The following is a 125,234-nucleotide window of genomic DNA, read 5'->3' as shown; positions in this document are numbered from 1 at the left end:
GCGGACGTTCCACTGTCTTCAAGGAATGATGAAGTTGGTATCGTCTTCCCAGTAAACCAAAACACGTTCCAATATTTTGTTTACTTCTTGTGACTCGCCGGGTTAGAGTTCAAAATCTAGAGGTCGATCGAATACAAAATTTACCCGCGCGCTTTTCATTGGCCAATTTGATAAGGCTATTTATAGTCACACGAGATTACTTTTTCGCATAGGGCTTCGCTTTAATAACGATAAAGTCCTACCTCATATTAATCATAACTATTTATTGTTAAATACAAATAGTATGGACACAACAATAACAATTGAAAACAAAAAATATTCCCTTTTTAACAATAATCAAGCAGCCGTCGTAAGTTGTTTACGACAATAACGTAAAACTTTGGAACGATTTCCGGCACCATGCTGTCGAATGTATGTCCCGAATTTGACACTTTTTCAACGAAAACACGGGAAATCAACTTCTTATGCAATTAAGAAACTATTGCTTAAATGATTAAATGCACAGGTCTTCCTTCTGATGTAATATTTTCATTGAAATCGGCATGATTTTCAGACATGACTGGTCAAGGTAACCGTGAATATTTGTGAAAGGCATGCTCGTTGTCTTATCGGAATTTCTGTTCGGTAGGCCTAATTATTTTAATTTGATATACAGTCCTACAGCAATTAACTGCATCACATGTTTTGTTAAGACTAACAGGTATGACCAGCAAGCGATGGTCTATCTATTGTTTTCCGCTGACTGGGGTGAAGCGAGGTGTGAAAAATTTACCTTGAGTGGACCGATGATTACCTCGGGCGATGTACAATTAGCCGGACCTATTACGTAATTGTCCAGGTGTTTCACACGGACAACTTACTTATAAAATCCATTCACAGCAGAAAAAAAATCATAGTAAGCGGGGTCCTACCTTTGACCATATAATAATAAACGATATTTTTTTGCCTAGATAAAGAAGGAAAAAAATCGGTACATGGGGGGAAAATATCATAATAACCGATATATATACATAATAAATGGGTTCCACTGTACCAAAAATGTTCTAACTTTATAAAGTTATACCAAAGTTTTTCACAAGTATTGGCATTTTTTTCTAAGTCCAGAAAAGGTACAAAAAGTTATACCAAAAATATGCAAAGTTTTTCACCTGCATTGAAATTATTTTTTAAGTCCAGAAAAGGTACAAAAAGTTATACCAAAAATATGCAAAGTTTTTCACCTGCATTGAAATTATTTTTTAAGTCCAGAAAAGGTACAAAAAGTTATACCAAAAATATGCAAAGTTTTTCACCTGCATTGAAATTATTTTTTGAGTCCAGAAAAGGTACTAAAAGTTATACCAGATTTTTTTAAAGTCCAGAGAAGTTACAAAAAGGTACACTATTAAGTTTAAGTTTAAATTAAGGTATCGAAAAGTTATAACTTTTTTGTACCTTTTATCAGGAGTACAAAAAAGTTACTGAAAAGGTACGAAAAAGTTATAACCTATTTGTAACTTATTTCGGTATGTGTGTGTGTGTATAGAAAGCCAATGAAATACACTTTTTTCTCAAAAAAATTGCAGAAATAGAAAAGACGATGATCCCAAGCATTCTTTAATGTCCCCAAGCAGAGGACATTGAAAAAATAAAGAATTTATTTCAACTCACGGTTCCATAGAAAGTGTTCATATCTTTGAGACCGAATCTATACGAAATGTATCTATACTTTTAACTAAAATATATACTTAATGACAAAATATATCTAACAAATATATCGTAATGATAATAACTCTTTAAGCAATCAAAGTAATACAATTTAGTAATATTTCCTACCTGTACCACAAGTTCAGTGTGTCCATCGTTCACATGTACTACAACATATCGCTTCCTGGCGAGGCCGGACAATCTTAGTACACGTACGACAGTCGTCAGACATGATGAACGCAATGAAGTTACCATCGAAATATTGCTCCATATATGACAAAATTATTCTATTCAAGTTGCCGACTGTCTGTTTAGTTGAAATCATACACATTTGCATCTTCACACTTGGAAGATCGACAAAGATCGAATTCAACAAGATGTGATGACAAAAAAATTCAACGGCTGTCATCAAATAAAAGTAAAAACTACGTCGGGGGACTATACAGCCATGGTGTTTAGTTACACGGCGTTTTCTAGAAGCCATACAGTTTCCAACGCACGAGGTAATAAGATAAACAAAAGACGGTGATTGTTATGTGTCTTAAATAGCAATCTTACTCCGTATGTTTTCACAGGTGTATTTTGTTTTAGACAACATGTAAAATGAAAAGACAACAAATGTGAAAAAATAGTTTTATTTATTTAAAAAAAACTAACATGAATTATTCATTATATAAATAAATTTAACCTAAAATTGAATTCCAAATAAACATAATAATATACAATATATGAGGCCGGAACGACTAAGTATACGGGGCCGGACCGGGAAGGGGCCGGAACTACTAAGGTCAGAACGACTAGGGACGGAACAACTCGGGGGCCGGAACGACTTGTATTCTTAAGGGACACACTTCCGTTGTAAACAAGCATGGCGACCGTTCAAGTTTTGTGTCCAAACGGACGACGTCAAAATGTGAAAACTACGCCGAATACGAAGCTTTTACAGGTATACAGTGGAAAGACATTGTAAAACACTCTTTTTTAGTCGTCGGAGAATATTAATCTTGATTTGTTTTATCCTTTCATCGCCATTATCGATTTCCTGAAAGTGAAACTAGAAAGAGCAAGTCATGCTAAATGTTCTTATGACATTCGAGTCACTGTGAATTTTATATCCCTGTATTTATCTACTTTGTTTGTGTAAAGTGTTTCTCATTTAATATGTATGTAATAATGGGCTTTTGAAGTACCTAATTACTTAATAATTAATTTTGTATTTTTGAACACTGGTCGGCTGCTTGTGTATCTCGGTCATCTCGGCACTTGGAGAGTTCGGCACTTACGTTTCGAGTCACGTCGGCATTTTCAATGGGACACCTCGGCACTTGTTTATTTTTATTTTGGTACTTTATAAAACAACAAATATTTTGGTACTTTATAAAACAACAATTGATTTTTTTTCCTGTACATGGTCTTCTATTTTAATTACACAATTAATGTGTTATTGTTTTCATTATGTTGTGTTTACATGTTCAAAACATGTACGTGTAAAGAATGGACTTCTATTGTCATTCTTGTTTATTTTAATGCACGGTTTAGTTGTTGTTAAAAAAATAAAACACGCAAGTTTAGTTGCAACAAAGTGTATGTAGAGCGTTAATGACTGTAAGTGTTTGTTTTCACATTCATGTATCTTGTCATCATGCACAGGTGGTTGTGATCATTAAGAAAACAACGAAGCCATGATCATACAAGTTGTAGCTAAAGCGTAAATTTCAGAAACGTATTTTCTTTGAAGTTCGAAATCATTTTGACGCAATGTATTAACTTCAAAAACACACGCCGCAAATCAATGTTTCTATTACATCAGTAGGTGTTGATTCAAAAAGAATCAATTTAACCAATCAATGATGAAATTGAAAAATGAAAGAATATCGCAGGATATAAATTAGGTGCCTGTAAACTGAAGTATTACACTTAATCGAGTCATGTCTGATCCACCGGCAACTTGTGTTTCGTGCACTCGTGTTGAAAGACCGCGTCAGGAGGCATTGCAGTGCGACAGTTGCTCGCGTTGGCAGCACCGAATAGGCAAGTCTGGTAAGTACCTGAATTAATTAAGTCGAATTATATGGAACGTGTACTGGAAAGATATATTGCAGTAGTGTTATCTGTATTCGTCTTATCGTATTCTTTGTAAATGGTTATGTATACCAATTTAAAACTTTCGTTATTCTAAAAATTGTAAAATTGTGATTGGGTTAAAAAGTATAACTGCAATTATCTTTCAGTACATGCTCCATTATCAAACTATTCAATATGATGTCATTTAAAGAAAGTTTACATACATGTATTTGTTTTTAATATTTTTGCCAGCTTTTTGAAAAGTTGAAAATCAGTATATTATTAGCACTAGCTGTAGAAATACTGTCAGATGATTAAGGAGGATAACTAAATAGTTAATATAGGTAATATAATGACCACGTGTCTGTGATAGATAGTTGAAGGGCAATTGGTAATGACCACGTGTCTGTGATAGATTGTTGAAGGGCAATTGGTAATGACCACGTGTCTGTGATAGACAGTTGTAGGGGGAATTGGTAATGACCATGTGCCTGTGATAGATAGTTGTAGGGGGAATTGGTAATGAGCACGTGTCTGTGATAGATAGATGTAGGGGGAATTGGTAATGACCACGTGTCTGTGGTAGATAGATGTAGGGGGAATTGGTAATGACCCCGTGTCTGTGATTGATAGTTGTAGGGGGAATTGGTAATGACCACGTGTCGGTGAGAGATAGTTGTAGGGGGAATTGGTAATGATCACGTGTCTGTGATAGATAGTTGTAGGGGGAATTGGGAATGACCACGTGTCTGTGATAGCTAGTTGTAGGGGGAATTGGTAATGACCACGGGTCTGTGATAGATAGTTGTAGGGGGAATTGGTAATGACCACGTGCCTGTGATAGATAGTTGTAGGGGGAATTGGGAATGACCACGTGTCTGTGATAGATAGTTATAGGGGGAATTGGTAATGACCACGTGTCTGTGTTAGATAGTTGTAGGGGGAATTGGTAATGACCCCGTGTCTGTGATTGATAGTTGTAGGGGGAATTGGTAATGAGCACGTGTCTGTGATAGATAGATGTAGGGGGAATTGGAAATGACCACGTGTCTGTGATAGATAGTTATAGGGGGAATTGGTAATGACCACGTGTCTGTGACAGATAGTTGTAGGGGGAATTGGGAATGACCACGTGCCTGTGATAGATAGTTGTAGGGGGAATTGGGAATGACCACGTGTCTGTGATAGCTAGTTGTAGGGGGAATTGGTAATGACCACGGGTCTGTGATAGATAGTTGTAGGGGGAATTGGGAATGACCACGTGCCTGTGATAGATAGTTGTAGGGGGAATTGGTAATGAGCACGTGTCTGTGATAGATAGATGTAGGGGGAATTGGTAATGACCACGTGCCTGTGACAGATAGTTGTAGGGGGAATTGGTAATGATCACGTGTCTGTGATAGATAGTTGTAGGGGGAATTGGTAATGACCACGTGTCTGTGATAGATAGATGTAGGGGGAATTGGTAATGACCACGTGCTGTTAATAGTTAGTTGTATGAAATGCCCACGTGCCGGGTTGATATACTTAGAAAACTGTATTTAATGTTCATATTATATACGTCACGATATACTTAGTAACCTATTTAATGTTCATATGTATTCGTCCCGATATACTTAGATAACTGTATTTAATGTTCATTTTATATATACGTCCCGATATACTTAGATAACTGTCAGGCCATCAGAGAGCGATTTGGCGAAGATTCTAAAATACAGGGATGTGCATTCCACTGGCCCAGGCCCTCTGCAGGAAGGTGCAGGAACTAGGGATGCAGGTAATAATTATAACTGAATAATATTACAAGTTAACCAAAAGTAATATCAATATTTTAAAGTGGCTTTCATAGGCTCTGTTTGTTTTTCAATTCAAATTGCATAGATAATAGTGATGTCATGAAAGTTCATTCAGCTCAACTACCAAAATTGAATTAGAATTATAAAGATAACATTTCTTTGCAATTTTAGAAAGCCTACAACGAGAAGAACGATGTTTATACATTCTTGAGACAGGTGATGGCGCTCAACTTTCTGCCCCTTCAACACATCAGATCAGCGTTTGATAAGTTGGACAACCAGGCCAATTCCCCTCAGACCCGTGACTTTATGGACTATGTGTACAGAAGCAGGTAAATATAATATTACGATGACGTAGGCGATTTATAGACCCATCAATAAACTATTGTACGGAAAACAAAATAAGAAAATACAGATACAACTCATAAACGACAATAAATAAACGAGTAAAACATAATATGATTTGATGAGATAAATAACATATTCCATAATGTCTAGGTTATTGTTACAAGCTTAGAAGTTATATGCTTCCATGTCTCCAAGAAGAAGAATAAATAACCCGCAGTATACATTTGATATATAACAATTATTGTTTCTATTTAGAGTCTTCAAAATCCATGAATGGAGCGTGTACGGCGAGTCCATCCGGACCAACAACGATGTAGAGGGATGGCACAACCGTCTCAACTCCCGGTGCAGCACCCGTGGTCCAGTGCCTTTCTACCTTCTGATACAGGAACTGTTCAAGGAGGCCACCGCGATCCCCCTGCAGATCAGAATGATATCAGAGGGAAAGCTGCGACGCTTGCAACGGAAACGCACAACAGAGGTTCAGGGGAAGTTGTTCCGACTTTGAAGAGCGTACAGGAGGCAGGAGATGTCAACCAGCAGGCTTCTGCGAGAGTGCTTTTTCCTCCTATAGTGTTCCGTTACCTAATACATGTGTTCATTTACAAAACACATCTATATAGAACATTTCATTGACTTAAATTAGATAATTTAATATTCATTATATTTGATCATAATAAATTGTCCAACAAAGTAAATTTTCTCATTATTTCTCAGTATTATTGTTTTCGATTTATGACTAATAAATTAAAATGTAGTGTTTTAATCGAGTTCTTAGTGTGGCGTTATTATTGCTGTGAACAAACGTCAACTAATGACTTTTCATGCATCATAACGTGATGCCACCCAAAATTGAACATTTCAAAAAACCGTTTCAGTTGGGGTATCACGTTATATATTTTTTAAGAATTTGCATAAATTACAACAAATTAGAATAATTACAGAATTAAATTAATTAAATTAAAGATAAAATGATATAGACTCTTAAACTATTCGACAGTTGATTGTCTGGACAATTAGAATTAACTCATTAAAAACATTTTTCCACTTGAGAAATATGATGGTGGATGGATTCCATAGAAGACATACCACTTTCAACGAGTTATTCCCCTTTATACTTATTTTGAATACATATCACCACAAGTTGTGGATACGACGACACAAAATACCAACAAAAGATTAACGGATTTCAGATTAAATTGCAACTTAAACATCAAACTAGAAAAAATAAGTACCGACTTGTCTTCACAAAGTGCCGAGGTAACCAAGTGCCGAAAATATAAGTGCCGAGGAAACCAAATGCCGAGGCGTCTAGCATTCATTTGACTACATGTAGTTATATTCTTTTATTTCTACATGGACATGTCTTATATCAGTACTGAAGGTGTAGATTTGTTAATGGTGGTGTGTAACATGTCAACATCTTTCCTTTCACACAGGTTTTGGAAGATGTCTGCCAAAAGCAAGGATTCATGCCCCCAGATGATTATGGATTTATGTAAGAGAATGAAGGCTGTTTTTCCGAACCTAACATATGAATATATTTTCTGTTTCATTGCCTCCACAAGATGGTTGAAAATCTTTCATACTTCTTAAATTTTTGCTTTTGTTTTTAGTTGAAGTGCAATTTTCAAAGTTTGGATAGAAATTAAATATGAAGATAAATATGTTACAGATGTAAAAAAAACAACAAAAAAACTGGTGTGTTAAATTGTTAATTTCACAACTTTTTGCAGTCTAATGTACACAAAAATGACAGCTACACTTGGAAAAATTAAGATGTTTCAAATATAAAAAAAAGAAAATGAGAAATACATGTCAGGATTACTTCTGCTATTTTGAGTATATGAAGCAGCTTTAGAATTTGTATTGTTCTTCTTCTTCTTTTTTGTACAAAGTACCTATGAAAGAATGTTTTATTCAGGATATTGTATGTTGCAATTCATTTGATTTGATCTGAAAATTTACAGAAATTCTGAAGGGATTTTGGGGGAAAAAATTGCACCACTTCCATTGGAACTGAGGTCAAATTTCAGTCCAAAAATTGGTCCTTGAAAATCCCTGCAAGTACATGTACAAGTATAATTATTGTTTCATTTGATTTATATCCAGACATGGTAACAGTAAGAAGGAGCTTGACTTAAGTCTGTCAATGCGCTACGCCAACTTGGCCAATAATGCCAAACTGGAACTGGTCAAGTCGCAGACTAGTCGCGCTGTTCAGGACGTCACCATCGCCTTACAGCTGGAGAATGGGACACGGCTGCAGGAAAAGTTCCCCCCTCAGACCTCACTCTGGGACATACTTATACACTGGGAGGAAAAGCCAGACAGGTAGGTTTGGTCATTTAATATCCACCTGCAAACTTTAAACAGAGTGTTCAATTCAAAATTAAACTGTTTTTAAAGTGGGAAATAAATTATTTTGAAAATCTGTAATATATATAGCATCTTACATGAGTTTCCATTTCATATATATGAGATTCATGAAACGAGTCTAAGAAATTTTCAATTTAGCAAGCCACTGGGGAACTAATATGAAAAATTTGTGACGAGTTTTATAAATTTCATATGAAATGGAAATGAGTGTAAGATCCTTTTTATCACATAATCAAGATTTGTAGCATTTATTCGTGTAAAACAACAATTTTCATGCAACCTTGAAATGTAAAAAGCCACCATTTTGACTCCTGTGCATAAGTCTGTGACGTCATGTACTTTTCCTAGGCGTGACATCACAATTGAAACAATTAAAACTTACAACCAATCACAGGGCTGATAGGTCATATCACATGGGTTAATACCCAAAAAAATATGACATAGGTATATTTACTAGATAACACAGAATATTATGTGATAAAATGTGTTATGTAACTTAACTTTGCAAAATATACAGTGTTAACAGAAGACAGTTTCGAAATTGATTGCATCAAATTTTCATATAAGATAAGATTGGAGCGATAGGCCTGTTACATACAGGCAGTTTGATGATTGGAGCGATAGGCCTGTTACATACAGGCAGTTTGATTTTATAAAGAATACTGGATAAGAAAAAGATTTTAAGATGACAGCATGGTAAGAAAATAAGGACTTGGTCCGTGATGTCTCTATAGATAATGGTTGATGATGCTATGTTTCCATGCTGTTAAAACAGTCTGGTGAGGCCACAGATACATGTGCATTATTTTATGCAGTGAAGTATCTTAGTGTGTGAACTTTCATTAAATTACTGATTGGGTAATTGTTTTATTTTATCCATATCATTTCGTTTTGACATCATTTTTTCACAGTACCTGTAAAGGTGAGCTGACCAAGGTTGATGCCACACATAACCCGCCTCTCCAGCCTGTCTGTATTTACATGAGGGAGGAGGTAAGCACTAACTCTATGCAAATTGACTTTACAAAACAACTCAGCTGAACATTTTTTTATTAACGTAAATTTTCTCAAATTGAAAAAATTGCATGTTTAAAATTCAGAAGGAAGTCATTATGAAAAGTTTCTTGTTACACGACCAATAAGTGCTTCTATGTGACGTTTCAATGACTAGTAGGGTATGTACTCTGTCACCATCATCAGACAAAGGATCAGTTAAGCGTATGCACACAAAGGTGTACAATGTGTACGAGTTATCCCCAGATCAATGTTGATTCAGCTACGCTGTGGAAGGTAGTCACTGGTTTCAATTTGTTCTCTACAGGTGATTGGAGAAATGGCTTTGAATGCAACCTCTTTACGGAAGCTTGGTTTAACGAGTGGGAACGCTGTGATAAGGTAATTAGAAATACTAAACAGTGATATATCATATAGCAGGATATTTCCACGAGGATGATATTTTCAGGAGTTTGCGGGTCAATTATGTGATCACGAAAATGTCATCCGCAGAATGATATGACATGCGTAAAAATAAGTCGGCGATAATAAACCTCATAACTGTAATGTCATCATGGAAAAGTGTGCATGTTTTTGTGACAATTAATATATATAAAGAGTAATGATATTTGGACATAGGTTATATCACACATCTAATAGTTTTATTGATGAACTCATCTAATAGTTTTATTGATGAACTCATCTAACAGTTTTATTGATGAACTCATCTAACAGTTTTATTGATGAACTCATCTAACAGTTTTATTGATGAACTCATCTAACAGTTTTATTGATGAACTCATCTAACAGTTTTATTGATGAACTCATCTAACAGTTTTATTGATGAACTCATCTAACAGTTTTATTGATGAACTCATCTAACAGTTTTATTGATGAACTCATCTAACAGTTTTATTGATGAACTCATCTAACAGTTTTATTGATGAACTCATCTAACAGTTTTATTGATGAACTCATCTAACAGTTTTATTGATGAACTCATCTAACAGTTTTATTGATGAACTCATCTAACAGTTTTATTGATGAACTCATCTAACAGTTTTATTGATGAACTCATCTAACAGTTTTATTGATGAACTCACAAAATACACTTACTTGTTATTGCTCAATGTTCTGTAATATCATTTGACTATTTGACATCTTATATACCCAGTGTCTCGTCTCTGTGCTAAGACACTGCAGAACTTTCTTTCCTTTCACAAGTCTAGATCACAAAATTATGATTTTAAGCCTGCATAAATAACCAATTATATTGTAGTTTCTTTGAAAAATGCAACATTTTAGCATTATTTTTCTTCAAATGGTAATACAATGTATACTATTAAAAATCAGAGCATGTAAGGTTCTAAATTGAAGAAAGATGTTTTCTTAAGTGATTTTGTGTTTGACTAATCAACTTATTACTGTCATAATGTTTTGAAGGTTCATACACAGAGCTGTTGATGACAGCACACTGACAGAAATTGCTGATCATTTAGAGAAGGAAAAATCAAAGAAAGCCAAACTTGACCAGTCGACCAGCAGACAAACATCTGTACCAGACAAACAGCCAGCCAAGATGTCCGAACAAAGCGAACGTGCACCACAGCCTGCTGTACAAAACATAAATAAAGACAATATCAACACCACGACAAATAAACGTGATCCGGAGTTAAACAAGCCCAAAACAGACTCTAGTTTTGGTGTGACAAAGGAATCACCGGAACCCATGGAGATAGACCAGAAATCTTCCAAGTCGTCTGTTTCCATGGAAACATCAGCAATGGAGGTAGAGTTGGGGGCCACAGGAGGGGTACCGGATACACTCTCTGGGGCAAGAAATAAAACAGAAAACAATAGGCAGCAGGAAGCAAGGACAGGTCAAAGTTCATCAGGTGGGGTTCATAAGGTAATGAGTGGAGTTCAGAGTTCATCTGGGTCATCCAGGGGTCAAGGTGCATCAGGATCACAGAGTGCTGTTGACTCACTTCGAGGGATGAATATCCCTGGGGTGGAGGTATTCACCCCCCAAGATTTCCTGGAGTTATCCCCAGAGGAGCAGAGGGTGAGTCATGGCCAAGTCTTAATTAAATTGGATTGTGTAATACATATTTACATTTGGAAATGTACAAAACATTAATTTTATTGAAAATAGTGTAAAATATAACTATGCTTAGATGATGTGTATGCAATGTTTTTAAAAGTCACAGCAAAGTAAAGATACTGAACATTTTTTGTGGTTTCCATACTCTTAATTATTATAGTTTGGACAGTTAAAAAAATCTTTAAAATACCACTGTTAAAAATAAATCTTTAAAATACCCCTTAACAGCCCTATTCTCAACAATTACAGAATAACAAATTTTCATGAATTACGGAAATTTTACATATTTGTAGTCATCAATTGGATGTTAAAAGCATCTACTTAATAAATTTATCGTGTTTATCAACATTTAAATAATATTATACAACACAAAATTACCACATATGTCTTGTTTTGTATTGTCATTTCTCTAGGTAGCCAAGAAACTTGCAGCTGCCTATGCCAAGCAGAACTCTCAACAAGTCACATCAGCTCCATTTGCAAATTTTAAAGTAAGCTCTAGAAGTGAAATGCCCAACAACAAAACGTACATCAGTATGTTTTTGCACATAATGTTTTGGAGATTTCTATAAAATAAGTTTTTTATGCGTAAGCTATACTATCTTTCTTTTTTCTGCTGGAACTTTAAAGAATATTGTATTGAAAATTTGTATGTAGGCCTTATGAATATGGTAAAAGTATTATTCTGTAGCTCAGAAGTGTCATTCTGGAATGTAAATGTCAAGGAAGAAGGTCAAGCAATCACTTGAATTTAACTCAAAAATCAGCACCATATTATTAGTTATCTCTGGTTTAGGAGGGGTCTACAGGCTCATAGACCCCACCTGTTTTTAGCTCACCTGGCACGAAGTGCTAAGTGAGCTTATGCCGTGGNGGGTCTATGAGCCAGTAGAACCCTCCTAACCCAGAGATAATGATTTTGTCACTCTGACAATCTTTTTTTTCTGCAAAGTTATAAGTCACTTTGTGAGTTTGAGTTGTACTCGACTGCTACCAAAATAGCCCTTACCGGACACCTTTTCAACTATATTTCGGACAATACACAACCATCTTTTTAATAAGCACCCTAGCGGCCCCTTCATTGCCTGTTTCGTTGAATTTGCTGTCAATTAAGTAGGCTATTTCATCCTGTGTATGATTGGCACACCTCGAATGCTTGTGTGTATCGGACGCCATCTTTGTTGTTATCTCCGGGATCCCCTCGCACATGCTTTTATAGACCCCGGCAGAGCGGGGTCTATAGAAATATAGACCCCGGCAAGATATCCAATCAGAATGAGTGTTAAAAATTAGAAGGTTGACAAAATTATATAACATCAAATTTTTCATTTCATGCATAGTCTAACATTTTTAACCTCTGGTTTTACATTATGTCATTAGAAAGAAGCGCCAAACTTTGTTGTACTAATAATTCATTTAAGTTTCCTATATAGGTTCATGTATTCCCAAAAAGCATGAATGTTATACATAATTGATACACACATAGTTTCATGTTCTACTTCTGAAATGGAAAATATTTGAAAAATTTAAGTTATTTTCATGTCAACCATTTGCAGTACTGTATTGCCTAACAGAATTCCCCTTGCCTTTTTATCAATATAAGATGTTATACCTCGTTTCAGTTTCCTGAAGAAACAAAAGGAAAGGATTTATATCACAATGAGCTGAGGTAAGTAGTTTTACATGCACTGCATTTCAGCTGCACAACATATATAATATTTCATGCAGAACAGTTCAGAAAAATACTAATTTCTCCAAACCTGGACATAATGGTCTATTTCACTGAGGTATTTTTTTACAGTTCAGCCTGAGGGACAGTATGGATGAAGAGCAGAGCATGTGTTCATTAAACCGTTCTCATGCTTAAGCATGGATTTTGTGCCTAATTTCTTGTTCCGGCTATAAATTAATAAAAAAATCTTATTTTGTCAATAATATGGAAACAAATTAAAGAGACTTAAGGCAGAATACTGTTTTCAATGTTTACATTTGACGTTTTGATTGTTTTACATGATTTAAGTGAGTTGCAAGAAAGTTGGTTTGAGCACAAAACCCATGCTTGAGCATGAGAACGGTTTCATGAATACGGGCCCGGGTATATGCCTATGTATACATATATTTTCTTCTTTATGGATCTTACAACTGAATTTTTGTGAAAGTTTGAATCTGTTGTAATATTGATATTCAATTAAATCATTAGCTAGGTTTTATGTTTTCAAGCTTTCCTAGATTGATTAATTAATGCATCCACATGATTTTCACATTTGGTAGATTGATGAACTTAAAAAATGTTTTTCATTTTTCGCCTTAGAAATTGATGATCGTGATCATTAGATATAAATAATTTAGTAATTTATCTGATTAATTTTGTTGTTTGCAGTTCCGTTACCAAGGAAGATTACCAGGTTGGTTCCTTTTCAATAGTTACTATATTTTGTACAAAATGATAACATATACTAGTAAATACTGAGAACACAAATCTCTTATCACCGTATTTATCCAGCAATAAGCCCATGCCTGATAATGCACCCACCAATATATACTGCAGTTCAGTAGAAATGTCAACAAGTGCTCTTTCATTGTGCTGTAATAAGCCCATCCCAATACCTTGAGTCAGAATTTTTGTGTCTGCCCCTGGGCTTATTGCATGATATATTATACAATCATAGATAAAAATCAAAAAAGAGTCATTCAGGCTTATTTTCACCTGAAAAGTATCCAATGAAAAGTACATCAAGTCTAATACATCATATACATTGAAATTATTCGATTATTTAAATTTGTGCCTTATGAAATATATGATGTCTTCTTTTCTGGGATTTCAATATTGAAAGTGTATACATCTATTTCCAGCCGTGTGACAGGGAAACTGTGCTGTTTAATGCCGAGGAACCTGTCTATTCCTCACTCGGGAGTTCCTCTCAAGGTACTGCTTCTAACATAGCAGTAATGTCTGGGTACAGAGAAACTGTGCTGTTTAGTGTCGAGGAATCTGTCTGTTCCTCAGTCGGGAGTTCCTCTCAAGATACTGCTTCTAACATAGCAGTAATGTCTGGGGACAGAGAAACTGTGCTGTTTAGTGTCTAGGAATCTGTCTGTTCCTCAGTCAGGAGTTCCTCTCAAGGTACTGGTTCTAACATAGCAGTAATATCTTGGTAAATGGACAGACTATGGCAACAGGTCCCTAGTAGGAAGTTCCTCTCAAGATACTGGTTCACAACAGTAATATCTGGGGACAGTGTTGGTATCTCCACCAGCGAATGTCAAATTAACAGTGTCAGGACTCAACTTTACTTTGAGTTGAATTGAAATTTGAAAGGATTCCTGTCCTACTTGCATTCTGGTTTTCCCTATATGCCGTAAACTCTCTTTAACTGTTTAGATTTAACTGTAGCACAGTCGTGTTCAAGACACCTCTGCTGACCAGGTAGCATTATTCGTCATATGGTTTGTTACTGACCTACTATGGAACCATAGAGGGTCAGTAAAATTCATACGGCCTCACCCCATATGAATTCTACTGACCCTCTGGGGTTCCTTAGTAGGTCAGTAACAAACCATATAACAAATTGATCGCACCGAGGGCCTTTTTATACCCCCTTTTGATACACCTGGGACATATTTTGTCCTGCTCAAGTGTCTGCAATTGATCTTAAAACTGTCTATAACTTTTGAACTGTTAAAGATAAAGGCTTCATATTTGGTATGCATGCTCAACCAGTAAAGTCCTTCGACATAACCCCAAAGTTCATGATTGTGACCTTGTTGCATTTCAACGTCTTCTCTATGTGAATCTTCTTCCTTTTTTCTACTCGGGTCGTCTGCCCAAATCGTACCATATTTGTCAACAAGCTGAGTCGCCAAGACGCTTTCAAATAGTACCTGATGTCATGTCAAGCGGGAGGTCAACTATTTTTGACTGGCGTAGGGGAGGCAACTCTTATAAATGTTTTTAAACGGTTTTAACCTTTTCTGGGCGTTTCTGTACGAAAAAATACAAAGGAAGGTATTCGTTGGGAGATATTCGGGAAGGTGTTTTTTAGACCTGATTTGTTTTAATTTCGAAGCGACAGACAAGGGCCACCATATTGCCCCCAAATTTTTTTTACTGACCCCTTATAGTCTCATAGGGGGTCACCATGTGACCCGATTTTAACCAATCAGATGCGACAATTCTTTCCGAGGTGCGATAAAGATAGTTAGAGGGATAGAATAACAATCAGAAGTTCAGGGTTTGAATCCTGGTCTAGCCCCACTGATTTCTTTTACACCCAGAACACAATGGTTAATAATATTTTGCTTATTTCATCTTTATAATTTCTCATGAAACTACCGCAAGGTATGGTTTTCTTTTCAAAAATAATTTGTCCGTCTCCAAGATGAAAATTAAGACTAGGAATTACTGTGACATATATTTTGTTATGTGGGATGTTAAATTTGAGTTTATGTTATAGAAGATTAACTATACTTTGAATCACATCACTAAATGTTGGGGTTATTTTTTAACAATAAATATCTTACTATTTCTCTGCCTTTATAAAACTTTTTTATTTATAACAATTACAACAAAAATGTATTATGTTTTGATCATGGTGTTGAAGATACTTAAACCTGTACCAGAAACATATCATTAAATAACGTTAAATGTTAAGTATTTCAAATATCTTTATTCATTCTTGATATTAGCAAAGCAGTGGTGTTTAATTAATTCCATACACATGAGACGTATCTGTTGTGTTTCTTTGTAGAAATATCTGATGAATTCTTTGAAGTCACAGAAAAAGATTTGAGGAAATTAATGATTGACCGGCAAAAAGAAACGTGAGTTGTAAAACACTGGTAAAGGTACAAACCTAAGGTACAAACCCTAAGGTACAAACCTAGGGTACCAACTACCATATCGCGGGGATTTAAAGCAGAAAAAAACCTTCTGATGTTTAAAATTATTTTTTTGCAATTTTATTCCAAACTTGAGGTTAAAAGTGATATTTAAAATTTCAATTTTGGCAGTCCATCGTATTCCTGAGGAATTTGTTTGCAAATGATTTTACTTAATTATTATCATGTGCAGTCATCCCCCCCGGTTCTATTGCCAACCCCACATACTGCCATGATGTTAAGAAACATTTTTCCTCACTATATAAAACCCCGTTAATACTAGGTACTGCCATCCCCCGCATGTCGCCACTAGTGAGCGTGTCCCCGGGTTATACCGCATCACTGGGGGGAAAGCTAACTTGCCAGTAAGGCAGTATTTTCCCCTCATATTTTTAAGCTATTACGTAAAGGCTCCTTATATTTTGGCAGTGAGAATGAGCAGATGCTGATGACACAATCAATGCGTGAGCTTAAACAGGAAGAAAAGTGCAGTAAATACCAGCGAGGGGTTATCAGAGTCCAGTTTCCAGACAAGCTCGTCGTACAGGGATTGTTCAGGCCTAAGGAGACAGGTGAGAAGTCCAGACCAATAGGATACCTTCTTTACCTGCACATAGGTCATCAAGAAAGCAAACTTATTCACAGTTACCTATATAAAAATAATCGTATATTTTTTTCTAACCTAGGTTAACATCGAAATCCCACTTAAATCTTTACTTCTTTTTTTTTTTTTTTTATCAGGACCGTATGTCACATGTAAACCTCACTGAAATTCTTTAAAATATAAATAAATCTCCAATTTTGGTTCCAACAAATTAATTAGAATCTTCAGAACAACACAAAAGATATAAAACTATGTAATGCTGTATTATTTCTGTTTTAAATGTCTTACAAATTTCTTACAAATTCAGAGAAAAACTCACTATTTTTGACCAAATCTCACTAAAACAGTTTACATGATCTCACTATTTTTGACCAAATCTCACTAAAACAGTTGACATGATCTCACTATTTTGCACCGGAAAGTTATGGCATGTATGACATAGGTGTCAACCTCTGAAACCTCCAATGATGGAGATCTCCCTCATCCCTCATTTCAAATGAGAGAGAAAGTGCATGAAATGTGACTAAAACTGCTTTGCTCAATTTATCTTTCCCTTTTTATGTATCAAAATAACTTCAAAAATCATTCATTTGATTCAGACACGTCTGTTTTGAGCATTACACACACCCTGCAGTAACTAGGAGATCATTTGACCACAGGCTGTAGATTTTGAGTTTGTGTGAGTTTTGACTTGAATTAGGGGGAGACTGGTAAATTTTGGTCAAAGTGAGGGAGTGTTGACAGATATGCCTGCAGTTTGGACAAAGAAATCTGCCCCAAGTAGAAGATTGTTGACTATCTAACCCTAGGCTGATTCATATGAGGGTTAGACATTTAAGAATCTTAATCTCCTCTAGGGGAGATTTCTCTTTCTTGCATACCAGACCGAGATATCCGCATTTCCGTTGGTGCTGGATAATTCTATCCAACCTACAGGTCTGGATCGCTAGCAGGCAGGCGGGGGAGTTATAGTGACCTTTTGGGGTCATGCCATTGTTCGTGGGGTCCTTTTATGACGTTTTGGGGTCAGTCAGGGTCATTGACGTCATTAACAATCGCCATCCAGGCTTCGTATGCAAATAAGGAATGTGCAGACAATTTAAAACTTTACTAGAAGAGCAGCTGTTTTTATGGGTTTTAGGTAATAAGCAAGAAATAGAATCCATCCCTGATGTGAGTTATGGATAAGGTCATTCAAACTCAAGGAATAAAAATATTGCTCATGAGACCAGAGGCTTTTCCTCATTTTACAGAGATATCCATACTTCAAGTTGGGGAAGACATTTCTGTCCCACCCTAGGGTAAAGAGGGGGGTATTCCCCTGTCATAACAATTACAAATGTATATGATGTCAGCAATAGCAGATCATTTGTTGGTTTTGCTTGAAAACCATGCAATCAATGCTTGTGTTTCAGTCAACCACTCTTGTATTTGTGGTGGGAGAAAAATAATCATTCCCCACTTTGGGGAGTAACTAAGATATAAAAAATCTCCACCCCTGGGGTATCATTCTGAAATGTTTGGCCCAAGGCTTTCCGTTTAGGCACGAGACTAGGCGACAGAGATTGCGGATGGGTAGAGCGAATTACGGATTAAAATCAACGACACAGCATTATACAAAGTAATACTAATTAGACTCAATATATATTTTAACTGAATCTTAGAAATATGAAGAATTAAAATAAATTGTCAAATCTAACAGGGTGCTACACTAATGTTTCGCTCTGATTATTTACCTGGGGTAAGACAGAAAAATGATTTTATGAGAAAAATTGTGGATATCTCTATCCAATAGGGAGAAAAACTACCCAGTCTTTCAGGGACTATTCATCAGCCATAATAGGTTAAGACATAAAGTGAATGGTTAAATTGCCCAGTGCTTGATTCTTAGTATAAACGTTAAGTAGTTTGTATTCGTATAATTGTATAATCTTTCTTGAGAACTGTATTGTTTTATAATAAAGCAGTCTGCATTATTTTCTAATATTTTTTGATGTTACTAATATTGATACGTCAAAGACCTTATTATGTCATTCAGGAAACTTGAGATATCTACTTATGATGTTTCAGTGTTTCAAATGTACAAGTTTATCAAAAGCCTGCTTGAAGACCCGAAGACACCGTTTTATCTGTGTAAGTGTTTTTATTTTCGAACATTGTGAAATTGGGGTAAAGACTGATCCATGTACATACCAATGAAATGTCTTAATCACAGTCATGAAAAAATCATTTTTTTCACTAATTTCAGCATTTTCCTTAGATTTTTACTGCAATTTTTTATTTTTTCCTTAAGAAATTGTTAAAAAATTCTAATTTGGAGTCTTTCTGTTCATAAAGAAGTAGATTTGCATTGCTACTTTACTGCCTAAGCTGTCTCTCTGTATTTGGTATATATACTGTAAATGTGCAAGAAAATGATCTTTTTACTAAAACAAATTCAGAACTTTATTGCTGTAAAAATCTATACAACATGGCATCTATCAAAACGACTACTGTTAGTGGAAATAAAACTACTCCAAATCTTTTCATGTATGTATAAACAACAAAAATCATATCAAAATTAAATCAACAGCTTGTTTAAAGGACAAAAACTGAATCAAAATAAAAAGATCGTTGTTATGAGAAATCAACATAGTGTTTAACAGGTTTTTTTACATCTTTTGTTACAGATACATCGCCACCAAAGTGTGTACTAAAAGATCAGACCAAGACCCTTATAATGGTGAGTGATAGATTTAACAACTGGCTGGAATTTAAATGAACTGTAGAAGCAACATTTTATAGAAATGTTCTAAGGACAGCAATCAAACACTACTACCAACGCCCCTTCCCACCCCCCAACCCCCACTGATGAAAAGTTGTGGGGGATGGGCATTGCCTGCCAATTTTCTCCCCTCCATCCCTCATCCAATGCCTCCATCAGGGGCAAATTCAGTGGTCATTACCAGACTTTCTTAATTCTAGACTTGATTTTTAGCCCACCATCATCTGATGTTGGGCTATTCAAATCACCCTGCGTCCGTGGTCCATCGTCTGTCGTCTTTCCGTCGTCCGCCGTCCGTCCTTAAACAATTCTTGTTATCTGTATTTCTCAAGAAGTACCAAAGGGATCTTTCTCAAATTTTATATGTAGGTTACCCTTGGTCCTTAGCTGTGCAGGGCAACTTTTGAGACTGATGGGATAAACAACATGGCCGACAGGCAACCATCTTGGATTTTGATAGTGAAAGTTTGTTATCGCTATTTCTCAAGAAGTACCAGAGGGATCTTTCTCAAATTTTATATGTAGGTTCCCTTTGATCTCTCGTTGTGCGTGTTATATTTTGAGACTGATCATAAAAACAAAATGGATTAAAAGAAGAACTAAACAGATCTTTCTCATATTGCAATGATCGATTCTATTTCTTTCACATTAAGTACTGTACTAGTAAATATGTGAAATGTCAAACTTACTTTGAAGGTTGGCTTTCGTACACATCAGTATTAAGTTTAGATCAAAAGTTACCTCAAGGTGCATTTACTGTTAGCATTACTGGATCAAACAGATAAGAGGAAAGAAGAGAAAAGATCAAACTGACAAAGAACTAATGAAGATGGTACAAAGTTGGGCGCCAAGATCCCTCTGGGATCTCTTGTATGCTTATCTGGTACGAAGTACCAGGGTGAGCCTATGTGGGTGGTGCTTTGTCCGTGCTGTTGTCTGCTTGTTTTCTGTCGTCTGTTGCCAATCAGCCTTTGCTTAAACAATATACCAAGTACTCATCAGAATTCAACCAAATTTTGGTACTTGCATGCTTAAGCTATACAGGATCAAAAGTCAGAAAACTTAAGGAGCTGATATTTTAATTGAGGGCTTAGGGTCTTCAGTAAGATTCATCAGTTTGGAATTATGAATTATCAAAAAGTTTTACTTTATGCACAAACAATGTACGTATTAAAAGTGTCACAATCTGAAGGGCTGGGTTAACATGGTCAAATAGACTGTTTTGCTTTAAACAACATTTTCTTCCAAAGTACTGGACAGATTTCAACTGAATTATAGTGGTAGCATGCTTAGCCAATGGTTATCAAAATTTGTACCTATAAAGGGTCTGAGGGGTGAGATACAAGGGGTCTAATTGGCTAATAAGCTTTAAATGATGTCTTCTTCCAAACCATAAGTCCTTCTTTCACCAATGAACTTTCAACTTGTCACATAATTGAACTATTGTTAAAGTACTACAATAGACTCTGCCAATTAATATTTCAGGCAAACCTGGTGCCGGCCACATTAATATATTTTGGATCTGAAGTCTCAAAAGGTATGTAAATATCGGTAACTGATTTTGTTTTTAGAGTGAAACCCAAGAATGATGATAAAAAAAAAAGTTTCATTTACACCATATGACTCTGGTCAACAAAGATAAGGTTTGCTATTAAATTAATTTGTGATTAACAGAATTCAATGTTGTTTTGTTTATAGAACACTATCTATCAGCCAAGGTGATGGAAGGAATGGAATCAAGAAAAGCTGCCGATGACAAATTAAACACATGGTAATTATCAGCAAAATATTCTTCTTTATTTGGATCGGAAAAATAATTGTTTTTCAAAAAAAAAATTGAGCTTCCCAATGCCAGTTTGGCACTTCTTAGTCAAAACACATATACTATACAGCATTGTACCAAAAGAATTCACAATTTGCCCAAATTTGTTCATAATTTTATGCATTTTAGCTCACCTGGCCCGAAGGGCCAAGTGAGCGTATGCCATGGTGCGGCGTTCGTCGTCCTTCCGTCGTCCGGTGTCAATATTTTACTTTAAACTCCTTTTTCTTAATAACCAAAAGGCCCAGGGTGATGATATTTGGCCAGAAGCAAACTGGGATAAAGGGCTACCAAGTTTGTTCAAATAAATGACCTTCACCAATGTTTAAGGTCACAGGGATCAAATATGTTCAAAATCTAACGACTTCTACTCCATAACCAAAAGGCCTATGATGATGATATTTGGCCAGTATCATTCTTGGATGAAGGGCTACTAAGTTTGTTCAAATGAATGACCTTCACCCGTATTCAAGGTCACATGGGTCAAATATGTTTAAAACCTTTTAACAACTTCTTCTCAATAACCAAAAGGCCTAGGATGATGGTATTTGGCCAGTAGCATGCTGGGATGAAGGGCTACAAAGTTTGTTCAAATGAATGACCTTGACTTATTTTCAAGGTCAAAAGTATCAAATATGTTTAAATTATTTAAATTATTTAAACAACTTCTGTATAACCAAAATTTGCAGGATAATGATATCTGGCCTGTAACATGATGGGATGAAGGGCTACCAAGTTTGTTCAAATGAATGACCTTGACATTTATTCAAGGTCACAGGGATAAAATATGTTCAGAATCTTTAAACGACTTCTTCTTAATAACCAAAAGGCCTAAGATGATGATATTTGGCCAGTATCATGCTTGGATGAAGCGCTACCAATTTTGTCCAAACAAATGACCTTCACCCACAGGGGTCAAATATGTTTAAAACCTTTTAACAACTTCTTCTGTATAACCAAAATTTGCAGGATAATGATATCTGGCCTGTAAAATGATGGGATGAAGGGCTACCAAGTTTGTTCTAATCAATGACCTTGACATATATTCATAGTTGCACAGGTCAAATATGTTTAAAACCTTTAAATGACTTCTTCTGAATTACCAATTCAAATGAATGACCTTTGCTCATATTCGAGGTCACAGGGATCAAATATGTTTAAATCTTTAAATGACTTGTTCTGAATATTTAAAAGGTCCAGGGTAATGATATTTGGCCAGAAGCATGCTGGGACAGAAGGCTATAAACTCTGTTCAACTTAATGTCCTTGTTCGACTTTCAAGGTCACAGGCTTCATATGTTTAAATCATTTAATAGGTTCTTATGAATCGAACACAGATATTTTGCCTGTAGCTGTATATTAGTCCACTTTTAAGATTACAAATGTGAGATTAATACCAGGTGAGCGATTCAGGCCCATTAGGCCTCTTGTTACCTTTTTACATTGGAATGTTCTGGGGTTAAGTATACCACTATTGAAACATCATATCACATACTGAGAGATATTTTCATTCATTTGTGTTAACTCGATTTCAAGGCATGACAAGTTATTCAGATGAAATTGATTTTGTTCTTTGTCTTTCAAAATAATGGCAACATAATTTATTCCCGAAGATAGATCACCATAATCTATAAATCATTCCATAGATAAATACAAAAATGTTGTCTGATTAAACCTCATTTAAATCTCTTTTAGGGTGTCCAATTTCACTTTCATCTCACAATGTTAGCTCGAAGAAAATTCAATGAAAAAAGATAGAGATGCAAATCATAAGTACTTTTGGTACGATGCTGTACCGGGTATATAGTAAACTATATTCAATGTCATTATGATATCGGCCATATTACAGAGAGCAAAAAGGATTTAAGTTAAACTGTGGTGAATATGACATGGTGTATAGTCATATTTTGCTGTCAATCAATTTATTTTTTCAACATTTATGAGGTCATAACAACAATGGGTTTTTGGACATATTGAATGAATCGCGTTAGCGATTCATGTAAAATATGTCCAAAAACCCATTGTTGTTATGACCTCATAAATGTTGAAAAAATAAATATCATTCCTTATATTTACATTGACGAATCCTTTCAGTGGATCGATATAACAACGAATAAAACAAATAAACAGGGTTTGTTCCTGCTTATACACGGGTGCAACGCAGTGGCGAGAACAGTGTTTTTTCGCGGGGAAATGTGACACTATCGTGAGAGATCTTAGCAACCGTCAACAACAATAACACAACAAAATGTAGTTCCATATTCAATGTTTATTTGTAGCACAGGACACGTGAATACGTGGATATTTCACAAAGCACAGTTCAATAGTATTTTAAGATGTAAGAATTAAGCATCTAGGTCGGTCGTTCCTGTAGTTTTTGTAGTGTATTACTACGCAGTGTGATCATGTTACTATCAGTTCCCACGTGCTGAGATTCTATGAACACCTGTGTTATGCATTTATGAATGTAATTTTTGTCAATGGGTCTAAGCATACAGAATGTAAATGTATACTTATAAATGTACCAGGAAATTTTCGCTTCAGGTTAACTTTCACATTTTAAGTGCAAAGTTATCTTTACAGCAAATAATAGTAAACAATATTATATAATCATATACAACACTTGATATAGCACCCTATCTAGCTAGAATAAGCCACTCTTAAGTGCCTTATAGTACATAGATATACAATTTATACAATCGATACAATTAGCATATACATTAATCAATACCATTTTGAAGAATTCGCAGGGGCTGCCATATCAGGTGCTAACTACTAGTCCTATGCCACCTCGCTAATATCTCCCTATGTGTGTATGCATGTGTGTGTGCTGGAGATGTATTGTGTTTATATAAAAGAAATTAATTGTGAAGGGCAAATAAGGATTTCAATGGCTTTGAGCGAAAACTTGACACAGTGAAAGTTTCTAATTAGATATATATAAGTGTACATGTGGAATATTACATCTAGTGCCTTTGTGTTATAGCCTACCCAACAGTACAGAGCCACAGGGATCCGAGCCAGTCAGTGGTCCCAGCGGGGCCTCAGCGGGGACATCTGGTGGGGCCTCAGGGGGTGCACCTCGGGATAGGCCACGTCCAAAACAGAACACACAGTCATCCACCGGTAAAGAGCCAGGCGTTCCCAAATGGTTCAAAACAGGTAGGGACATACAGAAAAATTAAATCATTTTCGTTGATGCATTTTCCCTAGAAATTCACTTTCCCAGCAAGTTTGAGCGTTTTTCTCATTTTTGATAGCCAGTATTTCCCCCCCAAACTTAGTGTATTAACTTGTTTCCACCATATCTTTCTTCATTATTGACTATGAATTTCATTCTAGATAAACTTTATGAATGTCATTGAAATCATGCATGCACAGTATGGGAGGCCAAAGGCGATTTGTCAGTGATGATACAAATATTTGAAAAATATCTTATTTATGCTGGAGCACGCGCAACCATATTAAATATAGCTGTATTCTGATTTTAGCGGCTTTCGCGCTATGTCCCGTCCACAAATTCATGTCCAAAAAGCACCCACTAGCCATTCCATAAAATGCAAGTTTCACAAGACAGAAAATGACAACAACTCAATACATACGTTTATTTCATTATAAGGTAGTCACCCAATTTACCTTTGAACTAAAGCCCTTGTTCCTATGTTCCTGCTATACATCCAGTATTTAAATGTTAGAGTCTAGTTCAGAAAACAACATTTGCACTAATTAATGAATTGAGGTACTGCGATTCTGCTAATTTAAGAGAGTGCTAATTATTCCTACCTCATTTGTTCCGCTAAAATTTGAGCACCCTAATATAAGTACTTTTACAGTACCTGATGTAAGGAATATGAATATCCTTGAATTGTCTTCTCACTGTTCGTAATCTATATAATGTTACTTTATTTTGCAGGCAAGAAGTAATTAATATGCTGATCCCCTTGTGTTGAAGCCCTAAGTCAACTATCATTGGAACTGTCTGCAAATTCTATCAGAATATCTGTGAAAATATGAAACTGCATTACAGGGATGAAACAGAAATGTATTTTCTGTGGGTACGGGTACAAATGCATTTGTTCTGTATTGTATAAAGGTTAAGCCAAAAAATTTGTATTTCGTCAAATTTCAAATATTCATATTTAATAAGCTGCCAATCTCTTTAGGAAATGAGAGATGAGGTGATCGTGAGTTCATAGTTTTTTTTCCCCGCCTATACTTGTAAATACAGTAAAACCTCATAATTATACAACTGTTTGTCCAAGGAAATGTTGGCGTTATAGAGGGGTTTGGCGATGTTTATGTTGACAGTAAACAAAATGAAACAAGGGGCATTATATTGAGGTTTTACTGTAATTAAAAATATTTCTGAGAAAATAACCCCATCAGACACACAAATGCTTGAATCTGAAACAAATATTGGCCTACTAGTTACGTGTGGTGATTGCTCTAATAAAACAAAAATGCAAGTCCAATGAGGTTTTGAAGCAGGAACAGGGATGATTCTCAGGTTACTCAAGATTTAAATCACAAGGTCAGTAAAAACTGACAGCTGGGGGGGGGGGGGGGGGGGGGGTCTTAATATTACATATGAATCAAGCATTTCCTGAGGCTGAATTTTTCAGTGTGCATGTTCATATTTATACAAGTTCCAGTGTTAAATTTGTTCTTATTTTCGTGGCTTGAAATTTATATTGATTTCTGAAGACAAATCTTTCAAATAATATCACCGTAATAAAATTACTCAAATTTTCAAAAACATTTTCAAAATCAACTGCCTCTAGCCTGTTGGTCCTGATTGATAGGTAGTGAATATGGTAGTACTATTTTGTAATCACAATCACACTTTCCGTGTGCTGATGGTAAAACTCAAACCTCGGACTACAAACTATAATTTCAATGCCCTAGCGATTTAACTGATCTAGCTGAGTTAGTAACAAGCGGCTACAGTTTCACCATTTTAGCTTGTGTATAATATATAGAACCACTAGGAATTTGAAGAGGTGTTTTCTATTTTCTTGTACCGATAAGTTCCTCCAGTTAACCAAAGGTCTGTTCATTGATATACTTTGTCAGCAGGAATCCCAATGAATCAATGTATAATGAAATATTCATTGTGAGTGATTTTCTGAGTGATTTTGTTTTTATGATTATGTGGTAAGATTGAAGAAGTTGTGTACCATGAGACTGGTACTCATTATGAAGAATGTGGTGGTTCTTCTTTGTGGGTCATTGAAACTAATTTCAAGACGGTTACTCTGCAATGTATATGCTGATATGTGTACAAAACAATTTGTTTTTCTCATTAATTTTACTATTTTCAATATCTTTTTGATCACAGTAGTGGAATTGGAAAGAATTAACTTTTCAAAGAGGTTGATATTTTCTTCATTGAAAAAAAGCACATATTCATGAATGAGCATATTTCTTTGTTCTTTTCGCCATGTTAGAAATACGGTAAAGGTAAATCAGTTTTACCGTCTAGATTTGGTAGTAATGCTATGTATGTCTGGGTTTGTATGCTTGTGTATGAAATATAATACAAACTGTTTGTAATTGCTATATCTAAGTGCTCCTCCTTTATCTAATAAAGATGTTTCCGTTAATTGTTAAACATGTTGTTTTCTTTATACAATAAGCAATCGTTATATTAAGGTTTCATTAAACAGCTATCATTTGTGGGTCTTCAGGTGGTGAAGTGGAAAGTGCACTCGCTTTACAACAAGATGACCTCCCCAACCAAATGGGTTTTCTCCGATTCCTCTGGTTTCATCCCACATAAAGACCCCCTGCACGCTAACTCCCACCTTGTCATAGGTTTGCGGCTCCAAAATTTGACACTGCATCACAACACTTTTATGGGTTTTTTGGAATACCAGTACTCCTTTTGAAAAGGATTTCAATAAATATTTCACAATAATAACAGTAGAAATAATACAGTTTAATTTGTTGTGGCCTATTGGTACCCTTTAAAGTTACCATGCCACAGTCTGTGGGGGAAAACTGTGGTTAAATTTGAAGTAATAAAATTTCATAGATAGTATGAAAAGATTGGAATTGAAATTGCTTATATTTATGTCAAATATAAGCACGCAAAGGCTTTCCCCGACTACGATTTATATATATATATCTCACCAGGCACAGGGTTGAAGCCATATCCACGTTATTATCATGCATAAGCAAATTCACCAGATGTCATGAGAACAGAATCCAATGAATGGCGTTTATGTGATCGACTGAGTCAGATGTAATGCTTCCCCAAGCAAGCACTATTGGTAAGGAAACACTGTATGAAGTCTGAGCCCGAACAACCTAAAGAAACTCACATTTTCTAATTTATAGTAAAGGTGACCTTGACCTTTGACATTACGACCTGAAAAGCAATCCCAAGCAAGCACTATTGGTAAGAAAGCACTGTATGAGGCCTGAGCTTGATCGACCTAAAGAAACTCAGATTTTCTATTTATAGTAAAGGTGACCTTGACCTTTGACATTACGACCTGAAAAGCAATCCCAAGCAAGCACTATTGGTAAGAAATCACTGTTTGACGCCTGAGCTTGATCGACCTAAAGAAACTCAGATTTTCTATTTATAGTAAAGGAGACCTTGACCTTTGACCTTTCGGACCTGAAAAGCAATCCCAAGCAAGCACTATTGGTAAGAAAGCACTGTATGAAGCCTGAGCTTGATCGACCTAAAGAAACTCAGATTTTCTATTTAAAGTAAAGGTGACCTTGACCTTTGACCTTTCGGACCTGAAAAGCAATCCCAAGCAAGCACTATTGGTAAGAAAGCACTGTATGAAGTTTGAGTTCAATCAACACAAGGGAACTCAAGTTATTGCACGGAAACCTTGTTTCGGACGACGCAACAGACGACGCCTCGTGTTTCAGGCGACACAAAAAGACAGTTTTTTCCTGCTGATCAGAAAAAAAAGCAAAGATTAGCGGCGGTTACATTTACAAGAAAAGCTGACTTTGTCTATGCGGATATTCTATTGGCAGTATATTACTGTAACATGCCAGTTAAATTTTTATTGTCACAAGGAATCTAGTCCAATCTAAGCCACATTGCCCCCTTTTGGCCCTGCCCCTCAGCCCCTGGGGGGTTAGCCCCACCATTTGTACAATTTTTAATCCTCATTAAGGGATGCTTCCAGTCACATTTAGTTAAATTCCAATTAGTGATTAAGAAGAAGAAGGCGTTTTAAGAAATTGTTGACGTACGGACAACGGATGCCACGGTATGGCATAAGCTCATCTTGGTCCCAAGGACCAAATGAGCTAACAAGAGGCTCTGGGCCTGTATCGCTCACCTTGAAATGCTAGCAAAATTGAAGTTGAAATAGCTAGATGTTGCTGGTACTGTGTACATGAGTCAGGGGTTATAGTTATATGCAATTGGACAAAATCCTGTCATTCCTACAGGAAAAGGAGGATTTTGAAGAATTTGCTATGTTTCCCCAATTAGGCCTCGTCCCTCTGCCCCCAGGGGGGTCAGATCCACTGTTGGTACAAAATCAAGTCCCCTTCAACCAAGGATGCTTTAGACCAAATATGGACAAAATCCTGTCATTCCTACAGAAGAAGAAGGATTTTAAAGCTACAAAACAAACTTGGTAGCCCTCATCCCAACATTCTACTGGCCAGATATCGTCTGGGTCTTTTGGCTACTCATTTGACCCCTGTGATATTGAGTCAAACTCATTCATTTGATCATACTTGGTAGCACTTTTACCCATCAGGTACTGGTCAAACATCATCACCCTAGCTAGGCCAGTTGGTTATTGAGAATAAGTTGTTTAATCGGACGCCGCACCTCAGCATAAGATTGCCTTGGCCTCTAGGCCAGTTTAGCTAAAAACGATATTGCGATTAATGTACTGAGAACATGAAAATTTTAGCCGTGTCGAATGTCCTGTGTTTTTCACATTGAGTAAATTAGTGCGAAAAATATCCACATGCGTATATATATCATAAGTAGATGATAGATGTATAAGATATTTAAATTTCTGAAGCAGTCTTGACGCGAAAATTTCCACATCGCAATCTGTTATATTTACATATGCCCTTCCAATTTTCCATTAACTCTATGGAAAGTCAGTCTGCATTATCTGGTCACATGACCATGGTTTCCGTGACATCAGTGGTAGCAACCACTCCCATCGATACGATATCCGCCATCTTGTTGTTGTCGTTTGTTTCATACAAGTCGCATTTTGACGGGTTTTGCAGACAATGAAGACATCCAGAATAGGAAGGTAAGTTCTTACTTTTGTATTAGAATGTTCTGCACATATAATGACAGTATTTAACTGCATTTATCCGTTTTTGCCTGGTTACATTTTTTAATGGCGACCGTGGTTTGGAAAGTTTTTGGTCCGATAATGGCCATCTGCGGCTGTTCCAAGAATTGGACCAGTGAGGTTTTGCGGCAGCAGGAAATATAAATTAAGCTCATCCGACTAACTAATAAAAGACAGATTGTATGAGGAAATGTAAATATATGTCTGTCAGAGTCGGTTAGGACGTCCTGATTATTTATCTGTCACCCAGATTGCATTCATATTGGCTGTAACTGCAATCTGACAGATACGCGAACATTTCCACACGCGAACATTTCAACTTTTGTAGTATCTGGGAACATAGATAGTATGATAAGATTTGTTCTTGTCTAAGTATAGAAAGTGTAGAGCATATCGGGTAGGTCTTGGAATTCGCCTGTACTATAAATATGACAGCAAATATGTGGGGTTAAAAATAAACAATAAAGGTGGCAATGACAGATTCACAGTAAGTTGAGTCATGGTCCTTTTGAGATGTTCTCCTTTAAAATCTGCTTAAAAAAAAGAAAACTTTTGTCCAGATCAAGATGTCTCTTTCATATATACCATGTCTGTTCCTGCTTTTTAAGGACTGTTTTACCGACATTTTGACGTGCAATATGTAAAATAATTTCCAGTATTCCTTCACATCTTTCTGGATGTGGTTTCAACAACTACGTAACGCACCTCAACTCAACCCGTCGGATATTACATTCACGTAGGATCTAGTTAAATTCTTTATTTCTTATTTTGAACATTTTGTATTATCAGAGAACAATTCTGATTCCAAATCCAACATACGGGGTCAGTAATTTATATAGATGTTAAACACTATGGGACCTATGACATACCCTTGTGTAATTCCCGACGTTATACGTTTTCATTCGCAGAAAAAAAAACTCAGGATGACCTCCAAAAGTCAAGATAAACTAAGGAAGTTTTGTCTTACAGAAAAAGTTTATATCAGGTTATAGTTGTGAAAAAGAAATTGCAGATTTGACTGCAGAAGTGGTCTCTTTTCTAAAAATAATGAACTTGGCCAGGTGTGGTACAAAAAATTCTCAGGTGCAGAAAAACAGATTTGACCAGGCTAGTTCTCTCATGAAAAAAGCTAAATGGTCACGTAATTGTATAAAAAAAGTTGGGTGATTGTAATACCGTTAAAGATTCACTTGAATTATATGTGTATTTATGATAACTCGCCTATTCTGAAATATATTAGTACGCATGGTATTTTATACTGGGGTTTTTTTTCTGTACTTTACAGATAAAATCAACTATGAACCATTATGCAAGAATTACTGTGTACCCAGTACACAAAGTAGACGAAGCCAAATTTTTTGAGGCCAGGGCCACATTCGTTTATCGCGGACCAAACAGTGGAGCCAATTGGACCACAGGGACCTGAACATTTGTTACAGCTATATTTGGACCTAAACTAAGGTGTTCAGAGTAATTTTACATGTTTTAGGGGTTTAGATCGACTTTTGTTAAAAATGACACATATATAATCGTTGAAATAAGGTCGGGCCGAGTAATCTGATGGTGCTCTTAGGCAACAAAGCCTTGCAAGGCATGCATGAACACTTGCAGGTCTGCCAGGATTTATAGACAATCGAGTTGTTCCAGATAAATGAACATGCTAATTGAAAACCTATTAAATTTTTAAAAATCATTAAATGTTTACTGATATGACATTGTGTTTCTAACTGATGTTTACAATTAAATAATAACTTAAGATACTCTAGTAATCTTTTATTTCATAAACAAGTGATCAACATATACATTAATTAAGATAAACAAAAGATCAAAGACAGTAACAATTCAAATAATGATAACGAAGATGACGGTGATGATTCACATGACAATTCTCAACATGAACAACATGAATTAAGTTTCAAAATGGACGGATACATTAAGTAACAAGAGGCCCAAAGGGCCTGAATCGCTCACTTGGTATTAATCTCACACCAGTAACTTTCAAAGTGGACCGAGTGCAACATATTAAAACGGGTCAAATTAAATAAAAGGCAAAATAACAAAAAAACAGGGTCTTTCGATTGTTAAGAGGAAATTCATTTTTTTAAACAGTTGATCCCTGTGACCTTGAAAGTAGGTCAAGGTCAATCTTTTTATCAAATTTGGTAGCCCTTCATCCCAGCATGCTCCTGGCCAGATATCATCACCTTGGGTTGATTAAATATTTTAAGACATTTCACGCCAGAGACATTGAAAGTGAGTCAAGGTCATTCATTTAAACACAGTTTGTAGACCTTTATCCCAGCTTGCTATTGGCCAAATACCATCACCCTAGGCCTTTTGGTTATTAAGAAGAAGAAAAAGTTGACATCGGCTGGAGAATTGGACAGAAGACAGACGCCGCACCATGACATAAGCTCACTGGGTCTTACGTGACCAGGTGAGCTAAAAATGACAATAATGTATGGCAATGATAACAAGTGTCATCCAGTGTTATAATGACAGGGAAATACCCTTGTAGTTATCGTATATATTTATCTAGCAATTAGCCCATGTCTGGTAATAAGCCCACCCATATTTATTGCAGTTAAGTAGTAGTGCAAATAAACGCTATTTCATTGTCCTGTACATTGTGTTTTTAGCCCATTCTTCAATTTTTAGTCGGAGATTTAGGTGATGGCCCCCTCCCTCAGACATATTGCAGAATAAATACATTAATAAAAGAAAAGATATACAATTTGTATCACAAACACAAGCATTTAAACATGATTTTTGACACCGAACACACATGTATGCCATATCACAATGATACCTTGCTTTAAAGTTTTTATCTTTTCCCGTTAAAGAAATGATATATATATACACACAGTTAACTCTAAAATTATCACAAAATTCTTACAACAAATACACTGTAATTGCAAAATAAAACAAATGTTCATTTATGAAATATTTATATATATCTATAAAGCACCAAAAAAGTATTGATTCAGAAATTGAAATGTAAATGAGATGTAGAATAAAATGTATGAAACCTGAAAGGTTTCAAACACTCAATCTGAGTCAAGATCCTGATTTTTCAATTTTTGGTGAAATACGATGGAATGTCATTACCGATAATTCCGGTTTGTTGCTTATACATTTTGCTGTAACCTTTTATAGAGTCGAGACCAGCAAAGATCCAATATATATTTTGTAACATCATGATTTTCAAAAAATTATTTGTATAAATGAAACGAAACATAGTTCAAACAAATTGCTCGATCCATGAATGGTGGACGTTTTGGTCCTTAGGTCCCCAATTTAAAACCAAACAGAAAAGTTCACTTGAAGTTTAGGTCTGGTGAGATAAAAACAAGATACTGTGAAATCACTAATTTTTAGGTGTTTTTTTAATTTCGTTGATTTTGTTGGTAATTTTCATCCATGAATTCATAAGTCCACGAAGCAATTACAAAAGTTTGATATAAAGCAATTCTCAGTTGGAGGGCACGCGGGTACTCGTAATTAAACAAACTCATGTACCGGCGATATGGTGTCTTGTTGGAACACCACGAAATTTGGGCCCCACAATAATATCTGATTTCAAAGTATCTGTCTTGTATCTATCAGAACAATATTTACTTACAAATCTCTCGCACACTTCAATATGACGTACAGGAGAAATCTATTTGAATTTCTCAGCAGCTGTGTAAATGATCTGTGGAAGTCATAGTATCCATGACCTTGGTAGGAATTTATGAGAAAGAAGACAATGGTTCCTGAGGAAAAGTCTTTACAATAATTGATATATCTTTACAATGACGCTAACGCTATTTTTGACATTTCTTAATTTATATATGGTAAGAGCAACTGTGTACTGGGAGTATACGTCAGTCATTAAGCTTGTCTTTGACTTGGTAACTTACAGCAATAACAGATATTTGAAAATGTATTTTTTTATATTGTCTAAAAGTGTTGAATATCCAGCATGCATCCAACATTATTTGCAATATGACAATATCAAAGTCCAAATTTTGATCTTGACTGATATTTTTCAAAATTATTGAAAAGAATAAAAAAATACACACAAAAAATGAACATATCTGTTTTGGTATTCTAAATATAAAATAGGAATTCATTAAAAAATGGTGTTGTTTAAAAAACATTGGATTGATATAAAACTGAAATGGTTCTGACTTTCCGGACATTGGCCATTGTAGATAATTGACACTCAGGAAATCAAATCAAGCCTCCTTCTTTCAAAATGGTCAGAATATAACATCTTCAGTCAAGTTTTAGGTATACACATCCACTCCGTTTGTGGTAGACAGGTATCAGCTACAGTTAAACTTGTTTGTGTGTCCACCTCTATTAAGAGACCACCTGTCTTTAAGAGACCTCTTTTATGATCCCTATGGTAGTGATTTCATTGTAAACTCAACCTGTATTAAGAGACCACCTGAGTTAAGAGATAACTTTTTCTGAAAGCAGTCTTTTAACTCATTCACCCCTGAAGTCACATTTGAACCCTTCCTATTCAACGGTTGGAATAGTTCATCATGAAGTTTCAGAGGTGAATGAGTTAATACAGGTTTGACTATATATTGACTGTAGGTGCTATATTCCAACCATTATCGGTAGCTCTTTGATCTCCTGTGATGTAGCCAACTTCTTTGCCAGCCATATTGGATTATGAGTCAGCTGAATTATAAATAGGCGAGAGGGAAATATATGTCCCCGTTACACCACCTGGACAGTGGGACACCTGTATGGTAGCGAAATAATGACACTAGGCTATCGCAAAGTTATATTCTTCTAAAAGTTGAAACTGGTATTGTACAAAATATAAATTACTCTTAGGCTAACTTTCTTAGTCTTAAGAACTCTGCTAGTAACTCTATGACAGTAACTGCACTGTCCCTCCTTATCACAGCCATGGGTGGCTCGGCTTGAAAAACACTTGTGTACGGGACAATCTACTTCTGTTTGGAGCCTCTCCGCTATCTTATTTATGTCAAATAGTTCAACAATGCAGAATGTCGTGAGGCAGGGCTACTGAAATGATCTATAGTATAATCTCCGCATCAACTAGTGATCAGTTCTCAGGATTTTTAATATTGTCTCGAATATACGTAGTTTCACCGGAAGAGGGGAATAGGAGACAATCTCTGTTTGGGTGTGTATCTAGTAGGGTACGATCGACCTGTCCTTTCCTGTAAAATTAAACAAAAGACATGATTAATGAATTAGGAAAAATCTTATAACTAAGATGTAATTTGTTGAATATAGGGGGATAAAAAAAACTATCTTAATAAACTGGACAATTTATAACTAATAATTAATTTCATAATGTAATCATACCGTACAGGCATTTTAATTTCAAGTGTTCAAACTTTCTTGGTTGGTTCCTGGATCATATTTGTGGCAATAAATTTCTGCAAATCACTTAATATCAAATGTTATATTTATATCACATTACAAAAAGGGTAATAACAAAATTGGGTTTATATTTTGCATACTTTTTAGGCTGTCAATTGGCAAAAATATTTTTTTGGCAAAATGTAGTACTGCACAATACTGGCGATAAGCAATATATGAAAATCAACGACTGTATGATCTAAGTTTACTTCAAATGTATTTAAATAGAAGTTGAATTTTTAGATCAAACTTATATGTCAAATAATTATTAATAAAAATAAAGAAATGATAATCTACTATCAATGATTTATGCAATATTATATAGATGTGATATCAAAGTTTTACTTTCTATACAAACAATGTACGTATTAAACATGTCGCAACGTTTCAAGACCGACTGGTCCCTTTGTCAAGCGATGACTGAGTGAGTGATTTGTATTTTTTACCTGTACAACTATCAGTATGTGACGCAATTAAATGTTTTTCATGTCACTCGAACCCGAGTCATTTCGCCTACGATAGAGAGTGTATACACACTGCATCAGATAGGTTACAGGTAGGGTGTAGATCTAGCCCCCTCCCCTGTTATGTCAGTATCGGGTCATACAGATGACTCAGCTGGTTTCCCCCCTTGTCTCTGTTCATGAACATGAGTGTGTATACGCTCCCTATTGATAGACGAATCGTCTCGGGTTCGAGTGACATGAAAAATCTATAAATTCGTCACATCGTTGTACAGGTTAAAAACACAAATCGCTCACTCAGTCATAGCTTGACGAAGGGACCAGTCGGTCTTGAAACGTTTCAACATGTTTAAAATGTTCATTGTTTGTGTAGAAAGTAAAACTTTGATATCACATATTTCCAAACGGATGAATCTTATTGATTTTATAGATATGTTTTTCCTATAACTGCTATTGCCATATGTTCCATCAATAATGGTCTTACATCAAATTTTCAGCAGATCAGAGCATTAAAAGTGTATGGTACAAAGAAAAGCTATTGTTAATCATAATACAGTTGTATATGCATTAAAGGACAAACCAGTGTCCGACTAACGAGATATTGTCTATAATTTGTATTAAATGTGATTCTCGAATATAATATACTTTCAGAAAATCATAGATTATACTCAAACTCACTCCTTTGGTATAAAATTTTAATCATCACTCTTTAGATTTCAAAAAGAAGAAAAAATGTATTCACTGCTTCACTATTGTAATAAACAACAACAAACAATAGAATACGGTATATATCCTGCAATAAGCCCAGGGGGCCAACATATAGAAACTCATACTTTACAATAAACAGGATGGGATTATAACACAGACAAAGGGCCATCATAGGTTTGCATAATTTTCTACTGAACTCCAATATATTTGGGTGGGCTTATTACCAGGCATGGGCTTATTGCTGGATAAATAAAGTACATATATGGGTGCATTGGAGAAAAAATATACTGAAAAAATCTTCTCTGGTGATTGTAATTAAAAAGTTCTGAAGTCTAGACGCTAGAAAATTCAAAAGCTGCAACATCTACATGTAAATGTACATTACATGTGTACTTACATATCTAAGGGAAAAATCAAAATATCTCTGACAAGATTCTAAAAGTCCTCATACAGGATATCTAGCCAAAAAACTAACAAAATATTAAAGTTACGATTCTAATTTATAATCTCCTCGGCATGGTTACCTAAATGACGTAATATGTCGGCATGGTTACCTATATGACGTAATACGTCCTTCCGGTCTGTTTCCCATCCTTACAGAATAGACCAAGAGAAATAGAAAATTAACCCAAAACATATTGATAAAATGATTTCATATCTCGATACATCTACAGAACGACATCCATGCAAAGAAATACATCTATTGCAAGTACACGATATGTAGTATATGCCAGTATGTCACATGATACTTTGAAATTTTGACCTATGGTCATTATAAAACTTGTACAGTAAATTCCTCACTTTCTTGATCTGACAATGGTTCAAGTACAGAAGAGCATTGATTGAAAACTCTGATTTATCACCTATATCAAAAGTAGAATTAAGCTCATACCAAATCAGCAAAGAGTGCAGATTTTACTCGCAATGTAAAGTTTTATAAGATAATTATATATAAACACTTACGTAGGAATTTGAAGTTGGGTAATCATGAAGAACCATGCCCTGTGACCGACCGAATCCGTGTTCTGCCTCATTTAATCGTAGTTGCATATCGGCTCTCTCTTTTCCCCATTGTCTTGAATTTTCAGCAAGCTGCAAGCAATCACAAAGAAAATATAGTGTTAACCTTTTTTTCCATTGCCTTTAATTTTCACAGAATTCCTAAAAATGTTGATTCCACAGGATCTAATATTCACAGAATTATTTCAGATCTACAGGCTATAATACATAGTGCTATAATAAGGAGTATTTGCTATTAACTCATACACCCCTGAAGACACATTTGAACTCTTCCAATTCAAAGGTTGGAATGGTTCATTATGAAATTTCAGGGGTGAATAAGTTAATTTTCTATTAATTTCAAGGAACATATATTTTGCAGAAGAATCGTTACTACAAAAATCGCAAACATTAGAGCCATGCGAAAAGAAAAGTATAAGCACTCTCAACTTATATTACGTATTAACTTGTTGATATATTTCAGTCTAGTGCTGTGGGTATTGAATGATGAGAATGTTTTTTCTGCTATAATAATCATTAAGTTTATATGTAAAGTATTTAATTTGAATTAGGGCTTTTGGCTTGCTTTAAGGAATTGTTGTCTTGAAATTTGTGAAGAAAGGTGTTTTCTATAATTGCTGTGCATATAGCAAAGATTAGCAAAGCAGATTTGCTGACCCAACTACGGTTGTGGGCTTTGCTTTAAGGAAGTGTGGTCTTGAAAGTTATGAAGAAAGATTTTTTCTATAACTGCAGTGCATATAACAAAACAGAATTGTAGACCGAGTTGAATTTTATTTAAAGATTCAAGTCAAATGGACAAGAAAATGACCTACACGTACCCAGCAAATAATCACCTTGAATCAGTAGACAAAATACTTCAATTCAGTTGTTCATTTCTCAAAATTTGGCTATATTTCATTTTGACAAAACCTTTGGTTCACTTTCGCCAAACAGGTTGGCACAGGTGTCGTGTACGTATTAGTCAGTGTTAATTGTTACCTGTTTCTCCAGTGCTAGCACCCGAGCGTCTGCTCGCTCCAGTGCCTGGTACATAGCAAATTTCTCCTTCTCGTCTCCTCCTCGCCCCGCCGTCCTTAGTTGTTCCTGTACCATACAAAAGTCACAAATAGCATTAGGTATAATTTCTTTCCCCGATTATAGGTTTCCTTTTTGTTGTTGTTATTGTTTTGGCACAAAGTGTTGTTCTATATATTCAGGACAGAAAAAAAAATGTTTAGAAATATGATTTACAGGTAATTTGTTTCCTTAGCAAAAAGAATGGTAATATTATTTATAATGAATAATATTTAGATAAACATTAAATTTATTTATCATCATCCATATTTTCTAATGAAATTAATATACTGTGAAATCAGATATTTCTTGGGGCCCAAATTTTGTGGTTTTCCTGACAAAACACCCATTTCATGGGTTATGTGAATTCGTGGATTACGAGTACCCATATGCACTCAAATGGAGAACTGCTTTATATCAAACTTGTAATTAGTTCATGCAGCTATAAATTTGTGGATGAAGATAACCCACAAAGTCAACGAAATTAAAAGCCCCACGAAAATTAGTGATTTCACAGAAGGTCGTGCTTCCATCTTTCCTTTTGGATTAATAATGATTTAAAGACCGAATCTAATTCCATATCAAAGTGCTCTACCTAGCACAACTAAAACTATAGCAAAGAAAATCCCTCCTACCCTAAGTTCCTCTGTTTGTGAGCGAAGTCGCTTGTTTTCCTCCAGTAAAGCCTCATTTGCCTCGGACGATCTGTCACCTGAAAAAAAAACACAACAAAATATTGAAATAATCTTCTTTAGATGTAAAGCAAGATCAAAATCACATGAAATCTAACAGATCCTTTATTTTCACCAGAACATTACAGACATGACTTTGTTTCAAGTTTCTGTTTGACCCAATTGCTGTCATTTTCTGACATGTCCGGTACTGACCTTTGACCTGCCATAAAATTTTTGCCAAGCTAATTATTCATCATGGTGTCTTTATTATCTATGTGCCCAGTCTTGTATTTGTCCCCTTGAAAGGAACCATGTCATGAACATTCAACCCTTAAACAAATCATGCTAATAGCAATCTTATTTCTTGCCTTCGCAGGGGTTCATTATGAAAGCAATTAGTTTTATGTACTAGCTCTGTACTGACCATTCTACATACAGGTCAGTTTTTACCTGTCCCATATACTGACCCTTGACTGACCTGTCCTATATATACTGACCTTTGAGGGACCTGTTCTGTACACTGACCTTTGTGACCTGTCCTATGTACTGACCTTTGTCTGACATGTTCTTCTTAGTGACCTTGTGGGACCTGTCCTATATACTGACCTCTGTCTAATCTGTCCTAAATACTGACCTTTAGATTTGTCCTATATACTGACCTTTCTTTGACTTGTCTTTATTCTGTTTTTCTAACAGTCTCTCCATCTTCTCTATCACTACCTCCTGTTTTTTACACGCTTCTTCCATCTTTTTGTACTTGGTGATCCTTTCCTGTAACCTCTGTATGATGACACTCTGTCCCGACTGTGACTGACTCTGTTTCAATAATTTCTTCTCTTCATCGTTTTTCTACAATAGAATAAGGAACATATTCTATTATTTAAAAGAAATTCCTTAACATTTATTATGTCAGTCCATCCATTATACCCCAAAATGCCCTTAGGTTTTTCATAAACATGTACAATAATACTTGTTATTCTGAGCTAATTTCACTTTCTATTTCACCTACCACAAACTCTTTTCTTTTTCACTGTATTAAGTTTATGTAATAATGACAATGAAACCCTTCACCAAGGGCTGTCCTGAGATGTTAATTATGCAAATATTTGAACACTATATTTTGAAGTTGGACAACTATATCACAAGTCAGGGCCTGAACCTTAATTAAGATATTCTCTATTTGGCATTGACCACTTCACCACTTTGAAGTTTGAAAATTCAAATTGTTCTTCTCACAATAAAAAGATAGATGGTTAATACTGAACAACTGAAATGTATTGAAAAACCACTACTTTATCAAATTCTTAATAATTAAAAAAAACTAATAATGAAGTATTTAAGTTAAATTTCAGTTGTAATGCCTAATCTCTTCGAGTAATGTTTTTTCAGACACCATCTTTTATTTTTAGAGTTAAAGTTTGTTACACTATTTCTCAGAAAGTACAGGGGGGATCTTTCTCTAATTTCACATTAAGGTTTACCATTGTCCTTAATTATGCATATCAAATTTTGGGACTGATTTGAAAAGCAAGCTGGCTGATAGGTGCCATCTTGGTGTTTTTTTAGCAAAAGGTTGTTAGCACTATTTCTCAGAATTTATCAAATGGATCTTTCTCAAATTTCACATGAACACTCCCCCATGATGGTCCCGTGTTATGCATATTGAATTTTGGGACTGATCGTACAACCAATAGGCCAATGTAGGCGCCATCTTGACATTTTAGAGTTTAAGTTTGTTATTTCTCAGGAACTACTTAAAGGATCTTTCTCATATTTGCAAAGTATGTTCCCTTTTGCCTGTAGTTGTGCATGTTTATTTTTGAGACTGATGAGATAAGTCAAATGGCTTGCAGGTGGCCATCTTGGATTTTGACAGTGAAGGTTTGTTATTGCTATTTCTCAGTAAGTACTTGAGGGATCTTTCTCATATTTGAAATGTAGGTTCCCCGTTGCCTGTTGTTGTGCATGTTTACTTTTGAGACTTTTGAGACTGATCGGATAAGCAAAATGGTCGACAGGTGGACATCTTAGATTTTGACTAGATTTTGACAATATATATACATGTTATTGCTACTTCTCAGGAAGTACTGGAGGGATCTTTTTCAAATTTAATATGTAGGTTCCCCTTGGTCTCGCTGAAACTACATACTCACATTAAAGGTTGTCTTCTATAAACAGCAGTATGAAGTTAAGATAAAATATTACCTCAAGGTGCATTTACTGTATACAAAACTCAATCAATCAGATAAGAGAGAAAAGAGAAAAGATCAAACTGGTGTTCAACTAATGAAGATGGTACAATGGTGGGCGCCAAGATCCCTCTGGGATCTCTTGTCATTAGATCATGAACAAACTTACCGATATCAGTTCATTCTGGATTTTCTGTACTTTATCTTTGTATGTGTTCAGATCACTGGTTTGTGATTGTAGGGTCTGTTTCAAAGCAGCTGAAAACAAAATTGACAAAATTGACAATGGAACACTTTTTTTTCTTTTTTTTTAATTGGTTTTTCACTTCACTGTCCCACTGCACTACTGTTTTTCCTATAAACAGTAACCTCCCCTTAACTTCCGTTTGGATACAACTATGCATGCATAGCACAGTTTGGCCAAGTCATTTCCATTTCCATCTCAATCGGTTAGAGCGATAGTATACCAATCTTAAATCAAGGGTTAAATCAAGTCCCGGTTCGGCCCCACTGATTTTTTACAATCAGAACACTGTTGTTGATTTAGATTTTGTTCTATATATTATATATTATGTTCTATATCTATTATTTATCATAAAAGTCCCACAATGTACAGTTTTCTTTTCAGAAATGATTTATCAAAGCTATAGAAATGATGTAAAAACAGTTACCAACACTTAGTAACAGTTTTAGGCAGTGGTATGGGAATCCTTCAAATGAATACAAATTTCATGTTTAACAAACAGAGTAAAACCTGCTCAACAGAAAAACTTTATTATGAAACCACTTTTGAAATCCCCCATTGCAGTTTTGTGTAAAATGCACTTGCATCAAGAGACCACCTGTGTTAAGAGACCATTTATACCAAGAAACCACCTGTGTTAAGAGATCACCTGTATTAAGAGACCACCTGTACCAAAATACCACCTGTGTTAAGAGACCACATGTATCAAGAGACCACCTGTGTTAAGAGACCATTTATACCAAGAGACCACCTGTGTTAAGAGATCACCTGTATTAAGAGACCACCTGTACCAAGAGACCACCTGTGTTAAGAGACCACTTTTTATAACATACCCTTTTAAGAGACCACCTGCAATAGGGACAACTTTAGGTGCGTCCTTGCAGGTGGTCCCTGAATACAGGTAGATATATAAGGTACATTTAACCAAGATATATTGAAGTTGCTTAATCATCCTCAGGATGTTACATTCATGTTGTGAAATCCAAATCTAATCTCTTCACTTGCCTATCAATTTTTTCCAAGTACCATTTCTTCAAAGCAAGTAAAAATTCATTTCATTCACAGATTTATACAAGTTGTATGCAATAGAAATGTAAACAACAGCTTATAAGATTAACTGAGACCTTTCAGGGTCAATAATTTGACCCTGCACTTTTGCCAGTACATCTGACAGCCTTCTTCAGGTGACCACTGGTCAGTGGGACACCTGTCATGTGACTAGATGGTCAGTGTCGCATGACAGATAGCTTGAAATTGCCCAAAATAGTGGATTCTAAAAAAGGTATGTTCAAGTAACCACTTTTCCCCATTACCAGCACCTAAATCACTACCCAGTTAGCAATACTTACCATAACGGGACATAATTTCTGGTTTTGAGAGGCCATCAAGCTCAGCAGACTCGATCATAAGCTTGCTGGCGTCGTTGTAGTTTGCGAGATCACGACGTAGTTGGCTATTGTTGTTCTCCAGTTCTCGGATCCTTTCCTGCAGGGCCACCATGTCCTGACCCATCTTCTGGACCGCCAGACGGTAGTTCTCTAGCTCCTTAGACTGATGGTCAAGAACGTTCATAGATGCATTGTCAAGGTCTGGCTGCCGGCTGTAGACAGAAAACAAGGAATTATAGCTAGGTTATAAATATTCTAGGAGTGGGCTTATTTGTGAGTATGGGCTTATATGTGAGCAAGGTCTTATTGCTAAATATCTTACATAGTATGGAATTATTAAAAGCATTTCCAGTTAAAGAAAGAGCAATTCAGCATTGACAGATAAATGAATATTGAATGATTCTATAAAGTTCTCATCTAGTGGGAAATACCCTAAAGAAGTTTTTAAATTTGTTTCACAATTCCCGGGTTTTTTGGGTGTTTTTTTACTAATCTTCTAATGATGCCACCAATTTTAAAAATATTTCCACTCTGCAATATAACAAGATTCTTGGAAAAACATTAGGAGAATTCAGTAATTTGATTTACAACTTTGAAAACATAAAAGAAAACCTGACATGTAAAAGTCAAAGAAATTAATGGCATTAAGACCATTGGCAGTTTAAGAAAACAGCAAGAACTTTGAAATTTCAATAATTGTAGAGTTTTCATTTCCCCCTCTATATCACAGGTAGTTTCAATAACATTGATATGATTCATCATAAAATATATCATCCAACTTTCCTCATTGTTCTCATCATCTTTAAAAAATCAACAACACATGTGCAATGTGGTTAATACTGAATTGGGTCATTTATATAAGATGTAAGGTGAAGTCAAGATCAAGAAGAAACAGTCACTAACAATAACTGTAGGTCATGCATGACAATGGTACAACACCAATTGAGCAGTATTGAGATTTTATCAACTACAGTCAAACATTAGTACATTCTGCAGACATGGTAAAATCCAACTCAAGATAGCTCTGTGCAATAACTGACAGATCTAACTAAAATTTGACATATATATGCTACATTACTGTGACATGGAGACTTATTGAGGATTAATGATTTATGCTAACTTCCTGTGTCAAGGAGACTTAAGGATGTATGCTAACTTCCTGTGTCAAGGAGACGTAAGGATGTATGCTACCTAAATGTAACATGGAGACTTAAGGATGTATGTTACGTAAGCGTAAAATGGAGACTTATGGGTGTATGCTAACTTACTGTGACTTGGAGACTTAAGGATGTATGCTATCTTACTGTGTCAAGGAGACTTAAGGATATATGCTACCTAAATGTAACATGAAAACTTAAGGATGAATGCTACCTTACTGTGACATGGAGACTTAAGGATGTATGTTACCTAAGCGTAAAATGGAGACTTATGGGTGTATGCTAACTTACTGTGACTTGGAGACTTAAGGATGTATTCTACCTTACTGTGACATGGAGACTTAAGGATATATGCTACCTTATTGTGACATGGAGACTTAAGGATGTATGCTACCTAAATGTAACATGAAGAGTTAAGGATGTATGCTACCTTACTGTGACATGGAGACTTAAGGATATATGCTACCTTATTGTGACATGGAGACGTAAGGATGTATGCTACCTTACAGTGACATGGAGACTTAAGGATGGATGCTACCTAAATGTAACATGGAGACTTATGGGTGTATGCTAACTTACTGTGACTTGGAGACTTAAGGATGTATGCTACCTTACTGTGACATTGAGACTTAAGGATGTATGCTATCTTATTGTGATATGGAGACTTAAGGATGTATGCTACCTAAATGTAACATGGAGACTTATGGGTTTATGCTAACTTACTGTGACTTGGAGACTTAAGGGTATATGCTATCTTACTGTAACATGGGACTTAAGGGTATATGCTACCTTACTGTGACATGGAGACTTAAGGATGTATGCTACCTTACAGTGACATGGAGACTTAAGGATGTATGCTACCTTACTGTGACATGGAGACTTAAGGATGTATGCTACCTTCATTAGACATGGAGACTTAAGGATGTATGCTACCTTACTGTGACATGGAGACTTAAGGATGTAAGCTGCCTTACTGTGGTATGGAGACTTAAGGATGTATGCTACCTAAATGTACCATGGAGACTTATGGGTGTATGCTAACTTACTGTGACTTGGAGACTTAAGGGTATATGCTATCTTACTGTAACATGGGACTTAAGGGTATATGCTACCTTACTGTGACATGGAGACTTAAGGATGTATGCTACCTTACTATGACATGGAGACTTAAGAATGTATGCTACCTTACTGTGACATGGAGACTTAAGGATGTAAGCTGCCTTACTGTGGTATGGAGACTTAAGGATGTATGCTACCTAAATGTAACATGGAGACTTATGGGTGTATGCTACCTTATTGTGACCTGGAGACTTAAGGATGTATGCTTCCTTACTATGATTTACATGACACTTTTCCAAAAGATTTCAACACAAAGAAATCTGTAAAATATTGTTATGTTTCATAATTCAGACTTGCATAATTTGCATATGCCATATTTAATAGTTACAAAAGAATATATTACTCAGATAACTGAATGAATTTATTATGCTGAATGTATGGGAGATAACTCTAATACAAGAGAGATAACCTAAACACCAGGTAAAATGTGCCATGAAGTGTGCAGCCTTAACCACTTATTATAGGCAGTATTTAACAGTGATAATCTTTTTTTTTCTTGGTTTCAACATTTTGCAGATAATAAGGTTTGACTGTAGTTAGATGGCTAATGGATATGTGTATCAGACATCAGTGACATGCATCAAATGGAATTTCAATTAAATAAATTGATCCTCAATTTGAAAACATTTTCAGGCAATGAATAAAGTTATGCTTCAACGTTACTGATTCAAAACTGAATTCCTTTTCAAAAATTAAAAAAAAAAATTGTCTGTGTAGAAATCAGTGCTTTAAGTCTCTGAAATTTATGAAAGGTTTGAAAAAAAATATCCATAGTAGGTGCATTATTGCACTAGAGAATTTTTTCAAAATTAAAATTAAAATAAATAATTCCCTTGAATTTTACTGTTCAGAAAGAAGTCTTACAAAGATTCTATTGTATTCGACATGTATAGGTCTGTTCATTTTACTGTATACTGGTTTGTCGTAGTTAAACTTCTGCCTATCTAAAGTTCCATAGTGAGGGCCAATTTATCTTGAAAGCAAACATTCATACACAACATGCCATATATGTATATGTGATTTCATATAAGTTATTGCATGTGAAAGTCAAAATTAACATTTCTCCAAAACTATCAATGACTACCCTGTTCATGTTTACGTAACACTGGACCAGGTGTGTCGGGACATTCATATTGCCATGTTCCTTGGCTGTCTTCCCGATTTTATTTGAGATATTTTCGGAGAAGACGACAATCTTTTCTTGTCTTTTGTACGAGACTGTTGAAATTTTCACAGAGATAGTTTCCTCTCTCACTTTCCAGTTAAATACCAGTCCTTATAAATAAATAATTTTCTGTATTATGCTGGTTGAAGGCAATGTATAGGAATGCATTATTCAATTTGCTTATACTTTATTTTGTAATTGTATAATTTTTCTTATATTTAATTTTTATCTAAAATATGTATTTCATATAACTCTTTGTGTTTGTAAAAGAATATAAAAGATATGAATGATTGAAAGGTGTAGCGCAAAAGTTTGACTGGACCAAAGTTTACTGGTATAAATCCTCAATACTCCAGGGGTTACGCTCACTTTCGCTCTTTGTACCCCTAGAATATGTCATAACGAAATTGAAGACACGCAGTTAGCTATTTGATTGGTCTCAGGTAAAAAGTAAAAAATCCTGACCATTCGCTAGGCTGGAGAGTCAATTTTTACCGTAATACGATTCTTTTAATGATCAAACTGGTCTTCTTGTCTCGTCCACAAGGTGCTCAGCACATTGAGCCTTTGATTTTGTTATGACCTATTCCAGGGGTGTAGAGAGCATACATTGCTGTAGCCCCTGAAGTATCAAGGATGATTGGTATATAACAGGAGAAAGAGAAATTCAACGGCCAGATCGGGGTTCGAACCCTGGACCCTCCGAACTTCAAACAGACACTCTACAAATGAAGCTACAAGGTCACCGACAATCGACCCAGTCCATTTCCGATACAGGTATATAGTGCAGTAGTTTAACAATCATGCAATGGAAAAGGAAAGAAAAAACTTGGTGGATGGAAAGTAGGACAACAGTGACATGTAATATGAAGAGATAGGTTCCACCACCACAGAGGGTTCGTAAGTGCAGCTGTGCTGGAAGATTTTAATATAGCAAACCTGTCCTCAGGCAGAATTCTAAGTCTGTCTCTATAATGGGGTCCTAAACTGGAATCAGATTTCATTTAGAACGTCAATGATATCATCTCATTNNNGGGGCGGGGGCAGTAAGGAGGAGGGTAATTATGATTTCTGATAAGCAAGGCTCAGATTTTGAAATCTGAAGATTTATTTTTCACTTCAAGTCATCCCGTCATAATCATGAAATATTAAAATCTATCATGTAAGAATAAGGTTTTTATTAGGAGCAAGATTTTTCTAAAGAAATTATCATTTGTAACTTAAATTATAAATACATGTATCAGCTTACAAAATTCGCTTTTAAACATAATGGCATAGCCGACTTCCTATTCTAAGGAAATATGATCCAAAATATGAGTGGTTTAATTTACAAAACCGTCAATTTACTGTGGTACGTACCCTCATAAAAAAAAAATACTATTGAAAGCACTATTGAAATCAAATCTGATCTGATCTTTCTACAGAAAAGGGATTCTGATATTGATATTTTTCATCAACAAAATTACATTCTTCGAAGAAATATAGCCTATTAAATCATTCATTTGACAGTAGAATATTATATTACTTCTTTCAAGAAAGCGATTTTAGGAAATTATGTATCTGAATTGTTCAATATCAAGTTGGACGATTTTTATAGGGATAGGGTGAGAAGGGGTAGAGGGCAGGATGTTATCACGAAAAAAGGATTGTTAATAATTACAGATGCCAAAGATACCTCAATGTTAATTACATAACAATATTACAACATTAGGAAGGGTTAAATCTCGAAACCACATGTCTCAAAGACGAGATATATATTACATACAAGATTGTACAAGTGGATACATATAAGATTTGATTTGTGACCTCATCCAATAGTGCTGAATCGTAAGTTTTTAATAGGCTGCATATACTGTAGGATCTAGCACAGAAGACTTAAACTACCCCCAAAAATTGTATAAAAGTCTATCAAAATATGAACTACAGTTCCCACAACTAAGTTATATAGACCAAATTCCCTAATGTAACGTTACTATAGTGTATGAAGTGAATTTCTTTTTAGGTAAGAAAGCACTTTGATATTGACCATGGTTTATTTACAAAATAATTTCTCTGAAAAATGGGAATTTACAGAACAACTACCTATGTATCTACAATTCCAATATTGATTTAGGAGAGAACTATGATAAAGCATGGCAGAAAATTACGATCAACATTACAAGATGGTAACATATTGTTCAAGTAATACATGTACTATGATATTATATTTTGTAGACTATTACTTATGTATTATATTTACCTAACTGCTGGTGCAGCATATTTTGCATATGCAGCAGGCACATTTGGTTGTTGGGGTGCAGCTTTTGGAGGTTGGCGCTGGATACGCCCCGTGGGGCTGGGTTGTCGTCCCCGGGGTGCATGCTGTTTCCCCTGGGGGTCTACAAACACATACTGGTAATCTGGTAGTACCGAGTCCACAGCACCGTGGGGTGGCATTTCACCATCTTTAATCGGCTGTAGAAACAAAGACAACATATTCCAAATAAAATAAACACATAAACTGCTCAAATATAGTAAATCTTTTCAAGTCTGATTTTTTTTCCTCTGAAAAGTAATTAAGATACTAGCAATTATATTCAATGTTTAAAAATAATCTAAAGACTATGTATTTAAAAATCACATATAAACTGAAAACATTTGAGTTTAAATTGTATATTTGTACATTCAAGCTGCATGTACATATATATATCCCTTGGAAGAAAACAAAAAAACATTTCTTTTTTTTTAAAGTACCTCTTCCATCTCCCGAACATTGATTTTCCGCACCCCAGAGCCATTTCCCATTGAGCTAGGTTATAAAAGTCTTCTCTCAAAATATTTGAAGATACTGATTGTTCCCAAAGACAATATGTACTGTGTTTATATGTATTTGGTCTTGTAACCCAGTATGTTAACAGTTTATTTATAATGGACACTTTGTAATGCATAACAAAAAATTGTCAGTTACATAATGATACAACGCAGAAAATAATCAATTTCGCTAGCACAAATTTCATCAGTAGAATGGTGAAATTTCCTGTGCGTGTATTTATCAAAGAAGTGAAAAGGTACGTAGAACTAAAGTACCTGTTCATCTTTCTCACAATTTTATTGGCCCCGCAGGAAAATGGTTTCCGACAATATGAATAATTCAGAGACGTGTTTATGAGCTGACAGTGACTGTTGCATGCAATGATCATGAGCGGCAGTGTTATTTATACCAGGTTCGTACCAGACTATCTTCTACGAATTGAATATTGTACCAAATAACTTCACGTGTCATGCCACTGAAATAATGAGTTTATTCTCTGACAAAAAATTATTGTCTTAATCAATTACTTTTACCGTGATCAAGAGAATTTTATTCAATACATATTTCCTGTGTGTCTTTACTGTTATATATATTATAACTTGTATAACAGTATACTGAACTTGTGGTAATAGTTTCAATTTCTTTATTTCATTTATATGAAAAGTATCGTCTAAATGAATGTTTTATTGTGAATTAAAAAAATTGTACAAAGACAATAATTAACGATTCATTTCTAATGCAAAATATGACCCACTGTTAACATTAATGATTAGACTATTATTGATTATCACAATTCATCATATTATAATTTTTGATTTGGAATTCTCCTACATCAGTGTATTACTGCACATTCTGCATTTTATCTGCAGACAAAACTCCAGTATGTGTGCATTGGACCCCCCCACCCCCCCTCCCCCCTCCATAAACAATTGTATTCTGGTGCACCTGGTTCCATGTAAAATTCTGTGTTTAACATTTGCCTATCATGTATCACCCCTAAATAAATAAATCAAGGTGAAATATTAGAACAGTACTTACATTTCTAGAACAGTAATTTTAAATGTCCTGGTATCTTTTTAATACTGTACATGTTGTCCACATTTAAAAGTCTGTGATCCCTAATCTCTAATTCCCCACTAGATCACCCAGCTTATGGTAATACTTAATCCTATTTTAAAAATGTCTGTCACAAATAGGCTACCTGTTTTCTTTTCGCTAACGTCAATGTAAACAAACATTTAAATATGATTTGACCTATACTCCACCACTTGAGCTACCTGGTCACTAGCAATTCACCCATAACTACACACAACTTCCTTCTACATTTGAACAGTGGCACCTCTCATTTTTACCTAAAAAGACCACTATTTGACAATACAACTGTGAAAAACTCCCGAAAATTAAAATGTTTCAATAAGATCATACCATCATCAATCCATTTAGATTATAAAGGAAGAATGTGGAATTTCCGCTGATTTTGAAAGTCGAAAAATAAGGGGTGGAAAATTGGGAGTCTCCCTCTAAAATATTGAAACTTGGCATGCAATATCTTCCTTTATAAAGAATTTCTGTATTTAAAGAAGAGTATTCATACCCTAATATATACTAGATAGCGTTTATCAAACTGAATCTAATCAAGTTTACAATAATCTTATCCCGCTTTAGACAGTCGAATAAAGGTTATCCTGAACAGTTGGAATTGAATGTGTTTAGGTTGATTGTTATTGACAATATCTATATTTTCATAAGCAGAACAGCAAACTTAAGTATACAAAATGTTTGACATACATATGCCCCCCCCCCCNAATATTAAGGAAAGAAATGGAGCTGAAATTCAGTTTATCCAAAGTCAATGAAGCAGAAAAATAGGTCACAATGACCTACATTTGATATATTGGTAGTAATGTAGTACTTCTCAAAATGAGTCCACGTATGAAGTGAGATCACTTTTGGATCTCTGGTATATCATGAGGGTAATGAAGCTAAACACAAAAGCTAACCCCGATGTACAGAAGGATGGACAGACTAAACGACAGAAATAGGCAAACACTTCCAGACCCTCTATTACTGTTTTGGGGTATATCAACTTATGATCTATAACAAATACCATGTAATTAAAATATTACAATTCCATAAATTTAAATCAGTGTCATCATTTCACTTTGTCACCAAAAAACCCCACAAAATCAATATTATACAGTTCTGAAATCTAATGTGAAATTGAAGATTTTATTGATTTTTGAGTTCTTTTTTTAATTGAAACATTTCAGGTTAATACAGGGTATTAAAATTGTATTTTAATTTGACATAAGCAATCTTTCATGACAATTTTGTTGATATTAACAGTATAAAATCAATTATAAGGTTTTGCAAAAGGCAACTGAAAATAAAGAAACAATGTTTTGTGATAAATATTGATTATATTCTTATTATTATCTTTAAAAAAATCATTCATGCTCAATTTTAATTCTGATTTCATTAATTGTTAGAGAATTACAATTAATGAATCAATTAACAATCAATCATATTTCATTTTCTTGATTAGGAACACAAAATCATGTTAATATCATATGATGTCAATAACACTAAACCATGCACTACAGACTTTCAAATGACTTAAAAGTGTCACTTTTCTTATTCATAACAAACTTTTAATAAAACTTACCTCAGCCGTATACGGACGATAATACATAGTGGCCATCTTGGAAATGTTATCGCTAGTTTAATTAAAGATCCTCTTAATTTATGGTTGAATTGATAAGACACTGCACCAAAAGTTAATTAAAATAATTTATCCACAAGTACACGATAACCACAATATAAGAACTCCTGGGAAAACTTTGTCTAAACTGTAATAATCCTCAAAATCATTTTGCTGGAATATGGCTGACAAAATATCGCTGCCAAAGATCAGTATTCTACAAATAGTCCGTAAGACATATTACATAGAATGTTGTAGGTATATATACATCCGGATGAAAAGATCCTATTTTGGTTATAAACCGAGGCTCCTCGGGGGGTGAATTCCACAAACTGTTATATTAAATGCCAAATTTTCCATAATCCACACTAATAAATAACTTAGCCTGTGGTCTTTCTATCAGGATTTTCTACCACTTATTAATCTAAACTGTGGGTGTAATTGTGTTATTCAGATAGAAATCAATAGTAAATAATCCCCAGTGGCGATTCTTTCCTGCTTTACCTGGTCATACAGGTAAGTTAATTAGCGCTTCCCTTGGCTGCCCCATTCCGACTACCTGTAGAGGTTGTTTACTTATGGCCGCCTGGTTACCCCAAACAAGCTGTTGCACGAATCAACAGGTGATCCACAGCTAGATTTCACGCTACCCCTAAGTTCCCTTTAAATGTCTCAAGACGCTATAGTTCATTCCAGATAAGTGGTCCGAGTATAGGCAAGCATTTAAACTGGATATTATAGCCCATTTCTAATCAATTAAAAACAGAATTTCTCAAAAATGTCCTAGCATAATTCATACATTGAATTTTATACAATTAGTCAAAATACTATTTCGAGCAAAATTTGATTTTAAAATGATGTATATAATCAATTAATTTCTCATCAAATGATACATGTAAATGTTGATGACTAATTAAGTAATATCAGAAAATAATTGATGATCTCTGAAAAACATTACATACTATTTTTTTTTGTTATTTTTTTTGTATTTAATTTTTTTTTACCTCTAGCTCCAAACAAAAAATCTTAATGAAGTTAATGAAATTAAAAGTATTTTTTTCTGGTCAGTTTTTTTTATACATTAAAACAACCTAGTCATTATCATAAAACTGGATTAAAAAGATAGGATACAATACAATGCATGATATGTATTGACGTTATCAAAATATTTTTTATACAATCTTTTTTTCTACTGAATTAACTTCAAATTAAGAAAAAGAAAAAACAAGAAAGGACTTGGGGCGTCATGGGTCATTTTTGCAATAAGAAAGCAAAAATTTTGACTTGAATTCATTTACCAATTTCTTTAATAAACGTCATATTGGTTATCTGGGGCTATTCTCCCTGGTACATTTGTTTTTGATAGTGCATGCGTAGATGCCCCACCAAAGCAACAAAGTTGCATTGCTATGCAGAAATAGACAAAATATAGCGTTTTTGGACAGTTAACATGAAAAAAAGAAAGCCTCTGCACATGTGACAACCAAAAATTTCTTTCTATGAATGAACATTGGTGTGACAATGTTTAAGCATGCCTAATATTAATTTGGTCGGTGCATGCGGAGGGTTTAAAATAATAATCAATGTTAATTTGCTTAGAAATGGCCAATTTTCAACGTAAATAGCGCACAGTAGACAATATTCACACGTTTTTTTATGCAGAATTATACCTCTCTTTATTATGCCATATATCCTATACAAGTTAGTTGTCAAATGAATTAGAAATGTAACATTTTGCATTCTTGATTTATCCTAGATTGATAATATAATGACTATAAATTTCAAATCCATGATGAGACCAGAAATGATTCTTAACATCCCTAGTCCTTTCTCTCAGCTATAAAAACTAATAAAAAAGACCTTGGGCAAATTCTTCTTGTAAAAATGAAAAATGTTGACAAGATGCCCCAACTACCACTATGTATTTCTCCAACAACCACCATAGGTTTCCTCACTCCCACAACCACTATAGATTTCCTCACTCCCACAACCCCTATAGATTTCTTCACTCCCACAACCACTATAGGTTTTCTCACTCCCACAACCACCATAGGTTTCCTCACTCCTACAACCACTATAGGTTTCCTCACTACCACAACCACTATAGCTTTCCTCACTCCCACAACCACTATAGGTTTCCTCACTACCACAACCACTATAGCTTTCCTCACTCCCACAACCACTATAGGTTTCCTCACTACCACAACCACTATAGCTTTCCTCACTCCCACAACCACTATAGCTTTCCTCACTCCTACAACCACCATAGATTTCCTTACTCCCACAACCACCATAGATTTCCTCACTCCAACCACCATAGGTTTCCTCACTCCCACAACCACTATAGGTTCTCACTCCCACAACCCCTATAGATTTCCTCACTACCACAACCACTATAGGTTTCCTCACTCCCAAAACTACTATAGGTTTCCTCGCTCCCACAACCACTATATGTTAACTCACTCCCACAACCACTATAGGTTTTCTCACTCCCACAAGCACTATATGCTTCCTCACTCCTATAACCACTATAGGTTTCCTCACTCCAACATCCACTATAGTTTTCCTCACTCAAACAACCACTATGGGTTTCCTCACTCCAACATCCACTATAGGTTTCCTCACTCAAACAACCACTATGGGTTTCCTCACTCAAACAACCACTATAGATTTCCTCACTACCACAACTACTATAGATTTCCTCAATCCCACAACCACCATATGTTTCCTCACTCCTAGAAACCACCATAGGCTTTCTCACTCCCACAACCACTATATGTTAACTCACTCCCACAACCACTATAGGTTTCCTCACTCCCACAACCCCTATAGATTTCCTCACTCCCACAACCACTATAGATTTCCTCACTACCACAACCGCTATAGATTTCCTCATTCCCACAACCCCTATAGATTTCCTCAATCCCACAACCACCATATGTTTCCTCACTCCTAGAAACCACCATAGGCTTTCTCACTCCCACAACCACTATATGTTAACTCACTCCCACAACCACTATAGGTTTCCTCACTCCCACAACCCCTATAGATTTCCTCACTCCCACAACCACTATAGATTTCCTCACTACCACAACCGCTATAGATTTCCTCACTCCCACAACCACCATAGGTTTCCTCACTCCCACAACCACTTTATGTTTCCTAACTCTTGACTCATTGTATAAACCAGCTAGGAGTTGGTCCACATTTTTTATTAGTGTTTCCAAACATTTTGCGGCATTAATTGAACATACAAATTATTTAATTACAATTTACATAAGATACCATCAAACTTGACATTTTGACAAAGTTAAATTGTTAAAAATCAAACTCAAATACATACATGCATATAGAATATATCATCAAAATTTTATAAATGTCCTCAATAGCTGAAGTTACAAATGATATAGCTTTTCAGTATATGTATATTTATATTCTCATATGTACATGCATTTTGCGAATAACCGTTTATTGTATTAAAAGGATAAGTAGGTGTTACATTTAGCTTAAAAAAGGAAAAACAAAAACAAAATCAAACTATTTCATATGTTAGATTGTATCCCTCAAACAAAACACTTTCCATGCATTTTTGCAGTTCTGACTTACCTCCCCTGCACCATCAGTATGGACTTGGAAAAACACTGTTGGCTGTGTACATATATAGAGTTAGACACTATACATATAACGAGTGCCTTAAAATATACTTAGGCCAAACAAAAAAACATGTTTCCCATTACATGTCTGAAAACATTAGGGTAGGTAGGTCGGTAATACATTTTATTTTAGGAGTAAACTTGACTAAATACCTCATTCACCCCTGAAATTTTGTAATGAACTATTCCAACCTTTGAATTGGAAGATTTCAAATGTGTTTTCATGGGTGAATGAGTTAAACTAGCTTCCTTGGAAATTGCCAAAAAAAGTTTAAGGTCGGCACCAAAAGTTAAGTTTGGAAGGGTAACTGGAAACAAACAAGTTTTGTTATTCTGCCTTCATCAAGGTTATTCCCTATATATTGCAACATTAAGATAGCTAGTAATACTTGTCCCTAATACTGATGAATCATTCAAGTGTCACAACATTTCTCAGGGTCAGATAATTTATTCAGCCCTCCACAATATTTGATGCTTATTCTTAATTAATGGTACAATAAATTAAGGCCATCTCTTAAATAGAGTCTTAGTAACCCGACCATGGCCAGGTCATTTAATCTTCCAGTCTTCCACCAAAAACATTTACGGTGGAAAAACTTAATTTCACACTTAGATTAAACAAGAATGCTGGAGTAAGATGGTAGTGAGTAAGATGGTAGTGTAACAGCCGAGGTATACGGTGGGTAAATACTGCCTTAATGGCAAGCTAGTTATTCCAGTGATGCGGTATAAACCTGGAAAGTGCTTACTAGTTCAGTAACGCGGGGTGTGGGCAGTGGGTGTTACATTTGGTGTCAGCATTGTGACCCTGGAGTACCACGTAAGGCCAGTTCGAAGTGGTTAGGGAAGGTTTATTGGAACTCGGGAAGGACCAACAGGATTCCCAAGGCCAAGTCTCAGGAGGAGACTTCTCGGAGGGAGGAATAGTGTAACAGCTAAGGAACATGAGGGGGAAATACTGGCAAGCTAGCTTTTCTAGCAATGTGGAATAACTGTCAAGTGTGGTCAGTCAGGCTAGATGGGTGTCAACCCGCACGTTACCATAAGATTAAAACTAGAAGTGAAGAGCTGTGTGTTGAAGGGCAGTATGGAGCTATAAACTCAGGTAGGTGCATGTACATATGGAACTAGGAAGACATGGAATGCACTATGAAATTTTTAATGCAGCTAGAAAGACACAGGTTAGTGGTCTGGCATAATGTCTAAAGTGGAAACTTGTAACAGACCCCTAAACATGGTCTTTAATTAAATGTATAGATATTATTCATTTCAAGGCAGAAAAAATAAAAGGAAAAAGTAAACAGGTACGTTACATTAATCAGACAGAATTGAAAATGTGAATCGTATAAGGAGTCAGAGTTAATGTGATAAAGAAAAAAAAAGTGATGGGAAGGCAGGGGTGGAGCTAGATAAGTTGTCAGGGGTGGAGCTAAGGAGGTGGGGTGGAGCTTGGTATGCATGGGTGAAGCTTGGTAGGCAGGAGTGGAGTTTGGTAAGTTGTCAGGGGTGGAGCTAAGTAGGCGGGCGTGGAGCTTGGTAGACAAGGGTGGAGCTTGATAAGTTGTAAGGGGTGGAGCTAAGTAGGCAGGCGTGGAGCTTGGTAGACAGGGGTGGAGCTTGATAAGTTGTAAGGGGTGGAGCTAAGTAGGCAGGTGTGGAGCTTGGTAGGCAGGAGTGCAGTTTGGTAAGTTGTTAGGGGTTGAGCTAAGTAGGCAGGCGTGGAGTTTGGTAGACAAGGGTGGAGCTTGGTAGACAAGGGTGGAGCTTGATAAGTTGTAAGGGGTGGAGCTAAGTAGGCGGGCATGGAGCTTGGTAGACAGGGTGTGGAGCTTGGTAAGTTGTCAGGGGTGGAGCTAAGTAGGCAGGTGTGGAGTTTGATAGGCAGGGGTGGAGCTTGGTAGGCAGGAGTGCAGTTTGGTAAGTTGTCAGGGGTGGAGCTAAGTAGACAGGCGTGGAGCTTGGTAGACAAGGGTTGAGCTTGGTAAGTTGTCAGGGGTGGAGCTAAGTAGGGGGGTTTGGAGCTTGGTAGACATGAGTGGAGCTTGCAATTGGTAGATGGGTGGAGCTTAGTAGGTGGGTGTGAAGCTAAGTTAAGCAGGGGTGGAGCTTGGTAGGCAGGAGTTGAGTTTGGTAAATTGTCAGGGGTGGAGCTAAGTAAGCTGGGGTGGAGCTTGGTAGATAACAGTGGAGCTACATGTAGGTAAGTTGTCAGGGGTGGATCTAAGTAGGCAGGAGAGGAGCTAGGTAATTTGTCAGGGGTGGAGCTAAGTAGGCAGGAGAGGAGCTAGGTAATTTGTCAGGCGTGGAGCTAAGTAGGCGGGTGTGGAGCATGGTAGGCAGCAGTGGAGCTTAAAGTAGCGAGGGACCAAGCTAGGTATCCAGGGGTGGAGCGTAGGTATGCAGGATTGGAACTGTGAAAATTGGAGTGTTGAGCTGGTAAAACTGGAGAAGGACTGGTTGGAAACTTGAAAGCAAGAGTAGAAAGGGGAAGGCATGAGTGGAACTAGGTATCAAAGAGCTATGAAGGCAGGAACTGAACTAAGGCAGGAGTGAAGCATGAAAGTCATGAAATAAGTAAGGGACAGTGTGCAAAAGCTGCAACATTTATGTACTAGTGAAAATCAAGTGTCTGAAATTAAACAATACGTTTAGGCCTAAAAGGTGACGAAATTTGCCAAAGAAGTGTTAGAAGAAAATATAAATACTAATAAACACTTACAGAGAGTGGTCTTTTCTTCTGCTTCCTCATGTAGTACCCTCCCCCTGGGGGTGTGGGTATGAGGCGCCCAGTAACCGTGTCATTATCCTCCTCGTCTGTATCCTCCCCAACTCCCTCCTGCTCCTTAGTGAGGGCTGTACCTTCCGTGTGGACGCTGCCCTCCTCCCCCTCGACCTTCAGTATGTCTGGGGTCGTGCGAAAGTACGTAGACTGATCAGGGAACATATCCAGGGAAGGAAGGGCATCTATGTCGCTTGTGGACACCATGGTGTCAGGGTCCTGGAATATATGGTAAGTACAGACAGTCTTTGTGATTAGAGTGCTTAAGATATCTCCATCAAATCTTTATCTCTATAAGTTATATTTTTGTCCCTTCACTGTTTTAACTGTTTATTGCTATCTTGGGTTCTGTAGCAGGTTTAATAAAGGTTTTGTATTTTCACACAGATGTGTTTGTAACTGGAAAGAGAGAAGTTTGCTTCCTCCGGGATCAAACCAGAGACCCCCAGCTTACCAGTCCTAGAAGGTGACCGTGATCCTATGTACAAATTTAAACCTGCCGCACTACTCCCCCCTTTTTATATGCGTTCGCCCTCAGACACCTACTACAACCCAGGTCAATCTAATTCCCTGTCCCCTTCCACTGAGGAACAAAGAGTAACTGAGTTAGAAAATATAATTATCATTTCTACAGAAGTATTTTATATAGAACACATCTTGCTTGAATCTTCTGACCAGTACCTCTACAGCATTCAAATTTTACAAATGTAGTAAGTTTTTCATTGGATACAATACATGTATATATATATATATAAATATTTGCATCTGCCAGTGAGAAAAAATGAGTTTCTCTATACAACCTAGACTTCAGTTAATGGTGGCACGGGAGTCTAGTGGTAGGACGCCGGCCCCTGACTGAAGGGTTGTGGGTTCGAGTCACGCCAAGGCACTGTGTTGGTATCTTTGAACAAGATACTTTACTCTGCTTGTTGGGCAGTGCTGGAATTGTTGAATGCTAGCTGTGAGCGCCTAAATATATATATAGCAGCACCGGCTGTATGCTCCCCAGGGAGTTGAGAAAGATATTGGCTAGTTGCAAAGGCCCAATAACCACAGATAATAATTTGTGAACCGCTTGGAGACGAACTAAGACCTAGGTTGTGATAAAGCAGTATAGAAGGAACTCAAATTATTATTGTTATCGAACATTCTCCGATGTTTCCTCTTTATTCAAGTATGTTTCAAAGAAAAAAAAGTTATTGAGAAACTTTTGTAATACTTCTGTTTATAATAATACAATTTCAGGACTTTTCAGAACCATATCACAAGTTCATGTATCTTTAAAAGGTTTCTACACAGCCAGAATGCCCTGATGACTTACTGTTGTGGTGATTAGACGCAGTACCATGCCAACTTTAGGGACGTCTCCGTTGATATCCTCAACTTCTTCACCCTAAAGTATGTCAATCGTAAACAAATAAAGTCTTTGTAACTTGACAAGATGTTATTTCTTATCTATAAAATGTATATCTTCAATACACATTTAATATGTTACTAAAATCTGTATTTCAAACTTTTGTACAGAAAACGAAGCAATTGGATGAAAACTATCATTTCATTTCGATGAAGAATTATAAAATTTCAAACAATTACGATGCTCAAAAACGTTCAACATATATTAAGACTGTTCTTGAAGAGTTAAAAAAGAATTTACAGAAAAAGAAACAAATTTAAGCACATCTGGTCTTATAAATGTTGGAAATATATTTTTCAGTTATCTCAAATTATTTTAATTCATGCTATTTGTTCAATCTAACACTGTCTTTACATAAGTTGATATTATTAAATATTTTTAATACAAACCCGATGATTTCTGCTTCATTTAAAATCTTATGTCAATTTATATTATTTTTCAAAGGGAAATAACTATTAAAGAAAAATACAAGTAGGCCTACAGACTATGACAATTTTCTACATTGAAGAGTTTTGGAAAACACAGAAGTATTAAGTGCAAAGAAAGTCAAGATTAATATTGCCACAGACAGGCAAAAACAAAAAGGTTAGTGATTTGTGCATATAAATGTTCTTAAAGATTACTTGGGTTCTTCTTTAATATAAACTAATATTCAATTGTTATCATTTCAAGTTTAGAGATCTATCTGTACAAAGTTTGTGAATTAATATTGTTGTAGGAAACCATCTCAAGAATAGAATATTTATTTTCCAGTTTTAACATTAATTTCATAAACTCAGGATATCTTGTTTGGACCTTCTGATAAGCTAGTCTGGTATCCTGATAAACAATATTTATGCGAGAGAGGAAAGCTTATATTACAAAGTCAGCGAAAACTTTTGATTCTGCTAGAAGACTTTTAAACGAGAGTGTGTGTTCCAAATGGAGACTACCCGGGTAGATGCATTATTTTACCAGAATTGCTTTCTTGCTAAAACCATCAACTACGGGAATTTTTCTAGTGTGTGATTGCTTTAGGGGTTAATAAGGTAAAACAGATGTTACACTTGTGATAACTATTAATTGTGGCCATATAAGGTGATTTTAAAGTTAATCTTTTACAACATGCAGTTTATAATCTTATATCTATATCTAAAACATGCAGTTAGAGAAATAGGCAATCAGTTTTACTGTATAATCAAGAACCTGTGCAGAAATATATTTAAAGATATGGTGCAAAAATAAGCATGCAATGTTATCCTCAAAAGTCTATAAAAGAGTTGTTGACGTAAAATTTAAAAGAGTTAAAATTTATGTGTGAAAACTTGCTCCAATTTCTTCATTTTCTGGAAAGAGTTTTTAACATTCCAAATAATTTCAATTTTGTATATAAATAACCATGAACAATTTAAAAAAAAAAAAAAAAAAAAAATGAATTTGTTTTATTAAATTTTCTTTCCTTTTTTTTTATAAAAAAAAAATCAAAACTAAACTTATCTAGGTATCCAAAAAAATATATGATGATTTCTAAGTTTTAGAAAATACTGGAGCCAAGTTATAGAAGATTAGAATAGTCAAATTAACATGCAATAATTTGTCTCTACTTAAAAGTGTATAAAAAGTATACTGATCGATGTTATACAGAGAATGTGTGTGTTTGATTTCCATAAATATTTGAAAAACGTCTCACCACAAAGAAATTCTACCATACAGTTGCATGCAGATATACAGTGGGAAGTATTTATAATGACTTACAGTTAGAACATCTTTAAAAACCTTCAACAGAATCAAACATCCAAGATCAAGATTAAATAAATAAAAATTTGACAAACACCTATTTCTTAAATAAAATAATTTATCTTAAAAGTGCAGATCTTGGAGAAAATCAGTTTTTGCTCTATGTTATGCAAGTTTTGTCTTCAATCTAAATAAAATAGATGAGACAAAAAGCATTGGATACAAACTCAGAGCATGAAAGATTTAAAAAATATGTCTTTATTTTCTGCAATGTATCACTGATTGCTATTAAGGAAAGAACAAATATATAGATTTTAAAGCAAAATTCCTTTGCAAGTTTAAACTAAAATAGCAGAGGTAAAAGAGCAGCTCCCTGCCTGACAGCTACAGCATCACCTAAATACGTAAATGTCATTTCTCAATATTAGTATCTTTTTAAAAGAAATGCATTTTAACACTGGTTCCACATTAATAGACAAGTTTTATACATATATTAGTTTTAATTTTAATTTGAAAGATGAAATAATCGCTGGTACATTATGTTGTTTGTTAAAATGTATTTGACTTTCTAAATCATGATTATTTACAAATGTTGACTTCGGTGGAAAATTAAATCCAGCATTTTAAATTGACTTTTATTTTGATTTTGAAAGCTAATAGATTTTGAAAGCTAACAGTGGTAGGAAACATTTGCTTGTATTTATTAAGTATTATTGAATAATTCAACACTGAGCACATGGTATATCAACAATGATTATATGGTTATTAAAAAAATGTACATATGGTTATTTAAATCTTGACGATTGTCGATACGATAACATTTCATTATGATCAGTAGGGCACATATATAATGTTGATTACGACATTGTCAGGTACATGAATTTTATTGTTGAATAATAACTCTGGGTATAATGTTGATTAAAACCACAAAAAACAACATGTAAACATCAGTGTTATGTCCCGTCACCAAAAATAGAATCATCATTTCTCTAAAAAAATGTGCGAAACAAATTACGAGAGAATTATGTTGTTGTAATATTAATTATAATCCTCTAATAAAAAATGGTATTTCAGAAGATGTCCTCAAGAGCATTAAAATCAACCGTTCATTCTAGAGAAACTAGAACTTCAAGTCTTATGAACGAAATAATATATCATTTTGAAGAAGTTGAGAATAGCTACCAATCTTTACTAATCAAATCATCAGGTCTTTGATATAAAATTGGACAAATACAAAGTTATTTATTAGTTGTCATCAAATACATACGGAAAAAGAAGTTCAATACATCAAACCCCTTTTTAATGTAGTGTACAGCTTAATCCTGGATACAGTACCGTCAGATATATATACAGGAACAAAAGTCACCAGGGTTTTTTAAACACATATGCACATTTTTGGTTAAACAGTTTATATACATGTATATTATGATTGAGATAAACTCTCCCAAATATTGACTATGAGTAAATATTGATGGGTTATACTGCATTTGAAATTATAAAAACATTTTCAAATATTATCAAATGAAAAAAGAGTTTGGTTTTTTAAAATAAAATAATGTATTTGGTTTCTTTAAGAAAATAATAATGAAATTTTCTTTAAATTGAATTTTTAATCAATTAGACATTTGAGGGTCTAAAACTTGATAATATTATCATCAGTATTCAAGGGAGATTACCTCAAAATTTATTGTAATTCAACCCTTTGGTGTTAATGCTCGTCTCTACAAACCTGTTTTATAAACCTAAACTGCAAATAGTGAATAAACAGAAGAAAAAAAAGTCAGAAATAATTCTAATTAAAAGATCAACTCGTACATGTAAAAAAAAAAATAGCTGCAAAAAAATGTTATAAAATGTTCATTGTAGAACTCTTTTTTTATTTGGGATACCTCTTTAAGCTGAAAATATTGCAAAGTTCAACCCTTGGTCTGTGTTTTAGGTACTGCCGTTCAAGCCAAAAACCCTCCCCCCACTGATAGGTGGCATTTTTTCATTCTATATAATTTAATCTCTGCATATTCATTTTTGTAGAACAATGAATTTTAGCCAATGTCTTCACATGGAGAGCAGCACACTTATTTTCTGTCTTATAACATAATATTGAACTTCCAACACAAAACAAGGTTTTATCTAAATTCCATATCATTTGGGATAGATGGGTTATTTTCCTGTTGACAGAAACATACATGCATACAGGCACAAAAAATATAATATTCATACAACATTGAGGTTTTCATGATACATAATATATACATATTTAAAAACCAACACCAAAAAGACAAAAATTCTGACAAGAATCTGTTTATGATAGGCAAATAAAGATTTTGATTTTATAATTAATATTACATATGTCTTATTTCATAATGAGGTTCTGAAAGTTTTAAGATTTTTTTTTTCCAAGTTCTCAGTGATATGGATACTTATAATCAAGTTTGGTGTGTTTGTAGTAGAATTAATCGCTCTAAAACTTAATCAGCAAACCAATGGTGAGGAAATCCAATTAAAGCCGAGTTCAATTGTTCACTCAGGTCTTTTTCATTTCTAATTTGACATATAATAAACATATGTCTAACTAAATTTCACAATACTGCATCAATTTATTTAGATTGGCGCCAATCCCAGTTGGACTGATGCATGCTTTTATGAATTAACAAGATCTGCATATTCAATACATGTATTTCATTCAAAATGCAACAAACACACACATTCATTTAAAACTTGAATTTTGAGAAATATATTCATTTCTAAAGTTTTTTTATGAAAATGTTGTAAGGAATATCATGCAATTCTCAGCGATTTAAAATATTCGAAAATCTTGTTCTTGGGATTCGTGTTTACATTCGGGACACAAAAGCAACAGGAAACGTATTTGTCGAAATATGAATTTATTGTTTTATGTCCTTTTTAAAAATACACGCAAAGACAATAACACATAAAACACCGCAAACAACCCGAGCACCAAAATACTCCACCTCATATTCCGCTAAAATCTCGTCTAGAAACTGAAATAATATAGAGTTTGTTATATTTTTATTTCAAATTTTTGTTTTCATCGCGATATTATAGAAAACTTATATTGTAAATGCTTGAAAAATATATGCTTCACATCATTTGAATCTGAAAATAATGAAAAGAACTTGGTCTCATTGTAGGACTTCTGGTGTTATGTCCTAGACAAGACATTTCGGTGAGATAGCACTATAAAAAAAATCTTGATTTTCCCTAATGACAAAAAGATACCAAGCCTGTCAGGATATTCAAACAATTAAGATTAAAAGCCAACGGTTTTTAATGTTTTTTATTGTTGTGTGTCACATCTACATGTGATTTTTCACAAAATTGTGAAAAGTGAATTTAACATCGTTTTACATGCAATTACTTTCCATCAGAGTCAAAGGACACCCACATTCTTGTCCTTATAGAAAAACAAAAATATGATTCTAAAGTCTTCTCAGCAAATATTATGTTCCCTTTGAATAGCTAACATAACAAGGACCTCACTGTTAGCTGAGAAGTTGTGTCTGTTATTTGCTAAAATCATACCATTTTAGAAAAGTCCATTCCTTGGTTTCCAACAAGGTGATAAAATAGTGCCTTGTTGTTGGAGAAAGGAATTTCAAAAGTACTTCAATTGGAAACAAATCTTGCCACTTGCTTCACAACATATGAAGGAAAATTTCACTATAAATTTTCACTAAAATGAAATAGTACTTTCTGGGTTTTTTATTCCTGATTCATTACTTTTTTCATTTACATGTAGGTAACATATGTCTTGCTTGAAAGATTGATTTTCCAGATACTGCACATTGCTATTTAACTTGGGTATCAATCAATATGCAGAATATGTGAGTACCATATATATCCTAAGTAAATTTACACTGACTAAAAGTAAAGTTGGGGTAAGGGGTGGGGGAAGGGGAGGGCGGGGCTTATAACAGAACAATGAAATAGCATTCATTGATATTTATTTTGAACTCTATTATATATGGATGGGCTTATTACCAGGCATGGGCTTATTATTGGATAAATATACAAGGTTTTTTTCCTTTTTGCTTGAAATTTTACCATTACTTATCAAATAATGTAAAATATAAATATCAAAACACTACAGTATTCATAAACACAAACAAACAAAATCTAAAAGCTTAACAATAACTTTAAACAATCCTCCGAAAACTGAAAGTAAATTATTGCACTGCTGGCAAAGTAAAAATATAATTGGTCTTACCTGGATTGGCACGCCCTCCAGCCTGAGGCCATGTTTTGCCCGCGGTGACGTGAGCTCCGAATATATATCCTTGTCCATCAGAATGGACGAGTAGCCAATCGGGCTCCGGATCTTCCAGAACTGGTCGGACATTGCTACAGGCAAGAAATTGTAAAGTTGTTTAAAACACATATTTTAGATATTTAAATCTACAAATTCAGTTATTCTTTATAAAATGAAGTTCAAGTTTTACCTCGATTTCTGTCATATTGCAAGGATGAGCTGATTCCATTTTGAGAATATTCACTTGCAAACTTAGTAAACATTTCTTTTTGTAAACCTTTCTATCCATTTGTGGGATGTTCACTTGGACCAAGATGTTTTTCGTCCTTCTAGAAAATGTCTGTAAGACATGAATGCCACAAGTTGTCCCTGTGACTGACCTATAAATAGCAACAGTGACCTTGGCATTGACCTTGGGTCCCTGAAATACAAACTCATCCAAGGTATTCTCAAAAACATGAGCTTTATAAGAACTAATATGAAAATCTGTTAAGAAATTAAGCCAATAGAATAATAACAACAAATCGCGATGGGTAGCAACAGAATGGTATGGGATGCAATGGCAATAATTTTTGCCCCTTTCCTGATGAAATAGACAAGGTATAAAAATCAACAAATTATTCTTTGCAGAAATCCCAGCTGCCAAGATGGTACATGTATTTGAAACTTTGTTTTTTATTTAATAAAGGATATAATTTCAACACTGGAGCAGTATAACTAACTTACCTGGTAAGTACATCATAACTGAGTCATTTTTATTACTCAAAGTACTGTTCTATTTGTCGCTACATTTCATTTAGTATAAGTAGAATGAGGCAAGTCTACCCTTCAATGGAAATCCAGGGAACTTATCCCCGACTCTTGAATAAGTAATAAAAATATCTCAATTAATCTACTTTCAGAGTACATTAAGAAAAATCAGCAGCAAAATTTACAAAGTCTAGTGCTATACATTTTCCTTTTTAAAATTAAGCTGAAAGAAGAAACACTACATATCACATGGTCTGCAATATAGATAAAACCTGTAACCAACACACTATTTTTTGTTTTGTTTTAAATCTTCAGCTTTTCAGAGAGTTGAAAGTGAATGAGACAGTAAGACTGAGATAAAATGGAAGATTGTTAAATGATAAAAGAGAAAAGGTGAGATAAATCTTTTTAAGAAAACCCATGTAGACTCAAACTGGTGATAGATGATAATTTTGAGCCTTTTGTGACATGCATGAAATTCGGCAAAAAAGTACATCAAAAATGCAAGAAAAAATATGAACACATTACCAGGGTAGCAGTAATTTAAAAGATGGAAATATAAATATGCAAATATGTACAGTACACATCACAATTTTTGTCTATGTTAAACTTTTCAGGTTCTCTCCAATTGTAATAATCATAACTTCATACCCAACAATTACCACCAATATGATTTTTAAATATTCTCAAACAAGAAAATGAGATGTTAATGAATATACATAGAAGACAACATAAATATCCAATACCTGTTGCACATACCATAAATACATATACAAATATTTTCAATATTGTGATCCCTCCAAACACCTGTTGTTAAACAATAGGACATCACCGACATGTTATTTCATAGATAATGTAATCAGTAGACGCGAACCTGAAGGGTGTCTGCTAATTAATCTAGATATTTTGATACTTGTAATACCTGATTTGCTACACTAGACTACGGGCCTGTTGGTTTAAGCGGAACAAATGGTTTGTCCGTTTATAAATGTAACAGTTTCGGGTATTAATCCTGGCAGACCTGCAAATGTTTATGCAGGCCTTACAAGGCTTTGTCAAGGCTCGCCAGGAAGCAGGAGCAGATTACTAGGTGGGACCTTATTTAATAAACGAACAACTGTGACCCGACCGGTTTAACCGATTAAACGACAACAGCCTACATGTAACAAATATAATGGACAATTTCAATAACACTAATGCATTATGGGAAAATGTGTGTTCCAAAATGAAACTGAAGGCTGCAGCCATTTTGGTTTAACAGCTCAAACGATGGGGGGAGCTGGCATCAACATTGGTCATAAATTTTCTCATTTCAAGACTGTATCTGATGAGCAAATTAATTAAGGATCCAAGTACCACTGCAAAAAATTGTAGCTTTTCCTTTGAATTTTTTTTAAGCCATGAAATTAGCTTCATTGCATCCTTGCGGAACATTTATAAAAGACCAGGCCAGACCTGTTAACATTCAAACCCTGAATCTCCAATCGTTATACTGACAGTCTAACCAACGAAGAAACCTGGTCACCCACTGAAGGGGACGTCACTCTATGCAGGAAAACTACAGAAAAATTCTCTAGTGTTTTTGCCTGCAGTTGGACAGGGATCCTTAAATCAAAACAGAATCGTGAATTTTTATTTATTTTTCTTGAAATGAACTTCTTTGTCAATATGATATCTAACCAATCTAATCATGCACTTTGACCAAATTTTGGAAGACACTAGAATTTTTCAAATCGTCCATTGCTGGTATGCTACTTTGCAGTCATGGATACCATACATGTACATAAGAGATCAAACCCTTAAAAGGTTCCTTGCCGCTTATCACAACTTTTGTCTCGTTAACAGTGTTGTTAAATAATCAAATTTCCTTGCATATCCAGTTAAAATGAGTCCATGAGACAACTGAATTGAGAATAAAACTTTTATCGTAAACTGATGGAAACTAATTCATATAATGATTGAGAATGATGCACATGTAATTGTAAAAAATGATATATCTGAGTAGGATTTGAAAATCTGGAAAGTGAAAATCTGATCTATTCAGGAGATAAAGCTTGTCCTTTTCCCATTGAGTTCTGTTAAGTAAGAAAACATGTACAGTCAAACCTACAAAATTTAAAAAATGTTGCAACATCAAAAAAAATGTGGTATTTAAGATGTATAATACCATATTTATCCTCAACTTACACCAGGGGCCAATTAACACATACCGGTATTTTCTAACTCAAAAGAGGGAGGTTTGCTTCTTATAGGACAAAGAAATATCATTTGTTGTTTTGTTTATTACTGAAACTGCAATATATTTGGGGTGGGCTTATTATTACCAGGCATGGGCTTATTGCCAGATAAATATGGTATATGATTCTACCGATAATCTACTTAATGCTAAAAATTTCTATTACATTCATTAATGAAAAATGTTTATTTCTTGCACCAACTTGTAAGTAATACATAACATCATGTTTGAGACAGTTACCTGTCAGTGTGGTGCTGTTTTTACTAAATATACTTGAAGATCATAGAAAATTACTTGATATTTTAAAGATTTTTTTTGATTTTTTTCTTCTACGTTTTGTAAAGAACAGGGTTGACTGTACATTTAGTTTAGAGAGTAAAAGAAAGAGTATACAGTGTGTGTATATATATAGGACAGTTTCCCCACGGCCACAGTGTGATGAATGATACAGACCCTTGTAACTCTGCATGCTTGTTTGAGAAGGAATGGCAACTGTAAGAAACATTATACAAATACTGACATACATTTTATATTCATCTCAGAAGTACTGATAAATGATATTCTGTTAGCTAGTAAGGTGGGGTTTTTGCTTGGATGCAATTTTTGCAATTTTCGCACCAACAATTTTTCTGCGAAAAACACACACAAGCAAAATGTAAATTGCATTGAAATTTACTTCTACCTCTATGAGCTAAATAATATTCTAAATCTAATTTTGGAGTAATAATATATTATTTATTTGCTTTAATTATTGAACTTTATCTAAACCTTACTGTTGCACTATGTGGCAGAGCTACTAGATCTGAAATATGCGAAAAGTATATCCCGCAAAATTGGCCATAATAACAAAGCCACGAAAAAAAATGTTTGTGTTTTACGTCCTATGAACAGCTATGGTCATTTAAGGATTTGCCAGGTTTTGGTGGTGGAGGAAGCCGGAGTTCCCAGGGAAAAAACACCGACCTATGGCCAGTACCTGGCGACTGCCCCACGTAGGCCTCGAACCCGCGACCCTGTGGTGGAGGGCTAGTGGTAGCAGAATGTCAGACGAAAAAAACACCTTATAAAGTATTCAAACATTCCAGAGATACTGACTCAATCATTTTATTTATATTCAAGCATTTTAAGCCATCCTTAAATGACCATAGCTGTTGATAGGATGTTAAACAATGCTAAACCAAACAAATCAAGCATTTTAAGCTTTCTCATACATTGTCAAAAGTAGACTCATGCTTCTTTTATATTTTGCTTTGCCAGGATTTAATGCTGCTCAGAACTTGCTTATGAAAATCCTACAAAAGTCCCTGTAATTTTGGTGGGTTTTTTTTAATTTGGAGCTCACTTTTACATTGTTTTTTTATTTTTTCATCTCCATATAAATAACACATCAGAATTGCAGATTTTTGTTTTGCGTGCAAAATACACAATTATTTCAATGTGTAGTACCGGTAATTGACCGTAGTTCTACATTTTGTAAGCTGAACAATTTTCTAAATTTAATTTCTGCCTAAGGATATTTATCTTTTGTGCTTATATTATTTGACTATTTTTTTATTTTTAACACCAGCAGGCTACTTCATTAAGCCTTCACCTGTTTTTGAAAATACCGGAGATAAACCCTTGTTTTAACTTGTAAATCTGATCAAGATTTAGCCAAATTGATCTTGAAATAGTAGTCTTTTTGTCTGAATGTATAAAAAAAAAAATGGTTAATTAAACAAAAATTTCAGGTAAGATTATATAGGTAAGCAGTTTATGGCTATTTTTTTACCACTAGGACATGCTAATATGCTTCAAAGCAAAAAGCAAGCTCGATTATTATTTAATATAAAACTTAATACATAAATATTCTACTCTAGCCTTTGTATATGAAAGCACATGAAGGATTGATAAATATTAATATATGGTAAAATAGCACTAAATATCCTGCTTCCGTTGACAATGGAACAACAGGCATTATCTAAAATATTGACTACTGTTAAAGTGTTGCAAATGAATGAATTTCCAATGAGGATGAGAAAAATAAACAGTGGGAAGTAATTAAGTCATACCAGCAGTGGCGATGTAGTATTCTAAGACCAAGGCAGCCCCGGGTGTGAACAAGGTAGCCTTGTCACGCTCATCACTGAACAGGTACGGGTGATTCCATAATGGCTGGGTGTCGGGTCGACCAGGTAAGCTTATCTGTAAGAGGTATAGATACACCATCATACACACATGAGAAATATTAATTACAGGTCAACATAAGAAGTTGTAAAAAAAAATAGTATACTAGTTTAACTTGTGAATAATTGTTTAAGGTAGAGTGCCCCACTATTTTTCTACTGTATATACATACCTTAAAAAGTTTTTTCCATGTTAAATCTATATTATTTTTTCTTCAGTTATACAAAGAAAATTACAAGTTGCTGACCTTTTAAGGGAGCTAGAACATTTTGAAATCAGCAAATTATTCTTTGCTATTGTTAAAGGGCAAGCAACAAAGGATGAACAAGTGGAACTCTTCTTTGTTAGATATACCAACAATTGATTGGTTCTTAAAGTGGCAGTGAAGAATGAGGAGAGGTCTTTGGATGTAAAGTGGAAAGTAACAATGTCTTGCTGTCATTTTTGTTATGGAGGAAGCTATGGGGCCATCAGTCTCTTTTCCTTGCCATGCCTTGTTTTTGATCAGGAACGATGGGGAGATCGTAGAAAATCTTTTGTACTCACCTGAGGGTAGCCATGTTTTGTCCTGGGTGGCACTTTGAACGAGGAAGGATGAGGAGAAGGAAACGTCACACTCGTCATGCTGACAGCTGCCGTACGAGGATGGGAAAGTAGGTTGTCACTCCTACAATGAAAGCAACAGGGAATATTGTATTGTTCATGCAACATTGTACCAGCAAAGGAATATGACAGGGAAATACTTCCTTACTGGCAAGCTAGCTCTTCCAGCAAAGCAATATAACTGTCAGCATCACCATATGTCCTTGGGCCTAGCTCAATATTTAGCAACATCAAGCATGGTCAGTGGCTGGATAGGTTTCTGTTGTTTTGCTACATTTGGTGGCAGCGGTGGGATGCAAATCATTGATCAACCTTTTGGGAACAACATGAAAATGACTTACTTGTAGTTATAATAGTCGGGTACCATCCTGGCCACAGCAATAAGGGGACCTAATGGATGTTTGAATGGCTTCTGGACCGATCTAAGCATCACCTGTACCAAACAAACACCTAAGCATTAGGCCAAACAAAAAAAAGCATCTGTTTTTCTATTATTCTCATTCTTTCTTTTGACCCCTTAGACTTTAGGTATGGTGAATACCTGCAATCCATTTGTATAATGAAACTACAAAAATAATACTTCTGCGAAGATTTTTTCCTGAAAACATTACATGCAGTTTTCACATATACCATATTTATCCTGCAAAAAGCCCCCGGGGTCAACATGATTGGGTTTGGGTGGGCTTACTTCAGAACAATGAAAAAACATATGTTGGCATTTCTCCTAAACTGCAAGATATATGGGTGGGCTTGTTACCAGTTGGGATAAATGTGGTATCCTGATATTCTATTTAATGCAGTGGTAGAAGAAAGGAAAGTCATGATATTTAAGAAGCATGCCACGTTTACAGTAATGTATACATGCACAACTGTAATGGAAACAATTCATGAACAAAATCGTATAAACATTGAAAGTGTTCACAGAAATACAAATTGAAACCAAAAACAAATAAATACAATAAAATTATAACAATAAATATGACTGAAAATTAATACTTGAAACAGAATACCTGCAAATATACTGGCTCTTCTATTTTTAAATCCCACTAAAATTAAAAGCAAATATCTAAAATGATTTACAATGTATGACAATGTCCTCTAATATTGACCACATCTTCAAGGTTGAAGCCGTCCAAGTTTCCTTCTATATATAAGCAAATTTAAATGAATTGATTTTTTTATTGCTCCTCATAAATTAGTGTTATACAGTTCCATTTTATTTTTTCTCTTCTTCATCTAACTTCAAAACTGTTTATTTCTTGACCGATTTCATTGAGTTTTATTTTGTTCCACTTTCATCTATTTCAAAGAAAAAAACGTAATTTGTCAAAATAAATGTGTATTGGAGCCAAGTTTCTTGCAGAACTGTAGATCTAGGAACAAAGTGTCTCACAGAGCCAGATGTAGAAATAAAGTGTCTCATGGAACCAGATGTTGGAGCACAGTGCCTTGCAAACCTAGTTTTCTAACTGCAGTGCCAGAACTTTTGAGTCAAGTTTCTCACAGAGACGGATCTTATGCTAACCGTGCCACCATTCCAGTTTGTTACCCTCAAAGTCTATCGGATACAAATACTAAACACCAATTGTTGTGTTAAATGTTGTGTTAGTCCTCAAGGGTTAACATAGACGTGTGCCTAGCTCAAAGGCCTGATCTGGGATTGACAAATAGCATGGATACAGTGCAATATCATATCAAATCTACAGTTCAGCATCCCCTGGCCCCGAAAGGTTATATACTAAGCCTTATCTGACATAAGAAAATTAATTCTATGGCCAACACCAGTGCACTGACAGCCAGCAATTAACTTTATGCCTCTAAATTACGGGACAACAGGAAACTATAATTGAACATAAACATTGTCTCAATGACACTTAGTCATTTATTTTATCTCAACACCTCCCCCCCTTAAGATTAATTTCATAGGTGAAATTTATTTAAAGTGTTATGAAGAAAACTACAATTCAAATGTCACACAAAATGTAGGCATAACAGTTGTGGTGTATGATTCATATAAAAAACATTGTACAACATAATATTCCTCATGTAAAGATACCAGCCCATCAAAATTAAGCTATCAGATAAACTATGCTTTAAAGTGTATTTTTAAAACTACCAGTAGCCTAGGTCCAGCTCCTGAGCTTTTGCTCTGTAGCAGAACAGTTTTACCACAAATAAACCAACAGTTTGTCAACTTTTACGAATACTGACCTCTAACCCTAGGTACTGAGGTGAGGCGGGGTCCTTAATGAGGTGATCAAGCTTCCGTGTGATTGTGATAAAGGTACGGACTCCACTCTTTATCCCCTGGACAGGCTGAAAAGAAAAAGGAATAGAAGACTCTTTTATCTCCATGGATGTAGGATAGGGAAATTCCACCCAAGAGCTTTTCAGTTTGGGTTAAACCATTCTGAGGGTGGAACTTCCCTATACAACCCTGGGCATGATGCCAGATGGAGTATATTTGTCTCATTTTAATCACCAGAATTTGCTCAGAAACGACAAAAAGGTGTTAAACTTCTGCACCATGACATCGGAATGTTCCTTATTTTGTGTCGTCATGTTATTGCTGTCCTATTGTGACGTCATGCAGATGAAATTGGATGTAAGATAGCAATGACCCTTTCTTGCCCTGGACAGTTCAGTCATATACTCACAGGAATGAGAGACAAGATCATCAATTTTATCTTATGTCATACATCTGTATAGGTACAAACAGTAAATAAAGGATGAATCCTATTTTAATATCGGTTTGGATAAAGTGCTTACCTTGACAAGTTCCAGGTGATACTGATGGAAGGGTTCTAGGTAAGCCATAGGGATCTCATAGCTGACAAGCCTCTCCTTAGTAGGACCATCGGCCACCGCTATCACTAACACTGTTAAACATGAGCACAATGTAATCTCAGAAAAAAACCTAGAAATATAGCATAACTTCACAGATAATCTCAAATAAGTAAAAACTGTTTGATCTGAAATGTATATTCTCAAAAAAAAAAGAAAAACTGTAAAAGAGTAATTTGATCAATGTTCAATATTTGACTTAGTTATAAAATTTCTGCAAAAACATTTTGTTTTCTAATTGTAAAACAGAATTCCATGCAAAATGAAAGTGGTAAAATAAATGAGCTTTCATTTGAAATGTTTACTTAACAGCATGCTTTATCATTATTGTAAAATCTTCATTCCATGAAAAGATAAAATGGTAAAACATTTACTATTTAAAATGTTTAAAAAAATATTCATTGTATGCAGTAAGTAAAATTCACCTAAACCAGGCAGAAAATCTACTTTAAAAGTAAAACTCATCTTTTTAAAATTAGTAAAAATTAAATATATTCATGTGATACAGTTCTATAACCTACAAAAAAAACATGATTAATCAATTAAAAAAATCAATATGCATTGTCCAATATTTCATTAATATTAACATAATTAATCTGAATAAAATACCTTATTGCATTTTCTAATATATTATTTGAGCAGTATTTTTTAAGTAGAATTCTTTCATAATTTTAATTGATCACATACCATGTAACATGAAGATAAAAAAACTAATTTAAATTGTCTTGATGAAAACTTTTATCAGAATATAAATATTGTACAATAATAGATATTGATAGCACTGCATCTAAAACGTCTGGCTTTTAGACTAGGGTTCTATAGTAGAAGCTGAGGATATATAAATATATGTATATATGGACTATACCACTATGTCTTACCCCCCTCTGGTGTAATTTTCTTGATGCGAAATGGGCGCCCTTTGTATATCAAAATTTGTACACATCATTCAATTATTAAAAAGAAATTGTACATATATATATCAGATATGATTACGAAACAGCAAAAACACACACAAATCAAATATTATCATCACGAAAAAACAAACATTTAAACAGTCAAAAATCTCAAATAAGACTCTTAATTCACCAAGTTTGGAATGAATTAGATACGCATTAGTGTAAACATTTTCACCCACAAAAACGGTCACAAAGGTAAATCCAAACATAGACTATTTGAATATTCATTAAAAGACATTTATTTCCAAACACAGGTAAAAATAGTAATCAGAGGTGTTTGAAAGCATCTTAATCAAGAGAAATTGAGCTGCATGTATGATCTAGGTGGTTAACTGACTATCTAAGCACTTTGGAAAATAATGGCTCAAGATTCGAACTGGTCAGTTGGGAAATGCAACTCATTCATTCATTCATAATGAAGATAAAAGATATATGAATTGTTGTAAAAATAAATGAAGAACAAAAAAATAAAGTCAGAAAAAGTAAGAGACATCCCAAGACAGTTCTAGCTTTTAATACATTTAACTCATTCACCCCTGAAGACACATTTGAACTCTTCCAATTCAAAGGTTGGTATAGTTCATTATGAAATTTCAGGGGTGAATGAGTTAAAGAAATTTCTCCTTTTAAGTAAAAAGACCATGTAAATATATGACAAATTATGTACAAGAATTAGTTAATCATCACCAACTGTAGAAGCTTAGGTCTTAAGTATTAGTCCACAAGACAATTATCTCAAAACCTACACAAACATAGGGACATCATTCAAACCAACAGCATATCATTACCTCTTTTTGGACTGTCTGAAATTGGGTAAATATGACTATAGATGTTTACCAGGTCATAAAATATTGATATTAAAATATGATAGAGACCTAGGGCCTGTTTGTTTTTGCGGAACAATCGCTTTGACCGTTTATAAATGTAACATTTTCCGGTATAAATCCTGGCGGACCTGCAAATGTTTATGCAGGCCTTGCAAGGCTTTGTCAAGGCTCGCCTGAAAGCAGCATCAGATTACTAGGTCCGACCTTATTTAATAAACGAACAACAGTGGTCTGACCGGTTTGACCGTTTAAACAAAAACAGCCCTAGTATAGGAACAATGCTTTTTATACACATGTATTCTTCATATCCAGGTGTTCCTTATTCACAGATGCTTGTTGTTATATACAAGTGTTCTTTAAACACAGGTATACTCAATTCACAGGTACTTACTATACACAGGTGTTCTTTATACAAAGGTGTATACATTTGAATATTATTACGGACACACTAATATACAGGTATCATGGTACATATGTGGTTTTTTGTATTCACCAGCAGGTAACCTTTTTACAATAGATTAAATAATATTTTTGTTAATTTCAAACTGTTTTTTGATGTAAGAGATATCATTAAAAATCACAACATATTTTTTTAATTGAAATAGGTAAGTTCTACAGTTCCGCATAGTGTCCGGAATAACCATCAAAGCACAACTAGCAGTGGATTAATTATAGCTTCGAAGATGAGCCGAAAAAATTAAAATGGTTTAAGTAAATAAAACTGTCTGAGACGTCACTTGAAAACCTTGAGGACATCTCTTGAGCGACATTTAAATTGCACTTCACAGACAGATATAACCATATCAACGCCTAATTGATCTGTACTTAAGGGTCATCAAATGTAGATCGCAAACAGATCAAGTCTTCGTCAATTGAGGAAAGCACTGACAGAAAAGCTTCTCTGACTTCTCTATATGGTTTTAATGGTTTACACTGGACAATCAGTAAAAGTTTTTCATGGGAGAATAATAGATATACAAACCCAATCAAATCTAATACAAGAAATGTTCAGTTTCTCTTCACAATGTTTAGCCCTCTATTTCAACACCTGGCGTTATATACCTTTTCTGTGTTAAATTTTCCATGAATGATAATGGAATAATAAGTAATTAAGATCCCCTTATACAAGTTTATCCGGTTCTCAATATTGTTATGCAAGTTAAAAATGACAAATCTCTCTACAAAGATTTCAAGCCTCCTTCTTCTAATACCTCGTACCTTGCACCATTTGAGTCACGTGACTTTTATATTCCACTTCCTATGTAATCGATTTACCGAATAAGCCATCAAGTTCTCATCCCACAATAAACACATAATCCTTTTGTAAATATTCTTATGCAAATTTTTAACGATAAGTTTCTCGACGAAGATCTGACGACACATATCTATACCATGTTGTTCACCATTTCAATTCAGAGGTTCAATTCTTAAGTAATGGACCAAACCTCATATATACAATGCACTTCTCACATCAAAACGTTGGCTCCGTATTCAATATCTCTGGGTAAACTTGAACAATCAGTTTGTCTAAAAAAAAATCTTATGTCTAAAACTACATTCAAACATCTAGTATCCTTCAACATTAAAAATTTGGTAAATTTGATATCTGAAGGAAGGAGGGAGGGTTTATATAAAAACTTGGGCCTACTCTTAGAGAAATGGAAGACATAGGGTATATTCAATATACAAATTCTATGTCATTGAATATCACTATTCCATGCTGTGTCCTGGTTTTGTATTTAACTCAATGTAATATGACCTTTGACTTTTTCTAATTTGATATTTAAAATGGACCAAGTAAATAAAGCTCCCATATGGGTGCATTTTACCATATAACAAAGTTTATGTAGGTTTAATTTTTACATCATTGTTGCACAGATTTTAAGACAGTGTTTTTTCTCCTGCCTACACCAATCTTATACCCCAGGTGGAGTATGCAATGTTCCGGGGTGGGCACTGCAGTGTCTGTGCAGTAACATTCAAGTGAGATATCCCTATAAAAAGGTGCTGTTGAATGCATAAAGGTCGGTCAGTATTAGATGCAAGGTCCCCTAGCAATTCAAAACTCTAATTCATCTCCAGCACAGATGTGGAGGTATTTAGCAAGGTGCCTTAGTAGTAAGTACCTGATACAGTGGTTTCGATGAAATTGTCAAATCCTTTTGATTGTATGAATTGTATGTCTGCATATATGTAAAGTACCTCAGATGGCTTATTCTTGGTAGATATTAAAAAATTGTATAATAATTATGATAATAATAAATCCATCGCTCACCTAGTTTTAATCTCACACCTGTAACCTTAAAATCGATCTAATATAAAGCTAAAGCAAAATATCAGTATTCATGACTACCGGTATAAGTCATTTAAAGGAACCTGTTAAAAGATTTAAAAACATTTGACCCCTGTGACCTTGAAAATGGAACAAGGTCATTATAGTAAACAAACAGTATAGCCCTTCATCTCAGCATGCAACATGCCAAAATACCACCAACCCAGACCTTTTGTTTAATGAAATTAGGTTATTTAAAGATTTATACATATATGACCAAATGTGACCTTGAAAGTGGGTCAAGGTCATTCAAATAAAAAAGCTTGTTAGCCGTTCGTCCAAGCATGCTATTGGCCAAATATCAACAATCTGGGCATCATGGTTATTCTTCAGAAGTCATTAAAATATTTTTAACATATTTGACCCCTGTGACCTTGAATATACATCAAGGTCATTCATTTGAAGACAGTTGGTAGCCCTTTATCCTAGCATGCTACTGGCCAGATATCAACATTCTAAGCCTTATGGTTATTCAGAAGAAGTCGTTTAAAGATTCTGAACATATTTGATGTCTGTGACCTTGAATAAAGGTCATGGTCATTCATTTTAAGAAAGTGAGTAGCCCTTTATCCCAGCATGTTATGGGCTAAATATCATCATCCTGCACCTATTGGGTATTCAGAAGAAGTTGTTTAGAGATTTTAACATATTTGACCCCTGTGACCTTGAATACAGGTCAAGGTCTTTCATTTGAACAAACTTGGTAGCCCTTCATGCCAGCATATTACTAGCCATATATCATCAACCTGGGCCTTTTGGTTATTCAGAAGAAGTTGTTTGAAAGTTTTTAAAAACAAGTGTCCCCCTTGACCTTGGATATAAGTCAAGGTCATTCATTTGAACAAACTTGGTAGCCTTTCATGCCAGTATGTGATTGGCCAAAAAATATCATCCACGGCCTTCTAGTTATTCAGAAGTAGTTGTTTAAATATTTTAACATATTTGACCCCTGTGACCTTAGAAATGGGCAAAGGTCATTCATTTGAACAAAATTGGTAGTCCTTTCTCCCAGCATACCACTGTCAAAATACCATCACCCTAAGCCTCTTGGTTATTGAGAAGAAGTTGTTTAAAGTAAAAAGTTTACACCAGGCGGACGCAGGATGGACGACAGACGCCGCACCATGGCATAAGATCACTTGGCCCTTTGGGACAGGTGAGATAAAGATTATGTCAGCTGCACGAGCATGAACACATTTTCGTCCTCTTGGCATCTATTTGAAATGTATTATAATACTGTATACTGGAAAAAAATTGCCCAGTCAAAACTTTCGCCCTTTGCCAGAATAACCTATACTCACCCAGTGTTAATTTTATCCTTCACATTTAATTACTGGTACTATACATATTATGTTGTTTTCTAATGTACTACAGAAACGAAAACACCTGTAGAGCATGTGACAGCACACAGGTAAGACCTGGATACAGAAACAGCTCTGCTTAACCTTTATAGATGTACTTCTTAACCCTTTCACCCCTAGGTAACTTTAGTAGACTCTACCATGCATTTATGGGGATGAGTCCATTATGGTATAAACAGTGTTGAAAGGGTTAAGGTAAGACTATTAAAAAAAATCAATACGTGTATTACACTTACCATCTTCCCCGGATTCTGCATCCGTCATGCTGATTGTAAGCATTTCCTCCCAGGAGGGTGCGTGTGTTGGGCGTAATGTTGTGTGACCTGGTGAACCGATGGCCATTTTCTTTTTGTCTGCAGCCAGATTCTTACTGAAATATAACGTTTTAGTCAGTTTATAGTATGAGGAACATTGGTAAGACATTCATACATGACTAGGTAGGGCAGAATATGTGGTAGTAAGTATATAGGTGTAACAGGAAAGAGAATAGTGTGCTTCCACGGGGGATCAAACTGCAATCCCATACTCCCTTAAATCGGACACTCTACCACTGAGCTAAAGGGAAACTCCCCCTAGCTCGAAGCTAAATGGCGACCGCAGTCATATGTACAATTAAGATCTGCCACATAGGAAATGATGCAGGATAGGACATTATATGGTGTGGTCAGTTTTTAGGGAAACAATTGTTTTGTATTGTTTTATGGCTTATCGACAATTTGAATCATCAAGGACAAAACAACATTCAAAATTAACATTCACAAAAGGAATATGTCAAACTTAAACTGACATGTTAAAATATTTAAAAGGTGAAAAAAAACCCATAAATCCCAAACAAATTAGTCATAAAATATAGCATATCTTCTCATATAGATTGATTGAATGTAAATAATCATACACAAACAGCACATAAACTATTATCGATCAAACTTTCGATAGTTGAAACATTTACAACATTTTTCAGGCACTTGTTTAAAATCAGTGCAATGTCGTGATCTGACAGTATATAAAATGGTAAGTTTATTTTATAAAGAGTTACAGTTAAATCGATATTAAGAAGGTGGTCTCTTAACACAGGTGGTCTCTTAATACAGGTTCCATTCACAAAGAAATTGCTACCATGGAGACCATTCAAACTGGTCTCTTTAACATAGGTGGCTTCTTAATATCAGTTCAGTTAATAATAATATCATAAAAATGGACAACATTAAAAGTGGTCTCTTAACACAGGTGGTCTCTTTTTTACAGGTTCAGTTCACAATGAAATAGCTACAATGGGGAACATTTAAAGTGGTCTCTTAACACAGGTGGTCTCTTAATACAGGTTCAGTTCATAATGATATAAAAAGACGGAACATTAAAAGCGGTCTCTTAATACAGGTTAAGTTTACATTGAAACTTCTACATTGGTAAACACTGAATGTGGTCTTTTTACACGAGGTGAACAAATGGCCAGATTCGACTATAAGGTAACACATACATGATGGGGTAGGGCAGTGGAGGATTTCCGTTTGGTGTCGATGGCAGACTGATGGAACCATGTACAATTACATCAACTTGCTCCTTGCCTTTTTTGGCCACATGACGATACGTCTGTCCGATAAAGAATGTCTTCCGGTCAGAATCCAGGAGATGGCCCTCTGGTAGCTAAAACAACACATATATATAAATGGTCATCAATTTATGCAGTTTCATTTCTTCAAAGCATAGAGCAGATAGTCCTCCATCACAGACAGATAATTTCTTTAACATTGAAAGCTTGTTTTAAAAGTCATATGATGTGGAATTTCTTAATTAGACACAAGGAAAAACATTTGTATCAAAGCACACAAACTTTAAGACAAACATCAATAAATTGGAAAGTATACAACAAAGAGGAGCACGTTTCATCCAGAAGGACTACAGAACAAGGGATGAGGAATTAATGACAAAACTCCTCAAGATCTACAACTTCCATCACTCACATCAAGACGAAAACAACAGAAATTAACATTCTATAAAATCGTGGAGGAGCAAATTCCATCAAAGACTTAATTCATTTCCAGCGTAGGAAAAGGAAAACACGACAACATAAGTTCCATGACTGCAAGACATCAATACCAATTCCAAATTCAATCAGGAACAATAACAGAGCAGTCATAATACCCAACAGCAACACGGAACAATAACAGAGCAGTCATAATACCCAACAGCAATACAGAAAGTACAGCAACTCATTCTTTGTGCGAACAGCTCCGGACTTGAACCACCTAGATGACATCACAGTCGAGGGGAAAGGATTAGAGGCACTTAACCCTTTCACCACTGTAGACCATAATGGACTCATCCAGATCAATGCTAGTAGAGTCTACTAAAGTTACATGGGGGTGAAAGGGTTAAAGCATCAATACCTACCAACTGGGATTAACCGAAGCTAAGTATTGCATGCATACTTAACCCATTAAAGCCATTTTGGTCTCTGTGGAGTGTATAACATCAAGATAGATAGATAGAAATCACATCCTCTCTCAAAGTTGTGATATATATCATTATGAATCTCAATCATTTAATGAGTCCTGAAGGTTTAAACTTGTTTGGGGTTTGTTGACATTGATATAAACAAGGGTCAAATTGAACTATTTTAGTCACTCGGAAAGTTTTGCAACTATGATGAAAATTTCACTTGTTAAATCAGAAACTCACTCACAAAACATTACATTCCTTCAATTAAATATAACATAAAAAAGGATCTCAACAAATTTAATATAACCAACAATCATATTAATCATTAATAATTCCCTCTTGTGGTTCATGTGACAATGAACCTAACCTTTTGCAGTTCACATTGACATAAACCTACCATCTTGAACATGTAGAAGACGTCAACTTTCTACCTAAATTTTTACATACAAGTACAACCCACAAACATTTTAACCAGTATGAACCTTCTTTGTGGTTCATGAGACCATTAACCTTCCTTCCTGTAGTCCACATTGACATGAATCTGTCTTGCAGCTCATATCATCATGAACCTTATTTTTTACAGTCCATAGGGACATGATCCTATCTTGTTGCAGTGCATATTTTCAATGAATCTACTTTTTTTGCAGTCCATATGGACATTGAACGTACCTTGTGGCAGTCCATATTTTTCATGAACCTACTTTTTTGCAGTCTATATAGACATGAACGTACCTTTTTGCCTTCATTGGCAGGGGGAAGTGTAGGGGATGATGGCAAGTGTAGGGATATATTGTCTCCCCAGGGGGAAGTACTTTGTGGGGGTTCTCGGGGAGTGGGTTCAGGTGTGGGCTCGGGCGGATCTCGTCTGGGAGTGACTTTTTTCCGTGGTGGTGGTGGCGTAACAATGGGGGTCTTAGGACGAGGTGGCAGCAACTCACGCAGAGCAAAAGTACATCGTATCCTCCCACAATGCATCTGTACACTGTCCGTGCTAACAGTACGTAATAGAGACAGAACGTCTGTGAAATGGTAGAAATCATCCCCCGGATCTACATTAGCTTTTATCCGCGGTGCATTTGGGCGGGGATATATTGCAAACTTTCCTTCGCCAACTTTTCTACTTTTTCCTCCATTTTTAGGCTGCACAAAAGCTTCGACCAGTAGGTGCACATCATGCATTTTATCATTTTTACAGAAACCTGAAAAAATTGAAAAAAGTCTGTCAGAATTGGACAAGATAGTAGAAACTTAGGAAAAGAACATTTGTTTTCTTTTTTCATTGAAATTATTGTCCTTTATCTAATTTTTAAAAAATATCACTACGATAAAAATTGCCAAACCTCCTATATACTGAAAGTAACTGCTTTCAAAGTTTATCTGAATACACAAAAAATGTTTTTATCACAATATTCTGTCACAGAAATATTATTTTTCACAGGTATTAATTTCACGACATGTAAATTTTGCAGAAAAAATTGTTACCGTGAAAAAATCGCGGAAATTAAAACCAAAAGAAGAAAAAAAAAAAAAAAAAACTTTTACAGTATTCATATGTATTATGACATACTGTTTTTCCTGATGTTGATATTGTGATATTATAATAGACCTAATTTAAAACCACTTAAACAAAAGGCTGGGCTCAACACTGATACTAAAATATATAACAGAGGATATATTCCAAAAAAGGCAAAATACAAACCTTGCGGAAGTCTAAACTGGAACTTTTTTTCCTGAAAGCGTGAAACTTTCGATGCCTCCACTTGGCTGACAGTGTCCGTCTCTGCGGCAAAAGCTGCCGTAAACATTGGTTCATTTCCTTTCCTAAGCATTACCATACTGTAATCGGTCACTTCGAGGTTCTGGACGGACAGCTTCAGGAAGTAACGGCCCTCAAGATTAAACTGACCGTCTCGGATGTCCACGTCAAATTCCAATGCCTTGTTATCCACTTTGGGTAAGTGGGATGCCAAGGAATCCATGTTGGTCATTGTCTGCAGGTATCTCTACCTAACTTTACATGTGGGTGGTATTTAACACTGATCTGAAATGGATTCATAAAAGAAACAATGTATTTCTAGTTTTGGCAGAGTTCTGTCACTTTTCTACTGTATATTAAGGCTGAAACAACATATCTTACTGTATCGTATCATGATATTTTCTTATGTATCACTTTAAATAATTTTGTTTGCCTGTATCATGATGAACTAATGGTACTGTAATCATCAATCTTTTTTTTTAAATTTAACTCTAAGAGTTTACTTGTTGTTTTTGAATCTTTCGGTAAAGATCATGTGGCCCACTGTGGAAAAGTACGAAAATCATAATTATAAAAATATTTTTTACAGCATATATAATTAAATCTATGACAAAACTTTGAAATGCTACACTCATCAATCATTATGAAGTTGACCTTTTTAGCATATACGTGTATCGTGATACATATTGTATCGTGAGCATCATACTGTGATACGTATCGTACCGTGAGGTAAGCGTTTCGTTGCAGACATGCTGTATACAGGCATTAGAAAGTTATTGTCCTGTTAAATTGATGTTTTCCCCTCAATATTCATACAAAGCCAAGTATGGTTTTCGGCCCTTTAATGGAGCTTAAAACATGTTGAAATTATTTCCCAGTGATGTTGCTGATCAAATAGAATAATGAAATATACAAAAAAAATAAAGGATCTGCTCAACACCTCAAGAACATTCCTGATGATGGCCGCATAGCATGCCAAAACATGTAGACCAACAAAGATAATCACAAAACCATTCTTGAGGTGTTTATTTTTCATTATACTTTATTAGTGAAAAGCTCTAGCAAATCCATCCCCAGATCTGCCCTAGAACGCGACCGCATTTTTTGACATGAGGAGTGTTTATGTGTTATGTCCTATTTACATTGATGGTCATTTAAGGACATGCCAGGATTTGGTGGTGGAGGAAAGCCAGAGTTGCCGGAGAAAAACCACCCACCAACAGCCAGTACCTGGCAACTGCCTAACTTAGGTCTCGAACCCACGACCCAGTGGTGGAGGGCTAGTGGTAGCAGAATGTCAGACGCCTAAACCACTTGGCCACCACGGCCTACAGAGTGCTGGATCACTTTATTTATGTATTATCGATTGAACAGTATAAACAAAATAAATGTCATGACTGGTAGCACAGTGGATCAGCTCACTGCTTTATAACTCAGAGGTGAGGAGTTCAAATCCCTATAGTGGACAGGTTTTTGTGAAAAAGATACTTGTAATGAATTAATTTCTGTTGTAAATAAATCTTTGCTTTAGACTACGTTAGCAAGGGAACTCCATGTAAAAATTAAAGGCAAACAAATTGGAACTCTTTTTTGTTGGAGATACAACAAAGACTGCTGAGACTCTACCTTAATGCTGATATGGAATGGAAGCATATTAGTTTTTATGATACTGTGGATCATCATTATTATTATCATGAATACTGTGGACTAATACTGTGAACCACTGTGTGGTTTTCAATTTTTTTGATGTCTTGGGTAATCTTTATCCACGAATTCTAAGGTCCATGAAGTAATTACAAGTTTAATATGAAGCAATTCTCCGTTTGAGTGGGTTCTCGTAATCCATGAATTCATTGTACCCACAAAATGTTGTTTTTCGGGAAACCACGGAATTTGAGCCCCATAAAAATTTTGATTTCACAATACTTTAAATATGAAATAGTACACCCTCTAAACCAACCATTATGACAATATAAGACACTTGATTTATTAATAATTTTCATATGATAATATCTTACTGGTGATGGAAATACATGCAGGACCTGATAATATTTGAAGAATATTCTGTACATTATTTAGCAGCCTTGATTTTATACCCATTTTGAATATTGAACACAAAAATACAATTTAAATTATTTAAAATCTTTACATCGCTTACCTGTTAGAAAGATCCATTTTTACGACCATCCAAACTCACAGAATTTATCGTCAATCATATTGATCACATATTAATATCATAAATTATGTTTCTAACTATCCCATTCTGACAAGAAATATTTGTGTTTCCTGTAGTTAAACTGCGAACATTTTAGTACCAAATAGCCTCCTGAGGTACGTCGGTCTATGAATAGTCGTAGACCGCAATAAGGCTGAAGTATTCAATCTAAATACAATAAATATATGGCCATAGTCTCATATACAAAGCCTATGGAAAATCAGTGAGGCGTTTGATAGCCAATGTCTTTTTAACGTACACAGCCTATTTAAATTCTTTATCAGTCCCCTAAATGGAAATAACGGTCAACAATGGTTGCACCGTTATTACGTTTATTTACTGATCGGTGTATGTGAACAATGCCGTACAAATAAAGCGATGCCCTGTCGTTTTTGCTACGACAGGTCTGTCGAAGATTCATTCATAGTGATATGCACGTGTATATATACAGGTACATTTACAGTCTTATCATTCATACATATAAGGTAAACAAAAACTTGGCACTTGTTTTAAGCATAAAGCTAAATATCTGATACCCTCCCGAGAAAGAGATTAACCATAAAACTGAAGGATTTAGATATAATCCTGTCTTCACACTTTTGACTTCTTAAAAGATAAAAAAAAATCTTACTTTTATATATTTTCCCAGATTTTAAAAGAAAACAATAATGAATATAGAAACACAATTGTTTTGAATAATTAACAAATATTTGAAGAACAAATAACAGACATTGCATAATTATGAATTAATATAAAGTTAATACAAGACTTTATTTTAACTCATTTACCCCTGAAGACACATTTGAACTCTTCCAATTCAAAGGTTAGAATAGTTTATTATGAAATTTCAGGGGTAAATGAATTAAATGCAAACACTTTGTAATTTTGTTCTGTATAAATGGCTCAACAATTTCCCAACCTTAGATCATTTCAGTCAAACTGGAAATATGTTGGTTCTTTTTCACTCCTTTTACCAAGTACATATATGTACCTAAACATATTACTGTCATGCAAAAAAGGCAAATCAATCAAATTAAAAAATCACCTTCAGAAATGGACTTATGTTGACCCCTTGTAACTGATCTAAGTAAAATTGTTTTCATAAAATGTGATGTTGTATATATTTTTCTACAATTTCTCAGAAATATTTATACACAAATCTTCGTTACACTAAACTACAAATAGTAACATTAACATTAGCCGTATGAATATGTTCAGTACTGCATGTAAACTTGATTATAGACAAAACATTTATCACACAGACAGGATTGAAGTGTTAAAATGGTGTGAAATACCCTGTGGAGTATTCTTCTGTAACAATAAAGTTTGTTCTTACCTTTCAAAAACTTAAAATTCCACCTGTTTCAGAATCAAGTGTTGTCAACGGACAAGCAGACGTAAACAAATTCCACGGCCGTCTATCCACATCCATGCTGAATAAATTAATATCACTAAATTTAATATTCGTCCATTCTGACTTAAGTAAAACAATGCGAAAAAGTTAAGAAATATGTCGATTAATTAATTTTAGATTTTGGTCAGTCATAGTTTTGTAGAATTTTTTTATTCAAAAGAGTTTCAATGTAATAATGAACTCAATTCAACCGAGAATACGCTAAATCACTATTATGAAAATACATGCACGGGATTAGGACTTCAGTGTCCCTTACAGAGTCGAATCCACTTTCACGCTTCATGAATTTTAACCATCCCGTCACTACACGCCCATTCACATATGAAAATCATATTGATAGTGATTGTTGAGTTGTCTTTGTGAATTTCAATAAAGTATAGAAATGATAGACCATTTACGTCTCTACTCTGTGTATACCAGAGAGGAAGGATGAAAGGGCCTCTATGGGTGTTAGCATGCTTTACACGATTCGGCCGTATCCAAACAACTTGCAGAGTACACACAGGTATTTCACTACATTATTGAGTTCAATTTCCAATCAAAAGCCAAGAACTCTTTATGAAAAGTTAGCCACTTGTTTGTTTGCATATATATATATGAGAATATGTACGGTAAGTGCTCTCAATTTCGTCACGTTTTTAATATTTTACCTGTATTTCAAAAGTGTTGGTGTATTTCAGTATTGATTGTTTTTATTCTTAGTCATCAATATGAAATATAACAACCCAATCAAGATTCATTTTTTATTCAGTGTAAATTTCTACATTTTTTTGGTCGAATACAAATATTTTAAAAAAAGTATCTGTCAGAAATGTTTAATTTATTGTTTCATTTTTCCCTTCTGAAAACCATGCATTATATATAACAAGGTATTTAAGTGTATGTGTCTGTGCTTCTTTAAAAACCCACCTGTATATATACATTTATAAGAAATACCTGTACATAAGGAACATTTTCTGAGATATATACTGATATGCATGTTTATGAAAAGGTAATGAACTTGTACCTGTCTGTATTACATGTAAGAGACAATTAACCCTACAAAGTTTGGAATGTGGTCTTTTAATACAGGTTCACTTCAAATGAAATCACTACAATCTGTTACATTAAAACATGCCTCTTAACACAGGTGGTCTCTTAACACAGGTAGTTTCTTAATATAGAAGTTGAGTTCAGTTCAGAAATATTCATATTCAGTTCTAAATATCTGTTCAGCTCAGGAATAAATCAATACAATGGGGACCTTTAAAAGTGGCCTTTTAATACAAGTAGTCTCTTAACACAGGTGGTCTCTAAATACAGATGATCCCATAACCAGATCTGACTGTAATATTGTGGAATAAATTTCACAAAAATTTGAAATACATATCTTTAACAATTTGACACTTATTTTGGCTTCAAATTTGAGGGACATTTACTGCCTCTGTATATCAGACTAGATTAATGCTCAATTTCTATTGATTGAGATTACCAAAGACCTACCTGTACATATCTTGGGCGTAGGATGGTAACCTTTATCAACACCACAAGAGCTCTACCTATAAGAATTTACCAATTTACATATTCTTATTACTATGAATACTGCCCTGTAAAATTCTCTTATCGTACAGCTAAACGATGTTATCTTTTTAATAGACTTTTGATAACTTCGACACTTGTTCTTTTTAAGTGCCTTGTAAGAACCCCATGCATTAGACATATTAAGTGTAAAATTCAAACAATTTTGAGTACATTTAGAATTTTGAGAACAGACATGTACTTATACATCAGAAGAGAAAATGGATTTTTTTACTATTGATCTAAGGGGCTAAATGGTTTGACTTCTAAGTAACAGAGGCTTATGTCTTAGATCTAAAGCATCCTGATTTTCAAGTGATTAAGGAATCACAACTTTGATAAATGATTTTCTACCAACTCAGTCTTTCACCAGGATAAAACATCAAGTGACTTAGTCTGTTATTGCATGTATTCTTAACCCCCTTTCACCATTGTAGACCATAATGGACTCATCCATATCAATGCATGGCAATGTCTACTAATGTTACATAGGGATGAAAGGGTTGAGTAGTGAAGGGACAAATAATCGATTTATTTTACGCTAACTTCAGATAAATCAATTCCAATTTCCCATATTTTATCATTAGAAAAACCTAAAACTATGTTTCATTATTTTTCAATTAAAATAAATGTAACAGCCAATAAAAATTAATACAAAAGTTCTTATGAACATCAGGTAAAGCCTTACATGTTCTTTGTCCTTCAGGGTAAAAGAACGTCTCTTTTATCATTGCAGTAGGAGCTGAAAAATGCACGGCCAGACCAGGTTTGAACCCAGGACCCTCCGTACTCTAGACAGACGCTCTACTAATTGAGCTACCTGGCTACCGACAATTGACCCAGTCCAGTTCAACTACATTCCTCCCTCCATTTTCTAAGTCTTCACCTATGAAGACATAACTATTTACAACCCAGGACCGGGTATCCTCTTGCCAAGCATTCACCCAGTACTTGAAACAAGGGTTGGACACAGGCACCAAATATGTATTATTTCGTAAAAATTAAAGGGGCTGGTCGGGGAAAAAATTACAAAATAAATGGGTCTTAATGCGTTCTCTGGCCTTCCAAAAGTTATACCACGGCAATATGATGGTCGAGATCTGCTTGCAATGTCCAGTTTTGACCACTGAAATCTTGGGGAAGCCCCGCATAAATTTAGCGCAGATCTATTTATATATGTCACGTGGTTGTTTCGAAATTGAGGAAGTGAAGATAACAACAATAGCACGCCATGTCAGACTCAACTAGCGGAAAAGACAGCAATACTATATGTAAATAACTGTTTTCAAAGGTCATGTATGATGCAAGTGTAGTATTCCTACCTATGTGTTGTTGTTATATATAACGGTATTGATACCTCGTGCCTGTCATGACTTTTGCTTGCATCTTTTTCTTTCGACGCGATGCTTACATTTGGCCTTGTTGATGACGCGCATGCGGTAAAATTACATCACTGATCTGGGTCAATTGAGAGTTTTAGACAGTCAGGTGACGATTTAGGATTTCTTTAATATAATTATTATTTTTACTCTTAGGGAGTGAATTTCAGCAAAATTTGAATCGGTATATTTCATAAGAAGGTATTTTAAACATTTGTATGCCATTTTAGCAAATATGACATTTTTTCCCCAACCAGCCCCTTTAAGATTTTGTCTCATTATATATAATTTAATTGTTATTTAACCAATGACTCAAGTGATATTTTGAAGGTAAATTTAAGTTAAAGTGACCTATAAACCCTTTGGGTCGGGTGCCAAAATAATATGTGAAACATTGTACACGAATGTAATTTTGATGTATGCACATGTCACTATAATAAAATATATTGTATTGTATTGTTTTGTATAGTAGGAGCAGAAAAATGCATGGCTAGACCAGTCACAGGGTTCGAACCCGGGACCTCAAAACTCTTGTCACCGACGATCGACCTAGTCCAGTTCCGCTACATTATAAAAAGATTGTATATCATAATATTCTGTACATGTATTAGTAGGCACAGAGTGTTGTCTTTTCTCCTATATGATATTTAATTTTATCAAAGTCTGTTTCCATGCTTTTTATAGAATGTCAGCAAGATAACTTATTTCTAATGCAGCAAATTTTCACTCGTCTTGATGACGACAGAATGAGTGTTTTTTTCGGACCTCTGACTTGACCCACTTTTAAGGTCACAAGGGACAAATGATTTTAAAAATCTGAAGGACTACTTCTTGATAATGACTAGTATCATAGCATGCTGACGGGATACCAAGTTTAGTTTGTTTAATTAAATTATTGAAATTGACCTAGTTTGAAGATCTGTATGATGATGATGATGGGGGTCAAATGCTAAAACACATAATATGCTGAATCTGATGAGTGAGATTATAAGTTCGTGCCTGTGAGTGCATGACAGCCTGTTCAACAGGTCACTGAAGGGAATATGTGACTGAATCAGCTTACCCGGTTATCACTGTGTGTTTACGACACCTGATATTGCTATCAGGCAGGCGGTGATCACATGAAGTTGGCTTCTGTTGCAGGTGAGGTGGGGTTTTTTAAATATCCTTACGTGATAATTATCACTTTGTGATTTTCAGCGATACCAGACGACATGTTTGTAAATCTGGAAGAAATATTGACCAATATATTCGTGAACGTTTTCTATGGTTTTAGTAAATGCTGATAATATAAGATGTTGTTCCAACAAGCCTCAAGCACATGAAAGCCTCTGAAGTAAGGAAAATACAGAAAAAAAACCTCACCTTCAACTGCAGTCCACCTCGCCTGCCTAATATCTGGTGTCGTTAACACACACTGGTTATATTACAGTTTGCCATATACAGGCCCAATAGGCCTCATTGGAATATGCAGAAAGTGTTGAATTCATAAAGTGAAAAGCATTGAAGATTATTAACCAACACCAAATACTAGAATTATTGATATTGATCTGAAGACTGATGTTAATGTGAACCCAAATACTTAAATATTGACTTTTAAACACACACAGATTTTATTCTGTCTATAAAGAATGTTTACAGGAGGTAAGGCCGTGCTCATAAAACATGCCACTCGTTAATAAAATACTTACCGGGTACATGTAGGTTAGGGCATAGGGGCCTGCATCTGGTATGTAAATATGTGAAATTTATAAAAATAGTCTTCCCTGCCCTACTATATTGTATTACAACATAGTAGGGTAGGCAGTCAGATTTACATGTTACCAGATGGAGGCGCCTGTGATTAGCCTAACAGATGTCATGGATGAGAAACTTGTAAAAAAATAAATTAATAACTAAAATAATACATAAATGTAACGTTTTCTGTTAAATATACATCTATTTGAACTCATCATGGATAAGTTACCTGAAGGACCGTAGACAAATTCGTGATATTGAAATGCGACGATGTCGATTTCTTTGAATGTCAAATTCTGGCGCCTGTCATTCTTCGGGATGTTTTGGTTGACACAGTTATGTCCCTTGTACAAAAAAATAATAATTTGATTCTTTAATTATTGGTTCAGTTTGAAGTTGAAGGAAGGATATTTTTATCCAATAAATAATATTGCAATATATTCAGAATAACAAAACATCGTTTACTGATAAATGACATTATTTAAACCATACTGAACTGTAAATATTCCGGATTATTTTTCCTATTCGGAAACTAGTATATCAACCGGAAGTTTACTCATCAAAAACGAAAATAGAAATATAGCGTAAGCAGTTACTATCGAGCTCCAGAAGTTCTTCAAGTACAATTTCAATACAGAAACACAATGGGTGACAAAGGAGATATGAAGAAAGGTAGGTACAAACTTTATTTCTCATGTGTATACTTTCAAAAATCATCAATATCTGTTATCGAAACAGAAGTTGCATTTTGAATTAGCAGTCAACGAAACGATGACGATGATTAGGAAATGATTGGTCACGTTTATTACGTATCGAGTTTGTAACTACCCTTCCTTTGTTTTTCAGAGCGAAAGCTTACATTCTACACAATTATTTGTATATGAATTTGATATTTAGATCTTTAATAATCTAATGTGCTAGATGCCATTACTAGAAGTAATACATGCATATAAATCCTACTATTTACACTAACATGCAAAACTGAAAATGTATTAATACTGTTATGTCATAGGAGCTATATTAATAGCATTTCCAGTATTTGTCTATGTGACTATTTCTAAAAATAAATTTTTAGACACCAGGTCTGATACAATTTACTATGTTTAGAAAGCTATAGAAATTGACCAATATTTTTGCAGACGAAGTCAAACTTTAAAATATTTTGAAAATGAACATTCTTTGTTAATTTTTGTGAGTAAGTGAAATTGAAAGGCACTGATTTTAATTCTGTCTTAGTTTATATTTAAACCATATATGTTTCACTTTTATTTGTACAAAGACTTGAGACTTATAAAATGTACATTTCATCCAGCAGCATTTGGCATAATGCCATTACTTTTTTGCCAATGTGTGTATACACAATAAGCTCAACTATTCATTACATGCAATGACTATTTAGTATTTACTGAACCAAGACAGCATTTTTCCTTTTGGCAGTATCTTCTTCATCGCTTAAAAACATAAATAATCCAGGGGTGAAACTTGATATTGTATATCAGACACACTTGTCGTGACATTTTCTTGTTTTCTTTGTTCAGTAATCCTCACTACGACCTTTCACCCCCGGGCTAGATATCTATCTCTGTGTATCTAATATGTATTTTACATGTATCAGTTTGTTTTGCTGGCTTTACACCAGCTGCAGGTATACCCAGTTAGGCTAGATATCTTCTTTCCCTCAACTATACAGTTTTATCAGAGTCTGAAGAAAACTCAAGTCATTCCCCCTGGAAATTATTTTTTATGTTCACAAATACCAACTGATCAAATTCTGTAATTGTGATGACTTCAGATTTTACACTTTTGTCAACAAGAACCTATAGGATGTCCATCAACTTCAAATTTGGGCTATTTACTGGAACAATAAAAAATTTCCTAGTCTAGATCTATAGTTATATGTATTTGTCAGCAATGTGTGACTTAACTGTTCTGTGAATGTCTTTTGAATCTAATTTTTGATACCCATAAAAATACATGTCTTGTCAGGGATGTGTAGTCCACTACACATCCCTGGTCTTGTTAATATGTATTTCATTGAGAATTTCTAATACAGTACCAACCATTAATAATTTGAAAAGCTTTACAAAAAGATATGTTCTTCAATATATATATTGAGGAACATAAAGTACAGGTCACGTACAGTACATATATGTATATATACACATCTGTTGCTTGCTAAAATGTACTTGTCCTGATCAACTTAAAACATCCTAATTTATCAGACTTTTGCATTTTCACGAGGTAATTTGTCACTTTCCTATTTGAGATAAGGGCCATACTGTAAAAGAAGAAACAGTTTGTGTTCGGAAATGTTCATGTTGTGGCTCTGATCACAATATGGAAATTTGCATTAGTTCTGAAATTTGTATTTTCCATATACAAAATGCATCTATAATCTATAAAATCTTTATGATATAGTCCAGAATTAATATTTGTGTACAGATATTTTTATGTTGAAGCTATGGGGTCAAAGATCCAATTATAAAAAAGGTATTGCTTGTCTAAGTCACAAAATATTCAATTTTCCTTCTACCCTTTATCAGATGGATGTACCCTTTAACTCATTCACCCCTGAAATTTCATAATGAACTACTCCAACCTTTGAATTGGAAGAGTTGAAATGCATCTTCAGGGGTGAACGAGTTAAAATGGGGAAAATGCCAAATTGGTAATTCATCCAATATGTGATGAAAAGAATAGAAAAAAGAGAGACTATTTGGAAGAATGAAAATCAAAAGAAAGTACATATATTTTCTTTTTTTCTTATTTCAATTTAAACTCTCATCATGAAGGTTTTTAAATATACTATGTGGTGTGTCATGACATGCCAAAAATAGAACAGGAACTGGAATAATTAGCTAATTATTATTATTATTACTATTATTCATTTACTTTCAGAATTAACATATTCGTTAAACTGAAGCTTAATTATCTTAGCATAAATTCCAAGTTGGTTATGATTTTCATTTTGTAATCTGAAGATTGCATCATACATACAAATGTATAAGCTAAATATAGAAATTTTAGTATATGTGTTGGTGTTTCTACCTACTACAAGAGATTGAAAATAAAGCCGCAAAGACATGCACACACAATACCATTACCTGTAGTGTATTCATTCACCCCTGAAGACACATTTGCACTCTTCCAATTCAAAGGTTGGAATAGTTCATTTTGAAATTTAAGGGGTGAATGAGTTAAAATAAAAAAAAATATGATTAAAAAAATAATGAGATAAATAAATGCTGTTTGATGTCCATAGCCATGCAAGAAAAAAATACTCAACATCTTTGTTTAGTGAATTCCAAAGTGAAAGTAACAATAGACCTAACTAAGTATTATTACACAATGTGCACACCTGTATAAATCCAACATGCTATGTGTATCATATCATATTGCTATATACCAGGTACATTATATATACAAAGTATATCAGAAACCTGCTGTTGAAAATTCTGTGAGGTTATTCCAGATCTGTTTATTTTCATTTTAAATACATGCATACAAGTCTTTTCATTCTATGACTAACAAATTCACCCCTCTGTCAGGTAATTGGTGTCAATTTGCATTAATTGTTATTTCTAAACACACCTGTGTAGTAGTGAGGCAAACAGCATTTTGTCTGTTTCCGGTTACCCTGATACAAGATACAAGAAGGTTTATTTTAAGTTGTACTATTTTTGCCCTTTTCAGCCCTTTCTGTCTTATAATTTAGACATAATTTATGTGCATACCCAAAATTACTTTGGCAATTTTCAGGGAAGCACTTTCATTGTGAAGATCACTCTCACCTTATAAAAAAAAAATAACTACATAAAAGAAATGAAAAAAAAAGATATTACCTTCCTATCTAAATTTTTTCAGACATGTAACAGGGAACAAACATGCTTTTTTGTATGGTCTGAAGGACACATACCATTATTTTATACTGTACATGATTATATGTTAATTTGATTGTTGTTTAATTCAGACTATCCCTCCAGTGTTACACGTACACTCATTATAAACATGCACACTTTAGTCCACTACGATTATACTTTATTTACGAATTGCTTCTATCTCCAGATGTGCATGATGCTAATCCCAACCCAGTGTCTGACACCGATGCCAGATACGGACAAGGTTTTGGAGGAATTTCCTCGAAGGTACAAGGTCGAAAGTAAGAACAATTCAATCATTTTGTTAACGACATTGCATACAGTTTGATCTGTGAGGATGATGGTGTTTAACAGATTATCAAATACGATAATAATCCATCATAATTTCAGTAAGATTTGATATTTGTATTCCTGGAATTCGTTTAAAGGCAGGGAATTCAGCTTTAATATCTTAACTCATCCACCCCTGAAATTTCATTATGAACTATTCCAACCATTGTATTGGAAGAGTTCAAATGTGTGTCAGGGGTGAATGAGTTGATGATGATGTCCTTTAAGTCAGATGTCGGTTAAGTCCTGTTTCACTTTTACAACCTATATGTTTTTGTCACTATATAATCAATCATAAAAACATCTTACATTCTGTATTTTCCTTTTAAATTTTGTAAAGTGTCAATTTTAACAAACAGAAAATGCCTGCTGAATGAACGCATAATCCACTTGACAGTCAACATGTACCTAACCTGTGTTTAAACCCTTAAGCCTGAATGATGCCATAAGGGATCACCGGGGCCCGGGCCAAATGATGCATAAATGCATTATGGAAGTGGATTTTTTTGAGTTTTTTTAGTTAAAAAATGTGTAAATAAGATAATTCGTGTGTAATTTTATGTAATGGGAACCATTAATGGATATTCAATATTTAATTCTAAACAGTTACATGGCTACAATAACCTATTACCAGGTAATGTCCATGTACATGTTTTTGAATTCCTGCTCACAAGAACTACCGGTCGAATGGGAGCGAGTAAAACAATCATTCCAGCAATAAGTATTATAAAGGAAATATTTTGTAATACCTGGATCCGGTGCTTTCTAATGTTATATGCACCGTTGTTCAGTTAAACAAACTTCTAATGAATCTAAAAATCAGAATATAATAAAACGATTGTGACAAACACTGGAGCATCCTCTCATTAAATAATTCATTGAGTTTGTGCTTTCCGTTTTTAGACCCGTCCAAAGAACCGCCATAATAACAGAGGCGGAACTGAACAGTTCCCGGTACAAGATGGACCACGGGAGTCGCGGGAAGGCACTCATTATTAATAACAAAGAGTTCAAGGGCAACATGGGACTCGGGGACAGAAAGGGAACGGACGTGGACGCCGCCGTCATGTACCAGAGGCTTCAGGAACTTGACTTTGACGTCACGTTAGAACACAACCTGTCTGCGGACAAGATACAACAAATTCTACTGAACTGTAAGTTACTGTTAGCACTTTAGCCATTTTATATAAACTTTATTTATTTTACAAGAATTATGAAACAAGTTATTTCAACTTATATTAATCACTCTTGTTGGCCCGGATGTAAGCGGATGTGGGGGGAAACCAGAGTTCCCGGAGAAAACCCATGTGGTTGGGCAGGTGACCCCATACCGTTTCACGTCCAATTGGGGAATCAAACCCCTTAACCCTTTCACCACTGTAGACCATAATGGACTGATCAAGATCAATGCATGGTAGAGTTTATCAAAGTTACATAGGGTTGAAAGGGTTAATAAAAGGCAAGTGGGTTATACACTGCACCACCCGACCATCCATTTTAGTCATTTTAAACTTTGGGTCTTTAAACACACAACAGTTTTGGTACGATGAGAATATAAGTTATTATGTCATCTATGTTTTTAGAAAGCAGAAATTTCAATTTCAATTTCAATTATCAATTCTAAATGCTGATACATTACATGGAGATAACTTGCTAATTATGCATCAAATCTCATCATTCTTCCTCGTGAAATAAAATATTTATTCTGCTATAAACTTAGGTGGCCAACACAAATTATGACTCAAAGGTTACGAAGGGGGAGGGCAATTAATTGCAAGACAATAAAATAACATGTGTTAGCATTTTTTCTGAACTGTATATGACATGGGTGTGCTTATTACCAGGCATGGGCTTATTGCAGGATAATTATAGAATAAAATAATAAGTGTCCAAGATCTACCAATAGTCCTTTCTGCCTTCTTGGGTTTTTTCAGTAGTCCACCTGAAGAAGCCCTAAAAGGCAGGAAGGCCTAGCGGTAGATCTTCATGGACACTTATTATTTTATTCTATATTTTCCTTCACAAGAACTTGTTTATATAAGATGAAGCAACCAAACAGAGTAACTTCCCCTGTCAAGTTATGTAATGTTATAGACTAGGTGGCACCTGAATTGGGTTTTCATTTTGTTGCTGTTTTGTAATTCCTAGGTAGCAACATCTGTAACATGTAAGCTTGGCATTGAAAAGGTCAATTCTGTTAAATGCATTAAAACATGCATAGCCTTTTATGGAATGCTCCTTTTAAAAAAGGACGTATTAATTAAACAAATATTTCACCCTAGTGAAAATACTGTAATATAGTTTAACTCGCTGGTACCCGTTTACACCTAAATGATTTCAATCGCTACTATCCATCTGTCTTTACAGTGTCGCTAGAAGATCACAACGATTGTGACTGCCTGTTTGTCGTTGTCCTGAGTCACGGCGAGGAGGGCGTGGTCTTCGGCACTGAGGGGTCGGTTGAGGTCAAGAAACTCTTCGAACCCTTCAAAGGAAACAGGTGCCCAAGTCTGGCTGGAAAACCTAAAATATTTGCCATACAGGTCAGTTACATGTGAATTTAGGTCTCCCACAACTAGATCATTTACTATATGTTATTGCTAAACGTTTGAGCTAATAGCGTTAATATTTGAAGTTCAACACTAGTGACAACTGCCTAGATTCACAGATACATACCTGACAAAGGCTTCAAAGGGCATTTTTTGGCAGGTTTAATGGTATATATTATAAGAGCGCTACAGACATCTGCTTTTGACAACCCGAAGTTTACGAGACAAACCGGTGAAGTGGGACGGGAACGCCCCCTGACATTTGACCCCATTTGACCCCATATCAATCCTCACATATTAAAATGTACTAAAACTATACCTTAAGTCCAATATCTGTAGATTTTTTCTATGTGAAATATGTCAACAACTACCTATCTAAATTACTCAGAGGCACTGTATTTAACCGGAACAAATTTTAGGTACAGATTACAATCCTATGAAACACTTGCTGATTGGCTGATTTAGTGGTGCGAGTCCTTTAATCTGTCACAAATTACATTCATAACAAATTTAATCACTACAAAAAAAATGAATTTGACCCCTCTTATTTAACATATCTGTCAACCCTCCCTTATTAGGAGGAAGACTCTCTCATTTTGACCAAAATTTAACCAATCTCCCTCGAAACTCCCTCATTCAAGTCTAAACTCACACAAACTCAAAATCTACATACGGTGGTCTAATGATCTCCTAGTTACTGTACGGTGTGTGTGTGTAGTGATCATAATAGGTGTGTCTAAATCAAATCCTTTAAACAGCTGAGGTCATTTTAGGATGTGCCTCCATGTGTGTTAATACACGTATATCTGCTGGAGCCTTCCTTTAATAGTCCAGATCTGATACCATCTTTAAAATACATTTTTGATTGCTGATCAATTGTGCGAAACTTCTGAAATCATGTATCAGAAAATCGATAAATGGGACTGTTAATTATGCTGATACTGAAAAAAGTATATATAAAAATATTTGTTCTCAGAATTTAATGTACTACTTAATGTGAACGCTTTTGATTGAAAGAAGCTGCGGTTTTTTTTTTATCAAATTAGTAAATTCTGTATATAATTACCACAGTTGACTTGTGTTATTAACAAATTAAATCTTTACCACTGATATAACACCTGCAACTAATCCCTGTTTACGTCCCCAGGCATGTAGAGGTTGTCAGTTTGACGACGGCATGGACGTAACAGTTGCTGATGCTGAGGGTATGATGGAGATTGATCAGACTGTAAGGACACAATCCATCCCCGCCGAGGCGGACTTCCTCGTCGCCTATTCAGTTGTTCCTGGTAAGTATTCTGCTCAGATTCCCCATACTTCATCTTCATCATGCAGAGACTATCCCATGCAGGAAATTCGCTATTTTATTGAGAATTTACTTGTTCTTTCGCAATTAAGGATTCCTGTACCACTTCCAAAACACTTTAACTACACATTGGAAACTATTTTTTTCTGTCAAGATTTATAGTTTTGATAAATCAATTCTGAAAAAGAAATCCATACCTTGCAAGACTTTTTTGGATCATTAGATAGAGTTAGATCAAGTTATTAAGGTCGGAAAAATACATTCTTTTTTTTTTGGACTATAAAGACCAAACCTATTTTAATTGTACCTGGTATTTTGATAGTGATTATTACAAGAAATAAAGTTTTTTGTGGAAGACGTTTTTACCATTTAATTAATCAATGATGTTCTGCAGGTTTCTACTCTTGGCGGAACTCCACAAACGGGTCATGGTTTATTCAAGCCTTGTCCGTGGCCCTGCAGGACAAGAAGCTCAAAGACCTGGATTTCTTGCGTCTGCTCACCGTCGTAAACAGGAAAGTGGCATATCAATTCCAGTCACAGACGTCGGACCCCCGTATGGCACTTAAAAAACAGATCCCTTGTATAACTTCTATGCTGACAAAGGAGATATACTTCACCCCAAAGTAACATTTCGTAGCTCATGAATTAGTTGTAAATTTGATATTGGAATGAAAAATGAAGGCAACAAACTACAACGTGTAATTAAATCTTGTACGATACTGATAAGCTTTATTGAGATACTATAAGTATGTGTATGAAAAAGTATGAACCTGTCAGTTACATGTTTTGATAAAGAAAAACTTGAAAAAGGACCTGAAAAATAAGATGGCTCATGCACTTAACTCATTCAACCCCTGAAATTTCATAACTCATTCAACCCCTGAAATTTCATAATGAACTACTCCAACCTTTAAATTGGAAGAGTTCAAAGGTGTCTGTAGGGGTGAATGAGTCAATCAGTGCTTGGTTTCATGAGGAATAGATAATCAGGGTTTTAATAAGATTTCAAGTTGCATGCATCCAACACAACGTAGGCAGAGTACATTTGTATAGTACCTCTTTCGTATTCTTGTAATATTTTTTATGAAGTAGCCGGTGAAATGTCTTTAGTAAGAGAGTATTTTCACCAACAACTGGCTACAAATGAAACCCCTGGATGGTTATTTTATTCTTGCAGCAATTCGAAACCGTTTTATTTATCAAAAGTAGTACATGAACTTTTGTCAAAAAGATTTTTCAGCGAATCTTCTCCAGAGTAAACGTATGGGTAAACTGATATTACGAAAACATTATTACAGTTTTAAATGATCATTGTGAAAACTGGTATATTTATTATATATATATATATATGTCTGGAATTTTGTCTTAATGGTAACAAATTCATTTGATTATTTCATGACATGGTTTCCTCCACCAATTACGAATTGAACAAAGAAAAATGCAGAAAAAAAAATGACCAAAAGAATTTTGTTTTGTGTTTCTGCACAATATGCTATATGTGTAAATGTGTTTTTTAAGAGACAACATTTTAAAGAAACGAACATTAAATTATATTTTCCTTGATACTGTTCTTTCTAGCTCATGCATGCTGAAATGATCAATTGTCTCATTAAGCTAAGAATAGATATTTTTTTCAAAGCCATGGTGAAAGCGTAGCGTGCCACTGGAACTATGTATACATCTACATTGTGATGATATGACGACAGAATGATCAAGCTCAATTTTTAACCCTTTCGCCCCTATGTAACTTTAGTAGACAATACTATGCATTGATATGGACAAGTCCATTATGGTCTACAGTGGTGAAAGGGTTCACACAAAAATTTTGAAACAAATTAACAGTGTTTTACTCCAATGTTGATGGGTTTTTTCTATTCATATACATGTACAATTCAGTCTGCTGATATGACCTGAACTTTTATTCAGTTTGATCTCATTAAGAAATGTGTAAGAAACCTTTTTCTTCTCCCCTTTTTTGACTTATTTTCATTTACTATACATTAGTATTTCTACTTGATATTATTTTCAGGAAATCTTTTGTACATTTTGATGTGTTGATATCTGGTAGCTCAAAAATCTGCCAGATTACCTCCCTTCATCATTTGAAAACATGTTACCGGTACTTGATAGCAAATTTTATAAATTTTGATGGTACATTTGTTTTTAATTTGTGAAAAAGGATGTTGACCTAAATAATTCTTATCATTAGCACTTTGAAAAAAAAAAAGTTTAAACATTAAAGCATTTGTTTTAAAAAAAATCCCATATACAATGATGTATAATGAATCTGCTAATTTGTTATTTTACAGACGTGTAAAGTCTTAAGAGAAATAGACGACTGCTTTATTGTAAACCTCCAGATGAAATATCACGTTTCAAGACAACTTATGTCAAATAAGTACCTTATATATAAATGTGCAAAGAAATTTGAGAAACAATTTGAAAAAGGGAGGTAATCTTGTGGGCTGCCATTATGTCACATGACAAGTGCTAAACGTTTTACAGGTTCATGAGATTGAATTTTCATAATGACAAAAAAAAATGTCAGTTTGGATTTTAAAACAAACTATTCTTGTTCTTGTTGTACAGTGTGGAAGAAGTATGATGGATGTAGATGATTTGATGTTTTATTTCTCAGATAATGTCAATTAAGAAGGGTTAAACGAGGGCGTGACTATTTAGTGTATATATGGTATTTGTCTCCTAGGTATGTTGTGTGTGCTCTTGTTGATAGATAAATATTACTTTTTATACCTTAACTATTAAATTAATTCAATAAGTATTGTATACATAAGAAAAAAATCTAACTTTGTACTAAGGATTTAGTTGTAGATCAAAATCCAAGATGGCTGATTGTAAATGTGTAAGCTCCCATAATAAAAGGCTTTTTATAATTTTTAGATTTGTTTAAATCTGTAAATTATTTTTTTATTGATGATTTGAAGATAAAAGGGATGTTTAATTCGCTGTCCATACATTTCTAGTCAAGTCTGTGTCTGCTTTCAAAGTACTGACTTAATAAATAATAAGTCAAATATTTCTATCCAATTGTATTCTCAAATCTTCTATTTCTATAATTTATTTATAAATCTTGCTAAGATACCACATTTGATTTTATCTTTAGTTTAGTGAGTATGGCAATGTAAGTGAAACAATATATTTATAATTTACAATTTTCAAATGAACAATTTTTGGATTTGTATTTTTCTTTCCATTATTTTTTTTTTTTTACATAATTGTACTTGAATCGTTAAGTTTTGAATATTGATAAGAAAGTCCATTGAAGTTGGGAGTGTTTAATACAATATATTGTATATTGACAAAAAATCACACAAACGAGTCTTGTTAATCCAGCAAATCATGTCCAGTTATTTCAATATACAGGTAGCGTGGGTTTTTTTTGTTGTTTTTTTTTATTTCAGCTGAGGGATGTACATTTTCCAGTTAAAAAATGTTCAATTAATCTTGCCATTTTTCACTGGAATTGAATGGTCTCTGGATTAACAAGATTCCAGAGTTATTGTCATTTGAGTACGATTAGATTTGTTAAAATGTTGGAACAAACATCTATTCACTGATATTAAATGCTGTGTTTCACTCTCTGATATAGCCATTGTAATAATAATTAACAGCAATACTTTCCTCTAGGTTTTCAATTTCATACTGAATATTGTTTTGCAAGACCAGAGAAATATAAAAGGGCAACAAGAACATTTTATTACAGGGAAATGTAGCATTGTTTTAACTGTAAAATGAAGTGAAGGCCATTTTTTATTTAAATTTTATTTTTTTCCACATTTTTCTTACGTATTCTTCAAAGGAAATTTTGCCAAATTCCCTAAGGATATCATACTACATTTCCACTAGTATTGATTTAGTTTATATTGTGTGTTATTGAATGTAAATTTCAAAAATGATTTATAATTTGCAGCATTTCTTCTTTATATATAATGGACATAATGGACATAATATACACATACAATATTATAACCTTATTTGTCTGGATGCTTTGGTATGCTAAATACGAAAAGAAAATTTCAAAAAATAAAATCAAAAAATATTCAGATCATTCATCAGAAAGAATTCAGTAGAAATTGTAAAGAATTTTGTTCATGAATACAAACATTTAGGAAATCAACTTTTTTCGAATGTTCAGTCAAACTTCCATAAATCGGACTTCAAAGATTCAAATTACTTGATGTGTCGAACTTAAGGAGCTGTCCGGATTTCCCCCCCCCCCCCCCCCCCCTCATATCTAACACTAATGATATACCACTTGCAAGTTGAATTTCTAGCTGGTTCGAATTATAATCCTGGTCGGATCATTATGAAAACATTGAAAATAACAACGAATGAATAAAAAAAAATATGAATAGCACAAGAACATTGAAACGTCATGCGGTCAATTTAACACCTAAGCGTGCAAATTACAGCGTATGAACCAATATAAAAATATTTCTCTATTGACTTTCAATGCAACACTTAAAGATTTTTTCTTGCCCTGTGTTCCGTCGTTTAACAATCCCATTCAGTCTTATGCAGTATATACAGGATCTCAGAGATTTTCAAAGTTCAACATTCATGATTCGAAGTCTCTGTGTTTAATTTTTTTTCTGATGGTCTCGCAAAATTTTTAAAATATTGAAGTTTAACTGTATTTTGTTCTTCATTCATATTTCATATTTCTATGCTCAGACAATCAGGATAGCAAATTCATTTGTAGCTAAAGATATAGCCTTGATTTTATTTTGCAGCGACCAAATTGTCCAGACACATATTGTTTCAGTTCGTAATATATATATTGCTTGAATATACTGCCCCAATCCTATATAATATCTGTCAATTTTTTTAGTGACAGTTTGATTTGAGTGCTTATTTATATTTTATTCACTGCCCTCAAGGTCATCTGAATGTATAATCAATGTCAACGATTTATTTTTCTCTCTCTGTTTTAACACAATTTTTGTGCTATCCTGAAAATCTACTTATAATTATTGTGACCACATAATTTTTTTACCAAAATTCCAGGAAAGATGTGGGAGAAAAATGAGTCGATCATTACAAGGGTAAAATGTCTGTATCCCCCATACCTGTGCGTGATAACCTCTTATATCAGCATACCGGTAGCGTTCACTATAGTAAAATGTTATCATATTTGAAATTAATTATTTGACTGAAAAAATATTTTGGTTGCCTACTAACATAATTCATTTTATAAGAGCCAAAAACTGAAGATTAAGTGGACGTTTCTTTTCACATTAATATCAGATCTGAAGAAATTGTCTTATTCAGTTCATTTAGAAATAGGACCATGATGTATTAGGGCTTGGTTTGATATGGCTTGAACTAGTATAAACATCATTTATTTACAAAATAAAATATGTAACTTTTCATCTCTTGTTGAGTTACCGACTCCAAAGAAATGGATTTGCTTTCATTTTGATTTGAACCTGTATTACGAGACTACCTGTATTAAGAGACCACTTGTATCAAGAGACCATTTGTATTAAGAGACAACTTGTGTTAAGAGACCACTTGTATTAAGAGACCACCAGTATTAAGAGACCACTTGTATTAATTAAGGGCCACCTGTATTAAGAGACCACTTGTATAGAGAGACCACCTGTGTTAAGAGACTACTTGTGTTAAGAGACCACTTGTATTGAGAAACCACCTGTATTAAGAGATTAACTGTGTTAAGAGATCACTTGTGTTGTGAGACTTTCGAAACTTACGACGGTAACAATAGTTTTAAAGTAAATGTCCGTGTAGACTGGAAAAATACAATATTTATTTATATATAGCAATGGTTATCCAACAATAACTAACATGTAACAATATTTTGGATAATTTATTGATCAAATGATTTCTTATCACAAAAGTTTAAAAAAACGTAACAGACCCACCGATCCAAATTGCCAATGGTTTGTATGTCAGTATTTTTCATTGGATAGCTATCTTGCCTATAACTAGAGAGCTAGAGGTCAAGACCTGACGGAGTTTGAACTGACCGGTATACAGCTTTCTTTTTTACCTATTCATTGATCATCAGTCATAGGACATTTTTCTCGTGGCTCTTATATAATTCATTAAGATCAGTTGAGTTAAAGCTGAGCAAAACAATATATGGTCTCCAAAACCCAGCTAAATCTTACAAAGTACCTATTTCGGTTTATGATGGACAATGTTTAAACTGACAAGTACAACAAATGGCCAAGACCAGCAAAGGTATAGCTAATAAATGCAACAACCATCGCGCAAAATTCCTCAAAAGACCACTGAACAATCGTAATCCACAATGTTAAAATTATCCAATGGTCATGGTCAGGACAGTTCCTTTCGAGACAAACTGTGGTAAAAATAGATCCATAAAAATATTCATAAGAAACTTAAATCGATAATATGACTGATATATCCGCGTTGTCACTCATGAAATGACATTCATAAAAATTTGGTCCCATCATCGACCTTTATCTGTTGGAGCAATCATCGGAAACCAGAACAATTCATCTGTAAAAATAAAAAAATAAAAAAATTGCAAGTTCTTATTTCAGTTCGGAAGTTTTATGATACACAGGGACCTGAGAATTTATTACAGTTATATTTGGACCTGATCTGAGGTGTTTCCAGGGTAATTTTATAAAAAAAAAATGTAAATCCAACACAATCAAGTTCCTTCCTTTCACTCTCAAAAATGGGGAATTTATTATTATTCTATAAAGTGACCGTTTTCGAAGACTGGAATTTTCAGTCCAAAAGACTACCTGCGTAGCGAGGGACGGTACCAGTAGTTCATCTGACACTGGATGCACAGTGGAAACAGAACCATATGCTTCTCCTCAAAATGACTGCAGTATCTTCTCTCCCAGTACAGGTCATCCCGTGGCAACTCTTTGGTCAACAACACGGACAACTCGAGTCCGTAGTTGAACAGCCTCATGCATGGCCTTTGACCACTCCGCGAAATTGGCTTCGCCTGCGAGATCCGGTGGGTTTCCTTAAGCATATTCGATTGACCTGACAAGGGGCAGTTCTGCAGTGACGGCAGAGGGATGGGCCTTTAAAAACAAATATGTACGTTACGAGAGAGGGAAGTACCTGTTCACGTAGATATAGGTTACTGCATGGGGAAGGGCACGTGCATGTAGCTATATGTATGCTATGACAGAGCAAACCAAAAATGAATTTTATGGCAAAACTAAGATTCCCCCTAAAAAAAAATCAAAAACTCCGATAAATCGATTTTGTAAACGTTGGTACACAGCCAGAAAGGCAGACTATGCATTTTCAAATCACCCTAGTGAAATGAAAGTCTGTCATCAATATCATATACATACGTTAAAAAAATGAAAATGATTGCAAATTCACAATGAAGCATTTTACAGTAAACAGCTTTATCGAAAACAAAAACCGGAAAAAAATGGTGTCGAATTGCAATGAACCAGATTAAATTATTTGTTCAGAAGATACATAATACTTACGAGTGTTCCAATCTTGGAACATTGAAACTATGGCTGACCATTTCTCTTTGGCGCTGTTTTCAATCGACGGCGCATAGCCCAACAGCAGGGTTAGAAGCATGCACAGTAGGGTACAAAATACCTCAGTCCCATTTCGCTAAAATAAATCACAAGTTTCACCAAGTTTCAGTTTTAGATGAGCCAAAATGGTCGCGATTGGAGAATGTACTATCCTCAGTTACCCATGTTGGATCGGCAGGCATTGGACATACTTTCACGATTTCAGCTGCGGTGAAATAATGGAACAGTCTTTGGGCGTGCCCTGGCTCGGGCTCCACGCTAGAGAAATCAGTTTACAAAAGCAATGTGGCAAAAATAGAATTTGATTAAAGTGACTGTCTTTATGTATTACCGAAATAAAATCAACATTGAAAAGGACTATATGTGGTCGATGTGAAATTTGAAAAATAAACTGTCCAAACATACCACGTAAGGTTACGAAGCACAACAGGACCTTGTTGTATGGCGCTGAGCATTACCACATATATCAAGAATAACTTGATATTCATTGTGGTAATGTAAGACTTAATATAAAATGTAAATCAAAGGGGAGAGACGGCATGCAATTGTGTTTGTCATATGGTCTAAAGTACACCGGAGACACATAATTATATTTGCTTGATTTTGTGGTATAGTCTGCAATGAATGCTTTCTGCTCAAAAATTTGCTCAGGATGAAATTAAAGTGTTTCAAACTGTCTCGAGATTTACTCGATGAACACGTAGTAGGCCTATGTATAGCAAGGACGGATGCAGGATATTTGTATAAAGGGTGAGCAACATGAGCAGGATGAGCATCATCATCGAATTCCAGTTATGATATATAGGATCTTACATGAGTTTCCATTTCATATGAGATTTATGAAACGAGTTTAAGACTGATTATTTTCAATTTAGCGAGCTAAAATGAAAAATTCGTGACGAGTTTCATAAATTTCATGTTAAATGAAATCGAGAGTTAGATCCTTTTTATCACATAATCAAGACATTTATTCGTGTAAAACGACAATTTGCATGCAACTTTGAAATGTAAAAAGCCATCATTTTGACTCCAATGCGTAAGTCTGTGACGTCATGTACTTGTCCTAGGCGTGACGTCACAATTGAAACAATTGAAATATACCAATCAAAGGGATGAAGGGTCATAGGCCTAGTACATGGGTTAATATGCAAAAAATATGACATGGGTATATTCACTGGATAACACAGTCGTTATGTGATAAATGGATATAATATGTTGACTGATATGTGTCGTTTCGTTATTTAACGATATTTATCGTCTTCTCGCCTCGACAATTATCTTCTTTTATTTTGCAGCGAAATAACGAAACAACGAAAAAGCATTGGCGAAAATGTTAACAAGGTCGCTGTTTAGCGAAATATTTCTCGTCGCTAATTATCTTTTTTTAGGTGAAATCAATTATCTTAGTTGCGTCTCCCCGCGAATTATCTCCTCGAAATAATGATCATTAGCGAGGGAAAATATGCTGGGTCTGTTATAAATAGGGACCTAATATTTTCGTTATTTCATGTATATTTCGTTACTACGCTCATAGACCTAAATTAACTTAGGTCTCTGCTACGCTGCGAAAAGTCAATATTTATCGGAACCATAAGATGATTAACAACGAAATGGCACATATCAGCATATATATATAAAAAAAAAGCCTCTTCGCCTCGCTCCGCTCTACATGTACATCCGTATGACATTTTCTTGATACACTGCTCATATTTCACGAAGAATATTCAATCTGCTCTGTCACCTATCTAGACAGTTTAATTACCTATTGGGTTCAACTCCGCTTCTTTTTCTTATATTTATTAATGATATTGGTGACAGTATAAATGTAATATTTTCACTATTTGCTGATGATACATCATTATATCTCATTGTGCAAATATTCTTAATGATAATCTTACAAAACTCCAGCACACTGTCTGAGTACGTATGACTTGTTAAATTTAACCCATCAAAAACTGAAACATTAATATTGAATAAGTAAGAAAAAAAATAAAACCCCATCATCATCCTTTATTAATGAACAATATTCCTCTTCAGCAGGTCAACTCCCATAGACACATTGGAGCTGAATTGCCTGCAAATGGGGGCGGGGGGGGGGGGGGGGGGGGGNTTAAAGTAAACAGTTGCCTAGATCTTACACAATTGTTATATTTTCATGGCAGTGACAATTATAAAAGGCAAACCCTAGGCTAAATGTAGGACTGCTTTTATATGTCTCTGAAATATATCACTAACTCGGTAAATGTTACAGGCCCCTGTGCTGTCTACTTTTTGGAAATCTTCTTTTAGGGAAACCACGGAACGTCATCTGTTTACAAATGAATGCCTGAGCAACAGTTATGTGTTAGACGAATTATCATACAGGAATCTTGAATGAAATGAAACTTTCAGACTGAAAAAGTAGCGACATGCCGAGTCTATGTATTAGTTGATACACATTCATCTTACGAAAGGTAAGAGGAGTACATATTTGTGTCAAATAAGGAAGGCCTCGACACCAACAAGACTAGTGTGTAAAACGTCACAGTGGTGTGAGGTGTCAATGAAACAAAAATTAAGCGATTCAAATCGTCTAGAACTTTGTGTTTCTTTCTTTTATAGCCTCAAGGGTTTCTAGGCCCTTTTGCATTTTTACTTACATGCAGCATGGAGTGGCCAGTGTCGGAGCTAAATAAACAAGTTATAGCAAAATATAAAAATATAAAAGCAATGTGTTTCACCACGGACTTATATAGATAATCTTATTCCGTGGTTTCACTTTGTTAACCAACAATTTTAGAATTAATTTATCTTGAGAGACAGTCAATACTTATAATTTGAATGCACATGTTTCATGTGACAGAAATAAAAATAAAATCAGAATTTATTAAATTATTTCATTCCTTTGTTTCAGGACGGTAGGTAGCTTGTAAACTATGGGGTCATTTGCTAGTCAATTTATGACACCTGATGGAGAAGAGATTGCTCAACATACACATCCTAGCAAGCCCAACTGGATCACTGTTCATGCCATCACTGCCGAGTGTAAGTAAAGTCATTAGATGTTATAGTAAATATCTTAAATTTTATGAATGCTTCTATTGAAAACATTTTTTTTTTTTTTTTAAATCCACAATGGGCAAGGACAAGCCTCAGACAAAACTTTTTCTCACTGCGAGTAGTTCATTAAAGGAACAACCCACCCAAGAGCGTAGTGACAGCACCGACCATATAAAACACTTCTAAGAATAGGATAAATAATCATGGGGCTTTACAGGAACTTTTGTATGGTATATTTTTTATTCCTAATCTTTCTGATATATTAATAACAGTGAGTATAGCTGAGACGGAGCGTTTGTGGCTGAGGTTTCAACAACTGGGGTGTAACAGGGATGGAATTATCACGGAAGAATTGGCTGGCCAAACGTCGGTTTCATCTGATGCATTTTCAAGAAATGTAAGTGTTAATGGTTAATAAATTTCAAAATGTGAAATTATTTTCAAAATCTGTCTGCTAAATAGTGTAATTGTGTCACACGCATATACAATTGCATAAGAGGTAATTTAAGGTCAAAGGCACTGTGTATTACTATAAATAATGTTTCAATTTCCAAACAATGACCTTAGTTTCTTTGGGTTTAGAGTATTCAAGCTATATTCATGTGTATACCTTCTGACAGAATTGAGAATCATGAAACTGCATTTGAGTTCAATGGTCAAGGTCATTTAAGCATTGAACTGATTTCAGTTGGCATTCATAGGCAATATAGGAAGCGCTAGCGTGCATAATTGAATTTGCCTTTGTCCAGTTGGAATTCATTTTTCCTATGAATGCCAACTGAAAGCAGTTCAATACTTATATTTACCATTTTTGGAATATGTTCATCTCATAGAAAATTCAATTACATTTACTTTTATTCAACATTTAGTTCAAATAATGTATATGTCTTGTATGCTTGTTCAATGAATAGAACAGCCATCGCCCAGGGAGGGTCAGTGGTATCCAATGTAACAATTATGACATCATAATAATGATGACGCCAACAATCGGTCCATGGCATTAATAACTGTATATGAATGCCAACTGAATTTGGTAGGGTTATATAGTGGCAATGCCATACGATGGTAAATATTGTTTCTTAACATATAATTGGATTATACAAATCTGAATGAAGAAAATTATTTCTTTCATTACCCATGTCATTTTGAGCTTATTTTGATAACCACATATTTAATAAATATGTAACTTAATTCTGATTTGTCCATTTGTCTCTTTCAGATACTGAAAAAATTCACACTGAGCCAAACAAAGAATATAACATTTGAGAACTTTCTCCGTGGATTGAAATGGTGTGAGATAGCAGACTTGAATGATAAACTCAGAGGTAGGCATAAACACGGCATTGATCAAACTTAACGTAGACAGCCATCATGTAACACACTGTAGAACTATGGGAATCATTAAATTTAATTTCATTGACCAAGATTTCTCGCACCTGAGACAGGGATATCCCACATTCCCAGTTCTAGATTTTACTATTCCACCTGATCTGTCTGGCACCTTTATGTGACATTTCATAGAATTTTCACACAATGATGTACAGTATTCATCCGAGCGCTAATGTAAGTGATACACTTGTACATTTTTAATAATAAAATTTTGGTTTTTTGTTATATGTACAGTACTCACTATTGTTTTGATGTTTTTAGATATCTAATATCGTAAATAAAATACAATATACACTGTGAAATAGGTTTTGTCCCTTGTAAGGATGGACTATATTGTTTATGTGGAAGTATTCAAACATAGCTTACATAAAGAAGTGAAGAGGCCATCTTATTTGAGGCCCGCACAGACTATAGGAATATAGAGTAGTTTTTCGAACTAAAAGGTGCGAGATTTCTTTTTTACCTGTAGCTGAGCAAGAATGGGTCATCTAAGTCTTGGGCTAAAAACTCGGTAATTTTCAACATTATGAACCCGAACAAACTAAATCAGACAGTCGTTTGTAAATTTTTTGATTGGATTTTATTTTAAAAACACTTTAAATTTGCTATTGCAAAGATGCAGAACCCTGAAATAAAATCCTAGTTACATGTGTAAAAATACAATTATTGGATCTTTAATGAGTGATTAAGACAGTTCTGGTATCTATAGCCTTACTTCTGTTCATTTTCACGCAGGAATTTTCCGATTATTGAATAATGGAAACCCTGTTCCGAAGACCACCTTTGTGAAAATATTGGAACGTGTCTACACCAACCCAAACGATAAAAAGGTTTGTTTCTTTATTTTTGATTTTCATTATTGAGGAAAGCCAGTAAATGTCCTGTAGATAACATGCTGGATATCTGAAGATGAGACTCACAACTCTTTCCATAAATCATAAATCATAATTTAGCCTCATTCCAGTACTTGATATTCAATATAAAATTTAAAAAAAATGGTAGAAAAAATATTCAAGACAAAAACAATACTACATAGTGTATGTACTAATTTTCTGTTTAAGAGTTATATAATTATTTTAACAAATTCACCAAATGTATTCATTTCAACATAACAAAAATAGTACTTAAATTCTTGCATTCTACAATATAACATGAAATTTTCGCTGTGTACAAACATATTCGTGATTTTCATGGTTACTATGGATTCAGGGAAATAAATACAACAACTTTTATTGATATACTTGACAACTGTTTGTTTACATGTTGTAACTATGAAAATTTGTACCATGAAAAGATGTAAATGGCTTTGAACCAAGTAATAAAATACCCGCAAATATTTCATGATACATAATATTGTTTAAAAAGAGGAAGAATTGGGTTAAGACACTTCTATAACATCGCAGTTCCTCATAATATACAGGTAAATTCTTAGAACCTTCAGTTGTCACCATCAAGTTTTGCTATTTAAAAAAAAAAATCAAATTTTACATTTTTTTTGAAACTTCCCATGCTTCCAATTAAATTTTCAATTTTACTGCTTTTAAGGCCTCTTTCAAACTTCCCAAAATTCTTAATAAATTTACAATATTCAGGAATAATTTAATCTTGCTTGTAACAAGCATTTTCGTTGGCTTAAAAATTTATGTTTTCAGCCCATAACGTAAAAAAATGACATCACCATTCGCAACGTCGCTTTTGATTAGCTGATACAGCGGCGTAATAGTTTCCAAGAGAAAAAAGTCCATCTTTAATAAAAGTGGATTTCCACAGGGATTGTGTATAGTAGATTAAATTATAAGGATTGACCTGAATACGGTATATATTTCATGTTATGGAACTACATGTATAACACAATTGTTTTATTGATATACAAATGCAAACATTTTTGATAAAAAAGGGACATTTGATTTCTCTTGTAGGATGTGCAGAGGGTGTCAGACATTGTGTACAAACATATGGATAAAAAGAACAAAGGTAATTAATTAACTTATTAATAAGTCTCAATATTTTTCAAATCTAATTGAGGAATAGCCAGGATTATTTTTTGGGTTATACAGTATATACCGAAAGAATATGTGCACTTTAAATAAAGCCGCGAAGCACACATTTTTTTCTCTGTTTGTACCGTATAACCCACAAAATCATCATAGTAATCCCTTATAATTTTATTTTAAAAGACAGACAACACATTATTAGTTCAAAAGTCAAATTATTATTTCTTTACTTTTTTTTGGGAAAAGTTATTGCCCTTTTCCCAAAAAAGTACTTTTCTGTACAACTTTTCTACAAAAGTATTTCGTAGAGTTCAAATAGACAATGAAACTTTTTTGACTTTACCAGTATATACAGTTGTTATCAACTATGAAATTTGTTTTTCTTTCTGGGTGAAGGATTTAAGTTAGTCTATTACACAACCCGACTCTAGTCCTAAGAAGATGTAGGGTTGCTATTTTTAGCATACAACTTTCGTCTTCTAATTTCTATAGCCATGATGACTGAAGACCAGTTCGTTACCGGGATCAGGAACGTTGTTCCAGACGACACACTAGAGGATTTGCTTCTGTTTGAGGTCCTTCCGACCTACATGAAGGAACGCCTTCACAGTCAACTTCCAGAGGTAGGTATCCCAAACGACATCAAAGAAAGTTACAAAAAAGTTGTAGTCATGTCATACAACTGTCCCATTTATATAGTATCCTAGAAATATAAAAAGGCAAGCGATTTACAACAATAACAAAGCAATTCCAAGATCCCATTTGTTTTACCATTTAATTATAAAGGCTGTTCAAAATTGATTTCTTATTTCATCAGAAATTATTTAAAAACAAGGAATCAAATTCAATTTCCAATAAATATGCAGAGGATTTTTACAGGAAATTTGAGAAAATACAAACAAAAAAAAAACAAAAAAAAAGGTAGCTTAAAACCATGCAGGCATCCACAATTTCTAAATGGCAGTCATGGGCTTGAAAACAGGGCTTGAAAATTATTTGTGCTTGACTTCAAGTAAAATGAAAGTCATTTCTCTTCATGTTGAATATTAGACTTTCAGTAGATTGTGTAAGCTATGTGATAGGTACAATGTCCTGGCTGGAGAAATCGTCAATCAATGTCTGGAAAGCTGCATGAACCCTGTACAAAATTGTTCCCTATTACAGTATCAAGCTGCAGGACGATTCCAGAAGGTTGGTTATCACCCCTTTGTAAGAACTCGCAAAATCAATCAATGGAAATGTGTGAAAGCACAGGGGTCCATATTTTCAACATACTGACGTGCATGGTATTTCTCTTTTTGTAAGAACTCTTCAATTCACTCATTGCGCATGTGTGGATTGTGGAAATTATCAGGGGGCTACACTGGTCCTCGCACAGGTACACAACACATAGACTAAAAGATTTCAACACACGTTTTCAACTAATGAAAGTCACATAAAAACTTCTCAGTACATCATTTGCAGTAACTATGGAAACATCAAGATAGTAATTAATGTCTCTTAAAAGATTCCTGTCCCTATGCAGGTAAACACTAGAGAATTTCACTGTGTTTTTTTTTAGCTCACCTGGTCCAAAGGACTGGTGAGCTTATGCCATGGTGGGGCATCCGCTGTCCGTCTGTCTGGTAACTTTTCCTTGAAAAGTGGATTTTGACAAAATTTGGCCTGGTGCATCCTCAGCCAAAGGGGACTCAATCTTGTATAAATTGACGGAGGGTGTGCCGCTGGGCATGGGGAGGGGGGACACAATAGGGGAAATTAACAAACTTTAATGTTTAGAATCAACCCCACCGCATCATGTCTTAAAATAATTGTTGACCTGTACTGCAATGTTATAGCGACCATCTGCCCGGAGTCTGTGACTGACCGTTTAAAGTGACCACTGTGGACCGGACAGGTAGCTTAGTCTAGTGTGGTTCTGGTGGTGTGATATGAAAATATTTTAATTTACATTCAACAAAAAATGATTTTTGAAATAAAAATGTTTTCTGTGATGTTGTTTGATTGATTTGTTTTAATAATTAATTTGAAAATAACTTTTTTTGTGATATTTTTGAGATGAAATGAAAATGATTTTGTAATGTTATGTATAACTGAATACCGTGTACTTGACTTTTAAGTGCCATTTGAATGTTTGTGATTTTGATAAAAACTAACAGAGTGTGCATTGTATAATGAGAGATAATTAGTAAGTAATTTATTTAGCTCAAAGGGCCAAGTGGGCTAATGCCAAGGGACAGCTGTCTTGTCGGCTTTCGTCAACTTTTCTTTGAAATAGGACTTGTCCACAAGAACAGTTGAAGCGATTTCAACCAAATTTCAATCTGGGACATATCATTGTATGGTAAGGGACCTGAGTAATTATTCTAGCGAAGGTGTTTTCAACTTTTATTTTTCAATTTAACAAGGAAAGCAAGCCAAAATTAATAAACAAAAAGTGTGTGGGGGTGGCAACTGAACTGAAAACGGAAAAGATGTTGAGGCAGTGACTTCTTGGTGGTTTTTAATAGAGGTTCATGATTACCAAACTTCATGTGCCGTCACATCAAGGGTGAAAGTGTGTCATGCACCAAAACTAGGTCACTGTGACCTATATTTTCTCAGCCATTTAACATTTTCTACACAGTCAACACTCAATAAATAGGTCATTATCACATAGATACTTTCACACGTCTTTCAGCCATGCATTTTTCTCCAGTTATTTTCCAGATATTTTCAAGTGCATTCTTTTGACCATCTCATCAATCGATGACAACATGAGTTTTTGTGTTCTCCTAAAAATAACAAAGAAATACAAATTGGCAGCAGACTTTTTTGTAGCATTGCTCAGTACCTTATTTAGTTAATTTTGAAAATATGGTCACTGTATAATGTTGAAGAATATTAAAAACAATTGATGTCAAATAAAAACATTGAAAAATTGAAGAACTGTTTAGAGCCAGGCAAACAATGAACCGGTTCCAACACATCAAGTGTGTTACAAATGCATTCTCATTACATAGTTTAATCTAGAGACAAGTCTTTGAGAAGTCCAAAAACATGGTCCCTGAACATAGGTAGTCTCTAAATACAGGTTTTTTTTAATCAAAAGAGGTCTCTTAACACAGGTGGTCTCTGAATACAGGTGATCTCTTAACACAGGTGGTCTCTGAATACAGGTGATCTCTTAATACAGTTGATCTCTTAATACACCTTCATTTTATTTAAAGTGGTCTCTTAACACAGATGGACTCTTAATAAAGGTTCATCTTATTTAAAATGGTCTCTTAACACAGGTGGTCTCTTAATAAAGGTTCATCTTATTTAAAATGGTCTCTTAACATAATTGGTCTCTTGATAAAGGTTCATTTTATTTAAAATGGTCTCTTAACACAGTTGGTCTCTTAGTAGAAGTGGTCTTTTGATCAGGCTCATTTGTATAGAAGGGTGTCATTAATGTGTTCAAGTTGTTGTCAACTCAATTTACAGTCTTTTATTAATTGCCCTGTTATTTGAGTTGTTTTTACAAATAAAAATGTCTTGAAGTTTCAGAATAATATTTATGCAACAAATTTCTACCAGCAAAGTTGATGAAAAATGTCATCACACAGGTGTTTTTTTTACCTGGTAAGATAATACCTGGGAATGAGATTGATTGATTGATGTTTTATCGCCAAGGTCATATGACCACAGAAAATGGTACTACCCATTTTGTCTGGCCATAAAAATAGAAAAATAGTACATTGAAAAACGAACTTTTGTGTGTAATAGCTATTATATTCACTAACAATTTTGTGTGTGAAAATTGACCAGAATACAGTTATATACTTCACATAGTCACTGGATTTGGTAAACCACAATATGGCCATGTCAGAAAATTAATACACCGCCTATATGCCATTAATTGTTTGAGTTTAGTTGAAACTCCTTGGAATAATTAACTTCAAAATGAGAGTGTTCAATTTTATCTCAACTGTACTTGGTTTAAATTAATTTTAAACCAAATATCTAATTGAAAAAAAGGAATTACTGGTATATAATTTTATTCTGAGTGATAATGTAAAAGAACATGGCAACTTTTGGTATGAAACATTTCATTTCTTAGGATTCCTCAAGTCATGTATTTCCTGTCACAAGTGATATACACTGTAAATTACTTCTTTTTCATGAGAAATATATTATTGCCTTAACTTTCCAGGAGATTTATTCAAATGTCTTGCAATGTTTATTGAAATGAACTGATACTACTGTATGTCGGGAAATTTTTGACCTCGTTTAAATTTCGCCTTTTTTTCATCCTCTGCTATGAGGGCGAATTTCTCATCACAGCGAACATTAGTAAACAAGGAAACAAACATTGAAAGGTTCACTAGGCAAAATTTCTTGTGGTACAGTTTTTGTTCCCCCCCCCCCCCTCACCCCAATTAAAATCTGAAAAATAAGGTACCAGGTAGTGGAAGAACAACCCTGAAAATAAGAACCCATGAAACTTGAGTGAATTACAGTATTGTAATGTCTGAAATATCCTTAAGGTGATTTAACTCATTCACCCCTGAAGACACATTTGAACTCTTCCAATTCAAAGGTTGGAATAGGTCATTATGAAATATCAGGGGTGAGTTAATGAGTTAATAATTCCATATTTTCCTCTTTTATTGTTTGAGATTTTTTTCATAGAATTTGAGATTGTCCTAGACTAGTTCTACAAGACTACCTGAAGCTATGGCAACTGGTTAAAGTTCAATTTGGTTTCAGTTTAAAAGTGAAGGACCCACCCCAGACCCTGGCGGGAGGCAGATCCCCTCGGAGGCAGCTCTACGGCAGGTAGCGGAAAAAATCCACAGACGTGATTGGTTGAGGACTGCCAATAAACTTGGACTGACCAATGAGGTTGTGAGCGAAATCAAAGCTAATGCGTCCGACTCTAAACAACAGGTATTAATTCAGAGAAATGTTAATTTTATTTCCAATAACTATTAAAGTTGAAGTAGTAAACATTCTATAGTTATTAATCAGCAAATTTCTGGTAACATTTCCTATAGTGAATTAAATTATTTGCTATAAAAAAAAATGTTATACCTGGTAATGTCAGCGCTACTTCCTCAAGAAATGCCATTTTACCCCATTACCCCATTACCCCATTACCCCCCATTACCCCATTACCCCTTGAAAACTTGTGACAAATTCTTTCCTGGACACCAATTATGTCACCCTGGTAAAATGGGCCCATTAAATGACTGAGCTTCACATGCCAGCGTTCAAACTCCGATCTAGAGTTTCTATGTCAAGTACATGTTCTAGTAATATGCCAAAATAAAGTTATAAAAACATAGTCAATACAATTACATCATTAAGTAGAGATGCATTGAACAGCTATGTAATTAGTGCCAAATTCTGTGTGTTTCAAGGCATACACCATGCTGAGGAGATGGAAGGAACAAGAAGGAGCCCACGCTTACACAAGTGTCCTGGAACGAGCTCTGAAGGACTCGGGCATGACGGAGGCTGCATATGCCTTGATGTTATAACTTCACCTTCTCCTACAAGAATCGTGACACAGTTACTGCAATGCGTATTCTGAAGAACTCGGGCATGTCGGAGGCTGCGTAGGCCTTGATGCTACAGCTTCAACTTACCAGACCAATATTGTGACCTCACTGCATGCTTTTAACTCATTCACCCCTGAACTTTTATAATGAACCATTCCAACCTTTGAATTGGAATAGTTCAAATGTGTCTTCAGGGGTAAATGAGTTAAAGGACTTGGGCATGGTGGAATCTGCATACAGCATTTTGCTATAAAATTGACCTCTTTCCAATATCAGAAAACAGCTACTTTATTGCATGCTCCGAAGGACTCGGCAAGACCGAGACAGCTTATGCCTTGTTGCTTTAAATGTACCTTTTTCTATGTATTGATGAAACAGCTACTTTTCTGCTTGTTCTGAAAGACAGAAGCGGAATACATCGCGATGGTATACTTAATAATCTCAACTGTTTGTGTGCACATCCTGTCATGGCTTTTTTTGTTAAACAAATTTTTCTTAAGGCTAAGTTTGTCTTGAACACAGACAGGAATTGAAAACTTACAATTTTGCGTGCAGTCTTTGAGTGCAATTTGGTGAAACGTCTCTATGATTTTTGACAGCTGACTTTACCTGATTCGGTCCACTGTTGCTCTGCGAGTTATTTTCACCGGTTTAGAGTCGAGACACCGGTCATTTACACTATTTGCTTGACAAAGGAAACAGATGTTTTCGAAAGCTCACAAAATAAGTTTTCTATTCCTGTTTGTGTTAAAAACAAACTTAGCCCTTATACCAAAGTGATGAATTTTATTCCGAAATTTTTGTGGTCATAAGGTGCATGGTCAATTTGAACGATGTTAATATACATATATATATTCACTGTACAAATGTTTCACTCAATATTCCACTTTAATCAAGAAAATTGCAAAAGTTGATACAAAACTACAGTTTCATGTTATAATGTTATTCCAAACCTCTCACATTATTTTCATCATTCAGGTACTTGAATGACCTCTGAATGACTTTGGCATGACAGAAACTGTCTTTGTCCTGATGTGGTATCACAGTATTGAATACACTTTCAAACGTCAGTTCATAAAACTACTATGTTGCATTTCTTTTTCGTTAATACTAAAACAGCAATAATGTTATTATGGTAAAGTTTTTTGACTCTATGCTCAAGATATTTATGTGCAATCTTGAGAACAAGTTTTGTTTTGATATTTCACGTTATTGATGAAAGCATCCCCCCTAAACTTTCAATTGGATGACAGATTTTACAGATTATTTGATGAACTGTAGTTGTGTTCAGTGTATAGAGTAAGTTATTTCTCTGGAATACTGGATACAGGGAAATTTATGCCCAGTCATATATTCACACAAAGTGTAAATTGCACCCTTCACATGTAATCACTATCGAGGGTAAATTGTGTGAATTATATTTACTGTCATGATAAATGTTCCCCGATTGCAGAAGGCGAAAAAAGGCGAAAATTGACCTGCATCAAAAATATGGCAGTATATAGTAGTTCAGGGTTTGAAACCTGTTCCATGAATGGCTAAGATCTAATGGGAGGCTGATTGAGTTGTCAGTTTGCTGAAGTTTTCACGGGTTTTAAAACTTTTTTCTTGTTGTTCTACACACTATCAGAGGCATACTTCTTTGCCTTTGAGTATCTCCTATGCAAGGTTTCAAGATGGTGCAATAAATGGCTCTCAGGTTTTCAGGTTCCTCCTGTCTTCATATGACATCGGCTGTCGTGAGCATTAAACCCCATACAAACGAAACCCAGGTTCATCTTGGCGGAAGTTTTTTTTTTAATTTTTACTCAAGTGTCATTTTTTTGAGGGGCTGCAGTGGCAAAGTGGTTAAGGCGTCTGACATTCTACTACCACTAGCCCTCCATCTCTGGGTCGCAGGTTTGAGGCCTACGTAGGACAGTCGCCAGGTACTGGTCGTAGGTCGGTGATTTTTCTCCAGGAACTCAAGCTTTCCTCCACAACCAAAACCTAGCTGGCATGTCCTTAAATGACCGTAGCTGTTATTAGGACGTAAAACACAAACAAACCAAATTTTTCTCTGAAGTGCTATGTAACCGTCTAAATATTTAATTTTAGACAAATTAAATTGGTTTACCTAGTAAATAATGTCTTGTTAAAGTTAAATAACACTAAAACATAGCATATAGAAATGATAAATATATCTGGTTTGTGTATTAAGATTAATTGTTTAATGATGGAATATATTTGAATAATCTGTACACATTAATGTGTTCATTAAATTAAACTCAAAATTTTGAGATATAATTATTTTTTCAAGGAATATAATTCCGTAAGTGTTCTCATAGCCAGTACTATTGAAAAAGGCAAAATAGAGTTATCTCCCTTCTCAAGAAAATATATAGTTATGTCCCTTCTGAAAATAGTTTCATATATTATTTCCAAATATGCAAATGAGTCTTTGACCAAGGCTAGAAACTTGAAACATAACTATAAGTCAAATTTATGATTTTGTAGGGTATGTGGTAGGGTGGGGCGTTTCATTTTGTTGTGAACAAAAGAAAGAAATCCACTGTATTTAACTTTAAAATCCATTCATTTTTTGATAAAAAAAATCAAAAAATTGTTCTCTGGGATTTGAACTGAGGACTCACTGGTCATTAGTCCAACACCTTACCAACTTGGCAATTCAGGATGTGTCATTGTAATAGTAACATTTTGTATATTTGATGTTGGCATTTAGTGGATTTTTTTTTTAATTGCTAAGGTCTTCTTGCTTTCCATAGTTCAGTCAATGCCTTTATTTATTGCAATATATCTGTCATGATTTGTTATTGTTTGCAGTTTTATAATTGTTCTTGCAGTCAATAAATGAATTCAATTTCTGTGATATAAATAGAACTATTATAGAAGTACAGTGTCTTCCATCCATGATAGAACTAGATTACATGTCCACAAATATTTTAACTTGTACAATGTACCTTGTATTCCAAGAAATATTGTGACACAAGAATTTGTATAATGTAGATTCCGCTTAATATAACTTCTCATTTGTCAGAGAAAACATGATATTAACAGGAACGTATTATGCAAACAGAAATAAATATTTATCAAAGTTTTATTTTGTTGTCTTTTAAGAGATTTTTTTTAAGTCTATATAATGTTGAGATCTATATCTTCAAGGTCTTCCGACCTTACTTCAGGACCATGCACTCATACACTACTCCTTCAGGCCCCAGTTCCTCAAAATTGGTTAGGGAACATTTTAAAATATTAATACAAGAACATCTCGTATCATTTCAATGCTATAGATTAGTTAACCTTTTTTACCACGGTAGAACATAATGGACTAAACCAGATCAATGAATGGTAGAGTTTACTTAAACTACATAGGGGTGAAAGAGTTTAGACAGATCAGATGGATGTGTTGTAAGGATTTATTTTGCTTTGAAAGCCCTTGCTTCTTATTGAAGACCATTTGCATTTTTCACTAACCACTGGTTAAGCTAACCAGCCTTTGAGCAACCCGGGGTAGGATGTATTCATTAAGCATGCTTAAACAAATTCAAAACTGCAACCGATCAGTTTCACGTTTTTTATTATCATTTCAATGCAAGTCAGTGACATAAAATTATAATCAAAAATAAACTGGGACAAATGGGTACTACAAAGTCAAACATATACATACAACGGGATATTTGTAAGTCATACAATATGGGATGGGTGTAGAATTTAATGGCGCACATTATACCGTGTAGTAGTTATGGAATAATCTTATAAGTAATAGCAAAGATTCTAATATGAAATAATCTTATGAGTAATAGCATATAGGTTATATGAAGTAATTTCATACATTTTAGCAAAGACTTAATAAATGCAATTAATATGATGAAAAGATCTTTTTTTGCTGAAAATAATATCATTTTGTGCATGTCTTTTTAGTGTACCTACTCTACTAGCTGCTACTTCTGAGAAAATTTTCCCTATCCCCTGTCAGCAAAGAAACAGTTACAGTTTTCATTTTCTGTCAAATTTTTTTTTTTCAAAAGGTTTTTTTTTTTGTGTTCAAAAAATAGCTATTGTGTCCTGAATTTAATTCCATATTAATGCTTTCCCTATCATCATCACTTATCCAACACTACAACTTTTCTTTACTCTAAATATTCATTTGTTTCCAAATGAAATTAAAAAGAACAATTTCATATGGAAGTATCTTTACTGTACACATACATCAACAGCCTTGTAAAAGTTTGTTTTTTTTTAAATAAAAACAATCTCGGTCTTAAACATCTGCCCCAGCTAAACCTGGGCCATTTTCATCTGAACGGTTGAACCAGTCGGACCAGAGTTGTTTGTTTATTAAATAAGGTCGGACTTGTAATCTGATGCTGCTTTCAGACGTGCCTTGGATTCATAACCGACATTGTTACATTTATGAACGGACAAACCGGTTGTTCCGCATAAACAAACAGGCCCCTGTAAAACCAAATTATGCAAGCTATATCAGTACAAGTACTTCAGAAATTGCTTTAACCCTTTCACTACTGTAGTCCAAAATGGACTCATCCAGATCAATGCATGGTAGAAATTACTAAAGTTACATAGGGTTGAAGGGTTAAGAAAACATTTATGTTTCCCACACTTTAGATTCTAAAAAAATTCATGAACAAACATATATGATCAAAGGAGTTGTATAGAAAAAAAAAAAATATTGGTAAAAACTTATTTAGAAGTTGTAGACTTGTATGTTGAAAGGTATTTCTACCTCCTAAATGATAAACTTGGCAAAGGAATAAGACGATATTACAGCCAGTCCAAAGGTAAAAATTTCTTACACCGTCGCAGTTTAACCTATTTACATACCTACTGTAAACATTGAAATAGTTAAAGCGGGATTTCAAACAATAAAGACACAAGTTGATAAAACTAAAATTCAAAAGTATATTAGAGTAGTACATAAGATATATTTTAAAGATGTAAAATGCAATATATTGGTACATGTTATATAACTACTGTACTTTACCAGTTTTTAGCCCATTACCTTGTCCAACAGATTTACACAATGACCAGTAGTCCTGTAAGATTAAGACTTATCACTAAGCATGACTGGTCGGCCTCTAAAGACTTATCCCTCAGCATGACTGGTCGGCCTCTAAAGACTTATCCCTAAGCATGACTGGTCGGCCTCTAAAGACTTGCCACTAAGCATGACTGGTCGGCCTCTAAAGACTTGCCACTAAGCATGACTGGTCGGCCTCTAAAGACTTACCACTCAGCATGACTGGTCGGCCTCTAAAGACTTATCACTAAGCATGACTGGTCGGCCTCTAAAGACTTACCACTAAGCATGACTGGTCGGCCTCTAAAGACTTACCACTCAGCATGACTGGTCGGCCTCTAAAGACTTATCACTCAGCATGACTGGTCGGCCTCTAAAGACTTATCACTAAGCATGACTGGTCGGCCTCTAAAGACTTATCACT

At 34.7% G+C, this 125,234-nt stretch overlaps 5 protein-coding genes across 7 annotated transcripts; 4 read left to right on the top strand and 1 right to left on the bottom strand.

The window, feature by feature from the left end:
• Window positions 1-2,525: 2,525 nt before the first annotated feature.
• LOC110446727 (tether containing UBX domain for GLUT4-like) lies at window positions 2,526-26,001 on the top strand. The gene is made up of 18 exons (XM_021492012.1): window positions 2,526-2,632; window positions 7,334-7,392; window positions 8,007-8,228; window positions 9,185-9,266; window positions 9,595-9,668; window positions 10,710-11,331; window positions 11,784-11,861; window positions 12,993-13,039; window positions 13,751-13,775; window positions 14,224-14,296; window positions 16,119-16,191; window positions 16,678-16,820; window positions 18,923-18,985; window positions 19,522-19,574; window positions 21,102-21,153; window positions 21,315-21,387; window positions 24,425-24,600; window positions 25,352-26,001. The coding sequence occupies exons 1-18, from the start codon at window positions 2,555-2,557 to the stop codon at window positions 25,360-25,362; spliced, it is 2,004 nt and encodes a 667-aa protein (XP_021347687.1). The 5' UTR covers window positions 2,526-2,554; the 3' UTR covers window positions 25,363-26,001.
• LOC110446735 lies at window positions 3,473-6,594 on the top strand. The gene is made up of 4 exons (XM_021492023.1): window positions 3,473-3,726; window positions 5,419-5,527; window positions 5,718-5,878; window positions 6,150-6,594. Exons 2-4 carry the CDS (start codon window positions 5,471-5,473, stop codon window positions 6,400-6,402), a joined length of 471 nt encoding a protein of 156 aa, XP_021347698.1. The 5' UTR covers window positions 3,473-3,726; window positions 5,419-5,470; the 3' UTR covers window positions 6,403-6,594.
• Window positions 26,002-31,946: 5,945 nt separating the features above from the next.
• LOC110446701 (coiled-coil domain-containing protein 33-like) lies at window positions 31,947-92,531 on the bottom strand. Of its 3 annotated transcripts, XM_021491991.1 has the most exons (28): window positions 92,445-92,531; window positions 87,465-87,561; window positions 83,857-84,198; window positions 82,890-83,356; window positions 81,196-81,362; window positions 79,955-80,088; window positions 75,987-76,001; window positions 74,168-74,277; window positions 73,610-73,714; window positions 71,740-71,831; window positions 71,342-71,462; window positions 70,681-70,813; window positions 65,602-65,735; window positions 64,346-64,375; window positions 63,103-63,120; window positions 61,392-61,412; window positions 59,565-59,636; window positions 58,184-58,462; window positions 55,418-55,459; window positions 48,559-48,773; window positions 47,259-47,306; window positions 42,840-43,090; window positions 41,416-41,504; window positions 39,717-39,906; window positions 39,019-39,095; window positions 38,309-38,413; window positions 37,271-37,399; window positions 31,947-34,930 (listed from the first exon to the last, which is right to left on the bottom strand). In XM_021491991.1, exons 3-28 carry the CDS (start codon window positions 84,143-84,145, stop codon window positions 34,856-34,858), a joined length of 3,408 nt encoding a protein of 1,135 aa, XP_021347666.1. In that variant the 5' UTR covers window positions 84,146-84,198; window positions 87,465-87,561; window positions 92,445-92,531; the 3' UTR covers window positions 31,947-34,855. The 3 variants fall into 3 exon arrangements, with proteins under 3 accessions (XP_021347666.1, XP_021347675.1, XP_021347676.1); XM_021492000.1 differs by lacking the exons at window positions 63,103-63,120; window positions 64,346-64,375; window positions 75,987-76,001; XM_021492001.1 differs by lacking the exons at window positions 47,259-47,306; window positions 63,103-63,120; window positions 64,346-64,375; window positions 75,987-76,001.
• Window positions 92,532-92,779: 248 nt separating this feature from the next.
• Window positions 92,780-105,704, top strand: LOC110446693 (caspase-3-like). The gene is made up of 6 exons (XM_021491980.1): window positions 92,780-92,887; window positions 96,281-96,374; window positions 97,327-97,577; window positions 98,791-98,966; window positions 100,120-100,261; window positions 100,673-105,704. The coding sequence occupies exons 1-6, from the start codon at window positions 92,860-92,862 to the stop codon at window positions 100,906-100,908; spliced, it is 927 nt and encodes a 308-aa protein (XP_021347655.1). The 5' UTR covers window positions 92,780-92,859; the 3' UTR covers window positions 100,909-105,704.
• A 4,420-nt stretch (window positions 105,705-110,124) lies between these two features.
• Window positions 110,125-122,867, top strand: LOC110446688. The gene is made up of 9 exons (XM_021491968.1): window positions 110,125-110,275; window positions 110,716-110,846; window positions 111,134-111,258; window positions 112,081-112,186; window positions 112,986-113,080; window positions 114,170-114,224; window positions 114,737-114,867; window positions 118,979-119,158; window positions 119,632-122,867. Exons 2-9 carry the CDS (start codon window positions 110,738-110,740, stop codon window positions 119,749-119,751), a joined length of 921 nt encoding a protein of 306 aa, XP_021347643.1. The 5' UTR covers window positions 110,125-110,275; window positions 110,716-110,737; the 3' UTR covers window positions 119,752-122,867.
• Window positions 122,868-125,234: the final 2,367 nt, after the last annotated feature.

This window comes from Mizuhopecten yessoensis, unplaced genomic scaffold, assembly GCF_002113885.1.
Source record: "Mizuhopecten yessoensis strain PY_sf001 unplaced genomic scaffold, ASM211388v2 scaffold357, whole genome shotgun sequence".
NCBI lineage: Eukaryota > Metazoa > Mollusca > Bivalvia > Pectinida > Pectinidae > Mizuhopecten > Mizuhopecten yessoensis.
This window is presented reverse-complemented; position numbering and strand designations above follow the sequence as displayed.

What these genes read in the sequence shown, in the direction of transcription:
- LOC110446693 (XM_021491980.1), top strand. Translation starts at nt 92,860, where the DNA reads ATGGGTGACAAAGGAGATATGAAGAAAG. An exon ending in TCGAAGGTACAAGGTCGAAA is followed by an intron (nt 96,375 to 97,326) that starts GTAAGAACAATT and finishes TTCCGTTTTTAG; the next exon opens with ACCCGTCCAAAGAACCGCCA. An exon ending in CGCCTATTCAGTTGTTCCTG is followed by an intron (nt 100,262 to 100,672) that starts GTAAGTATTCTG and finishes GATGTTCTGCAG; the next exon opens with GTTTCTACTCTTGGCGGAAC.
- LOC110446701 (XM_021491991.1), bottom strand. Translation starts at nt 84,145, where the DNA reads ATGACCAACATGGATTCCTTGGCATCCCACTTACCCAAAGTGGATAAC. An exon ending in CACAAACAGAGGAACTTAGG is followed by an intron (nt 38,414 to 39,018) that starts GTAGGAGGGATT and finishes TGTATGGTACAG; the next exon opens with GAACAACTAAGGACGGCGGG. An exon ending in TGCTAGCACTGGAGAAACAG is followed by an intron (nt 37,400 to 38,308) that starts GTAACAATTAAC and finishes GATTGCTTGCAG; the next exon opens with CTTGCTGAAAATTCAAGACA.
- LOC110446727 (XM_021492012.1), top strand. Translation starts at nt 2,555, where the DNA reads ATGGCGACCGTTCAAGTTTTGTGTCCAAACGGACGACGTCAAAATGTG. An exon ending in TTATATCACAATGAGCTGAG is followed by an intron (nt 13,040 to 13,750) that starts GTAAGTAGTTTT and finishes TGTTGTTTGCAG; the next exon opens with TTCCGTTACCAAGGAAGATT. An exon ending in AGACCAAGACCCTTATAATG is followed by an intron (nt 19,575 to 21,101) that starts GTGAGTGATAGA and finishes TTAATATTTCAG; the next exon opens with GCAAACCTGGTGCCGGCCAC.
- LOC110446688 (XM_021491968.1), top strand. Translation starts at nt 110,738, where the DNA reads ATGGGGTCATTTGCTAGTCAATTTATGACACCTGATGGAGAAGAGATT. An exon ending in TATGGATAAAAAGAACAAAG is followed by an intron (nt 114,225 to 114,736) that starts GTAATTAATTAA and finishes TAATTTCTATAG; the next exon opens with CCATGATGACTGAAGACCAG. An exon ending in TTCACAGTCAACTTCCAGAG is followed by an intron (nt 114,868 to 118,978) that starts GTAGGTATCCCA and finishes ATTTGGTTTCAG; the next exon opens with TTTAAAAGTGAAGGACCCAC.
- LOC110446735 (XM_021492023.1), top strand. Translation starts at nt 5,471, where the DNA reads ATGTGCATTCCACTGGCCCAGGCCCTCTGCAGGAAGGTGCAGGAACTA. An exon ending in TGCAGGAACTAGGGATGCAG is followed by an intron (nt 5,528 to 5,717) that starts GTAATAATTATA and finishes TTGCAATTTTAG; the next exon opens with AAAGCCTACAACGAGAAGAA. An exon ending in GACTATGTGTACAGAAGCAG is followed by an intron (nt 5,879 to 6,149) that starts GTAAATATAATA and finishes GTTTCTATTTAG; the next exon opens with AGTCTTCAAAATCCATGAAT.